The following is a 105,654-nucleotide window of genomic DNA, read 5'->3' on the forward strand; positions in this document are numbered from 1 at the left end:
ACAAATATAAAGATTTGTTACCTAGAAACACTACTGCTAAGTTTTGCTGGACCTGAGCCAGCCAAATCCCAATTCTGTTGTCATCCTGAGCTAAAGTCTGAATCCAGGGTTATGGATTTGGAGAGCTGACTAGTTTGGATGTGTGAGACAAGCAGATATCCCGTTGGAAACTGCAAGAGTTTGGGAACTGTAGTGCTGTCACACCTGAGTAATTGTGCATATATCAGCTCAACCTGGACGAATTCAGTAGCTCTGACTCAGCGTTGCTTGTGCTGCAGTTTAGGTGGTGTTTTGCAAAGCTCTGCAGTGCTTATAGTGTGCCAGTTTGCCCAGTTTCTGACTATCCTTCATAATAAAGAGCTAAACTATATTGATAAATGTACTTATAAAGAGGAAAATAAGCATCAAAATAATAGTGTTGAAAGTAATCATAATTGAGTAATGAAATTCCTTCCTGGATGGAGTTTGCAAATCATTTTTGTTAGTCCTACATTGGTTATTGGCTTAAAAAAAAAAAAAAAGGGAAGAAAAAGAAAGGATCTGCTGATATACCTTTAGTTTAGTTCTGATTTACCAGTTGTAGAGATAGTCAAGGTAATGGTGAAAAACAGTAAGCAAATGGTCATGCCTTGCTTGAAACATACTCATAGCGTAGAAAACATTCAAGAAGCAGAATCCTTTCCTCACGAAGAATTTGAGCATGCTCAAGAGCTTTTGCAGTTTTTGTTGTTTGTTTTATCCCACTCATATAAGCCTTAATTAAATTATTTTTAGGGCATATGGAGAGAAATCTCAGTGCTGACACATAGCAAACTGCCATGCCGTGAATATACATTATTTCGAGACTGTTAATACCACAGATTGCAAATATTGTCGTTCTAGTGTACACTTTCACTAAACCCATTGGAATGGGAATATAAAAAAGGATAGAGAAAGCATATCTATAACTTCTGTAAGTAGCCAGTGATTTTCTTACCACCCCTAGGTAAAGTGGTGGTGGCTGTCTTGAAGTCCTTGGTCCTTCATGCTGACCAACCTCTTGTGTATGTACCTATTATCCTCTTTCTCCCACTAGTTTTCATTTAACTTTTCCAGTGCAAAGATTTCATTGGTTGATTTGTCCTTTTCCAAAGCACAGGCATTTATTTATTTTTTTTTTTTTAAGGAAACAGATTAATTTCTCCATGTGTCACAGTACTCTGTTTGGTCTATGCTGCCATTGACTTCTGGTCTCTTCTATTGCTGTGTGAACTGTTGATGAACTCAGTTTTGCCATCTGAGATCTAACAGAGCAAGTAAGTGATAGAAAATCTTTTACTTTACTGTCTAACTGGAATTATTGTTTACTGAAAGGTAATGGAAAAGACGAGAACTCCATCTGTTTAGACAAAAATATGACATTGATAAGACTGTAATGAGGTCGTAACTTGCCAGAAAAGAAGCTCTGAAACAGGAAAATCAGGCTGCACTGCTGAACACGATGAGGAAAGTGTCAGTGTGATAAGACTGCATACTTCATCTACTTCATCTCTTGGGACTTTTTGTTCTTCAAACATAAAAATATATTTTGTCAGTAGTTGTTTAATTAGGTGTTGCAGGCAGATCTAGTCGATAGAAAGTAAATCTTGGCTGTTCCTTCACTTCCAGTTTTCTATACATGATTTTGGTAGCTATCAGAATACAGATGTGTGGTGAGAGTCTAGACCACCCACTGAAGAAAAATGTGTCCAGGTCCATACCTTCCTGGGGGAAAGACATACCTATAAAATCTGTCTGCTGATTTTATATTTAAGAGTGATATTTTGTACTTTTGACAGAAGGATCTTAAGAGCTGACAGAAATTTTGATTTCATGTCTCCGTAGCTTAAGACACTGTGTGTCATAGCTTAGATTTCATTCATTAATCCTGAAGGAAATAAAAAGCTTGAATCAAAATATTAAAATTTCCTGACATTATGTTTGAGATAATAAAGAAATGATGGAAATGGCTCTTAGTGTGTGTTCACTTCTATCATGTTCTGTACAACCAAATAAGATTGTCTCAGCAGACTGGGAGAAATAATTCTGGTTTTGCAATATAATGGCTGCACACTGGAGATTTAGCACATATGGGCATGAGAGAAGACAAGATAATATGAAGGAATGATCCAAATTATTGGTCAAGAACTGATGCTTCTAGTCATCAGCTTGTATTTCAGAAGGCACATGAGCTAGCAGATAAACATTTTTAAGATTAAAAAGTTTCATCCATCCATCATCTCTGATGTTCTCACTTGAGTTTTTTTGGCCCTCATTTGGCGTGTTACTCTTCAAACAGTACTGCACTAAGTATGCAGTCTTATGTTTATAATATCTGAAAATTATCAATGAATTCTCCTTGAATTTCCCTTGAAGCACTTAGGTTTATCTTTGAGTGCCTTATTTTTTTTAGTGCCAGAACTGAATTCAAGATTTCAGCATACACTATATATATATAATACACATAAAACGGTTATTTCACTTTGAGCTTTCAAAAAGTGGATAAGCTTGTAGCTGGAATTGGCTAGAAAACTTCTCTCATGTCTTTTACAGTGTTTCCAAGTGGATATTATAAGGATTTTCCATGTCCCTTTCTTGTAATTCTGCTGTTTTATTAAAATGAGTTAAGCATGCTGTAACTGCTACTGCAAAACCATTGGCTAACCTTTATTCTAAAAGAAGTGTCTTGTTAGGAGCAGAACTAAATGTTGGCTATGCAGCTGTAAGAATTGGTCATCATTCTACCCCTAATTATACACGTATAACACAGAATGAAGTTCAAATTTGAGGATTAGAACCCTGTGTAGAACAAGAAATCATTAAGAAATGTTTCCTAGCTGAGCTTTTGTTAGCAATATTGGGATAGCACTGTAAGCATGAGTTAGATTGGATAACTTGATACAATTGTGCTGACAAACTTATAAGAAAGTCTGAAAAATGTTGCTGGGAGTAATTTCTAAAACTTTTTCTTCTGCTTTCTGCATTTCATTTGAAATCAGTATAGATCTAAGGTGTGTATCTGTGCTCTGAAGCTGGCCTCTAAATTAAAGCCTGAATTGTCTTTGAAAGTGTTTTTTTCCAATGGAGAAATTTTTGAAGCTATTTCTACAGTGCAATGACTAGAGTCTGCTATCAGGCTAGGACAAGCACTAAAAAATTAGAGTAAGTCAACCCTGACCTGAAGTTACTGGACAGTAAATGGACTGGGATGCTCAGTAACCAGGCTATCATGAACAGCAGCACATGGTTGCAAATCTGGTGGTTCAGAGTTTCTTTTACGATCTTTGCAATTAATATACACTTGAAAAAAAAAAATCTCCTCATGAGAACCTGGACGTAACAAATTCAGGGAAAGTTCAATGGAGAATATTTTGATACCTCTAGTTATAAATTAAGAACTTCTAACATGGTGGTAGTGAAGGAAGATTGGCAATAAGAAATGCAAATGAATGATGACAATGATGTAGTTAGTGAAAAAGGATAGAGGAGAAGAATGTGCTAATGTTCAGTCAAAACAGTAAGCAGCTCTGGGAAACATGCTGGGGAAAAAAATAAGTAGGGAATGGCAAGTGTACATGCAGAATGGCTTGGTTTGATGACTTAGATGTCTTTTAAAAACAAAGTGTGGTGAGAACTTTTTTAAAAAAAAAAACACAGAATCATTCTCTTAATTTAAGCTGCAAGTGGCTGTTGTGGTTTAGTGCAACCCACTTGCTCCATGTAGCATCAGTTGCATGATGTATAGAGGGGACCCTTCCTTTGAACATCCAGCCTAGCACCAGCAGTTGGGGTGCCAAGAGGAGCTGCGCTTCAGTACTGACCACTTCAGAAGCTGATCAAACTCCTTCATATGCTGTCAATATCTCCTTTTTGGTTGGAGTGTAGCGGGCCTCAGATCCTCTGTATCTGCAACTCCAAAACCCCAGGGGTTGACCTCAAGTTTCTCCAGGTTCTTTTTGCCAGAGGCTCCAGGTGGGGCCATTCTTCCTGGTTGTGGGGTAGAGCATGTTCTTTACACCTGGTCCTGTTTGGACTGGCCCAAGGGCTACTGCATGAACAATTTCCTGCTTAATTTGTTTGAAGGCTTGTCATTGCACAGGGCCCCATTCAAAGTCATTCTTCTTATGGGTTACTTGGTAGAGCGGGTTTACAATCAGACTGTAATTTGGAATGTACATTCTCTAAAACCCCACAACACCTAGGAAAGTCTGTGTTTCTTTTTTGCTAGTTGGTGGAGACATAGCTGTTATTTTGTTGATCACATCCATTGGGATTTGACAGCATCCATCTTGCCATTTTATTCCTAAAAACTGGATCTCTCATGCAGGTTCTTTGACTTTATTTTGTTTTATGGCAAAACCAGCCTTCAGAAGGATTTGGACTATTTTCTTTCCTTTCTCAAAAACTTCCTCTGCTGTGTCACCCCACACAATAATGTCATCAATGTACTGCGGGTGTTCAGGAGCTTTGCCCTGCTCCAGCGCAGATTGGATCAGTCCATGGCAAATGGTAGGGCTGTGTTTCCACCCCTGGGGCAGCCAATTCCAAGTATATTGGACTCCCCTCCAAGTGAAAGCAAACTGTGGCCTGCACTCTTCTGCTAGAGAGATGGAGAAAAATGCATCGGCGATATCAATTGTGGCGTACCACTTGGCTGCCTTCGATTCTAGTTCGTACTGGTGGAACTTTTCAGACAATGTCTCCAAAGTATTCTCTTTTAGTTGGTGGACAGTGGTTTGTACAGGTGGGGAGGAAGATAAATTCTCTTTAAGTTGGTGGAACTCTTCAGAAAATTTCTCCACAGCTGAGATGCAGGCCTGTAAGGAAGAGGGGAGACTTCGAACTACCAGAGTTGTTTAGCCACTTAATCCACTGTGGGTTCCTCATACTCTTTCCAGGCCATTATTGCCAATGAGCTGGCATATGATGATGGTGCACTCCGTACAAACTTCCACTACATGGGTCGTGTACATGCCCCATGCTGGACACCAAAAAGGACTGTTGTGGTTTAGCCCAGCTGGCAGCTAAACAGCACACAGCTGTTCGCTCACCCTCCCTCCTCCCTCCCTCTCTGGGATGGGGGAGAGAAATGGGAAAGTGAAGCCTGTGAGTTGAGATAAAGACAATTTATTAAGACAGGAAAACAATTACAATAATAATGATGATGATAGTACTATTAATAATAATGTGTATGAAACAAGTGATGCACAGTGCAATTGCTCACCACCCACTGATCAATGCCCAGCCTAACCCTAAGCAGTCTGCCCCCTCACACCCCAGCTAGCTACTCCTAAATATTGTTTAGCATGATGTCAGAGGGTATGGAATAACCCACTTTGGGTCAGCTGTCCTGGGTCTGTCCTCTCCCAGCTCTTGCTGCACCCCCAGCCTGCCCACTGGCAAGACAGAGTGAGAAGCTGAAACGGCCTTGGCTTGGTGTAAGCACTGCTCTGCAACAATTAAAACATCAGCATGTTATTAGCACTCTTCTCATCCTAAGCCGAAACATAGCACCCTACCAGCTACTAGGAAGAAAATTAACTCTGTCCTAACTGAAACCAGGACAGTGGCTAATAACAGATCTGCTTTTCTCTGCGTCTGTGTGAACACCTGCTTTCTCTCCTGACACTTGTATGTTGGTTGTTAATCCAAAAGGTGAGAGGAAGGAGCAGGGAGTTGTTCACTTGGGTGGAGGGCTTCTTAAGGGCATTTGTACTTGTGATGCTTGTTTGCTCTATTGAGTCTGCATTTAGACTTGTCAGAAGTAGGGAAAAGGAGGGCATACCTATCTTATTTTACGGAAAAACTCAGTACATGTCAGATTAAAGATCTTGTCGATCTTGAGTTTCTTTCATAATTGCAAAGCTGTGTTTGTACCCAAACAGGAAGCATACCCCACCATTGTGAATCTTGCATATAATTCATCATGTTGAAAAGTGTGATCTTATTTGTGAAGTTGAAAATGTTAAGGTTTGAGTTTCAGTAGTTGCACAAAGCCTCCGAATGGAAGAAATCCTGCATTGTGGAGCAAGTTGTCACTCATTCTCATCCAGAACAAGACGAGAAACCTCCCGACTCTGGTATGTTATGAGTAATACTATAAGTCATTAAATTAAACAGGCTCATGGAGCAAGGTAGCCTTGCCCCAGAATGAACCTTTTCCCTGCACTGTTTTGATATTACTTCATTCGTATGCTTGCTTAATTTAGAACACTTAGCGTTATGCTTGGAGACGCATAACCCATTTCTTATTCTTGGATGATAGCTAACTCTTTTGCTTCAAATTCAGGCTCTGCACATCAGAAGTCAAGCGTTGATTAATATATCTTAAAGTGTGAATTCTACCCTTCCTTCTCTGATTACTCCTTTACTCACTCTTCCCTTTCCTTCACTGGAAGAACTTAGGCTATTGGAATAAATATTTCGTAAAAGCAATCACATGGAAGTTTTTGGTCACTTTGAGGTCAATTTTAAAATAATTTTGGTAAAATGTTTTCCTATCCAGTGTGGTATTCCATCCATTTTCATAGGCAAAGCAAGACTTGATTCAGTTTCACTCAAAAGAAAAGCTACCAGATACTGGAAGATAGTTTGTAACTGAAGGAGTACAAATGTAATAGTTTTACCAGTTAATATTGCATGGGATTTTTTATATTGCAATTTCCCACAAAGCCTATACAACAATGTGAACAGAATTGTCTCTTCACATTTTATTTACTCTTAACTACCACAGGATTTAAAAAAAAAAAAAAAAAAAAAAAGAGGGGCAAAGACCTTATTGTCTGGGGAACTTGTTTCACTGCTTGACCATCTTCACAATGAAAAAGGTTTTCCTTCTGTTGAGTCAGAATCTCCCCTGCTTTAATTTAAGACTACTCTCTTGGCCTGCTGTGTACCTCTGATACAGAAGCTTAATTATTTCAAAATAATGAAAAAATGTTAAGGAACCTTATTCAGGCGTTTGACTTAAGTGCTGGCTGCTACCAGCTCCCCTCCCTGGCTCAAGGCTCTCTATTCTCTACTCTGAGCCCTCCCATCCTTTCTGAAAGGGGTATCTGCTCTAACCTCTTTGCCCATCTTTGTGGCCAGCTCCTGCAGCAGCATTGTTTCTGGAGATGGGCTTCTTCCCTAAGTGAACCTGTTGGGGAAGAAAGACTCCCAACGCTGTTATAAGACTTAATCTCTTCATTTGCATTTCTGTAAGGGCAGATCATTAACATTACCTCAAATGCTGGGTTTACCTTAACTTCTAGGTTACCTCGTTTGTCAAGTAAACCTTTATTTGGTCTGTAAGCCCCTGATGCCCTTCGGCAGGAGTGTGAAGGGGTCATGGAGAGCCTCTGTGCCTCGGCTCTGAGGGGAGGGCAGGGGCGTGTGGGTGACCCGGAGAGCAGCCTGGAGTCCTGGCCAGGGAATATGCACAGGTCAGACCTGAATTTGCTCTGCTGCGTCTGCAGGGCTAGAGGACATAAGTGAGCTCTGGGGGAAAGACTCCGTGCTGAGCACGCCTCAACCCCAGCTGCAGGTGAGTGCCGGCCGAGGGGGCTCTTCTTTCCTCGTTATCTCGCCGGTTTGTGCCCCACAGCTTCCCTCGCCGCCTTCCCAGAGCTTCATCGGAAGCCGCCGGGGCCGAGAGCCCGGCGGTGAGGCCCCCTCCTTCCCTCCCTCCCTGTTTCCCTCAGCGCCGCGGCCGGCGGGTGGCCGTGAGGCGGAGCCGCCGTGTGGCGGCGGGGCGGAGGCGGGCCCGGTGGCGGCGGCGGCGGCGGCCCCGCAGTGTCGGGCGCTGCCCGGCAGGGGGCGCTGTGGCCGCCCGCGCCTCTCTCGGCTCGTCTGGGAGCTGCGCTGCCAGGAGCCCCCGCGCGCCCGCCATATTGGCGCCCGCGCCGCAGCCGCTGCGCCTTGTTCCTCCATTGCCTCCCGGCGCGGCCCAGCGGAGCCCGGCGGGGGACGGGACGCGGGCGCCGCCGGCGGGCGGGGAGCGGGGCTCGGAGGCCGGGAGGAGCCGGGAAGGAGCCGGGCCCGCGGCCCTGCTGCGCCAGCCGCCATGGCGAGGAGGCCCGGCGGCTCCTGAGGCGGGCGCGCACGCACGCAGCGAGCCAGGCTGAGCCCCCTCCCGGCCGCCATCAGCCGCGAGAAGCCGCCCGGCCCCTTCCCCGCCGCGACATGGAGGCCGTGAAAGCCTTCAACAGCGAGGTGCGTGACCCCCTCGCCCGGCGCGGGGAGCGGGCGGGGCCGCGGGGCCCGGCGCCTGGCCGCGGGGAGGGGGCGGGCACGGGCAGGGGCAGGGGAAGGGGAGCGGGCGCCGGGCGGCGGCTGGGGAAGGGGCCGAGGCGGTGGCGGAGCGGCCTCCGCCCCGGGAAGGTCGGCCCGGGCTGGGGCGGGGCGGGGGAGCGCTCCCGGGGGGCTCCCAGCCCGCGGAGGGCTGCTGACAGCCTGCGGGGAGCGGGAGGAGGCTGAGGGGGGAGAGGATGCAGCGGGGGAGGCCTCCCCGCCGCCCCCCGGGGGGCTCCCCGCGCACCAGGCCCCCTGCAGCCGCCCTCGGTCCCCGGCTCTTCTCCGCCTCGCGGAGCTGCCTCGTTGAAGCAAGGGGCCGGGGAGGCCCGGAGGCTCGCCTGGGTGGTCGGGGCGGCAGCAGGCGTTGTTCCTGCGCGCCTCGCCCCGCGCTGGCCCTGCTGCACCTCGGCGCTGCGAGCCGCATCGCCGGGGAGGGCTGGCCAGGGCGGCGGGCGGGGGCACGGCGCGGGGCTGCTCCCCGGGCCCCTGGTCAATGTTTCCTTTGTCGCGAGGCCGCTCTGGCGACAACTGGTCCGCTCCTCTTCACCGCAGGAGTTTGTATGGCTTACCTGAGAAAGTTGAGGTGAGAACAAGGAAACAAAACACCTACTAAGTCGTGTGTCATAGGAAACCGGACTTACACATGTGTTAAAGATAGAAAGTATCAGCGCTGACTACAATGTACACTTCTGCACGCTGCCCAGTGTGGGAGCTCCAGGTGGCCCTCACTCTCCAGCCCCAGCATACAAGTGACATGGTTGTAACAACTTAAAAGAACACAATGTTATTTTTTTATTATTATTTTTTATCCAAGTGATGTGCTAATATGCTAGCGCTGTTATTTCTATAAGCCAAAACACATTTTTTACGGGTTTTAAAACAGGCGGGTACTTCCTTATAACTCAGTAGCGGTTGAGTAGCCATAACCGACATACAATTCTAGGTCTGGTGTGTAATGTAATTTAAATTCTTAAGTGGAAGAATCACAATAACCACTAAAAGAAAAATAAGGTACTACAAACTACTTTTTATTTTTGAGTTAGCTTATATACTTTATTCTTAGGTAGGGAAAAGGAAAAGTCTGGTCACAAGATCAGAAGAGCATAAACAGATTACAACCTTTGTCTTACGCACACTTGCTAGTGTGAGCAAAAGTTTTCCCTTCCATATTGGAAAACCACTTCTGGCTGACTTGCTGTATGCCCAGGTATAAGTACCATCAAAATGATTAACTCTGAAGACTTAGGGTGAAAATCATAGTGAAGAGGAGAGTTTTAGGATATGCCTTAAATCTTTTAAGTGATTGAAAAAGAGTATGCTTTGAATTGTTGAAAAAGAAAACACAGAAGATGAAGTTATGATGTTTTGATCGTTTTTTTTCCCCTATGGCATTAATAGACAGCATCTATGATAAGACTTGTTTTTATGATTTCTTTCTGTTTTGGTTTAACCTATGTCTCTGTATTGGAATGCAGGAAGGCTTTAAAGATACTATTACCAAAACCCTTATCCTAGAAGTAAACAATACAAAACTTGCTGTGTTTGCGGAGTCCTGAGTATAATTGCTAGCCACTCCAACATCTCTGTACCCAATGCAGAACTTGATTTTATCTTAACTGTTCGTAATTGTTTCTGGTCTAACTGACCTGTGCACATCTTGCATTTTAGAACTGTGAATGTGGCTAATAAATATTTTAAATAGCTGAAGTGGATGAGTCCAAAGGTTGTAGTCTATACTATACCTAAATACTTTAGATTAATTTACTTCACTTCTAAAATTCCTTTTCTTTGTTTGTATGATGATTTAAGGTCATGTTATACTCGAAAAATGACGTCAAAATTCCATTCTAGGGATTTGGGGCTTAAAATAGATGTAGATTAAATTTAGCAGCAGATGGGATAGACTTGTAGGGGAAAACAAAACAAAATAAAAAACAAACAACCTTTTACCATGCCTTCTCTTACGTGGTTTGCATTCAGTTAACAATTTTACGGTAGTTGATGTAGTTTATGTAATTTACCAGTGAAATCTAGGTGATGCTTTAGAAGGAACATTCCAAATAAATTTAAACACTTAAATCTGCACTGTAGGTACTTCTACTGTTTGTTTCTTGTTTTTCAGGGAAGGAGTTGTTGTTTGGATTCTGCAATGAAGCTAAAATAAAGACAGCTGTCCATCTAGATAGTGTAGATGGCTCAAAATGTATGTGTAACCTGAGCAAGATCCCATATTATGGCTGTCCTGTACAGTAGGCACAATTGAAATCATTAGCATAGAGCGGTCATTAATTTGTTTAGAAAGAAATATCTCAAGTTTCCTTGAACGCCAAGTACTGGAAGTAATGCCTGCTGTTGCGGAAAGTTGTTCCATGTCCAGTGATGATACTTGGCATTGTCAGTGCTGTGCCTAATTGTGTATATAAAATTAGCTCTAGCATTTAAAGTCCTGGGAAAGGTAAATTTGAAGATGAGAAATAATCATACTGACAAGTAAAACACGCTCAGTATTGTTCTATTGCAATGGTTGATACTTTACCTTTGAGTAAAAATTGAACTAAAAATACAATATTAACTGACTTGGTATACCAGTATTTGCTAGTGTTTTATACTGTACAGTTTATCATTTGCTACAGTTGACATCCTAAAGTTTCGCCACTGCAGAATCTTTTTTTTCCAAGTCTCAGTTCAGGCCCTGAGCTTTTTCTGAAAAGTACAGCATCAAAGTCAAGAACAGGTCTTGACAGAAGAAAACGGCTTAAATGTTTCAAATTCTTTATACGTTCCTTAAAAGGTATTTTGTTAAAAAGAATTCAGATGGACTAGAGACAAGCATGCTTTCTTGCAGAGTGCCAGCACGAGGATAATAGTGGTTTAATTGCAAACTTAAGTAATTAAAAGCTAATGTTTGTTATATAGTTCAGTGTTAAAGCCTTATTGTCAGTTTCAGAGCTAGCCATTCTCAAATCAGTTTCAGATACTGTGCCTGAAATTGTTTGGGGGTGCTATACTCCAGTTTTCATAAAATATTGGAATTTAATTTAGGGAAAACAGAGATTACAGATTAGTTTTAAATACAATATAAACTGGATATTTGAAGTAATACTTTGTTAGCCACATTAACTGCATCTTCTATGCATTTCTTGTCTTAAGCAGCACAATATATTACTGACATTGAAGATTCAATTTTTAATTGGGAAACTGTATATTTAGAGAGGAAAAAAAAAAAAGGAAAAAAACAAATCTTCTCCCTGAACACCAGAGACACCAAGAAGAAGAAACTTATCTGTACAGTAGGGTATTGGTCTTTTTTATATACAAGTGGATTGAATGGAAAAATAAGTATCATGAAGACATGGAAGTATTTGAAGGGGAGGATGCACACAAAGCACTCTAAAAATAAGTTAGTGATTATAGTTTGCATAAAGAGTGATATTGGTTCCTGTGCCTTTTGTCTTGTTAATCTAAATGTCCTCTAGGTGAAAGAGCCCTAATTAAAACACACACAGAATTGTTAGGCTGGACTTCAGCTGTTATTAGCAGTGCAAGAGGTTGTCTGCACACAGGTCATCATAAAATGAGCTCTTGGTGTGCAGAATGGTTGTGAGAGCCATTAAAGATGAGAGGAAGGGATATGTAAAATCAGCGTTACGTTTGGGTTAACTGCTGCTTCTGAAGTTTGTCAGTGGCCTGAGTGTAGCAGTCACTGATCATTTGCTGGTGATGCAGTTAAATATAAATATACTCAACTTAACTTAATTGTCTGTTGGTCACCTTTACCATGAGGTTTCTTTAGAGGGTAATGTTGTAGGTGGCAGCGAGGAACAATTCAGTTAGCTGGACTGAGAAACAGTTCAGAAATGGGAGCAATGGTGACAGCAGGGAACAGTTCAGAATGTGCCCCTTGGAAATAACCCACATTTTAATTACCTGTTGGAGAATATAGGTGCATGAAAGTACAGAGGTGTAAGTCAGTTGTTCTATTTTAGTATGCTTTATTTAAATGGCATATTCTAAAAATCACCAAGGCAGCTTTTTCACAAAAGAATGCCAGTTGATGCTAAAAAAAGCAAAATGGTATGCCTCATAAAGATGCTAAATAGAGATTGACTCTGAATAGCTGGGGAGAGTGATAAAAAGGATTCTCTTTGAAAAGAGGAGCCAGGGCTTTGATTAGTGCAAGTAGTGATACTAGCAGTTGTGAATGAGGAACAGTGAAAGGGCATGTAAGCTACTCCAGGGCAAGTTATTTCTTAGACCCTGCTGCACGTTTCACGGTAGCTGAAGCACCTGAAACATCTGCAGAGTTGGTGGTGGTGGTGGTTTTTTCTTACCACTGAGCAAATGAGAAATCCTGTCTGTTTCCTTTTCTCTCTTGCTAATAGTTTAACGGTGGTAGAAAAGTGCAACCTGCTTTCACATCCTCTGCTGTTTTGAATAATTCTGCAACTGTTACACTTGAAGTTTTCTTATTTTTTGTTTATCTGATACTGCATTTATCGTCTGAGATTCATAACTTTTATTGTAGCAAATTGGGATGAAAACTTTTGTTTTACCTCCTATTCTTAATTTTCAGAATAAAAAAACCAACCTGCTATATTTGCATCTGCACATAGACGCATCTGGAAAGTTGGCTCCATTTTTCATTCTTAACCTCCAACTTGGATTTAAAAAAGTTCTTCAACTTTATTTTGCTTCATAAACCCATAGTGCACCTCAAAGAAAAAACACTGAATCTGCAGAAATCATATGAATTCCCTTAAAATACAGCAAAACATTTAGAAGTTTGTTAATTTCACTTTTGGGGGGATTTGAAGAGCAATACTGGTGAAATGTAAATACTTCACAAGGTTGTTTCCCAGCAAGAGTTGACCTATTCACCTTTTTGTTAAAGGTGTATATGGACAGAAATCACTTTTCTCATCAGGACCTAGTAAATATGAAAATGATGTTTCACCTGATTAAACGTCTCTGTGTGTGCTGAATAAATATTTATAGTCTCAATATCTCATTTTCAAAACCTGATCTGATCTTTGCCTTTCTCCAGTCACAGAATCCCGAGTTCTGGCCTTGTAAATGATAATGCAATGATGTGTTAAAGGCCCCAAATATTAGCCTTCTTTTCTGCATATATTGCTCAAGGACCTCGCATCTTTTGTGAAGTATCATAGGGCAGACTTCGATTATTTTTCTGCCTTCTATGCATACATTTTATATTTCTGCTTAAACCATGATCTGGATTGGATCCCTGTGTGCTTGGAGGAGGTGGGGGGCGGTAATGTAGACCTCTGGATTCTGGTAATGCTGCTGGGTTGTGACCGGGTAGTTCCAAGTATCGGTCCTGTTTGCTGTTCATTTAGAGCACAGCAAACCATTTTGCAGTTGAACACAAATGCACTTCTGAACTCTCATGACTACAGTTCCTTTGATTTTTTTTTCACATGCTCACTAAGACCATGCCCGAGGCTATAATCTTTTGCGAAGTACTTGAAATTATCTTAACAAGTCTTATTAGAGTTTGCCATCAGCAGTCTGTTTTCCTCTGGCAGTTGTAACAGTGGAGTCTAGTAATCCAAATGACTTTCTTATAGAAAATCAAGAAACATTCAGAACAAGGGTATTTGATAAAACACGTCTTCAAATGAGATCCAGGCATTCGATTATTTTTATGAGGAATTTTTCACTTAGGAGGAGGCCTATTTTTTTTCCTTGTCTGTAAAATTGGTCCATCCCTAGACAGCCGCTGAGAAATTTGTTTCCTGAGTGGCTGACTCAGCCTTGGTTAGGGCCTGCATTCCTGGCCTCAGCAAACACCGCTGCAACCCATTGTGAGGCCTGGCCCAATGGTTTGTAATTGTCTGTTCACGTGTGCATCCAGAGGTCAGCTTGGCTTTGAACTCCAGAAACAATATTAGTCCTTGTTCTTGTAGCATAGCCTTTGGTGAATTGCATGAGCTGTTCTTCCATTTCTTCATTTCTTTGGAGCTATTTTTCTGCCATGTTTCTCTGGGAGTACTGACATGAGCAGCAGCCTACCAGGTGATTTTATTAACCCTATTCACCTGCTGCTTCTAGGCTCTAGCATGTGTTCTTGAAAAGAGCAAGAGGGTCTTCAGCTATTGCTGTACTAGTTCTAAACTTCACCTCTCTTTGCCAGCTGTACTGACCAAAACCAACCCTTTTTTATATATAAAAATATATTTTTTTTTAAATGAGTTGTTAAAATTTGGAAAAACTAAGAGGAAATGAGTAAGTTGTCACCATGACCCTCTGTCAGATTTATTCCACCATAAACATAACATATATTTCTTGTGACAGCACACTCCTTATACTGTCAGGCTTTTAGGAAGTGACCTGTCATTTGTACAGAAGTGGCAACCATGGACATACAACAACTTGACGTTGTCTTTCCACTTTTTTCAAGAGCTTGTCTACAGAGTTTAGCTGATTGTACTAGGTAGACTTTTGATGGTATGAGTTTTCTTACATTTCAAATGAATAACACTGGATTTCTGCTTTTCTTTTTCTAGTGTTGTGATTATGCAAGCAGTAAGCTGGTGGATATTTTTCTGATGCTTTGACATATGGAAATATAATGAACGTATTTAAGTTAATAAAACATATATATTGAAGATAAGGCACCTGCAGCAACTCCACTTTCTATGTATCAAAAGTAGTAATACATTTTAACCAGTTTATAGTTTTGACAGCCAGTGCTCTGGTTCCCGTTTACAATACTAGTATAAAAGATGTGTTGCAGAGGAGGAGCAGAGCTTAGATCCCGAAGGCAGTAGCAGCAAGGAGCGCTGGTTTGGGTGGGTGGCGACTGAGCATAATCACAGCAACAGCGGAGTTTGAAGGCACCCGTTTCTGTTTCCTTGTGTTTGTTTATTTTGAAGTTCTGTCTTAATTATCACATCTGTTTTGAAAGATTGGAGTAAATACTTCTTTTGTGAGCACTGATTACAGCTGCACAAGGTATTTTATAAAAGGCACTGAACAGCTGTATTACGTTGTTGAACTGGAATTTATAATTGAAATAACATGCATTTTTGGGAAAGATATTTCAGCAGATCCATCTTCTTGTACTGTTTGGCCTAGGGTTCTGTGTTTCCACATATTCGTTGATTTGGATTTGAGTGGTCAGGGTTTCCTTCTATTTTGGAGGGTTGGGAATTTGGAAGGTTTGGAGGGTGGGGGAATTATTAGTTACTTTTAAAAACAGAATTGATTACATGTATCCTTTGCTTTCCATCCCTAGTATTCTGTTTCTTGGAAGTACAGAGTACTTTCAAATGAATGCTGCTCATTCTAAACTGTTGCTTTAAAAATCTTGGCCTTATAGAATGTTTTATAGAGCTTTCTTGGCAGATCACTTAGAAACTAGTAGGATAGATAGAAAATATAAATTTAATATTTTTGTTGTTGACGTGATTGAAGTTTTAAAAAGAGAAATAATCATGTTTATACGGGTCTTTGCATTTTCCAAAAATCAAGTCCAAAGAGCTTACAATATATTAAACAGAATATTGAAATCTTATGGAAAGATCTGATCAAATAGAAGTTTTTCAGAATACTAAATCTCCTATACATATCAACAAAACCAAGCTGGTTTGTATGGAAAGGAATAGGTTATTCTCTAGATGACAACTACAGGTTACCTGTTGATTTTAAAGCTTGGTAATTAGATAAGCTTCTTAGGTTGCTTCTTAATTTTCAGAAATTTGAAGTGAAACAGCAGGAAAAGAGAAATATATGTATTTAACAAATGTGTTGGTTACAGAGAAATCCAACCTGCTACAAAACTTTTTTTTTTTTTTTTATTACTATTTTGAATCATGAAGTTTCATTAGGAATGCAGGGAATTTTAAGCTGTACCTAAGGAGAAATCCTTTTGTACTGATTTCAAAGTTAGCTTTTCTTGTAAGCCCTGTAAGCAGTTGGCAAGGAAAATATTTAGCTCTTTGATTTTCAAAACATTTAGGATCTGTCCCTGTACTTTGTGTCTTAAAATTGTAGAGGTGTGATTATATTTAGACTTCTCAAAGGCACCTAACTTCATACTACACTCCATTCTTCCAAATCAGGACGTTGCGGCAAGAAGAGAGGGCACTTCTCCAGTGAGGGCAGCCTGTGAGCTGGCCTCTGGTATCCTGCAGGCTGATGTTGTCCCTGAAGATGATAAATTTTTCTGTTGGTGGCATAGAATTAGCTGTAAATCATGCAAAAATGTTAATGATGGAAATGAGCAGTGTGGCAGGAATGAGGAGGGAATTACAGAAAGTGAAATAGCCCTTTTATGTTCCCTGCTTTCTTATGCAATATTCTTTCAGGGGTCATGTGGACCTGTTGATCAATCATCTTTCTGTTGTTGGGAGCTTGGGCTATGGTAAAGCACTTAGTCTTGCCTAGCTATTCTTTGTGGCCCATTTAGTTTTGTCTAAGCTTTTTTGTTCCCATGCAGTCAACATCTTCAGCTAGTAAAAGGAGAATAAGAGGAATTGTATTTTATGGCTTGTTAAAGATCTGGGGGCAAATAAAGAATGTTCTAGAGGCCTCTATTCTGAACTAAACATCTGTTTCTTAGTTGCAAGCAATTCAGGAGGCTAGATTGGAATCCAGCTTTCTTCAAACTGTAGTTTTAGGTTCGTAGTCTATTCGTACAGAGCAGGTTATACTAACAGGACTTAGAAGCTTTCTTTGAAAGTAGTAAACAAGAGGATTTAGAGAAAATTGTAAATAGGCTGTAGTACGGTTTACGGCTCTAAAATATGAAAATTGAAATGGATTTTTGTCACTCCATCTCAGATTTGTTCACGCTCAGTAAACTCGTTGTGTTTCCTCGAAATGAAATGGGTAGGAGAAGGATTAAACAAAGGCAGTGATAGTAGTACCTGCCTTCGTCACATGCTGAAGAGTTCTTGGCTGGAGTCTGGCTTGTTGGCTCTCCACTTTATTTTACTCAACTGTTTACACACCCTGTTAGGGTGAGTATTCAGATGGCTTCTGCAAACATAAACATGTGGAGAGTAGTATATAATACGACTGACATGTAGGGACTAAGCTTTTTAAGCAAGTGTTCTCAGTTGCTTTTAAATATTTTATAAATCAATTAAGTGTAAAGGCAAAAGGAAAACACTGGGATATCAAACATATTGAATGCTATTTTTGTGCTTTAATATAAACAGTGTTATGCACTTTAAGTGTTTGAAAACAGCTGTACTAGGATGGTTGCTGTTGAATTGCAACCCTGTCTTGTTCTGTGCTTTTTTCTAATGTTGGATTGTGGCAACTCACATTATTTTTCATTGATTACTGGAATAAAAGAGCTTTTAATTGTTCTTATTTCAAACTAAAATGTTGTATGCAGAGTGGAGTGAGCACCTGTTGTTCTGGTCATCTTACATGCACGTCTTTGATCTGCAGTTTAAATTTTTTGTGTAGCTCACAGAGGATGTGCTAATTGGGTTCAAATAACAGTTCTCACTGGTAGGTCCTAGTCAGCTCCGATCAAAAATCTTATTCACTGAGGGATGGGCTCAAGTAATTTAAGTAACTTTTCTAGACAGTAAAATTGAGGAGAGCGTATAAAATGCAACATAATAAAACTTGTTGATTATATCTCATTTTTTAAAGCAATGACTGACAATACTCTTTTCTTGTTCTTTGCAGTGTGGTGATGTAGATAATTTGGTAAGCAATTCAGTGACTATTTCTGTATATACAGTTGGATTTGATTGATCTCTAATGCTATTGAATTGTGAAAAAAAAATGTTAATCTGTATTAGCCATGACTTTGAAGTATTTGTTTTGTCTTTACTTGAAAATTGCAAACATTTATTGTTGTATATTATGTCTGGTTAGTGTTGTTTCCTGGTAGCATCCAGGACCAAATGCTTCAGAGAAAAAAAATATTTCAGTAGAGGTATATGTAATTGATATCCCAGATATCAGTTCTGGACTTGATCTCACACTAAAGATTGGTCTGAGTCCTAAAGTATTAATAGCAAAATGTTTATTCCCTTAGTAGTAACAATGCTGTAACTAATGAGTTAGAAGGATGAGTATCTGTTCCTTTAGATCAAACCAGAGGTGTGCATAGCTTTCAGTCCTTCTGGTGGCAAAACTAGTCTTGTGTGAAAAAGTTATTTCCTACCTGTTCTTTTCTTGCTTTTATAAGGCCATGACCAGAGTAAGAAAATGAACCTAATACTAAGGAAGCTTTATTTTAAGAAAGTTAGCACTTTGTTCTGATTTTTATTCAAGATATCACTATAGTAGGGAAACAGCTGTCTGGTTCTCTTGTGTGTTGAATAGGAGCGGTGAAAGATCTCAGAATGAAATGCTGGGCTTTGTAGAGGCATAGTATGCCAGTGCCTTCCATGGAAGTGCAGTAAGTTGCTCTGTGGGCGATGGACCATAGAGGATGTAGTTCATTTCTATGCTGCCTCGTCTTCATTGGAGAAACTTTAGATTGTAGCTTAGCAGTGTATAGCATATTGCCTTGTAAATTACAGTTTTTTACAGTAAAGTTCACTTTTAACAGATATTTATGATAAAATTATCTTTTTTTAGCACATCTTGAATTACAATTCTGATATTATATGCATTACTGAACAATCAAAATTCGAAAAATTGCTGATGAATTCCTAGACTTTCAGTAATCCTTCTCCTGAAGACCACTTCTATTACCATAATTAAAGTAAGAAAAACAGCAGAAATTCAATGCTTTAACTACAGTATCAACCTGATCTTTGTCTTTACCCCATTCACAATATATAATTTATACGGTTCATTAAATCGTTGAGTAAGCTCATGTGTCTTTTTTTTTTTTCTTTTTACTTCAAATTTTGGAGATAAGACTACAATTTATATAAAATGACATTGAGAAAAGAAAGTATTAGTAATGTGGTTAAGTCCTAACTCTTGCATATGCTAGAATACTGGCTTTTACATAGTTTCTTATGTGTCAGTGTCATTGCCTTTTGTTGTTCAAAGCATTAAGTTGTTATATCAGAGACAGGAAAATGCAAAATTGTGAATGTAATTGGCTTTACCTTTCAGCCTCTTCTTTCTCTGGATATGTTACTTAAATCTAGATTTTTGGGGTAGAATCTATGTAACTTTGTATTTGGAACCTATTACTTCTGGAGATGCATGAGGAAATTACTTTTTTTTTCTTTTTTTTTTTTTTGTCCAGCAAATGCATACAAAACCTTTCTGAGGCCAATTTCCTATATATTCCCAGATTAAATCTGTTGACTACAAGGGAGAGGGTGCTACAAGAGAAACACTTCTTAAAGATGTGATAGTAAAAGCTGACTCTTAAGGCTTCTTTTTTTTTTAACCAGTGCAATAACAAGAGAAATATCAGTTGAAGGTAATGAGAAATAAGTACCATAATTTGTATTTGTCTGAAGCAGTTCCCAAATGGATATAAAATGAGAAAGAATCATTGTGATTTTTATGAGGGAAAATGGTATGTCATATATGTATGAGAGTTCTTTCAGAAAATCTGTAAGCATGTGGACAAGGGAGAACCAGGTGATGCTAATTACTGGGATTTCCAAAAGGTAGTTGGCAAGATCCATCCCCAAAAGTTTGAAAAGTTGAATTGCATGGAGAAAGAGCACATCTTGAAACTGTATAGATAGCTGCTAAAAGGGGAAGTGGGAGAAAAGACTATATGTAGAAATAAATTCCTTTTTGATGATGGAATCGTATGCATACTTATGCTGGGAATCCATGCATTTCAATATATTTATAAATGCTGTGAAAAAGGGGTTAAACATTGATGCAACCAGATTTGTTGGTTGTATTAAGTTATTTGGGATAGTGATAATGAAAGGCTAACCATGAAGGATTGCAAAGTGATGTTGCCATACTGACTGTTAGATGGCAGACTGCAGTTGCAAATCTTGCAGTTGAAATAAAAAGGCCTGTTAAAACTTCAGCAGTAATCAAAACAGCAAACAGGATCCCAAAAATGTTTAGGAAAGAAATAAAGACTCATTATACTGACATTACATCCATATTTTATGTCATGTGCAGTATAGTTTCCACCTCATATGACCATTCTGGCAGAACTACATACATAGAGAAGGGCAGAAAGGACAGTCAAAGGAATGACACAGGTTTGTATGAGAAGTTACTAAATATTAATACTCTTTTCAGGCTAGAACAAAGGTGATAGAAGGATGATAAGATAGTGGTCTAGTTCCCATTCTTTTTCCCTGCACTAGTGATGTGCCTCAGTAAATAATGTATTTTCTACTATATCCTAGCTCAAAGAAAAGGAGAAGAGGTTACCAAAAAAGTCAAAACCCACAAAAACATAACCAAAAGAGAGAGAAGGTAAAAAAATAAATAATAATGAGAAGTGAGAAGAGTGTTAAGATTTTTTTTTTTTTTAAAAAAAAAAAGGAAGAAAGAAAAAAAGAGAGAGAGAACTGCAGAGGAATAGAGAGAGCCCAGCAGGCCTGATCACCACCACCACTTCTTGGAAGGGTCCAAGTAGGCATGGGGGCCCTGTGATGATGCTCAGCCCAGAGGTGTGATCAGACAGGGAGCTTGACATGTCTGTCATGTCTCTTGTCAAGCTTCCCACTCCTCCTGGCACTTGAAATGTCCAAGTTGACTAGGACTCCGTAAGAGTTGACAAGAACATTCAAAGGCTTGGTGAGACTTTGGATATGGAGGGTAATAAAAAGGGAATGGAGAGCGTACCTGCAATTTCATGAGTTTCTGGAAGACCTGGAAAAGGAACCTGGCATACTGGATGTTCATCTGGTGAAAGGGTCTTCTTGCCATCGAAGGGGCATGATCCTATAAGCTCATCTGTATGGCTCAAATCCTCCAATGAGAGTTTTCCAACTTCCATTCCTCTTAAGCAGTAAACTTGGTAAACAGTATGAGCCACCACATTGGTGTTTTTTCACCCTACTGTGGCACTGTCATGCTCCTTAATATTTTGGTGCGTCACAAGGCCAACAAGTTGGAGAGGTGAAACAGTTGGATAAGGATGGTTTTGGAGGCATGATTATGAAGTGAATTGGTTAGCTGTTACACAGTCTGTTGAAGAGACTTGGAGAGGAAGTAGTGGTAGTTCTGGAGACATCATATAGGTGTGACCCTCTGTGTGTCTCAGTTACATTTCTGTACTGTTGAGTTAGCATAAGAGCTTTTAAAATATGTTTTTACAATTAAGACAGTAACAAAAGCAGGTTGACAAGACAGTCTTACAAGACAGCAAGAAACCACACCCTTTTAACAACTACCAGCTACTATGATCAGCTTGAAGACTCTCAGTGCTATCTGTCTGATAAGCTGCTACTTGCTTACGTGGCCATTTGGCTGGCACCTGATTCTTACCTGGTCAGATCATTACCCTGGGAATAGCTTTCATTGAGACAGATCAGTGTTTGGTGATAAGTGTATCTTTGCAGACTCATTTTGTCTTCCCTTTAAAGTTTTCCTAGTGATTTATATTCAGTGGTTAACCAAATGTGAAGACTTCTATCAAAGGTTTATTGATTGTCCCCCAACTAATTATCAAAGTGGTGGTGTCAGGGCATGACTAGATGGAATCATCATAAAGCTAGGCTGTAAAACAGCTTCCCTACACCCAAATTGTTTGCAAACTGATCTGGTGTTTCCTTTAGCTATACATCACTTAGAAAAATTAATGCTTACTTCTATCTTGTAGTTTCCAATTTTGTGTGCAATGTGTTTGGAGCTGAGCAATATTCAATCATCTGGAATACCTCAGAGAGGCAGTCGGGTATTCTGTCCACAGCTTCCTAGAATAAACTAATACAACATTATATTTTCATTGCATTGCAATCAAATGTATACTAGCATCAAGTGTGCTAAGTCGAAAAATCACTGACACTTTTTATAGTAACTTGAAAATAGTCTCTTTATTTTTCTCACCAAAAAAAAAAAAATCCAAAAATTCACATGGGAAAACAGCATTTAATGTTCTTCATAACTTAATTCTCTAACTTTTTTATTTTTTTTTTCCCCCCAAAAATGTAGCCAATAGTTTGGAAATGGTTTCTGTTTTACCAGCACATGTAGACTGCTCATAACTTGTCTCCAATTGTTAGCCTTTTTTTTTTTTTGCCTCAAAAAAATGTGTAGAAGTGTAGTCTTCCTTCCTTGTTAGCACATATTCTTTGGAAGATGTTAGTTTTGCTTCCTTCAGCCTCAGATATTTCCTTCTGTGACTCAGTTCATTTTGTGTATGATAGCACTATCTACCTTTACAGAGGGAATGTCTTTCCTCTAGGTTTTTGACTAATGTGCCATAGTTCAGGAATGAACAGTAGAAAACAAAGCTTTGTATAATTTTGTTGGGGATGTTTGTAGACTTTTGTGAGGTTTTAGCCATCCTATTTATTCAAATAAGTAGGGTTATTGAAGCAGAGGAAAAAATAATAAAAATAAACAAACAAAAAACAGCAAACAAACAACAAAAAAGCAACCAGCATTCTCCCCAAGCGTTATATTTGCTTTTGGGTGACTTTACTCAGGAGAGTTTTATTCTGTCAGATTGAATCGTGGATGAATGCAGAACTCCTTGTCGTGTTACGTTTTCCTGGGCAAATGGCAGAAGACTCTTTCCTTCTCCTCGGGTATTAGCGGAGGTGGGGAAAGAATATCAGTTTTGTTTGGATTATCATATTTATTTTTAGTTCCTGGTGCAAGAAAAAAGAAAAAGATGTAAGCGTAAGTATGCAAGTCTTTCCAACTGTGAAGTTATGAAAATAACTAGAAAAAACAGGTTTTGTTGGTGGTCAGATATATATTGGTAGGGGTCAGATGCTTAAAGACATGCTATACTAATCATTTTTTTTAGTCTTTTTGGGCAAGTGTCTGGTATGGGTTGATGTTTATCCAGCAAAGTAGATAAATTACTAGTGAATGGATTTAGATATTCTTCAAAATCACTGAACCATATGGTAGCTCAACTGTTAAGCATATTTTCTGAAGTTTCCATTATGGTTTGTGTGTCTACTCCCAGGCTTTCTTCTTTCAAGCTTGTATCATAAATGTGACTGGCATGTTTCAAAAACTCTGAAACTTATTGTCTGACGTGGAAAGATTGCAGTATTTCACTTTTCAACCTCTAAAATGAGCTGTATTTCTCTTGTGGAGAAATGCAGCTTCCTGACATGATAAGACTCAAACTTCATTCAAAAGAGTTCTTTTTAACCAGGAGCTGTGTTTTATACTAGCATACAGATTGCTAGCTGTATTTTATACAGTTATTTAAAAGAGTGGGTGTGTTTCATTATGGTACCTGGGTGAAGACATATCAAGATGTTAATAACTGTTATGGGTGAGTCATGTCCCCCTGAGGCACACCAAAGCTCCCCTCCAGGGCAGGGAATTTGCTGAGGGAAACAAAATAGGCAATTGAGAGCCACCTCCACCAGTCTGGTTTTCACTTGGTCCCTGTTAATTTCATGTGGCACGCTCCTCCTCCCCCTCACCTTCCCCACAAGGCAGGGTTGCATTGGCACCTGCCATTTCCTTAGAAATCCTGCTTGAAGCTTCAACACCCTTGAAGAGCACCCTTGTTCTTAACCTGAAAGCTTCTCCGTACTTTTTATTATCCCTAATGATTTCCTGCCAACCTTGGGGATTAGAGGGGAGGGCAGAAATTCCAGAAATATTAAAGATGAGAGCGCCCTGTAGGTTAGTACAGTGTCCTAAATAATGTTGTGGTTCTAAAAGCTGTATTTACTATGGAGATTTTTCTGGTTTACTGTTGAGCTGTTGCTTTCAAAGAACCGTCTCTTGCATCAGCACATCTCATTCCTGAATGGCAATAGTCAGCTTCAAAGCCTGTGTCCACTACTTCGTGCATGCTTGCGTTTCGTTTGTTTGCCTTTTTATTGGTGGTATCGCTGATGTTCCTTTGCAGCTTTTGCTAGTCAGACTTCATCGTTCCTATCCAGAACACAGAGAACACCACAGTCCCAGCACAAACAGGACTCTGGGACTTCCTGCTGCTGTAAACAAAACGACTTATGGCTATAAATAAAATGATTTACTCAACTCACTTGTTGACTGTCCGTAAGGAGTAACTGGTTTGTCATGCTAGTGCCTGTTTAGCAGACCTTAGTTTCTTGGGAGCCTTTTGTGAGAGACCTGTGATAAATGCCTTTTGGTACACCAGGTGGGCTGTGTCAGGGATTTCTCTGTGTGCTCACGGAGCCTTCCAGAGAAGAGCAATAGTTGGGGATGCGGCTTTTCTTTACAACAGCTGTGTGAAGTTATCTGTGCCAACTAGTTCTTTTCTTTCAAGTAATTTATTTATTAATTTTTTTTTTTCTGGTACAAACATTGAACTGAACTGATAGGTGGTTTCCTAAATCTCCCCTTGAGAGAATTTCTGAGCCCTTCTCAGAAATTCCACTTGCTTCTCCTGTCTTTTAGCACAGCAAAATTGAGCCTGATTGATGTGAAAATTCAGGAATCACAGTTAGTAGTAGGTCTTTGATTCTTGAGTTCCTTCACAGTTTGGTTCTGGCAGTTCATTATTTTTCACTTTGCAAACTTTTTCTGCGCCACGTGAGGCAGATTGTGGTATGGGAAGTCTCCAGAGTTTTTCTTCAGTGCATAGATCTACAAACAGATGCAGAGGGTGGTTCTTCTGTTGGGTTTTATCTCCTGTGAGTCCTTTTGTATACACCGATTGTCTTTTAGCCCTGGAGGACCCCACGGACAGGTCTGTTACTGTTTGCCTTTTGAAAAAGGCTTAGATGTTACACATTTTCCTTGTTGTTTCTCAAACTCAGTTGCTTTATTATTTTTTTTATATTTTACTTTGCCAGCTACAGCGTGTGGCCAGTTTCTTTTTTTCTCCTTTTTGGATACCACTTCTGATTTTCTGATAGCAAACCTATCAGTTTGCTTCAGAGTGTTTCTCTGACTTTAACCACGTTGGCATTTTTTCCTAGTTTGTTTAAAGGCTTGTTTAACATGAGGGCAAGCGGTTACCTTCTGCCAGTGAGCATGAATGCCTTATAAAATCATAATCAGGAAATAATTGTAGTAAACTGTTCTGACTAATCATTTGTACAAAAGGACATACAAGAAAAAATGAGCCAGACTATAAATGCAAGTTTTAAAAATAGAAGTAGTACACATCATAAGATCACAGAATGGTTTGGAGTGGAAGGGGCGTTGAAGACCACCCAGTTCCGACCCCCTGCCATGGGCAGGGACACCTCCCACCAGACCAGGTTGCCCACAGCCCCATCCAGCCTGGCCTTGAGCACCTCCAGGGATGGGGCATCCACAGTTTCTCTGGGCAGCCTGTGCCAGTGCCTCACCACCCTCTGAGTAAAGAATTTCTACCTAATGTCTAATTTAATCCTATCCTTTTTAGTTTAAAACCATTTCCCCTTGTCCTATCCCTACACTTCATGACAGAGTCCCTCCCCAGCTTTCCTGTAGGTCCCCTTTAAGTAATGGAAGGCCGCTATAAAGTGTCCCTGGAACCTCTTCTCCTCCAGACTGAGCAACCCCAACTCTCTCAGCCTGTCTTCACAGGAGAGGTGCTGCAGCCCCTTGGATCAGCTTTGTGCCCCTTCTGGACTCGCTGTAATGCATTCATGTCCTTTTTGTGCAGGGGACCCCAAAGCTGAATGCAGCGCTCCAGGTGGGGTCTCACAGGAGCAGAGCAGAGGGGGAGAATCACCTCCCTCACCCTGCCACCTGCACTCCTTTAGACATGGCTTAGGATATGGTTGGCCTTCTGGGCTGCAAGTGCATGTTGCTGGCTCATGTTGAGCTTCTCATCAACTAACACCCCCAGGTCCTTCTCCTCAGGGCTGCTTTCAGTCCATTCTCCACCCAGCCTGCATTTGTGTTTGGGATTGCCCTAGCCCAGGTGCAGGACCTGGCACTTGGCCTTGTGGAACATCATGAGGTTCGCACACGCCCACCTCTCAAGCCTGCCCAGGTCCCTCTGGATGGCAGCCCTTCTCTACAGAGTGTCAACCATACCACGCAGCTTGGTGTTATTGGGAAATTTGCTGAAGGTGCACTCAATCCCACTGTCCATGTCACCAAAAAAGATTTTAAAACAGCACTGGTCCCAGTACAGAATCACAGAATATTAGGGATTGGAAGGGACCTTGGAAGATCATCTAGTCCAATCCCCCTGCCGGAGCAGGAACACCTAGACCATGTCACACAAGAACACGTCCAGGCAGGTTTTGAATGTCTCCAGAGGAGACTCCACAACCCCCTGGGCAGCCTGTTCGGTGCTCTGTCACCCTCACCATAAAAAAATTTTGTCTCATACTCAAGCAGAACCTCCTATGTTCCAGCTTGTACCCATCGCCCCTTGTCCTATCATTGGATGTCACTGAGAAGAGCCTGGCTCTATCCTCCTGACACTTGCCCTTTCCATATTTATAAACATATTAAAGTCACCCCTCAGTCTCCTCTTCTCCAGGCTAAAGAGACCCAGCTCCCTTAGCCTTTCCTCGTAAAGGAGAAGCTCTACTCCCTTAACCATCCTCATGGCTCTGCGCTGCACTCTGTCAAGCAGTTCCCCGTCCTTCTTGAACTGAGGGGCCCAGAACTGGACACAGTATTCCAGATGCAGTCTCACCAGGGCAGAGTAGAAGAGGAGGAGAACCTGTTGACCTACTAACACACCCCTTCTGATACACCCCAGGGTACTGACCCCTGAGGAACACCACTCGTTACTGGCCTCCACCTGGATATGGAGCTGTTGACCACAATTCTTTGAGTGCAAACGTCCATTCCTAATCCACTAAGTGGTCCATCTGTAAAATCCATGTTTCTTCATTCTAGTGACAAGCATATCATGTGGAACAGTGTCATGTGCTTTGCACAAGTCCAGGTAGATGATGTAAGTTGCTCTTCCCCTATCCACCGGTGCTATAACCCTATAATAGAAGGCCACCGGATTTGTCAGGCATGACCTTCCCCTTAGTGAAGCCATGTTGGCTGTTGCCAATCACCTCCATATATATTTAACTCTATTTTCATATTTTACAATCCTGAATAGATGTGATTATTTTTCCTTAACTAGATTGGAAGTATATTTGATTTGTTTACATGCCTGTTTTCTTAAAAAAAAATATATAAATATATATAAAATAACACAGTCATGTATGCTAGATGAAGGAAAAAACAAACACAAAATTTCATTGCTAGAGATGCATTCAAGTCTTGCCTCTCTAGCCTAGCAATAGAGCAAGTGGAGAGGAGTCCCTGGTTGACAGTTAATAAACACAATGTACGAATTAGCTGAGGATGGAGCTAAGAACACGGGTGCTGTTGATAGGTATTCAGGAAGGCACTTGTGCATGTTAGGGTATTCAGTGAAGTGTGGTTTGGGTCTGCTTGCATTTGGATTAAGCTACCCCTGCAGGTGTCTGTGTCTTATGTAATTCAATTCAGTACAATACTAAGGATTGAGTTTAATTTTAAGAAATGACATATTTCTTAATTTCATAAGTGAAACTCGATTTTTTTCAAAAGTCTTGCATTAAGTGATGCAAAATTCAAATAGGTATTTTACACAGGGCCCTCACATTGTCCCATGCAGTATTACAGATGTTGCTCTTTCATAGTTCTTCTGCCATGCATTGATGGGCCTAAATCACTGTGTTCCAAGTGAATGTTGTTTTCAAAATAAATGTTTATAGGAAATTAAAGCTTCTTAAAGACTATTAAGAAAAAAAATATTTAGAAGAATTAAAACCCGGAACAGGTGCACCTGTTGTCCAGAAAGCCTCTCTCTAGAGAAGTGTTCTCTTAATTTTGCTGTTTTGTTTGTTTATTTTTAATGGCAGATCATTTAAACCAGAAAATACAAGGCTGCATCTGGCTCTCTGCTACCTGCCATATAATCCTGTTGTTTTGGGGCATATTCCGAATGTGTGGTACTAAGGCAACTGACTACACACAGCTAATGCTTCAGAGTCAGTTGTGACTGGTGTTTGTCTCCCAGCAGTTTCATAGCGCTCTTGATGCTTTGAACTACACCAACCATCCATTCACCCACCCACCCATCCACCTTTTTTTTTCCTGAGGATTTCAAAGCTGATGGACTGGTCAGTGTGGTCTTAGCACGTGGATGTGAGTCAGTGGCTCTGCCTCCTTGTAGCTGTGTGCCTGTGGTAGGGAGCTACAATTCCTATCTTCTGTTGGTCAGTATTTGGATTGGCAAGGCGGCTTCCTGAATCTAGGCTGGTTTCATTCTTGCTCACATATCTGAATGGCTTTTGCTAGTATTTTGAGTTTTGGGAATGCTGACGAGGAATGCATGAACTAAGGCACGCTGCGATAAAGTAAGCAAAATGTTTCTGGCACTCTAGTGGCCCCAGAAATAGTTTAGCTGTAGTTGTGTATCATCCAGCTAAGCCACTGTGTAGGACCAAATGACCTGCAGTCTGGTAAATCACCTCTGAGCAACTGAAAATTAACTGAAAGTTGAACACTGAACTGTAAGAAAAAGAAGAAACCAATTGGTTCAAAACCAATTTTGATTCTCTGCCTCTTTTGTCCCTTTTCCCAATACCTGCTGAGAACATTTACATATTTGAATTCTAGAAGGCTATTGCTTTATATATTTATTTATTTATTTGAGAAGCACATAAGTAATTCAGAATATTTTGCGACAACAAGTAGGGTTAGTTGAAAACAACCTGTTTTAACAGTTGTTGAAAAAGTGGATGTCTAGCTGTGAACTAGTTTTTCACAGTTTTAATTGAAATTCTTTCAGGCTAAAAAAACTTGCACTTCTGCAAGGACAACCGATTTTTCCAATTTGTCTTTTGACAGCTATGCAAAGTTTTAGCTAAAGCTGTTTTTGACAGGAAAGAACAGAAAAGCATCTCATGTTTGCAGTGAGAACAAATCCTTCTCTCTTGAGAACTTCCTGTTAACTTCAGAGCAATAAAATATTGTAAGCAGCTTGGGGAGCATGACCTATATTTACAATTGTCTAATCCTTTCCACTGTGTGATCCTGTTTACTCTTACATTTTACTTTGTGAAACGCAAACCATTCGGAATTATGTTTTCTCAGCTAGCTATTTGCTTAAGATTGAATGAATCTTAGGAAACTAAAGAAATAAATACATTGTATTGCTCAGGGTGTGTAGTAGGAGAGGAGGGTGATCTTTTGACTTTTTTTCATGCATGATTTTATGCAATAAACTCCAATTCTTTTTGCCTTTAAGAAGAAAATAAAGATGTTTGTATGGGCAGCCATTCCCATTATTAGGGCTCTGTTTCCAAGCCGGTGTTCTTCTAAATATACATGTTTTAAACAAAAATACAGGGTAAGCTAAGTCAAGAACATCCTTAAACCTGTTAGACATTTTGTGTCTGGTCTTGTGTATGAATGCAGCAAATACTGGATAGTACTGTGTTTGTTCACATCTAGGTTTGAAGGAGTAAAGAGCAGCATTTTTATTTTTTTTTTTCAAAGCCATATGTTGTGAATAATCATTGGTTTTCACAGCAAGTAAAGAACCTTGGATGATGGATTTCTGACTCAGTGTGAAGGATGGAGTTGCTTCCAATTACCACCTATCAGTCATAGCTGTGAAGTTAGTTCATGTACAGTTCCCAGTATGTAGCAAATTTCTGGTGAATATGTGTCACGCTGGATTGCTTTTGGCAGGAGATGTATGTACAAGTAAAAAGAACGAAGTTATTACTGCATCTTTGGAGTGATGGGGGGGAGGAGTTCCAAAACACAACTTGTATATTGTCTGTCTTCTGGCTTTTAGATATTACGAAGTTACAAATCTGTGTTGAAATTGAGAACTCAGATGGACTTTGTTTTAAGGACTTGTAGTACTTTGGATATGTTATTTCTTTTTGTTAAGTCAGTAAATGAAGGAAGTCTATGCTTTTTGCGAATGCGCTGGTTTAAGTGGTAAAAGTGGTACGTGTTTGTTTTCATTGGGCTGGAAGTTTTTGTTTTATGGAAGATAAACAAGATTGGTTTCAGTAGGCAAGTGATGATGAATATAAACATATTTGGTTAAGCATCATATTTGGTTAAGCATCTGTTCTGCTTCCATCAAGTGTGTGTACATATATATATTTTATTTTTTTTCCCTAGAAAGGAAAGCTTGATGAGAGCTGTCATGTTTGCATATCCCATGCATTTCCTTTAATGTCACCTGTGGGTGTCTGCTGTATGTAGTGCTAATAAGACCAGGTATACAGTGACCATTGCAAAGAAAAACCTGTTATCTTATAAGCATTTTGGTTGTTATGTTATATTTAATTGGGCCTTTTTATTTCTTCTTAAATGGGGGATGCCTTTGCTTCTGTAATGTATGCTTAAAATGAGATGAAAATCAGAAGTGCTATTTCATAGTGGTAAAAATACTGTATTTTTTTACTTTCTGCAATTCCAGAATATATTTCTGATCACTTTTTTCTGCTTTGTTGTTTGTTTTTTTGCAGTTGTACTCGCTAAATGATTACAAGCCACCCATTTCTAAAGCTAAAATGACACAGATCACCAAGGCAGCAATCAAGGCGATAAAGGTAAGGACTTGGCTAACTTCTTTTAATTCCCTTTTCATTTCTCATCTCTCACAATTCTGTAGCATACCTTTTCAGATGTGTTGTTCATAGATTTTATTTTTGATGTTGCTTGGATATAAGTCATTCGTAAGCTTTAGCAGTAGGACACCTAACTAAAGACTTCTCTCTCCACAAAGTAAAACTAATTGCCAAACAGCAACAAAGCAACAGAAAACAGTACTGAAAAACAATGGAGGAAAGAAGTATGTTATTAGTGTTAAGCATTAAAACAGATAGACATTAAGTGAAAGTTTGAGAGGTGAAAAATAGGATAAGCTAAAAGCAAAAAAATACATGAATTTGGTCCCTTGCTGCATTTGGTCCCTCACTGTATTTGTGAGATATGTATTTCAGCGTATCTTATGAGGTACTGGAACAGTGTAGCTCAGGCTTCCACATTTATCATCTCAGTAATATGGTTTAATTTTTTAGAGCATTTACTGAGATGATGTAGAACTATTGAGATGATATGCAAGATGATTAAAAAAAACCAACTACTCATACCATAGGAGAACTGTAACATCCACTAAATACTTTTCCTTTATATTCATGTTTTTAGGTTATTAAAGCAAATATACATGTATGTAAAATAAGTGAGATACAGAAAAATGCTATCCTTGGCAATGTTGCACTAATATCTTCAGACATGCAGTGAAATAATAGTATTTTTTTCGTGAAGGAACTACATTCTTCTTACTATATAAGAAAACGTCATTTAGAAAAAGAACAAGTGAGATTAACTTTTCCTTATGCTGTTAAATCTTCTAAGGAAAACAGCATATTCAGCTGTAGGTATTGGATTGCTGGTTAATCAACCAAAGTTTGTAATTGCAGCTTTACTGTCCATATTGCAAGACTTGAACAAGTGCATGCATCTTAAGATTTTCTCCTCTATTGAAATACTAACTTTATTTTCCAGTTCTACAAGCATGTTGTACAGAGCGTTGAGAAATTCATTCAAAAGGTAAGTCAGTAACAGGTATTTCATGTTAGCACAGAGAAAAGCTTCCTCAATTAGCATTATACAGATTATTCAAGACCATCATGTTTTATGTATACATTTTTATCACAGAACAGTGTATTTCAGTTTTCAATTGCATTCTGTTTCTGATAGTAATCAGTAGGTGGTCATAACCCATGATGCAGAAAGACAAATACTGTGTGGATTCTGCTTTAGAATTACTTCTGTAGGTATATTCATTTAATGTTAAAAGAGGCTGTCGATTAAATGAGCAGCTGACAGCGAAAGAATTGAAAGTGAGTGACAGTTACTTTTGCTTTTCTGCCAGGTTTTCCCATAGATTTTAAAGTTGAAGGTGACCTTCCATTCTCATCTTTTGTGGAGTGTGAGACGTAGCATTTCAGTTGGTAGTTCCTGCAAATTAAAACAAACAAACAAATATGGCTAGATTGGAATTAATTTTGGGGAAGATGCATTAATTATTTAAAAATTCTACATAACAAAGAGTTTTATGGTACTTTGCTTTCTTGCAACAGTTCATTATTGTTGGGTAAAACTACATTTTACCTGTAGCTGGAAATGTATGGATTCCAATTTGTAAGTTTTAAGTCATAAAAAAAGAGCAAAATTATCATTGAGTGTTAGTGAATTTCTTTGTATCTGATATACAGTGTTTGTTTAGAACCTCTCAGATTCTCTCTGATTAATAATTGAGGTGTAAAGATAATTTGTAATACTTTGTCTGTATTACCCGGTGGGGATAACTAAAGAACAATATTCCAGTCAGCCCCATTTAATATCTTTTTATTAATGACCTCAAAGATGCTAGAAATAGTACACAGAGGAGGAAGTTATGCTCACTGGGGAAGGAGAAATAACAAAAAGAATGTCTCAAGATAAATAAAAAATATAAAAGGTGAAAGAATGGAGAAAAAGAACTAATACGCTTAAAATTACGAACTGAAGCATATACAAAACGCTTGAGAGAAAACTAGGAGGAGATGATACTGAAAGGTTGTATTAGAGGTGATGGATGACTTCACAGTGTTAAATAGTATGTTTATAGATTATCTGGACTAGACAGGGAAACAGTGTACTTCCTCATGTATTCTTTCTCATCTTTTCCATGATTTCTTGTGTGATAAGTGTGTACAACAATATTCATGAACTAATTTCATGTCATAGTGTAGTCTAGTGATGATTTCATTGTATTTCTGTGCCACTTCTCATTGTATCATAAAACTGATTGCACCTGTCTGGTGCAATTACTTTGCAACTAAAAGACCAAAATTTTACCTTTGTTAAGTAAAATTATCTAAATAATTTGCAGTGTAGTTAGAACGTATGTTTTATGCATACCTTGCTGGTTGTAAATTATGCAAGTTTTTCACTGTTTTAAAATAAGTATCAGTGGTATATTCTCAATGTCTGCTAAAATATCTTCTTGTTCTGGCAGGGGGAGTTCATACCATACACTATGTAGAATGATGTAAAATAAAGTAAACAAGTGTTAACTTTAATGTTGATTTTAATCTTCAAGAAAGAAAAAAAATATATTGACTTATATTCACTTATATTCAGCTAATTCCAATGAACTATTAAGAATTTGTTCATGATTTATGCTGCTCTACCTGTCTTAAAATAGGTGTGCATTTAAAAATGGTATGTGGTTCATGTGCTAATTTTAAGAGATAGATTCAAAAAAGTTAGGTTTTTGGTGGTAATAAATGAAATTCAAACCATGTAAGTATTTGTAGAATACATACAACTGTGCCCAACTGATCATTAAGACTTAACTGTCTCTGAGAGAGTTTCATGCTTCATCACAATCTATTAAATAGCAAACATTTTGGTAATACTTGGACCCATTTAAAAATAGGGCAAGTTGTTCATGTTTATTCTGCCATTAATGGTTTGTGTTACTTTTCACATATGCTTATTTTGAATTATCATTCTGTGCAGTGTAAACCAGAATACAAGGTGCCTGGCCTATATGTTATTGACTCCATTGTGAGACAGTCCCGGCATCAGTTTGGGCAAGAGAAGGATGTATTTGCTCCAAGATTCAGCAATAACATTATCAGTACTTTCCAGAATCTGTATCGTTGTCCTGGGGATGACAAGGTAAGCCACTTTTTTATTTTTTCTAATAAAAGCAATCTTTAGTATGTTACCTGTAAAGAATGAAGATTTTGATCTCACTTTTTGCTTACTACAGTGGACCTATTTATAGACTGCTCCTTACACATTTTTATGTATTTCTTTAATTTTGCTTGCCTGAGTGTTAGGGATGGGGGAAGATGCATGCAATTAGATTAATTAATCTTCCCAAATTAATTAGACTTTACTAATTACTATTCATGATGTCGAGACACCCTCTATATGTCAGCCCCAGGTTCGTGGGTTAGACACCTTCGATGTGATGCAGTATGACTGTTTTTATGTTTCTTACTGTTTTGACAACCTAAAGGTGCTTCAATCTAAACAGATTGGTGTTGCTAGTTAAGGCTTCTATAATTCATAATAACAAGAAAAATTATCATGACAGAGGTCTTTTGTTATCCTCTTTCATTTTAGAGTAAAATTGTTAGAGTGCTAAACTTATGGCAGAAGAATAACGTGTTCAAGAGTGAAATTATTCAGCCTCTCTTGGATATGGCAGCAGGAATTCCTCCTCCAGTTGTGACCCCCGTCTTGCCCAGCACTACAGCTGCTATGAGCAACAATACACCAGGTAAGCAAAGACAGGTTGAAATCAAATAAATCACATGGTATCAGAACCCTTGTGTCACCTCTTGTACCTTAGCTGTTAACCATGCTGAAAAAAACTTACGGTTTTCCTTTAGGTAAATCAAATGAATTCCAGAAAGAAATGTGTTATAGTCAGTATCCAGATTAAAGAAATAGCAAAAACAAAACATAGCCTATTGTGTTAACTTTCTAACTATACACAGCTGAAAATATTTATAATATAGCAGTGTGGTTAGATCTAGTTTTGCACTTGAAAATGCAAACAAAACAGAAGTTCGCTGTCAGAGCTGAAAACCCATCACAGTACTTAATGCAGTGTTTGTTAATTAGTGGTGCTATGATTGAGAGAAATGAAAGAGAACTCATCTGTATCTTTTTGCTATCCCTACAATTGAACTTGGTGGACAACGTCAGACAGTGGTCTTTTGCTGGTCAACAGGCAATGATTTTAAGCAAAAAAACCTGCATTGGTACTATAATCTGCATCTAGTGACATACTTTCCTCTCCGTCTAGTTTGGTGTTAGTGACTCATAAATCATTCATTGAAGATTGGGATGCATGGGAAATTTTATTATTTTTTAGCACATATGAATCTGTTTTTATTACCCACTTTTTGCTGATCCCATGCTGAAAGCAATGTAGATAAATCCATCTTACTTTCTGCTGACATTTGTAAATATGTAGTTCCTGCTTAAGGACTTACTGCATCTTCTACCTCAGTATTTTTTATTTTCATTAGTTTGATTACTTTAAGTTATTGAAATAACAGTTTTACTCTAACACTTTTTGGAATTTTATTACAAAATGTCTTTTTAAACAGCAATCTGGTAGTTTTTATTTGGCATTCATCAGCATATCTCTACTTCCGAACAAAAAGCAAAGGTATTTGCAGGGATGGAGGATTATTCTGATCATTATGACGTGAATCTAATGATCAGATTGCTGATTTAGTTTCAGTTCTTTGTGAAAATAATGTTAGGAGCAAAAAGAAGATAAAAAAAGATTTTAAAAAATCTTAATGAATCCTGTTACTGCAGGTTGAAATTTTAGTAGAATCCTCAAGACTTCTGCTAAGCGTAAAGTGGCAGCCCAGTAAGTTTGGAACTAATTTATGTTTCTGAGTAGATTGCTATCAATTATCATTTGATATATATTGTTCCCACTCAATGGTTTAAATTACTGTGTGAAACCTATTTAGGTTTCATGACATTCCCCGTGTGTATTTCTTGTTAGTAGTCTCACAGGTCAATAGCAAAAAGATCTGTGCAAAACACTTACACAGAGTAATACTACTACTTCAGAAATGTTGACATGAGTACGTTTTATTTCTGTATGCTCCGTGTATGTGTCAGAAAAATAGTTCCTGTTGATGTTAATAAGTGCTTTCTCAGTATTTAATAACTGGTTTTGATGTCCGAGGAAGATTAGCGTGTTTTTATAATTTGATTTCTTGCAGTCCAGAAATGATTGCTGCAGAAAATAAACAGGAATGCTCATATCAGTTTTATCATTTCTGTTAAAGCAGCTTTTATTTTCCTCCCCTAACACCATTTCTAAGCTGGTATATTAAAATATTTTGGCGTGCTGTGTTTTCTCTCTTTTAGGAACACCTGTGACTCCAGTTACTCCAGCCAATGTGGTACAGAGTTTACCCGATCCTTGGGTATCTCAGATTGCTAATACAGATACGCTTGCTGCTGTAGCACAGATTTTACAGAGTCCCCAAGGCCAACAGGTGAATATTTTATAGGTGGTTACACTATTTGATTTTGTGTCTTTAAGGAATACTAAAAGGAATACTGCTTTCATGGATATCTCGTAGTTTTTTGTCCAGTATTTATGTTAACTATCCCATGAGGGTTGTTCGTGACAAGTAAGTTCCAGGTAAATTAAATTTCTTATTACCTCTGTAACCAACCCTATTTGTTCCCTAAAAGAATCCTAGAATATGATTTCAGATAAGATGGGCTATAATACATACAATTTCTTCTCTACTTAGTATTGCAGTTGACTAAATAAAGAGCAACACCAAGATTTTATGAATAGAGGTGTAAAATAGAATGCCATTTAGCATATTTCTCTGCTGGATGTCCCCAAGAAGCTAAAAATTGTGCAGAATTATATAGTGGAAATGTTCTCATTCTGGAAGAGTGAGTCAATTCTCTTCTATATCTTTCAGTCAGCTAAATATGTTTTTGGTTTTGTTTTTTTTTTTTATTTTGCAGTGTTTGAGCATAAGATCTTGGTTTAGAAGTGACTGATTTTGTGTTCAATTTCTAAATGGTGAACTCAGTAAAGTGGCTTGATATGCAGCATGTATTGAACTGCTTGTCCTTATAAAGCCTGAAGTCATATAAATTGAGCATTTCCAGTCAGCTGTGTGTAAAAAACAAATCATTGGTTTTCAGTTTGTTAGATCTCTGGCACCAGCCTAAACGTAGAATAACGATTTTTGTTTGGTCTGTAGTTATTAGTTGAGGACTAAGGTGTTTTACCTGATGGGGTACTAAAAAAAAAAAAAAAAGTCCCTGGTTTACGAGTAAGGAACAGTCACCAGTGAGATTTTACAAAGCATTAATGCTGACAATAACAACTTATTTACTTAATGAGGTGGCTTTACAGTGTTCAGCTGAGCAGAGCCATCTGTAATTGTTTGTAAACCAAGTAAGAGGGAGTATTTCAGTCTGATCACATTCTTGGGGTACATAAAAAGCAGAGCAGAATGAGTTTGTGGGATACTTTGTAAAGTATGGAGGAAGGATAGTGGCATAGTTCTTAAGGGAGGGATGTGAAGTGAGAAAGTCAGTTTAAAGATTATTACTTAGAGAACATTCTAAAAAAAAAAAAAAAAGGAAGAAGCAGAAAGATTTAAAAAAACAATAAGAAAATGAGAAAGAAATTAAGAGTTCTGAACCCAGTGGGTCACAAAGAAATAGCATTTGGATATCTATCCCAAAATGGTAATATGAAGAGAATGGATTCTGGGGGGGGGCAGGGTGGGAGATGGACACAAAGTGTGGAGAAAGACTGGGTATACAAACTTATACATACAAATCTCTAGGACTAGTAGATGAACTTCAACATTTGCTTCCATCCTCTGTCCTTTTTTTTTTTTACCTGTTCTCCAAGTCACTTCCCCCATTCCCCAAAGTCCTTGATTTAATCCTGAGATTGTGTTTAATGGGTGAGAATGCATGCAGCTAAAATAAAGAGTCTAGATGTAGGAGAGGACAGAAGTAAGAAAGATGTGACCAACAAGAATGTGAAAACAGCTAGAATGGTGACCACCCAGGATTTTCCCACTCTAGGGCTTCCATCTCCACTTCTTCAGTTTGATTCCTTCCTACTCAAAGCAGTGTACAAGATGAGCAGCCACTTTTGAGTATCTTTTCTGGATCAGCCAAGAGGGAATTGGGAAGCTCTTCAGTTTTGCATATTGCAGTAATTAGTGAAAACTTGTGGCGAGGTAAAACAATAACTGAAGCATTTCTGGAGGCTTTGCTGTGTGAGGAGTCTGTATTTAAAGAACAGGAAGAGTTATATCACATTATCAGAAGGTAACTTTAAAACAATCTCAAAAGAAGATTGTATATTTTTGATGCATTGTGGTAATGAAGATTGTCTTAACCAGCTTACAAATTTTCTAGTGAACCCTAGTAAAAAGAAAGAGATTGAAGCCTTAGTGTGGAACCCCATAAGGAGGTGGAATGTGAACTTGAAGATAACTGGGCACTTAAGTCATCAAAGTTTGAAACACCTGGATTTGTTCAACCTTTTCCAGAAATAACAAAAAAATAAGGCTGTAAGGGATTTACTTCATGGAAAATCAAAGAACTGCTTCCAGTAATACTGAGGTACTTTAGGAGGGCTTCTTTCCTCAGAGATAGTACCTTTTCCTTTAAGATAAATTTGTACAATTTTATAGAAGTATCTCTGCTCAACAGATGAACAGATCCACACATGAAAAAGTTAACCTTTCATTTCCTCAGCAGAACAGCTCCTTAAATAATAATAATAAATAATAATAATGATAAAACCATAAGTAGTAAGTTGGGGTAAGAAAATCATGATACACCAAACAATTCAATGGTACATTTGTTCTAAAAAAAATTTATGGAAGATATACCATTTTTCTTTATTTTTCCTCCTCTAAATTTGAGGGAGTTGACTCATAGGGTATCCTGATAATACTTTGATCAAATGTTTTAGGTCCGTTCTGAGCCGTTCACTACGCTTCTGAAAGTTCCTTCTCTGATGATCTATAGTATTCATTCCAGTATAATCCAAGACCTCTCCTGATTTGCAGAATGGGGTTGTTAATAAAAATAAATAATTTAACATCTGCCTTTTGACACTGCCCATAATAATCATTTTTTTTTTTTTTTTTAAATGAGAGAAGTAGGTACAGCCCTTTGCTGTACTATGCTTTGCCATAGTGGATGGAGGAGTTTTGGTTGTTACAAGACATCTGTTGCCCTAGAGCCACTGCTTCTGGTTCGACATTGCATCTCATTTACTGTCACACTTTATCCTAGGGTAGGGCTATACATAATGCAGAATCTGTGCCAGTGCAGGAAGTCAAGTTATATTCCCAATTCTTCATTAATTTGCTTTTTATGATTTGGTTGACATAACATGGCAGTTGTATTCTGTATGTGCAAACCTGAGTTTCAGCATGAGATTTTCCTCATGACTTACCCAGAGACCCTAGCAGAAATTCTTAATGTAGGCAAGTTACACCAGTTTAAGGTAGAGCTTGCAAAAGTGCAGTTATTTCCTCTACACAAATGTTATTACAGCATACAGATTTTCCTAATATAAGTGGGCCCTTAGGAAGCTGGAGTAGGCTAACAGATTTTTTTCAGGTGAGAAGGAATCAAACTGGAGAAACAGAAGAGGGTGAACCCTAGAAAGCAGGAAATCCTGAGTGGTGACTGGTCATCATGCAACCTGTCAGAGCAAGTTAGGAGGAAGAAGCATCTGAATGTCTTATCAGCCACAGAAAACAAATTAGCCAGTAAGTGGGAACATAATTTGCCATAAATGAAAACAGATTAAGATGAAAAAATAGTCAGAGGTTAGATGATACTATGTTCATGAGGGTGTTTTTCCTAGCTGGAAGGGAAAAAGAGTTACTTTTCAACATTTTTCAGTTTTAATGCAGTTGTTATGTTTTCTCTTTTAGCTTCAGCAGTTGATACAGACGCTGCAGATACAGCAGCAGAAACCTCAGCCTTCGCTACTTCAAGCCCTGGATGCTGGTCTTGTTGTTCAGTTACAGGCCCTAACCGCACAACTTACAGCTGCAGCTGCTGCTGCCAACACACTTACTCCACTGGAACAAAGTGTCTCTTTTAATAAGGTAGCAGTAGATTATTAGAAGTTAAAATACATGTATTTATTGTATAATATATCTAAGTAAAAGTTGTGACGTAGTTATGTGGTGTTCTTCACCTTTTATTAATGCGGTGAAGAGAACTGAGCGTGTCTTGTATTCTCCCCTTCCTTTGTTTATGGTCTAAAGTATGAAATGATTTCTTACAGGGTAATGAAAGAAAAACACGCAGAAATTTATATAGCCTGTTTTCCCAGAAGAGTAAAAGGTGATTGGACTTGTAATTTTCTTAAAATGTAAATGCCAAGAAACCTTCTGTTCATACCCACCAAGTGATAGTAAGTGAAGAGATAAGTTTGATTATAGTTAAAGCTAGTCAAAGGACAATTTATAAAGGATGTCAAAATGTAATAACAAACAAAATCTGTAAGTAAAGAAAATTTGTGTGTGCTGCAGCATATGTGTCTATCAAATATAAATAAATAAAAATACAGAATGGAGGAATTTAAGGATAAAGCTAATATAGTAGAATGCCAGGTAGCAATAACTATGCTGGCAATTAGAATAGGAAGCAGCTCATGACTATATAATCTCGATAGGATTGTCCTGAAGTGAATAAATAATAAGAATAAGGAAGCCAGAAAATCAAAACAGTGGTATTTTTTCCTAATGCTCATAATCTCTTTTTCAGATAGTTAGCTGCCTAAAACTTTTCAAGTATTGAGTCTAAAGTTTTAGGACAGTTTGTCTTAAATGTCTAAAATTTTTTCAGGTAAATGAAAGTTTCTGAAATAATAACGAGTAAGATGCACCTCTAAAACAGAACCAAGAAAAAAAAAAAAAAAACACTCCTGTAGTCATAGAATCATAGAATGGCTTGGGTTGGAAGGGACCTTAAAGATCATCTAGTTCCAGTCCCTCTGCCACAGGCAGGTACATTTCCCTCCAGACCAGACTGCTCAAAGCACAGTCCAATCTGGCCTTGGAATGCTGTATTGTAACTGTAACCAACAGCTGGAGTGATCACAGGGAATGAATGAATCAGTAATGGGGACCACCTTAATATTTCAATACAAAAAGTAATTAATAATAGAGCATTGTATTGTATCTTTATTCTATGCTCTTTGATTCCAGCATTTATGTGGATAAGTGTACTGGTGTTGTGACGGGCAGGTGTGACAGTCTTGAACATGGACAGGTTAACTGGAGCAAATTGAAGGAGTTGGCATTTTGATGAGATGTGCATACACCTTATGAGAGTTTGGCCTGGCACTCATTAGTTAATTTATGCCAGTAATATTATGCAGGTTGAAAGTTGTCAGCAGGGTGAATATATGCAATTGTGATTTCTGGGACTTCTGATGCTAATTGTTGTAGAATGCCACTCTTGTGCAAGAATTCAATTCACAGGCTTTCAGTGGGTGTGTGTGTGTATTTATACATGTATATACATGTGTATATATATAGAGAGAATTGAGCTGTTCTCGTAAGCTGGGGAAGATCTGTGTTTATAGTGTGGTCTGTATCTCAGTTCTGCATTATTCAAGTAGTGTTAGGTTATAATAAATCTCAAGTTCCTCATTCTGGGTTGTATAGCATCTCTTTGTATGTTTTATTAGTCCATTGAAGGTTTGCAGATGCAGCATGTACTTTTAGAATGTTTCCTCTTTATTTATAAACCTGGCATTATCATACCTATTTTCGCTTTTTTCCTGAGGGTTGAGGATTTCTGGATCTAGGTATTATAGCAGAGTATATATTAATATATATGTATTAATGGCCAATGTTATTTTTGCAATTAGAAGTTTTTGGAATAGCTATTTTTCTTGCCTTTTTTTTTCAATGGTTTCTCAGCACTGATACCACTTGCAACCCAAATCCCACTTCTCAGTAGCTGAAGACCATGAGTCATAATGATATAATTCTATTTGCTGGACTCTTTCCTTCCATTTCATCACATAATTAATTGTATCATTTTTCTACTAGACATGGCAGCCTTAAGTGTTAAAAAGGCAATATTTACTTATACAGGAAGCATCTACATCAGTGTTTTTGTCTGAATCAGGAACATTCTTTTGAATTGAAACTTTTGTTATTTTACATGTACATGTTTGGTTCACGTTGCAGACCAGTTGCAGACCAATCTTGAGTGCATACTCTAGATTTGTTTGGATTAAGCTAAAGTAAAAAATGTGCTGCAAGTGCTAACAAGCATTCTGTGCACAAGGACAGACAAGAGCAGCATCAAAGTAACTTGTGTGAAAGCAAAACAAAAAATATAAAACTTTTTTTTAAGAGAAAAAAATGCTTCAGATGTAGGTAAAAATACTGTTAGAGATACTGTTCTGACACCTTGTTGTTTGATATTTGTACAATGAACAACACTAGACTGTAACTATTTTTTGAGTACAGGACATTCAGTTGCTTAATTTCTGGGACTATTGTATTTGTAAGAAAGTAAGTTGTTGACAAGTACACTTGTAACAACAGGAATTACAGATGAATGAGCCTTGTTTTAACAGCGAGTAGAACTTCTCTAAGGGAAATTGTGTGTCAACAATTCTAGGTCACAACAGAAAGTGAACAAGAACCAGATAATATACATACATTGACTTCTCAGAAAGCCTGTTATTTTAAGTCTTTCTTAAAGAGACTGAAAAAGAAAGTAAACCTGATGATGAATTCCAGTACGACATGGGAGATTTGTATTATGTAATATGTTACCTGGAGCAAAAAGACAGTAGAATCTGTTGTCTCAGATTTGTCTGGTGAAGACAAAAGGAGTTTGAATAGCTCTGAGGTGTGTATATCAGGCTAGAGGTCAAATTTGATCAGTCCTGTCTAACCTCTCAGAATCACAGACTGGTAGAAATTGGAAGGGACCTCGGGAGGAGGATGTTCAGGCAGCTTGTCAAGGATCTCCAGGGTGGGAGACTTCACCTCTCTGGGCAACCTTGTCCAATTGCTTCATCACCCACACAGTAAAGAAGTGCTTCCTGGTGTTTAGAAGGAACCTGTTGTGTTCCAGTTTGTGCCCATTGCCTCTTGTCCTGGCACATAGCATTCTACCAGCTACTAGGAAGAAAATTAACTCTGTTCTAACTGAAACCAGGACACCACCACATACATTTTGAAAGAAGCAATTGAACAAGTGGTGTACCTTTTCTGGTTTGCAGAATAATTGAATCTTATTTTACATAACATAATCAAAATTTCTCTTCAGTGTTTAGTGAGAATTGTATCTTCTTCTAGCTACAGTTTAATAAAATATGTAAGTAGAGATTAGGAGAGGTCCCTAATAACTGGTAAAAGTCAAACGTTGTATCCATGTCCAAAGGCGGCCAAAAGATCAGCCTAGGAAACTACAAGCTGGTCTGCCTCACTTAGCTCTGTGAAGCTAGTACTTTGGGGACTCTTCTGGATATATGAAAGACAAGGTGATTGGAAATAATCAGCATAGATTTACCAAGAACATATCACACCTGACCAACCCTTAAGCTTATATGATAAAATTAATGTATTTTGGGGGATAAGGGGAGAGTAGTGAGAGTGTCATTTCCGGTGGCCATAACAATATGTTGTTGGACTAGGTAAATTTTAAGGGTTCCTTCCAACCCAAACTATTCTATGATCTTAAAAACCAAAACAAAACACAAAAAAACTCTGCTGCAGCAAAATTAGAGAATTTAGAGATTAATGAAAGAAATCATTAGAAATATTGTATAGTTTTTGTAGAAGATACTGAAAAAGACTGATTGTCTCATCTCATTCTTTTTATTATGATTTCTAAAGAGATTTTCGCAGTGCTTCAGAAGAATTTAATTGTCTTTGAAATAAAAAGCATTTTTTTCATGTCTTTAACAATTCCCATTGCTTTTCTGAACATATTCTCTTCTTAAGTAATTAAATTAATAGGTGTAGCTTTCATGGAAAGTTCTGTAGTTTTATACATTTATGTGTGGTGGATTGACCTAGGTATACTAATATTTAGTATGTTTAAATGTCTATTTCCTTATTGTAGAGGTGATTCTGCTCCGATTTATTTAAAAATAGTTCAAAATTTTATCTTTAATACCTGCTCTTTTATATTTACTAGAAGCAAGTTTAAACAAAAATCATGCTACATATTTGCCTGTTTTGGCTGGCAGTTCTTTGGTTTTGTCTGGTTTCAGTTTAATTTTTTTTTGTGTGTCATCAGTTGTTGATTTTTTTTTCCTTTTCCCCAATGATTAATGTTTAAATTTTTTTTTCCTTTTCCCCAATGATTAATGTTTAAATTGTATATGCTCTGTTATTTTTCTTTCTACTTTGTCATGATGGAAGATATATGATGATTAATCATATTTTAAAGATGAGACTGGGCGTTTTTCTAAAATGCATATTCTGTTCAGAGATGCAGCATTTTGCAAATGCTTTATCTGGAAATATTCTAACAACATCAAAAAAGGCAATTTAAAAGGAACACAGCCAGCTTGCTTTAAGTGGATTAGGTATGTAATATGCAAGTTACTCAGGATTTTTACATCCCACCTTGCATAAACTCCCTTATAATTTCTTGACCATGAGGGCGTTAAACACTAGAACAAGCGTCCTAGAGAGGCGATTGATAGCCCAAGTCTGTCAGTGTTCAAGGGGTATTGGGATAATGTCCTTAATATGCTTTTACTTTTGGTTAGCTCTGAATTGGTAAGGCAGTTGGGTTTGATCACTGAAGGTCCTTTCCAACTGAACTGTTCTATTCTTCTGTTCTTGATGGCCAATGTTTCCAACGTGTTTTCTCATAAATAGATTCAGTCCTGCTTTCATATGTGTTAGATCATTTCACTGGGAAAATAATTCTAAAAATTTTTGGTTTGATCAGAGTCTCTCAGTCAACTTACGCATTGATTTTTATGGTCTCCTTTAGTTGAAAAGAAATAGAACATCCTGAAAACGAAGGGCTACTAAATCGTAACAGTGGTTACTTGAGTTTTTTTGCCTTGGTATTTCCAAATGCCTGGCCTATGTTCTCATACTCTTTTTTTTTTTTTTTCTTTTTTTTTTTTCTTCTGATAAATCAGTGTTTGAGAAGAAGCTATTACTAGTACCGTAGTACAGTACTAGTATAGTAGTACAGTAATAACTCTGCTTTTCAGAAGACTTCCAAGGTGTAAGGTTATGTGGACATGGATTTGATAAAACTGCTGTATTGATGCATATTTATAGAAAAAAACACACCACAATCTACATGACTAATAAAATTTGTTGCATATTTTCATGCTTATTCTTTAGTCTCATCTTCAAGAAAGTACAGTGATACTGAAATGCTTCTGGGCTGTTCAGAAATTAAAAAACAAAAACTTTGTTGTGGTTCAGCAGAACTATAACGTAGATATCTTTACAGATAAAACAGGAAGTTTATCCAAGTTTTTATTGTTCCTTGTCAGATACCTTTCTAGTTATCACTATGGAGGCTTCTTCCCCTTGCATGATAAATGCTTACTTTGATTTTTGCACAGTCAGAAGTTGTTTTCAAGAAGCAATGCATTTGAAGTAATTCAGGTTGTCTAAATAACACATGTATGAAAATACAGTAATTCTTTGTGAAGTAATCAAGCTGTAGGTCTTGTCTTGATGTAAGCAGAGCAGTTTGCAGCTCTGCCAAAGGAGCCAAATGAGTTTGCTGCTCTTGCCAGAGGATTGAATAGTTGGTTTCTTCATAGTAACTTCTTCTAAGTAAAGGTACCATCACTTAAAATTTATCTTGTTATAAGTCTTCCTCCAGAATAGCTGTTGTTTACTATGGAAAGAACATGTGGTTCTTCTTGCTGTGGAACAGCAGACAGAGCTCAATAAGGCCACAGCCAAGACTTGGGGGTCATTGCATTCAAGAGTTTGGTAGCAATACTAGTATGACATTTAATTTACAAGTTAAGTTCTTTGCCAAGCTACTTTTTTTTTTTTTTAAGTTGAGAAATCAGAGCTTTTTTTTTTTTTTTTTTTTGCAAACTAAGTATACATAAAATATGTATCTTTTAAGGAGTACTCAGTAACACTTACTTTGCTTTTTCCTAGAAGCTGATGGACAGGTTTGACTTCGGGGAAGAACCTGAACAAAATGAAGAGCCTAAAAAGGAAACTCCTACTTCCCAACTGTAAGATCAAGCTATGTTTAGTGGAGAAAAAAAAAAAAGATAACAAATTTGTTAGGCACTAATTAAATATTAATATTAAATAGAAAGTAAGGTGTTGCTTCTTTCAGAGCATAAGTAGACCAAAACAACAGAAAAGACAATACAAAAGACAATACTCTGAATTACTGAGATGTATACATTTTTAAACGTTTTATATAAATCTGTGTGCCTGAACTTTTGACAACTTTATCCTGAAGGTAACATACTTTGCTTTGTTAGTTATATAAATATCAGTAATGTGGTAATGATGATAACAGAAGGTGATATTAACTGCATTGTCTTCATTATTCTACATCTTTGATTAAACTTGAAATTCAGTTGTGAAAACCTCTTTAACCACTGTTTAAGAGGAAAAAAATGTTTGTTTTCTTAATCTTTCATTTTAGGCCTTTAGTACCAGAATCTGTGAACAACTCGCTTTTTCACCAGCTAGCTGAACAGCTACAGCAACAAAATTTAGAACATCTACGACAACAGCTTTTGGAGCAACAGCAGCCTCAAAAGGTAAGAACTCCATCTTGTGGTTGTTATCTGCCAGAAGCTTGCAGAGTAAGTGGAATAAGCAGGATAAAGTGTGTAAAGTGAAAAGTAAGTAGAACCAAATGTGTGGGATGTAAATCTTGCTGCTTTTAGAAAAAAAGTATCCTTAAGCTCAGTTACAGGCTGACTGTGCGTTGGTCGTTCAGATCTTTCTGTGGGGAAAATAAACCTTTTTATCCAGTGATCCTGAAGGAGGAAGGGGGCCCTGAAGTGAATATGCTACTACCTGTGAAAGCAGAGCAGTGTACAAGCTGCTGCTACAGAACCTACAAGAGGACAGAATTGTAGATTGCACTTTAACTTAAATTTTCCCTTTTCAAGCCTTAGATTTTGACTAATAAAGGCCTCATTCTACTGAAGAATTTGAGCTAAAGAGTAGAGTCATATATTTCCTATGAAGTTCTTAATTAAGAACTGATGCTCGAAACATTACAAAATAGATTCTTAACTGTGTGAATTGGGTCTCCTCTACAGTGAAGTAAATTGACTTATTTCTTCTGAGGTTAATTCTCTATTTTGAGCTGCTCTTCTCCCATGCTGATTCATTAGAAAATGAAAAGTTTATTCTATCTTGATACTGGCCAGGTATGAAGTGGAATTTCTAAGGGGTATTTGGATGCAGTTTCATAGTAAATCAGAAATTTCTGGATTGAAAGAAAATCACTACAAACTTAATGTACATCTGGTGGGGATTTTAGTTTTTTTGCACCTGCGCAAAGATGCAGTCACTCAATTAAGAACATCAATGTGAATTTAAAATTTGTAACTGAGTTTTTAATTGTTTAGAAAAATAGTAATCAAGTTTTTACTATAAGCTATTTTCTTATTCTAGTGTTTTATTTTACTATGTTTTATTTTCATATCTCTACATCTAATAACTGAGAAAGTTTGTACAACAGCTACAGACTAAATAGCTTTTGGTATAGATGCATAATCTACCAATTTTTGGCTTTAAATTCTATACAAATTGTTGTATAGGAATTTTTGAGTTTTTGATATGATTTATCTAAAAATAGCTATGTAATTTGACAACAAACATGCTACCTACCTTATTGTAAAATAGTTTATCTCAAAAAAAAAAAAAAAGACGACAATTAGACATTACGTTTCATTTATGAAATTAACTTACATTAAATGTATGGGTAGAGTGCTCATATGACTCGCCACTTATTATGTGATCTTCTATTTGAAATGATTTTCCAGAAGTTGTTTCCCTTCAGGTCCACTCAGCTTCTTGGCTAGTTGCTATGGAGAAGAAGTTTCATTTTTACCTTGATAGCAGCTAAAAGGCACAAATCTTCTACTGGAACTCCTCAGTAATGACTGCAGCGTTTTATGAGGAAGATTTTCTTTAATCCCATGTTTAAGCATCAGTGAAAAGATTAAGGGAAAGAGGAAGAAAGATAAAAACGCAAAACAAAATTATTAAGCATCTAATTAGGAGCAAAGAGAGAGGAGGAGAGGATAGAAGACAGAAGAATCAACAACTGATGTAGGAACTAATATCAAGACATAGAAATTATTGAAGAATAATTAAAGAAAATGAAGTGAAACAGATGTTAGAAGACAAATGCTTTAAATGAATTGTAGCAATTTTATTATTTTTGGCAAATTCTCATTATAAGGTGCTTAAGAATACGATGGCACAGCAGAAGAGTATATATGCCATATATGGCATTCTCCTAGCAGATAGAATACCTAACATTTGTCAAAGTGAAAATGTAATGAGAATCACTGAAATATGTTTATATTGGCTTATGGTATTTATCTGAATTGTCCAGATTGCATTTCTGAATATTTTCATTGTGTTTTCTGTATTTCTTTCATGTCTTTCATATCATACAATTACTAATTCCAAATCTGTGATTTCAAATAGTGTAATGGCCATTATGGATTTTGGGGGCAGTGGGATAGTAATTCAACAACACATACAATATGTTACATTTTAAAATTATGAATTTAATTTTGGTGTTTTTCGAACTGGTTAGAACTCTTGTAACTGACATGCTCACATAAATGATGCAACACCCTCCTTTATCTTGTAGTACTTACTGTCTTGAATCACATGCTTTAAGAAAGTTTGGATCTAAATGTAAATGTTTTAACTAGTTGAATTGGTATTACAAATATTTTCATTGTATTAATAACAAAATAGAATGTATTAATGCATGTGCACAGGTGACTAATGAGTCTCTTTCAGTGTCGCTGTACATAAAGGCTGCCTTCACTATTGTTTTAACCTGTGAGTTTTATTTTTAAGCTAACTAAATTAAGCAACAAATAGTGTACTTTCTTTCTTTTGATTCAGCAAATAGCATTATTTTTATATAGTCAGGGATGTTACTTATTGGAGATGACACAAAAGGAATTGGAATGGTGTGACATCTAGTTCAGCTTGTTTTCTCAGTTAGATAATTGTTCTATATTAAAGGAAAGTGTGAAAATAAGAGAAACTTCTTTTTTCAGAAATAGTTGAACAATTGTTTCATCTAATCTAATTTTTGACATAGTATACAATTTGAATTATGATGCCTTTTATGATCTATAATTATTTGTTATTTAGGCAAGCCCTAATGAGGAAAATCAAGAAGGAAATTTTGGTTCAGAGCATTCAGCATCACCATCACAAGGGAGCAGTCAACAACAGTTTTTAGAAGCAGAAACAAATGTAGATGATTCAATGGATATTCAGCAACAGGTAAAACTATTTTCAATGTAATTACAGAAGGAAACATGTATTAAGTTGATTTCAAATGAGCAAAATCAATGCATACTTTCATATGCTCAGTACTCAGAGTATATTTATTAAATGTTTATGGACTTCTATGTCTAACCGCAGGACATGGATATAGATGAAGTACAGGACGTTGCTGAGGAAGAGATTTTTGAACAAGAAGAAAAGAAATCAACTGTTCGTTCAAGATCAAGATCTCGTTCAAGATCTCGTTCAAGGTGTTGTAATGAACTTGTATTAAGAAAATCAAGGGTTTTTTTGGAACAGTTGCTATTTGTGATTGTCATTCTGTTTTGTATTTTCCAAGGTTGTCAAAGTAGTTTTGGTAATGAACAGAAAGTGTTCATTTAGTATTTGTGCACTAGATGAAGATTTTCTGTATAGAACCTTGTTTTGCATATCTATAGACTACGTTAAAGTTTGTAAGACCTGCTGAAGTAACAAAAATATCCAGTTAACACTAATCAGTTGGACAGGTTTTTGGTGTCAGAAAAATAGATACTGATATGGAACTCTTTGAGTGTGGTTTGTTTTGTTTTGGCAAGTGTGTTTTTTGTTTTGGCTTGGTTTGTTGTTGTTTTTGTTGTTGTTGTTTAAAGCCCAGGGTATATGTCCTATTCCTCACACTAATGGCAGTTTGAGTAAATATAAATGAAATATGTATATGAAGCTTTAAAGCCTGTAGTTAAAAGAAAACTAAAAAACTATTTTTAAACCTCAGCATACTGAAATTAAGTATTTTGTAGATCACCAAGAAAACGAAGGTCTAGATCACGATCTGGTTCTCGTAAGCGTAAACACAGAAAACGTTCACGCTCAAGATCACGAGAAAGGAAGAGAAAGTCATCTCGATCATATTCCAGTGAAAGAAGGGCTAGAGAAAGGGAAAAAGAACGTCAGAAGAAAGGATTGCCTCCTATACGGTCAAAAACACTAAGCGGTAAGTAGCAGCTACTTCTTATTTTAATAATGTAGCATTAAAAGGGAAAAGGCCTTATATTTTATTGGAAGAACAGTATTCATCTGAAGTACTGTTACAAAAAGAGTAAACAAATTATTTTTTGTAAGTTTGAGTTCTGGTGTTTCTTACAACTTATGCAGATACATCATCTCATCCTAGAGGAAAGTAAGTATCATACTGTTCCACTGATAGTTTTATTCATTTTGTTACATTGATTCTTTTAGTTCTGAACAAAGAGTAGTAAGAGCTTGTCCCTAAGTTAAAATATACTCTTTTATGGTTCATTTTAAAATGAGCAGTACTTGATCTGAAAATTGTTACACCAATAAGAGATTTAATTATGTGATGCACACTTTGGACAGTTTGCTGAATACTTTAAATAGAATCCAGTAATGTTAAAGTACTTTTTAAACAGTTTTTCACAGGCACATAGAACCAAAACAGGTGGAAATATGAAACATAAATATTTTGCCATCAGAATAAAGGCCATAATGGTTATATCTTAAAAAGACTATCCAAAAGCCAACTGAATTTCAGGTACTGCAGTGTGCTGCTCTGCACAGAGAATTTGCACTAAAAAGAGGATAGTAGGAAGAACAACTTCCTCCACACAGTTACTTAAATCAAGCTGCTTAAATCAAAAAATATTTTGATATAATAGCAGTATATCCCATTGCTGCTGTTTTCAGGACCTTAGATTCATGGGATGCATACATTGCACTTAATTTATTTTTGTAACAAACCTGTGTTCCTGAATTTAACTTGACTTAGATGGTTTATGCACAGTCTCTGATGTAGTTTTGCATTTGTCTTGTGTTTTTAAAACTCTATCATTTATGTGATAAGATAAGCAGTTCAGAAATCATTTTTCTAAAAGAAAGGGTGCTCTGGTCTCTAATATTTTACATCATTCCAAGGTGACTTTAAACTCAGGACTTCACTGCAGTTTAGATGTATTTTTTTTTTTTCTTTTCTGGCTTTTCACATTAAGAGTAGCAAATCAGTTTTATGATGAAGATTTTTCCCAGCAGTCCACAAAGCAGGGAACTACATGTATAATCAGAGTGGATGGGAGCTGGAAGATAGGGATGCTAACCTGGAGAACACCAGCTGCACTTGAGGTCCTATGACATAACCCAGCTCATGTAGAAAGGAGATGTTAAGGAGCACAACTGAGGTGTGGAAATCTGAGAGAGAAAAAATGTACCTGACAAACACTTCATTTCTGTTAAGCAACTCAAGATATGCAGCCACTTTTATCACTTGCTGAGTTCTGAAGAATTGTTTCCTAGACCTTAACATGAGAAATAAAATTACTTTCAGGACATGTCAAAATAAGTGAGGATTAAGTTTTGTCTAAGAGAAATCTGAAAGGCTAGTCATTCTTAGTTTTACTGTTTACTACTGTCAGTTGAAAATCTATTAATCCTACAGGCATAGTTCTATGGAAAACTGCTATTACAGTTTACCATAGATAATAAGTGATAGTATTTTAGTTTTTCATCATTTTAATGTTTTAAAATTTCTGGTAGTTTACTTAATCTCTGTATAAAAAGTTATAGATTTACTTTTCTTGCTTTTGATCCATGATTTCTGTGCCTATTATATCCATGCTATAAGTTATTTCATAAGCAAACATTTTAGTACTTAATACGATGTGAATGTTTCTCTTGACAGTTTGCAGTACTACTCTTTGGGTAGGTCAAGTAGACAAGAAGGCTACGCAGCAAGATTTGACTAACTTGTTTGAAGAATTTGGACAGATAGAATCTATTAATGTAAGTGAGCATGTTATCATCCACTTTCAAATATTTTAAACTTAAACAGACAATGCTTCTGGGTTCCTTTTAGCATCATAAGCTTTATTTAGGAGACTATTTTTTATCACTGTTTAAAAACTGTGGTTATATTTGCTTGTTGGTGGTTTCTATGTACTGGGTTTGAAACACTAAACACAGTACACTTCATGGTAAAATAGATTTTCCCTGGCAATAACTATAGTGGAACAATTTAAGCATTTTTTTAAACCCAGGTCTTAACTGATACTGTTACACGCTTTTTTCTCATTTCTCTCATTTCTGTGAGGTGGCACAGGGGTAGAGGTTATTTTTCCTTACAGTAATGGACACTGCTGGACGTGGTGTCCACATTGCTTTATGTAACTAGGATAACATAGGTAGTTATCCTATATATTTGGAAATATCTATCCTATCTAAACATCCTATATTTATCCAATATATTATAATCTTAAATATTTTTATAACATCTGCATTAAAATTGACCTTCTTAAGTATTATTGTTCTTTCTTACCACGTACTCACAAAACAACATAAAAGCACATCTGTATTTTATTACTCCTGACTAAAACTAAATTTAGTAGTTGTCATATGTGGGTTGAAAATTTTCAAAGGTTGTAAGTCACATCATACTTTTACTTCCTAAATTAAACATTAAAGCTAGTGGAAATGAAACCTCAAGAATGAGGACTCTACCCTCCAAAAATACAGGGCACTTTTAATCATTAGGTTTTGCCTCTGCAAAAGGTTGTTGCTCAGCTCACAGTGAATTTGGAACTTAATAAGAGGTAGTGGCCTGCTTTTCTGATGTTACCATAAAATAGCTTGCAGTTCTTGCCTGCTACATATTGTTTGAATCTCTTGTGACGTTTTTAGCACCCATTCTTCAGCTTGCTGCTGCCTCTTGAAAATGTTATAACTGATGTACCCTGCCAATTTCACTCTTAGGTTTTGCTGATGCTCAGAATTATTAATTATTACAGTGATGGTTATTTACAGTGTGAGTCTTTTCTTTTTTTCTTTTTTTAGCATTAGTATTCACTTCATGTAGACATGTAAACTGAAGCACTGGTTTTCCTGCTTTTCAAGACCATTGATTTTTTTTTTCTTCCATAGATGATTCCCCCAAGAGGTTGTGCTTACGTCTGCATGGTTCATAGACAAGATGCATATCGTGCTCTTCAGAAACTTAGTTCTGGGTCCTATAAAATTGGATCTAAAATTATTAAGGTAAATTAATCTTAATCTGAGGATGTGATCCACTTCAAATATGGTACAGTTTTAAAATGGTGATCTGTCATTTAACAGCTATTCATTCAAATGACCAGTATGGTGAAGAATAATGAATCAATAAGGTGTATATTGTATTCTTTCCTCTCTGTAAAATGCAGGTTTTAACAGGTAATATAGAAGATAGTAATGTGAAATTTTGACTTGATACTTAGGAAATATTAGGAAAGCATTTTCTATATATTCTAGTGATAAGAGTACTGTAAACAACTGAAGTCCTGTACCTCACCATGTGGATCTCTTACTATTAAAACTGCTAGTATTAAAGTATGTGATTAGATGCTGTGTTTTTTCTACTTTCTTTGATGCTTTACCATAAGTCCTTGATTACTGTATTCTTAATTTCCTCCATATACATATGTTAGCATTAATGTTGAATAAATATGAGCTTTCTGATGTAAATAATTTTCCACATGCCTCTTGTTGCAGAGGCCAAGTAAATGTCTTACCAGTTGCCAAATAATACGATTTAACGAGGTTTTCTGTTTCGGTTGTATTTTCAGATTGCCTGGGCTTTGAATAAAGGTGTGAAAACAGAGTACAAGCAATTCTGGGATGTGGATCTGGGAGTTTCATATATTCCTTGGGAGAAAGTAAAATTGGATGATTTAGAGGGATTTGCTGAAGGTGGAATGATTGACCAGGAGACAGTAAATACAGGTATGGACATGAACAGTGATTCCCATAGTTAGAAAATGTGTTTATTTCCTGGTAATTGTAGATATTCAGAAAGTTTATTGTTTTAAGAAATAAACATTCTTCTTTGATTTACATTAATATTACTAGCTATGTGTTTGCAATACAGAATCATAGAGTGGTTTGGGTTCCTCATAACTAATCTAAACCTATACTTTTTAGTTTAAAGCCATTAATCCTTGTCCTATCACCTGACAAAGAGTCCCTCCCCAGTCTTTTCCATAGGCCCCTGTTGGGTACTGGAAGGCCGCAATGAGGTCTCCCTGGAGCCTTCTGTTCTTCAGGTTGAGCAACCTCAACTCCCTCATCCTGTTTTCGCAGGACAGGTGCTCCAGTCCATCGATTATCTTTGTGCCCTCCTCTGGACTTCTTCTAATATGTCCGTATAAATGTCATTGAAATCTAGATTGTCTTTGTAGATGAGTAATTAATTAATTGTCATGACCATTTGTCAGTGGTTGAATTTAAGCAAGATAATAATGGTTAACATTTTATAAACAGTTCTGAATTTGCTGTGTACTCATTTCCAAATATGTAATTTGTATAAAAATTATGTTCTGGTAGTGATTGTGAAATACCTTATAGTGATTTCTAATTCAGGTATAAAACTTAAGTTACAGTTGGAACTTGTCTAAACAGACACAGCTTAGCCGAACCTTAAGGTATTTCCTCCATTAAAGTCAAAGAGGTGAGAAAGCAAGTAGTGTTAGACCATATATTGAAACCCAGCTAACTGAGAGGTTTGTTAGGTTTGTAAAAGATTCGTGAGTACTGTAGTTTCTTGAAATGGATCTAGCACCAAAATGATGAGACAGCACTAAAATAAGCAGTGGATTAAGACAGTTTTAAAATAGAGACAATAATTTTTCAGGTAAAAATGCATTCAAAATGCTTTGAATAAAAATTTAATATAAATGATAGAAGAATTAAAACATGCAACATTACTGAAATGCGGTCACTATTTTATACTTGAAAATTAAACTTTTTTTTTCCTGGTATTGTTGGGAGTGAGTTTGAGGAGGTAGTAGAAGGAAGGAATTGTGTTTTGGTGTGTTTTTTTTTTCCATGTGAGGGTCTGTCATTTTACAGCATACAAATGATAACATAGACATGTTGACAACAGCAATTTTTAGAAAACTAGAACATACTTTATATTATGAATTACTAACAAAACGTAGAAAAAACTTGGCAAGTTTTAAAACTTCAGTTTGTATACTGGCATAATTAAATAGTGTATATCATGTGATTAGAGATATTTTACATTCTTTAAAATGTATAATAATATGTAAATAATTGTATTTGCTGTTTTCACAGTAAACTTGGGGCTAATTTGTCTAAATAGATACCAGATTAAAAATTACAGATTAATATGGAAAAGGACATTTTGGTATGAAAACAACAACAACAAGCAGATTAGTTATCTCCTTATATTAAAAACACATCTCTCTTTTTTTTTTTTTTTTGTTAAGAATGGGAAACAGCCAGGAACTCAGAACCTGCTAAAGAAACTACTCAAACTACGCAGACTACTACAGTTGATAAGAGCACAGTTATCACAACACAGACAGAAGCTTACACACAGCCAGTCACTATGCTGCAGGTTTGTATTAAAGTTTGAGTTTGCAGAAATTCTGCACAACTGGAGGGTTAAGTTTTTATTCAGTACAGATCAACTTTAATGCTAAATTAAAGTACTTAAAACAAAAATACTTAAAACCCCGTGTTCGTATGTGTTTCTCTTTGAAATATTCTAGAAAAGAATCAGTTGCCCTGGTTGAGCAAAATCCTTAATTTTATGCACAGCATATCTCAAACTTGAGTACCATCTCAAATAAAGGCTTAAATGTTAAATTTCTTCTCTGCCTGTCTACTTTTCTTCATATGAGGTTTGACTATGAGGTTAATTATTTTCCCATTAGTTTTAGGCAGGATTTTGTGGGAACAATCTTGTATTTAAAAGAGTTGATTATTCAAAGTAGTAGGTTGTTGCAGTTCTGATATACACAGTAATTCATGAGAGTCTTTGAATCTCTGCTCTATTTTCTTTCATCTGCTGAAACAGATTATTTTTATTAACAGCTATTAAGGTATTGTAGAAGACTGGAAGAATACAGTGTAATTCTCCTTTATTATACTACATGTTTATCAAGTATAAATTGAAGTGCCTTTTGTCAAACTCCTTAAATCCTTTTTATTATGACCATATGAAATTGTAAAATGAGAAGCAGGTGCTTAACACAAAAAATTGTATTATCATTTTTTCTCTCCCTTGACATGTATAGATGTTTCCTGTATTTGAGTTGATATAAGATTAATAAGAAAGCTAATGTTTTTGCATTTGCTTGCATTGAACTTTGAGCTTGAATTCTTTTTACTTTCACAAAAATTATCTTTTTTTTATTTCATCTTTCTGCTTGCATACACTGTGATCTGTTTACATTTAAATACACACACACATATATACATATGTGTATATATACTGATGTTTTTCTGCTGCTTGTTAATTGCAATTCTGCTGCACTGTACCAAAACACATAGCTCAAAGAGAAGCTTGAAAAATACTAAATAATTTCCAGGATTTCATTGGGATTATTAGCCTGGTAATTACATACACTAAACTCTCAGTGTTCTAATACTGTTCTAAAATATGCAAATATTTCTAATAAGAAAGGAGTCACTGTTTATGTGCTCTCAAATTGGCACACTGTCTACATTTTCCCTCTTTTTCTGTCTTTCCCTTTCTGTATTCCCCTTGCTACTCTACATAAATTTTAATTCTTCAGTTAATATAATGGCTAACCATGTATTTATTTTCTGTTCCTTTCAGAATAAAGAAAAGATAGCATAGGATTTTTTCCACTGTCGTTACTTGTCTGTAGTGCACGTACTGTTCTAGAATGCAATCTAATACTTCAGGGTGTTCAGAATGCATGTTCGAAGACTTCAGTACGTTTGATGTTTAACATAAATTGCAGTTAAGTCAGTGGATAAAATTGTAATGCCACTGAATACTGTAAGTATTGAAGTTGCTTGTTTCTTTTCTTTCCATGAAAAAAGATTCCAGTAGCTCCAGCTGTGCCTGCTGTTAGCTTAGTTCCACCTGCGTTTCCTGTCACAATGTCTGTCCCTCCTCCTGGTTATAGCGCAATTCCTCCTCCACCTTTCTTGCGAGCAAGTTTCAACCCTTCACAGCCACCTCCAGGTAAGTTCGTAAAATTTGAGCATGTAATAAGTATATTCAGCCCATGTTGCTGTATTTTGCTTTGTTTCCATCACCTTCTTGTTACTGCTTTAGCTGACCTTTGGATTTCTAATTTCAGCCCAATATGAAATTTCTTATGCCTAACTTAATATTATTCTTTTTTTTTGGTGGAGAATATTAATTAAAGCTGATTTTTTTGTTGTTGGTGATTTATTTGAGTCTTTGGGTAAAAATCAAACAAAATGAAAAAAAATCTTAAGATTTATCTCCTTTCTTTGTAAAATTTTGAAAATTTTAATTTTCTTCCTTGGATATTGCTGACAAAAGTATCTTTTAAAGATTCACATGCAGGTCTTTTACTGTAAGAATGAATTATTTTTGAAAACAGCAACCACTGTCATCCCTTTGCATACATTTGTTGTTTGCTAGTTTTCAGTGATGCACCTTCTCAGGATAAATAAAGTAAACACTGTTTAATGAAAAATTGTATTTCTCTTTCTAATGATTTGTCATTTTTCCATATAGGTTTTATGCCTCCCCCAGTTCCTCCTGTTGTCCCACCTCCTGTTGTCCCACCTCCTGTTGTCCCACCGGTTGTTCCAACACGTAAGTTTGGTTATTCTAGTGGCTGTCATATGTCATTAAAAGCTTAATTGCTTGATATACTACTTTTCATTCAAACAAAAGCATGTTAATCCTGTCTAATGGACAATAGTAACATATAGGTTATTGCATAGCTGTTTTAAGCAGGTATTGAGAGAAAATTTTACAGAGCTTTTCAAGTTGACTGAAAAATGGTAGTTACTGTGGAGTAACTGAAAAAAATCATGACAAATGAATTATTTGTTATTTGCATACATAGTTTAATACTAGAACTTGGCTATAACATGTATTTGTAACTTAGGCTATCTAGAGTTAATAGCTGAATAATTCATAATAATTTATTTTTGCTTAGCCTTTTAACTGTTATCAATTTAATATTTAAAAGGCTCTGTTAAAGAATAGTGATTGCTTAAGTTGTTTGCAGTTTGTGGCCTCTACAAAAAAAAATAAATGTTAGAGTGGTGATTGAGGATAAAAAAAATTGTTATCAAAACCATCATTATTCTCATGGTAATTGAAGTAATTTCACTTATTTTGATTTTTCATCTTGACATCTGCCAAGCTAAACTTAAAGGCTGAAAATATGATTACTCTGATACACTTCTGTTATTTCCCTACAGCTCTAGTACAGCCTCCATTACCAATTACCCAAGAGACAATGAAGGATGTTCCTTTTAGTAGCCTCGTTTTACCAGTTGGCACAGTTACAAGCAACCTAGCTACTCCAACGTTGTCTGCTGGAAGTGTTTTTAATCCTCTGCCAATCAGCAAACCAGAATCAGATGAAAAGGGATCACATCTTACAGACCTTCAGATTTCTTCCAGTGAAAACAATAGAGCTGGTAAGAAATATGTTTGTCTGATGTTTTTACATACAATAAATATCAAAATGCCTGTGAGTTTTTTTTTTTTTTTTTTTTGTAGATCCTTGTCTATTGCATTAATAAATAGAGTAGGAAGTTATAGACTGGAGGAGTGATGGAAATCACCTCTATCAACACCTGATCATTGATTTTTAGCAGCTCATGCTCAGGAATCTCTTCTTTGTAGACTTGAGAAATAAAGCTGAGCCTTTAGAAAATGTGTTCTTTCTATGTAAGTGGCAATGGAAAGAAGAAGGAGGGGATAGAATACAGAAGGTATAAACTGTATCAAAGATTTTAATACTTCTCTTGCATAAATGAGGTGATGGTTGTGGAGTTTGTCAATTTTAAGCTGCTGTGCATTCTTTACTACTTAGAGATGTTAATTTCCATGGCTTAATGTCTATCACCAACATGATTAAAATGATCTATGTTCATTACAGAAAATGAGACACTGTAGAGATTAACTCTGTGTTAATTGAATAATGTATTAAGCTGCATTTTGTTTTGAATGCCATGTGATGCATTGGCGTTTTCTGTTAACTGTTCTTCTTGTTGCTGCTTTTTAGTGCAAAGTGATGTCTCAAGTAGCTCTGGACTTGTTGGAGGAGTGCAGCCACCCAGTGTTTCAAGCAGTTCTGGGCTTACTGGAGAAGGCCAGCCACCTAGTGTCTCAAGTAGCTCTGGACTTGCAGGAGGAGTACAGCCACCCATTGTCTCAAGCAGCTCTGGACTTGTAGGAGGAGTGCAACCACCAACTGTTTCAAGCAGTTCTGGTCTTGCAGGAGGAGTGCAGCTACCCACTGTCTCCAGTAGCTCTTCCCTTGCAGGAGGAGTTCCGCCAACTAGTGTCTCAAGTAGCTCTGGACTTATGGCTGGAGTGCAACCACCAAATGTCTCAAGTAGCTCAGGGCTTCTAGCTGGAGTGCATCCACCCAGCATCTCAAGTAGCCCTGGCCTTCTACCAGGAATGCAGCCACCCAATGTCTCAAGCAGCTCAGGAGTTCTGGCAGGAGTGCAGCCACCGAGTGTCTCAAACAACTCTGGTCTTCTCATAATGCCACCACCCAATGTTTCGAGTAGTTCTGGACTTATGGGAGTGCCACCACCAAATATTTCAAGTAGTTCTGGACTTCTGGCAATGCAGCATCCAGCTGGTGTTCAAAATATGCCTCATTTAAACATAAGTAATCAAAGGATGCCAGGAATGCCTCTCATAGATATCCGTCCAGGCCTGATGCCCCACTCACCTGGACCAAGGTTTCCATTAATGCAGCCAGGAGTGCCACCACAGCGTAGTATTCCTCCTCCAGCAATCCTTGATCCATCTCTTCACCCACCACCTCGAGGTCCTTTTCCTCCAGGAGATCTTTTTAATCAAACAGAAAGACCTTTTGGAGCACCAGGAAGACAAAATATTGATAGCATTTCTAATCCAGAGAAAAGACTACCACTTGGAGGGGATAACATACAGCAGGAAGGAGACAGAGATTATCGTTTTCCTCCAGTAGAAAATCGAGATAATCTTAATAGACCATCCCCAGTGGATGTCAGAGATCCTGTTGGACGACCACCAATTGATCCAAGAGAGGGTGTAGGAAGGCCTCCAGTAGATGGAAGAGAACATTTTGCAAGACCACATATAGACATGAGAGAAAATTTTGGAAGACCAGGTATAGATAATCTTGGCCGAAGAGAGCATTTTGCTTTCAATTCAGACAAGCACTGGGGACAGAGAGGAGATTATGATGAAAGAGAGCATCATACCTTCCCTATTTATGGTGGCCCTAAAGGCTTCCATGAAGACAGAGAGAGATTTCGGCATGTAAACTATAGATTTGATAGTAGAAGTGGTCCCAGTTGGAATAGAGGATTTGAACCAGATGCTCACAGAGATTTTGATGACCGCAGAAGACCCTGGGAAAGACAGAGGGATAGGGATGACAGAGATTTTAACTTTTGCAGAGAAATTAACGGGAACAGGTTTGGAAGAGACAGAATGTCAAACAACTGGATCCCCCCTCCACATCCACGGGTTTTTGAATATTTTGATGGGGCTGCTCCCCAACGCAAAGCTGATAATATGCCCCAGGTAAACGGTGAAAATACAGAGACAGAAAGTCAGCCACCAACTGCACAGGTGCAGGACGAACCAGAACTTTATGAAAAACTGACCTCTTCCGTCGAGATAAACAAAGAGAAGAGTGACACAGAAGCTGATATAGAAAGTGAACCAGTGGTAGAAAGCACAGAAACTGAGGGGACATAATCATCACTCAGTAGGTAAAAGATACCTTTTGTAAAGTTGTCATCTCTCTGTAATAGATAAATGGCTGACTGGACCTTAGTAGTTCACTTTTGTCTGCCAGAATTAAGTTAATCTGATGTTCATGTTCATCTTTCGCTTAAATAACTGTACAACTGACTTGTATAGAACACTGTTCTTAATTTGAACATGGTAGGTAAACATTTTTTTTTTAATTTCTCTGGTAAAACATAAACTTGCCCCCACTTGCTTTTAATTTCACAAAGATAAAATAACAGCTTGTCAAACAAAGACTTCCTATGGAAGACAATGGAATTTTTTAGATACTACCCTTAGGTTGGCTATCGAAATTGTTATACTTGAAAACAGGTGCTGGTGTATCTTGTCCGTGTTTTTAGGCTGCTGCAGAATTTTAAAGTATAGACAAAGCTGTGATATTTTATGTTCCTACAATTCGGCAGAAAAAAAGAAATGGCCCATGTTACTTAAGGAGCATAACACAGAGATTAAAAGTGGTTTTGTAAAATCTACACTATAGTCTCTGTTTTCTCTAAAGTAAGTGTTTGTGACTTGTTCCTCGTACTGCAGTGGGTTTAAAAAAAATGAAAAAGTACATTTTAATGTTGGGTGCATTTTGTTTTTAGATGCCAATAAAGCATATTTGTTTGATAACAGTGTTCTAGGTATTGTATTTTTTTTAAATCCTGCAAGCTATAAAAACTTGGAATCAGCTATGATATGTGCTTAGTTAGTTGTTGCAAAAGGTTTATATTACTTTTGTAAGACCAATGCAACAGCTGTAATGTGCAAGAAAGAAGCGTATGGTTTTTACATTGAAAATCATGCAGTCATTAGTTTATGTATATGACATATGTATGTAAATATTTGTGTAAACTGTTTGTAGATACCACTCTTTCTGTGCGTGTCTGTGTATGTGCACACACTCACAGAATATTGTAGACAGTTCAATAAAATTGAAATGAAATTAGGTTATAAAACTTTGCCTTTCACCTTCTTTAGGTAGTAAGATAACCTTATTTCACTGCAATACTGTCATGCTTTTATTTACCTTCTTATTCTAATAGACATATGAAGTTCTTACTACTTATAGAAGGTGGAACATGATACACTGTAAGAATATACAGTAGGATTTTAGCTTTCTTTTTTAAAATGCAGATACACATGAAGCCAAAACTTAAATATTTGCATTGTCTTATTTTGTAACATATTTAGTATTCTGGATATATTCTGGATAGGTAGTGGTAGTGTTTAAGTACTTTGTGGTTATTTGTTTTTAGTGACTCAAAGTTCAGAAGTGTTGCACGAAAAGTAAAAAGCTGTCATTGGTCTAAAAAAACCTACATGTTTTTTAACAGAAATAAGGGGGACTTTGTGCTTTGGTGGCTTAATACTGAAGTAGAACCTCTTGTTAAATTGGCGAGATGAATTGGCTGCCTCGGTAAATTAGTAGCACTATTCTCTCTTGTTTCATATACTTTGCTGCTTGTGTCATTTAAGTTGATGGTGGATGATTTGGTCATGTAAGATTTTCAATTTATTCTACTCAAGTGAGTTCCACCAACTTCTTTCAAAATAACATTTGTTAAGACTTTGTCTGAAAGCATTTCACTCAGTTTTGAGAAAGTTGTTTTTGTCTTGCATAATAGGATCAAGGATTAGATTCTGTTACATGAATGGCCCTTGATAGAAGAAACACTTTTTAGCACAGATTAGTTTTGATCTTTCCTGATAAAGAGTAAACATGCAAGTTTTAATTTCCCTTCCTGCTCTCCCAAAGGAACAAAAGTATGAGAATGTCACATGAATGTAAAGCATAAGCACGCCTTTGAAAGTAGACTCAAGTTATGCATGTGTTTGTTGCCCTCTTCCTCTGGGATGTGGGTTATTTTTTTCATGCTGTGTCATGGTTCAGTTTTTTCAATAATAGGGACTTCTATTCTGGATAGGAAATAAACTGTCAGTTTAAGGAAGGTAGCCCTTTGAAAGTGGACATGAATGATTCTTTATCTACTGTGCAAGTACTAGTCATTAGGATGTAGTGTGGTGTGCATTAAAGAATGATTGCTTTGTAAAAGACCTTGCTAATGCGTTTATTACCAGAATGTGTCTCAGGAGTTGAGATGAACAATATTTAAGGTAAAAAGTACCTTCATGCGCAGGCTTTGTGGCTCAAGCTGTTTGGTGCTGCACAACCTACTACTAGTATTCTGGTTGGGTAGATACATTTCTGGAAGTCCAAAAATACAAAACTAGCTGTAAGGGTACTTTCTGAATATAAGGGATTTTCTTTATTTTGTTTTAATACATGCAGACTGAAAATACTTCAGTCATAGACCATGTAAATACCCAGAATCAAACACATATTGGCAGTAGCTTTTATTTTCAGATGTAATGTTAAATGTTTGTTGTTTTGTTTTTTTTTTAAACAAAAAGTTAGTCTGTTTTCTAAACGGGGACCTGAAGTATGCTAAATTACTTGTAGTATCATGGTGTAGGTAAATTACTTGGTGAGAAAGGTTAAATAAATCATTTGGTAGTGATATAAAACAATGTATTATTTAATGAATTCATCTTTGTTAATATCTTTCAAGCATTAATAAATTGGCTACTGTACATATGTGTTATACCATCGATTTCTAACAGCTTTTTTTTTTTGTAGAATAAAAATTTATTGTACAGTCTTCAGTTGCATCGTGTTCAGAGCTAGAACTGTTCCATGTCTTGTTTTACTACTTCGGGGTGCGGACAAATATTACCAAAAGAACAAGAAGGGACATACTACTTACAAACATAGTGTGGTTTCTTTATCTTGCCAGTGGAAATGTTCTTAATCTTTTTAAGTTTTAGTGAAGACTTTCGTTTCCCATTGTAGATTAAACGATCATAAGCCAACACTTGCACTGAAAGGAGCTGTAGTAATATCCAGATCAAGTCTTGATGTGGTTCGCAGTAGTGACACATACTTTTTTGCTGACACAATGGAAAGGGTGAGAATGGGACATAGAGAAGACAGGGGCCTGACATTTGGGCAGCGGTTCTCATTTACACCGGTTTAAAGCTTTTTCTGATGATAAAAGCTGTCAATTCTAGCAACTAAAAAAGCTGATCCATAGTGCTTTGTATTTTTACACAAGTAACATATTTTGAAAAATACTTCAGGTAGATTTGCAGACAACACAAACAATATACTAAGGCATGCATGTTACTTGAAAACCTTATGCATTAGTAAGTTGCTTGGTATATTTATTACCCTCCTAGGCAGCATGTGATTCTGATATCTTACTGTACCGTATGTGAGCAGAATGTTGTTACATCAAGAAGATTACAAAGATAAAATATAGCCTTTATTTGCTATAATGATGTGATCTCTTTGCTGAAGATTTTTTCTTTTACAAATTGGTACACTTTTGTTTTTATACATGGTGCTTCACATTGTTACTACAAACTCAAGAGAACAGATTGTTAGATTTCTTTGCTCACCACTCCTCAAGCCATATCAGTGATTTAAATGGCTTTATTTATGAAATTACTGTGCATAAGGCAAGACAGGAATACCAGAATCAAGCCTGTAGTGTTGAATGAATAGTCACGTAATAAGCATTGTTGGAAAATTATCAAATAAATCATCTATAGAAGGTATTGGTAAAATAAGCCACTATTGCAGAGGCTTCTTAAAATGTAGTATTGGCAGTTTTGACCACATGCAAGGATACATTGTGCCAGTCATCATAGTCACAGAATGGTTTGGGTTGGAAGGGACTTAAAGACCATCCAGTTCCAACCTCCCTGCCACAGACAGGCATCTCCCACTTAGATCAGATTACCTGAAGTCTCATCCAACCTGACGTTGAACAATTCCAGGGTTGGGGCATCCACAGCTTCTCAGGGCAACCTGTTCCTGTGCCTCACTAACCTCTGAGTGAAGAATTTCATCCTTAAATCTAATCTAAATTTACCCTCTTTTAGTTTAAAACCATTATCCCTTGTCCTACCACTACACTTCCTGATGAAGACTCCCTCCTCCATCTTTCCCATAGGCCCTCTTTAGGTACTGGAAGGCCACTACAACCTCGTCTCGGACCCTTCTCCTCTCTAGGCTAAACAACACCAGCCCTCTCAGCCTGTCTTCAAAGGAGAGGTGCTCCAGCCCTCTGATCATCTTTGTGGCCCTCCTCTGGCCCCACTTTAACAGGTCTAGGTCCTTTTTGTGGTGGGGACCCCAGGGCTGAATGCGGTAATCCAGGGGGATCTCACAAAAGTGGAATAGAGGAGAATCACCACCTCCATCACTCTGCTGGCCACACTTCTTTTGATGCGGCCTAGGGTACAGCTGGTTTTCTGGGCTGCAAGTGCACATTGCCGGGTCACGTTGGTGACCAATGTTCCCACATCCTTCTCTTCGGGGCTGTTCTCAACACATTGATCATACACTCTGTACTGATATTTGGGCTTGCCCTGACCTACGTGCAGTATCTTGCACTTGGACTTGTTGAACTTTGTGAGATTTGCATGACCCAATGTCTCAAGCCTATCCAGGTCACTCTGGATGGCATCTCTTCCCTCTACAACACCACTCAGCTTGGTGTCAACTATGCTGACATCGGTATCTCGCTGAGTGCTGAGGGTGCACTCAATCCTACTGTCCGTGTCACCAATTAAGATGTTAAATGATCCACTGAGGAACCCTACTCATCATTGCTCTCCTCCTGAACACTGAGCCATTGACCACAGCTCTCCAGATGTGACCATCCAGTTAATTTTTTATCTATGGAATAGTCCATCTGTCAAATCCATCTCTCTCCAATTTAGAGACAAGAATGTTGAATGGGACCATATCAAAGGCTTTATGCAAGTCAAGGTAAATTATGTAAGTTGCTTTTCCCTTGTCCATCAATGCTGTCACTGCTGTAGAAGGCCACCACATTAGTCAGGCCAACCACCTCCCTGTCTTCCGTGTACCTTAACGTGTTTTCCAGAAGGATCTGCTTCATGATCTCACTGGACACGGAGGTGAGACTGACTGGTCTGTAGTTCTCTGGGTCCTCCTTTTTACACTTTTAATAATGGATGTTATGTTTCCCCTTTTAAAGTTGCTGGAGTTGCACCTGACTGCTTCAACTTTTCAAATATAATGGAGAGTGGCTTAGCAACTTCATCCACCGTTTGTTCAGGATCCCTTCTCCTTGGGTCTTTTGGACTTCCACACTTTCAGGTTCCTCAGATGGCTTTGAACCTGGTCTTCTCCTGTTGTGGATTGTACTTAATTCCCCTAGACCCTACCCTGAGATTCCATGAGTTGGGAGGACAGAAGGGAGATGGTCAGAACAAGACTGAGGCAAAAAAGTTGTTGAGTATCTCAGCCTTCACATCAGTTGTAGGCAAGTCCCTTATCTCACTTGACAGAATAAGGTACAATATGTTTTATCTTCCTTTGCTGACCTAAGTAGATAGAAATCTTTGTTATTCTTCACATCCTAGCTAATTTCAGTCCCTTGCCTTTCTTGATTCTATCCCTATATACTCACAAGCCATATCTCCATGATCTTAAAAGGATGTATGTCCTACACTGCCTGTGCACTTCCTTTAAGTTGTTGTTGGTGGTGATTGGTTGGTTTGGTCCTCTTTTTTTTTTTTTTCCTTTTTTTTTTTGGAGGCGGGGGGTGGGGTGTTGGTTGGTTGAGCCCCTGACAGCCATGCTGGTCTTCCTGCCTTCTTTGCCCTATGTCTTGCAGGTTGGAATTGAAAGCTCTTGTGCCCTAAGAAGAATGTCTGTAAAGGTCTGCTAGGTGTCTTCTGCTCCTTTATTCAGTAGGGCACTTTTCCAGGGGGTGCCATACACTAGTCCCTTAAGCAGATGAAAGTTTGCCTTCCTGAAGTCCTGACTATTTTATTTATCCCCCAAGATCATGATTTCTACTAGGGCATGATCACTGCAGCCCAGGCTACCTCCAATCTTAACTTCTCCAGTAAGTTCCTCCACAGTGATTAGCAGCAGGTGCAGTAACATTTGAAGTACTCATTTTCTTGGTTCATTTTCTACAAGGTCAAATGCTTGGGTCATTTAATTTGAAATTAGGATCCATTTTTACCAGCTTTCATTCTTTATGTTTCCTGTATTGTATTTTAAAATAACAATAAAAAGTGGCTGTTGTGGTTTAACAGGAGCTGAACAGATATAATTTAAAACCTATTTAGAGTATCAGGAGTCACCAAGAGTAACAAGGACAATTTGTTGTTGTTAATATAGTAATAAAAGGATCTTTCTTTCCTGCCGACAGTTGAATTTTACATTAGTTACATTTTCCTTTCAAGTGCTGTGCATTCACATGTAAACATGTTCTGGGAAACCAGCTACTTGTGTAGCTGAGAGACTGATTTAATCAGCATAAAAGCAGAGCATCTTAGTGTGGAGTTGCTTAGTTGAACAAGAATGAAAAAAAAAAAAAAAATATATATATATATATATATATATATATATATTTTACTATTTTCATTTTATTTTTTTTCATTTTTTTTACTATTTTTTTATATTTTTTTTACTATTTTTTATATTTTTTTTACTATTTTTTTATATTTTTTTACTATTTTCATTTTATTTTTTTTTTTATTTTTTACTATTTTCATATTCTCACATATATATATATATATTACTATTTTCATTCACATCAGCAGAAACCTTTCAGCAGCAAAGCTTATATCATATTGCAAGATAGGAATTGTAACTAGTCTTACATTTCTTCTTGAAGGATCTTCTTAGTGATGGTATTCACCCCACACAGTCTGTACAAGATCTTTGGGTACTCAACAAATATTTTGGAGTTTTTTTCTTTTCTTTTCTTTTCTTTTCTTTTCTTTTCTTTTCTTTTCTTTTCTTTTCTTTTCTTTTCTTTTCTTTTCTTTTCTTTTCTTTTCTTTTCTTTTCTTTTCTTTTCTTTTCTTTTCTTTTCTTTTCTTTTCTTTTCAATATGTACATTATATTTTATAGTCAAGAATGTCAAAGTAAAGCTACTAAGAATATGTAACATATCTTCAAATGTAGTAACTTCTGGAAAAGGTGTGTAAGGTTTGAAAAGTGATTCTTGTCAGTGATAGGATGGCATGAGAATCATTTAATAGTTGCATTGATGGTGGGGGTTAGTTGATTGTTTTTGAAGTTGGTAAACTATAAAATTGTCTTTGCCATAATTCTTAAATTCCTTTCTGTCTTGCACAAGCTTGATGAAAAATAAATTCCTTTCTATCTTGCGCAAGCTTGCTGAAAAAGGGAAGCCTTACTGAACATCCTACTGATACTAATCTCACAGATGCTCCGCTACCAGAGATTACAGGAGGGAAAGGACAAATGATATGCATACTCTTAAAAATCAAGTGGTTGCTAAGATACGTTGTGCAGTTGAAGATGAACATATTTTCTCTTTTTTAGAAGTTTAAAGTACACATTGCAGCACTTGAGAGATACTTATTATATCAGTATTGTCACTGATTTATTAATTTTGTTCTGTACTTTGTCATTTTTATTTTCAAGCTACCTCGCTAATGCTAGTTTAATTTTTTTTTCCTATAAAATGAATCACACTAATGCCCTTAGGCAAGGAACTACATACTAATGCCATTAGGCAAGGAACTATTTTGTTCTTTACAGAAAAAGTTTTCTCAGATAGTATTTTAACCTATAGAAAACTCAGTTGAACATTTTTCCTTCAAAATTTAATGCTTTAATGCTGCAATTTTTCTCTAAAATTTGAGTTATAACAGATGTGGTTCACATTAGCACATCTCGAGGTTTCTGTTGAAGAAAAATTGTGAGTTTCTGTAGGGTAGATGATGATGTGTTTCTAAAACTATGGTAGACTTCACATTTATAGTGATTTGTATCTTGGAGCAAGTCAGTGCAAATAATCTTTTGTAGGTATAGAGTATCAAGTGGATATAGAATTGTTAACGTGGACCTAGATACACAGGATTTGTGTAGATACAGGGAACTTTTGATCTGATGTGACTTCCACACTAAAAGAGACATCATGATATAATTATGTCTAGGAAAGCAGGAAGTGTAGCCTAGCTTTTTTCTTGACAACACTAGAAATTCAGTATAAATAATGATAGAATGTTTAAGGTCCTTTTTAAAAATCTATCTACCTTCTTCCAGTTAAAGCGAGCTACATCATTGTCGTATGAATTCATCAAGAGAAAAAAAAAAAAAATGGAATTTATGCTGTTTCTGAGATTATCAGTTCTCATTCAGTAATGCAATGAAATGCAGTTTTAAGGGTGCCTCAATTTCTTCCACAAAAATGTGGACAAAATGTACAAATTTTTTGTCAGTAAAATTTCAAATGTAATTTTAATTTCAGTGGTTTTCTTCTATTTTTTTTTTGTCACTTCTGTAGTAGTGTGTGTACATAAACACTAAATGGAAAATCTCCTTTACAAACGTTTACTAAAAGTTATAGTAGTCTGTCCAGTTCATTTTTCATTTATTTTCATATGCTTGCACTACATTGTTTTGTCAGTTAGTGCCATCACAGAACTCTTCTTACAACAAAAAATACCTTTGAATTATGTAATTCAGTTGATTAATGGGTTATTGAAATCTAAGACTTTAAATAAGTCTTTTTCTTGAAATTAATGGATTACTTCTTCAGTATGACTACTGATCACTAAGAACTTCAGTATTGAGAACCTTATTGTTCAAGCTATCTGTGATTAAAAGACTTCATTCCATAAAATAATGAAAACAAATCAAAATGTTTGCTCATTCATTTGGAATTTTGTTATTTCTTAAAAGCTAAATAATGTCGTATTCTCAGACTTCACATTGATTTGAAAATTTACCATATAAAAAGACTATATAAAATTAATGGACTGTAGTTCTATGAATTGTTTAAATGAGTGGGGCACCCATTGTTTTACTGAAATGTAAAACCTTGAAGCAATTAGGATAAAAGTGTTACTACATTTCAATATTGTGTATAAGTGTATGCGTAGTCTCTGCAGTTTCACTGTATACACTGATACACACTTTTCACCTGCAGTCCTTGTTACATGATCAAAACAAATATGGAAAAGAGAAAAGTGGGAAATCCTAGCTGACACTGAGAATGCCGTATGAATTGCATCTATATACAAGCAATGGGTAGATATTGTTGTCTCAGAAGCAATAGCTTGCTAGCCTAACTTGAAATCTGATAAAACTTCAGTTACAAAGCATAAATAAATTCTTTTTTTTTTTTTTTAGATTTCATACTTTAATGCAAACATTCTGAGTGATTAATTTAGTGATTAAGAAGCAAGCATCCAATAACATTACATAGTCCTGAGCATTTTTTAATGTTGTTTATACCTATAAAAAAGCTAGGAAGGTTCAGATAGATGTGCAAATATTTGTAAGATTACAATGTAATCGAAAAATGTTAATCGGAAAAAATTATAGAATGTCAATGTTAATATAACTATTTGGGCACTTTTAAGTAGTAGATGCTCCAAAACACAGAAGGCCCCAAGTAAAAGAATGATAAAGAACCATTTTGTCTGCAAGGAATGTGGTGAACTGAGGTGTTGGTTTAAAATCCAAGTTATTTTTATTTGCTTGTGTTATGCCCCAGTCCAAATACTGACCTTGTTCAGTATTTAACTAATCCGGATGCTGATGAGAGGATATTTGGATTTGATACATTTTTAGTTACCTCTCATCTTGGCATACGTGATCAATAGACACAGACAGCTAGCGACAAGTTGTGAGTGTTAGCTTTCATGTGATTTCTAGGGACTTGAATATAATGCTTCTTCAGTCTTAGTGTTGTACATGGCATGCTGCCTCAGCTGTTTAGCACTGGCTTCACTGAATCCAGAATTTCAAACTCTTTGCCTTGTGTGTCTCAGATTCTTTTTCAGCAGCAGTTATAAAAGCAGGTGGTAGAAGATTATCGGATTGATTATCTGTCTGATTCTACTGTTTCTAAAGCTAAAGCCTTCTAGGAGATAGGCTTCTTTGGTGGTGATGCTGGATTTTTTTATTTTTCTTTTTAGTGTTCTCGTGTGTTTTCAATTCATGAGCAGACAGCCCTGTTAAAGACTGTGAGACTATGATGGAGCAGATTGTACAAAATGTCTGAAAAAAAATTTGCAAGCTCTATACATTTCTAATCCTGTGCTCAAAAATTCGTAGAGTGAGAGAAAGAAAGCAAATTAAAGCTAGTTAAGCACACTGGTCTTACCTTCTGTCTCTCCCTTAAATTATCTTAAGAAGATTTTTTAATTGCAGCATATATAGAGCAGCCCCATACTACATGGTCGCTGTTCTTTGATTAGAATCCATTATGTACTCTGGTTTCTTTTCCCCATCTGCTTACTGCTTTTTTGAAAGGTTGGGAGGGTTTTTTGTCTATTTGTTTTGTTTGTTTGTTCGTTTGTTTTAATTATTATTATATTATTTTAAATAGCTTTTTCTTCAAATGAATTAAAGAAAAATGAATTCGTTAGGTTAATAACATTTTTTTTTTCATTTTAGAATTCACTGCCTAATTCTCCTCGATTTCCTCCTCCAACAAGTTCTTACATTTCTGTATGACTAGAATAGAAATAAGAATGGATGACATGTAAAACAAAAATAAATAAAATTTTTATCCAAAATATATATATATTTGTCATGATAGTCTGGTTCCAGCATGCTCAAGAATATAAATAAGTTGGCATTTTTAAAACCACTTAGTAGATTATACTATCCCATACAACTTGTAAGGTTAAGCACAAGTTTTAGCGACTTCAGTTGTTGTCCCATACACATTGTAGTGAATGCCAAGGTCTTACATTTCACTTCTTGTCTTACCTTGTTGCCGGCTAATTTAGTCACGTATTCACAATGAAGGAATTTAACCAAAAAAAGTCTGCAAATGATAAAGAATTTTACTTTCCCCAATTTTGAGAATTAATTTGTTCTGAATGTCTCTGATCTTGTGACAGGAAAGCAAGCCATCATTAATCCAAAAGGAACAAATGTATTTATTAATACAATTTTAATTATCAACACAATAGCAATTTATTAAACATTTCCACGATTTTATGGATAAGACACAAAGTCTGCTAGAGAACTGGAACAGTTTTAATTCATGGTCTGTTTTACTAACTGATTGGCTTCTTTTGGGAGCCATCTGTTTGAAAATTTTATTTTCTTACAGGTGCGTACAAGACATTTCAGGGTTGTTTTTCTCACCAACATTTTTCAGAACTGCAGCCTTAGAGTATAGCTTTGAAATTACAATCTTGTCTTATGATAATTGCCTAACACTGACTTGAGGTACATACCAGAAGATACACAATACATTAGGATTTATTATTATTAAACTATTGATGGTATTTATATATACTTTCTAGAAGTTTCTGGAAAGCTTAGCCACAGTATTTCTAATATGCATTATATGAAAAGAAACACGAAGTACAGTATGAACTCTTCCTCTGGCTGTATATGTTACAGCCATCGTGTTCCTTAAAGTGAAGCATCTGTTCTGTCTTCTACTCTTGCTTTGCCAATGGAGTCAAAGTTAGACAAGGGTGTATTCAGGTATTGATTTAAGTGCACGTCAGCTCTGGAAATCAGGTGAATATTTAAAAATCAATTATTAAAGTAGGACTCTAAGTTTAGCTTGCTATGAAATGGTTGTGTGGTTACACCACGTTTTTATGCCAGTTGTTTTTTAAGATCTTATTTTTTAAATTAAATGAAACAATGTTTTAGCATATATAAGAAAGTCTTATCTGTGACTTTTTTTTTTTTTTTTTTTTTTTTTTTTTTTTTTTTTATGTCAGAGTATAGAAGTTGCCAGCCTACAGACATCTTTGCTGTAGCAAACACAGTGCTTTGGCACTTGGCTGGACAAACCACCACAAGAACTTGTCACCTCAAGGCTATGAAGTAACACAGGGAGATCAGTGAAGTAACAACAGACCAGGCAAATTGGTAGGCGTTACAGATGCATGTGCAGGCTCCTAGAGGGTGTGCTGGTCTTGAGGAGTAAAGATACAGGGCTTCACTTGACCTGAGGATCAAGGTTTGCTTTTCTAACCAAACCACAAAACAGTGTCACTACAGCAGGCAGCAGAACAATATTTTCTACTGAACTTTGTCATGTGGTTAATAAGTATAAGTAAGAGAAGTATTTAAAGTTAACAAGAAGTATGTTCTTCAAGTTGATCACTGCTGGCTAGTCAGATTTGTGAACTAGACGCTCTACTCAGAAGGAACCCTGCTACAAGCAAAAAAGATGAGGGATGGATAAACCACTGTAAGTGCTTGTTTGGATGTTTTTTGAAACAGAATTTTATCTCAGAATGTTATAGGCATGTGATTCCTATTTCTAGGTCTCACTTTCCCGGGAAAGGCCATGAATCATATTCTGTTTTTTTTTTTTTTTTTTTTCTTTTTGTTTGTTTGTTTTTGTTTTGGAGTTCTGACCTTTTGAAATACTACTAGTAGGTAGATGCCTCAAATATACTGCCCACTTGCATTTATCTTCGCATTACTTGTCCAGTCTTCACCATGCTTAGGAACAGCTGGCGCAAGAGTGCTACATCCTAGCATCATCACTGTTCCTATCCTAGACACTCATAGGTCTCCTTCAGTAGACTTTTGAATTCTTCTGATGCCATTGTTCTCCACTTCTAAAAAAAGCTTGAAATATGAAATCTGGTGGTTTATTTTTGTTTTGTTTTGTTTTGTTTTTCAGCACAAGTTCTCTACTGAAGTGACAAAATACTTCTCCAGTTTGCATTTCCACTCTCAGTTCTTTTCTTCAGCAAAAGTTCTTTGCAGTGAGCATTTTAAAGCTAATTGTTATAGCAAGGTTTCCAGTATCTTCAGTCAGAAAGTGATGATATTCTTTAAGAGTTTTGATGAAACAATTTCTGTATACTCTTGCTTTTTTTTTTTTCTTTTTTATGCTTCCCTCACCTCCATAAAGCAGTGGTGTCCAGCAAGGCACTGCAGCCTGTGTTCTTGCTTTCTTTTGAGGGAATGTCCAATGTGTCCAATCTTCCCCAGAAGATTCACGAATTCTGTGAAGAGCAGCTCCTCAGAGTGTGTGCAGTAAGACAAGTGAAATGTGCAAGTTTCAGTTTCAAGGCCGCCTTATCCGGGCTTTGAGCCTCTCTTTGCAGCAAGTCCTTGGATGTGGGAAGATGAGCATGACAGCTGAATGAGTTGCTCCATGATTTTACCATCATCTTTACTGGTGTTCTGGGAATTACAATTCCAGCAGCTGGTTGTTATCCCTTTCATAAAGTGTGGCCAGTTCTGAGTCATTCATTGCAAATACTATTGAAATCCTAAACAGAGGTCCAAACCATGCTAATACTAGCAAAGTACACAGATATTTAGAATTGGTGATTTGTTTCTGTGGCATAGAGGAGACAAACATTCCTGGCCACACACACACCTTCTTCTGTCTCTTCTTTAAAAATGAACAAAAGGAAAAACAACAACAAAACACAACCTACAACAAAATATTATTGATTTTTCACTGTTTAATTCTCTCCTACATAAAATAGAGACAATTTAATACCATAGCAGTGAGGGGAGCTGCATGCCCCCCACTCAGAAATAATTGATAGGGTAAGGATCTTATAAACTCCACCAGTGCTATTAAATTTGTTGCTTTCATGTGGTTGTTAAACCTTTCTTTGATCACTTTATTTCTAAAACAAACGCATGTTCTGGCTGCACACACCTCAGTATAAGAAATATGCACTAGTTTCTTTTTATTCTTTTACTTTTTATCCAGAACATTCAAACAACAAAAGGCAGGATAGCATAGGAATTGAGAAAGTTCTTCTTTCATGACTGAGGACTGTGTTGTATGCAGGAAGAGGAGAGATCTCTGAAGCTCCATCATGTTTCCTGTGGTTTTAACTACACTGTATTTAATTCTGCACTCTAAAATTTTGAACGCTTTCATAATCAAATGCATAGATAGTAGTGAGCCGTTACTTGATAAAGTACCATGAGATCTTTCTTTCAGAAGACATTTGTGTGAAAATTAAAATTAATCAGTATAGAAGCTCTTTTTGCAAAGATGCACAACATTGTGTAATCTGAAAGAGTTTCTAAGCACATGGTGATTTTGTTAGTGATGCAGTGAACTTGAGATTTGATGTTCTGTTCTTTAGTGTTGATTAAAGCACTGATTAAATAAGTTTTTGGAAGTGTGAGCAGTGACCAAAGGGATTTTTGTGGCTTTGAAAAATTGTGAAGTAAAAGGATTTGTGAGGAATATTAAGTAAAATTGCTGGGTTTTACGTGTGTTTTCACTTAGTTGTGATGTAGAGTTGGTGCCAAGCTAGCTCATTATGTCTACTGTTGAGGGTTAACACTGCTGTATGCTGGTATTTTGTTTTGCTTTAGTTTTCAGTCACTTCTAACATGCAAAGTTTAGGGTTTTGTCAGCTTTACAAACAATGGAAGCTCATGTGTAACCCAGTGAACAGTCAAGAGGAGTACTGTAAACTGAGGAGAAAAATATAATAATTTAATATAATAATATAATAATTACAAACCATGATGTTTGTAAAAGCTATGGTAGAGAGAAAGAAGTGATTCTGAAGAAAACATTAAATGCTGACTCTTATTTTTCTTGTTTTATGAGTAGTATGTCAGTTGTAGTCTGGTAAAAACCATAATGAAAAACAGCTGAAATAGCTAGTGGGAAATATCTGGCTTATTTTTAAATACAATGTAGTCAGTGACTTCAGTTTCTTTGCAAAAGTTTTTGAGAGTAGCCTAAATTGCTTGTTCTCTTAAAAAAAAAAAAAATAATAAAAAAATCTAAACAGATGCTTCTTTTAAAGTAGTTTTGAAAAATACAAGTGGAGTTAACCAAATATTAAGAAGTTACAGTAAAAGCATAAGGCCAGTAATTTTGCAACCTGTATAGAATATCTTTCAGCAAGGGATGCTACCTTATATGAATTTCCTCTTTGCACTTTCAAATTAAGAAGTTTTTGCAAACATTTATTTCTTTTTATTTTTGCAATTAATTTTGGTATCTCTTTTTACTATTGCTTGCAATTAAGCTGATTTTTCTTCCCTCGGTTTTGCTTCAGTTTTATTAAATTTATTGCCTGAAACTTGGCTGCTTGGTGCTCTGAAACCAGCAGAGGGTGCACAGAATACACCGAGTCCAAGCTATTTCCTTGCAGTCTCCTTTGTTACTAGGGCATGGGAACCAGACAACTACCCTCTTAAGCCCTGTTCGGATGAGGTACTTATCACTTGAACGTGATTCTCAAAATAGCTCACAGCTGTGCTTCAGTACACTGCTTTCAGTCCAATTTGTGCATGTCCATGCTAACTGGGGGGGAATTTCCCCCCACCGTTTTATGCCAGACTCAGGACAGCGTGCCAGTTCCTATATGTCTGATCCTTAAACCCCTGCTAAAATGAACGGGGATTACACATTCATCATTTTCACAGATCAAAGCCTACTTCAGAAGTTGTTGGTGAACCTTAGTTGTTTGTTACTGTGATATTTTAGGAAAAAGGTCTGTGAAAGTGGCTGTTCAGATATTTCTCTGCCTTTTTGACTGACCACAACAAAGCAGTTACCTAGCACTAACCTGGCAGGGGCTCTGCTGAGAGCTGCTACGCTCACTCCTCAAGTAGACCAGCCAGCACTGCCTACTATCTCCCAGTTCTTATCTTATCTGGCCCATTACAACATGGCTCAAGGACGTAGATAACTTTTAAAAGTTTGTTTCCTTTTACAAGTCCTGATAGGAAGCAAGCAGGTGTTTCCCTGGGCTACGTTCTGCTTCATGCTCTTTGATCCTCAAACTCTGCTATGCTCTTGCTTTTTTGATCCTCAAACACTTCCTCAAACACTTTACTTTATAAATCAGAAAACATGACAAGGAGAGCTCAGCTGAGGGACTTTGCTTTACATTGTCTTTAGAATATGTTTTTTCTTTGAGTATAAGAATCCCTTGTTTAACTACTGCTTAATATGTTTTATTTATCATGTCTGAAAGGGGACCAGCTGCATACACCTCTGGAAAGAACTGAGAAAGGAACTTTTACTTATAATTGTTTGCTTTTGTGCCAGGGGCTTGGATTTTAGGTGCTTTGTAGATTTGTCACAGGTTTTGGTAGGATGATTTTTGTCCTGTCATCTTTTCAACATTATTCCCCTTTATTTATATAGAACCTCAGTGAGATCAGATTTCTTTATGCGGTCACATTCATGGGCTCATATATACATGTATATGTAGATGAATGTATCCAATCATTCCCCAGGTACTGGAGTGCATTAACCCAGTGAATTATAGACAAAACTTGTTTCCAGAATCTTCTGTAAATATGTTAATGAGTTTTGGATGTTTCTGGGTAACGTGACTCTGGTGGGGGACATTTTCAGCAAATCGGTGCTGCCTCATGGTATAAAGGTATACAACTCAGGTTGTTGCATTGCCAACTGTCTACAACAGCCGTGTGCTGACAGGAACCCAAGTGCTACCCAGGAGGAGATTGGCAGCCCTCTGTCAAGGCCCCCTTCAAACCCCATTTCTTCTCTTCCTCTTCATTCACCCTTCCTGCTGTCTCACCCTTCCCACCAAACTGGGATAGTGCTGCAAATGTTGTAGCCCAGCCATTTTGGTATCGGCCCATCCCACCACGTGCAACAGGTTAGAAAAGGGAAGGTAGCTGCCATCTTACATTCCCACTTACAAACCCTAACATCATTCCTGTGAGAAATACTATGAAGGCTTCAAAAAATATTTGCATAGTAGTTGGTCATTTATATGATGAAGTCTAATAAATTAGACAGTCTTCTGGCTTTAATCACCTACAAATTTGCACTGAATGGATAATATTTATTTTACTATGCCCATTACTGAACAATTTCTTCATGAAGCTATTGTCTTTATGCACTCTATTTAACAGTGTGATACTGAACATACCAAATAACACATGAAAAAAATATGTATATTTTTATTGATAGTAAAGTATTCAATATACTCTATATTGAATGCATGAGTGCATTTTATATATAGTTTCAGTGGCATAATGTAAATTACATCACAGGTACAATTTTCTGAGACATAAAAAAGTCTTTGTAAGTTTACCATGTAGAAGCATACAGTGTGACACCTCAGCAGCCCTAACTTAATTCCTGTAATATCTCAAAAGAGGGAAAAAGCAATCTGTAGTTTAGATTCACAATGTAAATGATGTAGTTGCATAATACTGCTTTGATAAAGTTTTCATCCCACTGTGAAGCATTTTTTTCCTGTGTTTTGTCTGGATTAAAATTTACATTTATGACTGGATATCTGTGTTTATAATGGTTGGCTGTTAGAATGCTTGCATTATTCTGTGAATTAGCCTACCATGAGTCACTGAAAATCACTTGTTAGCTTATTTTCATATTAATATATTTCTTCTTTTTAACTTCTCCTATTTATATATTTTTTTTTTCTAAAAACATCTTATTTTCCAACACCTTGTTGGAATTGAGTTCTTTATATCAAGTACAGCTTGTTTTCTGCTTATTTCTAGAAGGACAAGCTCCTCTCTAGATGACTGTAATTGTTCTAGGAAATCAAAGCTTTAAAAATATTTCTTTGTATTGTTTCCTGTAAGAAAATACTTCAACATTCTTACTGAGTGTTTGTTTGTGGTTTTTGTTTGTTTTGTTCTTGTTGTTTTGTAGATCTTTGATGAAAATAGAAACTCAAACTGCAGTTGCAAAAAAAAATATATTTATTTATTTATTTATTTATTTATTTATTTTTACATTTGCAAACATCATCTTATGCTCTTCCTCTCATCTGCTAGTTGATTGATCTTGTAGAACTGGAAAAACCCTAATTCAGGTCTCTGGAGTACATTGATTTAAGTAACTGGTCTAGACTGAAGTTTTGAAGTGCCTTCAGGTTGGTGAGAAGGGATGATGATGAGACTTGAGATTTGCATCTAAAAGAGCAAGTGATTTGTTTTCTACTTTGCTTTATAAAATTCTCAGTCTCATTCACAATAAAATAAATTTTAGTATTGTTTGGGTCAGCTGAGCATTGCTTTCATGAGTATTTTATTTACATTGATTTCCTTAGTCCAGTGTTACCTTCAATATGTTGGAATCTCAGTTGGATTTTGTATTTCAGCTTTTGCAGAGTGCTTTGAACTCAGTGCATGAAAAGAAACCCACAGGTTCACTTTTAGAGTGATGAAATGTGAAAGGAAATGCCAGAAAATTTGTTATTTTCATGTGATAACCTTCATTAGGAGTGTCTGATTTCTCATTCATCTCTTTAATGAGATCCTATCCAGTTCTCTGAAGTTCCAGTTCTTTCTGTTTTTCCCTCATACTGCAGTGAATGTCTTCTCACTCTGCTCAAGAACAATGTGGCTATACTATTCTCTTAGCTACACAGTGAAAAATAAATGATGTTCTTTACTGTGATTAAAGGAATGAAGTAAAGGACAGTCTGATTATATACCTGTTTGGCCTTTAAGTATAAATACACTTTTCTTTTTTTTCTCAGACATGAAGTTTTGTCAAATACAAATACAGTAACATTTTTTTTTTAAACAAATTGTTTTGAAAAAAAACAGGATTTTTTTTTCCTAAATCTTCCAGAATTCCTGATGTGTCCCAAACAGTAAGAAAGAGGGCTTTCTGCAGATTTATGTATAATAAGCAGACAGAAAATTCTTTTAGTCATTTTCCTCATTAGAATCAGTTGTGAAGGTGGTGCAGAGTGAAACTTGCCACTCAGCAATACCCAGATTTGGTCCAGTAGAGGTTATACTATTCGGTTGTTGCTTGAATTACTTTTATCAGAGTGATTGCAGTACCTCCAGCATAGACATCTTCTGGATAGGTGTCAGCTTGTGTGGACCAAAGGGTAGCAACCATCTCATTTATAGCCCCATGTCTGTCATTCATAGTTGCATATCTGACTCTTCTACTCCCTTCCTATCTTGACACCATGTTAGTGAAGGAATGCCACTGTGGTAACATCTCATGTGGTCCCCTCTTCCTGCAAGAGCTCTTCTTCACTGCTCTTGTAGCAGGGAGAAGCCAAAGTCTCCCAGCTTCTAGATTTTCAAGATAAGAGCTATCTTGCTCCTGTTGGGACAGAAAAGCCTCTCAGTTTAGTGACAAGTAACTGGAGAACTCGCAAATGAGGTGGGTTCAAAGAGAGCTTGGGTGGAGAAGCACAGCAGAAACACATGTAATCCTGTACCTACTTGGAGTTTTCAAGGTTATCAGGGCATTACAGTTCTCCATCATTGCTCCAGATATGTTCTGTATCCCTAAAAAATATTTATTATCCCAAATTGTATTTTAAATACTCATCAAAGACACAACTAGAAGTGTTAACTTACAGTAACTCAGAAGTTGCTATGGAGAGCAAGGTTTGGTTATGATAGAAATTATTCTCATGAATGCTAGAAGAAAGCTGCTGCTCTTATTATTTAGAGTACCAACAGTTAAAATATCCACAATGTTCTGGAAAACAAATAACTTGGGAAAAGGAGCACATCAGGATGTGATGGAGTAAGGCCTTTTCAAGTCTTGGGAGTTTGTCTTGAGACCACAAGGGAATTTAGCTGGTAGCAGCTGGTCTGGTTATAGGTCTACCTCACTTGTTTCCCAAAATCCTTTTTGATGTTAAATGGAGAGCTCAGTGATTTCCAGTGACATGCTGGGTTTGATGGCTCAGGAACAGACCCTTGTCTTGCTCATCCAGCCCCACTGGGAGGCAATGGTTCCTAAGAGGGGTGAGGAAGGCACCCCTCAAAAGTGCCTGGGAAGTTGTGTCTGAGCTGTTGCCTGAAGATCAGTGCCAATCTGTACAAGTTATAAGAGGGTACATATACGTAACTCAATAGTAGGAAAAATATATACGGCCCAAGTATATAAACAGGTAGATAAGAAAGTAACCTGGTAGTAGAATTTAGTCAGAATAAAATATTTGTGGTTACACTAGATTGTACTCTAGTAAAGATGATTTGAAAATTATTATACCATTCATTGTCAGGAGATAGGTAGATGAATTTAAGAAAACTCATAACCAGTTCCTGCTAGTTCAAATTATGCTGTCATTATTTGGCAGATATAACGGTCATTCTTTTCATCTCATGTGTAAGCTAATGGCAAATGTAATAGATTTTGTTTAGGTAACTATTGATTCTGCAGTTGCTTTGTGAGTCTAAGGTTTCAATATTGACCACTTGAAAGTAATGACTAAAAGTTATTTGAATATGCTATTTAATTTAAAGTCCTCCTACCTTCTTTTGGTGTTTTTGATTTTCCATTAATGCATTGAAAAGTGGATTGAACTGCTTACCCCATTGATTGTGTTGTTTGTTTTACCCACCTCTTTTTATGATTAATATTAAATTTTAGAGTCTAGACACCATTCCAAGAAAGCACATGAGATGAGGCTAATCTGACTAGAATAAATGGAATTTCTCACATGTTTAAATTTAAACACAGGTGAGTGCAGAGTTGCAGCAGTGCCTACATGAAAAGAGATAAATAAAGCAAATATGAAGAAAGAGAAAAGAATATAAACAACAGTTAAAAATTAAAGATTAGCTTAAAAACAATATTTACGTAATCTTGATTGCTTACTTGATGTAAGCATGATTGATGAAATAGTGACAAGTTTTAAAGTCTAATAATGTTAAAATGCACCATTAGTTTGTCCTTTTTTCTATTAATATTTCCATCTCCTAGGTTTCTGTTTTTCTAATGTGGTGGTTCAAGATAGATGAGCTCACAAGGGCATTTTTGTTGTTGTTTTTCTAATGAAATCATTTTTTTCTATGATAGAATGTGCAGTGCTATTTGAATAAAATAAAATAAAACATTTCATGAATCTGGGTTGATTTCCAAAGTATTATATTAAACAAACGTTAGGGAAATGTTATACAGAAACTACTCTCCCCCCAGTGAGCTCTCCTTTGGTGAATTTCAAAATATCTCATATAAAGGAGTTTCATCTTCTGATATAATCTATTTGCAATCTTTCACACGTTATTCCTTGAGATTCTCCTTCCTCCCAGATGCTTTCAGAAGCACTTCACACAGGGCATTTTTGATAGAAGCAGAAGGCAGATTTTTCATTAGCACTGGGAGATATGATTAGATACCTTCCTGGGCTTTTAATTAGGTTTTCATAAAGCAAGTACATTTTCCAGGATGCAAGATATTTAACTGAGACACATTTTAGTGCTGTTTAATTTATGTGTGTCAAACCATATTTTAATACCTACAAATGAGTGTCCATAAGCCTGGGTGTTGTCTGAGTAAATATCTTGTCACCAGGCTCCTTGAAATTTTATTTATGGTCTTCCTAGTGCCTGACTGGTTTTGGTCCAGCATGGTATTGTCTCTTTTTTAAACAGGCTTAAATTTACCATACTTCTCATGAACAATCAGGATGTAGACGTAAATAGTTTTGCATCTTAATTTGTCTCCTTATCTATTTTTGTTTTATATGAACTTTGAAACAGTATTATTGAATTATTGAAAAGTTTAAACAAAAGAAGACAAAGTTATACGTGATTTGTACGAAAGCTGCTATGCCAAGTAAAGCTGTATTGTATTTGCCTCCAAAAATCAGTGTGTCATCACATTAAAAAGGACTCCTTTGTAGGATATGAAAATGACATTTTATTCTTTGCTCTTGAAAAATCTTTGTTCCAACACAGGAAACAAATACTTCTACCATTATCAGGTTTATTTAGCTTATAATTGTATAACTCTGAAAAGTAATCAGTTACAAAACATAATAATCTGGCCTTCGGTACTAACAGTAAAATAATAGATTTCAGTCTTATAGTTTATGTAAGTACATTATTCCCTTCCCTTGATATATCTATTCATTCTGAACATGGTACAGAGCAGAATATAAAAGCACAGATTTTTAAAGACACGAATTCTCTTCCCTAGTATATGGGTGTAAACCCTTATGGAATTGCACCTGGAAAGTAAAGCAGATTTTGAACTGAGATGTTTTGTGGTTCCTGGTAGGTGTGGTGAAATCAGCTTACCTAGAATTAGATTATCACAGAAAAAGCATTTTGTGTGTGCTTATATACTTACACAGTCTTTTACGTTGGATTTTCCTGTCTCTTCCAATGAAGTACAATGTTTCATATGTTCAAGATTCATTTTATTCTAGAGTCGCACTAGTACACTTCTGTAAACCTTGATTCATCATTGCATTTTAATTTTTCTCCTTCTTACTGTTTCTAATCACATCAGCAGTTTGACTAACATGTTTCTATTTCCATGCTATGCACTTTCAATTTCAGAAGAGAAGCTAACCCTACTTTATTTGTAGGGGTAGGAAGGAGACTGGGGCTCCCATTTTAAACACTTCAACAATATGATTTCAGAAAAGTCAGGGAAATTGTATCTGAGTTGACACCCTTGCCTTACGTGTATTGCTAATTCATAGAAATATTATCCATTACATTAATTATGGTTTATTGGGAGCTGGGTTGAATCGATCTAAGAGAGAGACCCTAGCCTGTATCTCAGTTGGCTTACTGTAGACTTTCAATGTGATATTGGACAAGTTGCTTATTGTCTCAGTCAGCTTTTCCATGTATGAAAAAGGGATAATGGTCATACGTTTTTATTATTTTTTTTTCAGTTCTGTCTCTTATCTGGTTTAAACGTGGTCTTTTGGCTAAGGAACTCTTTTGCATGTGTTCATTAAGTTTCAAAATAGAAGGACTAGGAACAAAGTTGGGCACTACTGGTAATAATTTTGTGATGCTTTCCTCGTTCAATATCCTATATGATTTCTGGGAGGTTTTGACTAGACTGTTTCAGAAAGGAAAGGATATTTTCTTGTAATTTGGGAAGTTATGGGCAATTCTTCTGTCTGTGGAAGCTCGTGTTTCTTTTCTGTTTACTCAGTTCCTAGTTAGTATAGTTTTTTCAGAGTTTATAGCACTGTGAATTTCAGTAGTAGTTGTTCAACTTGTGGTAATCTAAAGAGGACACTGTACATAGAAGAAAGGAATATTTACTGCATTCATAGCATTTGGATGGTGCCAAAATTAAGTGGAGAGGCTAAAGTAGATCCCCAACAGGGCAATCTTACAAAATGAAGAAGCATCAACATTTTCAGGAAGTTGCTAATGTCCAATTTAGCAACACCATTTTATAGATGGTTCATCTTCAGAATTATCCTTCTTCATGAGTCATCATTACCCATGTAGGTACAGTCTTCAGAGACTCTAGAGTGGTTGAGGAATCAAAGCAGGAAATCAATCTGATGAATGCATTGCTCTGATGGGCATTTCCAGAACCTACAAGTGTGCTCCTCAGGAGTGCTTAAGGGTAAAACAAGTGTTATGTTTAAATGAATTTTAAAGGTGTATAGACAACCAAGTATTAATATTACCTCAATACACTTGAAAAAAAAAATAAATAAAGGATAATCAGAATGTTGTGTTACAAACATTTCCTTATCAGTATTGTACTTTACTTTTTGAGTCATCTTGAGATTTTTTGGGGTTTGTTTTTCTTTTTTTTTCCCCTGCAGGGACCACTCAGACTTTCAGATTTGAATTTTTGGAAATTGTACAGTCTCCTGAGTTGTCTATATCTGTAAATAAAATCTGATGTAATTACATTAATTTTTACATCATATCAAGAAAAACATGTATATCATCATTAATATGGTTTAAGTATGGACTTATTTTTTTTATTCTAACCTGAGAATTTTTTTCAGAAAACTGCTAAGCTTGACAGAAAAGTAGAAAGAGCACACAAATAACTGACAGGATCAGTTTGATCCCATATATCCATGAATTTGATTTTCCCAAGATGAGAACTGTAGTTTTTGTTCTCACACAAGGAGACAACAAACTTCCAGTATATACAGTGCATTATCCAGTCTTTATAGGTCACCTTCTAATCTCTGTGTTCAAGTGGTCAAGCATAATAGTGAACATTTGGCTATGTTTTCAATGGTGTCTCTTTTTATTTAATTATTTATTTTAAATTGAGAGTAATTTGCTTTTGTAGATTATTTTGTTTAAGAATAAAACACTGGCAAGATATCATGGAAGTGTTTCACTCTGCATATGCTGTAGCCTGGAACATGAATTTGCACTATTTTGGAGACTTCAAATCGAGTTCAGGTGCTTTATGCTAGATGTATTTTATGTTGGTACAGGAAGAACCAAGGAAGAAGGTTGGCAGGATTGCACAAGAAGTCAGAATAAGTACCCTAACAACAGCTTCTGGCCTTGCAGACTCCTCTAGTGCGACTCAATCAGTACTGCTAGCCAGTTTACATGTAGATTTGTTTTGGAAAAGTCTGTATCAATTTCAATTGAACTGTACACTTCTTAACAACAACAAGAATATTATAGGTGTGAAATGCACCCATCTTGAAGGCAAAGCCAAGTACCTGTGTGCTAGGTCTCACCATCACTGGGAATCAGGACCTCCTAAACAGTCTACAGGAGAGAGCAGATGGCTCATTTTTCTTCCTTGGCAGAAAAATCTGTGCAGCACAGGCCCTTGTTTTCCAGCAATCCCCAGAGTGCTTCTGGCAACAGGACAGGCTGGAGCATAGCCAGATATGGGTGAAAAAAACTGCAGGGAGGGAGTGGGACTTTTCATGCCTTTTTCCCCTGATCTTTACTCCAACTTACTTCCAAAGGTAACAAAACTCAAAGAGCCTTTGATTAAGGCTCTCCTTCCCTTAACTATGACATTTCGGTTCCTTATCCTGTTGGCCAGAGATAACATTCCTAACCATGCTCCATTTGCCTGCTTCATGCTACAGATCAGAAACCTTGTTCCTGTTGGCTTCTGCAGCAAGCAGCTCCAGTGCAGGCAGAGCATCTCACCAGCACGAGTTGTGATTCAGCACCTGCAGCCATCGGTTGTGTCCTCTTAGCACTACTCAGTCTCTTGGTGTACAACCATTCTTCCTCCCCAGACCCTTGACTTCCTCCAGGTTGCTGTCACGATGACCAGCCTGATCCCTGCCTGGCATCACTACAGCCTCAGTCCTGCCTGTTTCTTTTAAATTTGTCTCAAATTGTTTCTCTAACGACTGCAAGTGGCAGATAGTTAATCACCTTGTATCAGTCCCCACAAACCAGTGAAAAAAGCTGTTGACAGCAAAGGTGAGACAAATAAAGGTAGGGCTGGACATGAGCATATCAAACGAGTCCCACAGCATGTGGCAGTGACTGAAGCTGTGGTCTCTGCTGCTTCCAGCTGACTGAATGAAGGAACTGAACAGGTTTAGGACATCCAGCCCTTGTTCTGCAGGCCCAGACTCAGTCTTTCCTGGCAAATATCTCAAGATACGTCACATCAGTGCAGGTGGTTGTATTTAGTCTTGTGTGCTTTGCTTCTGCAGCTGAGCACTGACATGTGGGGCTGGCCGGGCTCCCAGGCACCTGCTGGTGGGAGGATGGAGCAGACCTGTACTCATATCCACAGGTGCTTGTCTCAACCACCCCGTTTCCTTGCTGTGGCAGTATCACATGCAATACCTATAGATAACCCATGGCAGGGCTGGTGGTCCGTAGGATAGAAAGTTTTTCTCGATGTCTGACTTAAGTCTCCACACCAGTATATTAAGTCAGTTTCTTGTCTTATACATGATGGACATGGAAAACGATTAGTCACCATTGTCTTTTCATAACAAACTTTTGCATAGTTTAAATATGTCATCATGTCTTCTCTTAGTCTTCTCTTCTCCTAGACTAAACAGTCTAATTCTTTCAACCTCCCCTTGTTCTACATCCATTATCATTTTTTTTATAGCTTTCATCTGGACTCCCTCCAACTGTCTCCTTCCCCTGACAGCACGGTAGGCAGAGCTGGACAGAACAAACAGAATAGAGAAAAAAATAATCACTTGATTTGTATATAGTATTATCATGAATATATATCAGACTGCCTTTTTCTGCAACTGCTTATCATCCTGATTTATAATTTGCTTATAGATCACTATAACCTCCCTGCAGATCCTTCCTGCAGTACTGCTGCCCAGCAAGACTTTCTACATCTGCACACTTGCGTTAGTCTTCAGTGGTGATCTGCTCTGTACAGATTCCTTATGCATTAATTTCAGAATAATTACCCAAATTACTGCAATCACAATGAACTCTAAGCCTATCTTGTAAACTGTTTTATATCACATCTGATTTTACAAATCTCTTTTTTATTACTGAAGATCCTCAAATATATGTTAGGCATCAGGATTATAACTGGCTTCTTTTGAGAACCCTGATGGAAGTGTATGGTTGAATACCTCAAACATTTTCTTTGGTTGTGCCCACCTCTCAGATGAGCTGCAGTTATGTTGTAGAACATAAACTTACCTTTGTTTGTCAGCCACGTTTGCATACAACAGCCCAAGGTAACTGGTGTCTCAGCCACAAAAGTCAACACACAGATGCAGTGCTCGTGGCAGAATTCTTCCATCCAGGAAGCCAAGAGACAACTATCTTGGATGTTGTCTTCACTCCTTGAAGTAGTCTGTGGATTATTTTCAAGAGCCAGTAAACTAATCCCTTCTGTAAAGCAATTTCAACTAAAAATCACAGCCTTCTCTGACCATGGAAGCCTGCCATTGTTTTTAAGATTAATCTGCAACTTTTTAAACACATCTCAAATAAAATTGCTGAAGGAACTATGCTGGATGACATGCCTCTTCAGTGTAATAGCAACCACAAAGAGATGAGATATAACTAGCTCCATCCCTACTGCTGTGACAGGTAGACCACATACAGAATAATCAATATAACTCTCAGATAACCTGAGAACAAAACCAGAGCTAAATCTGATGGTCTGATATGTAGTTCTAAAACACATCTGAATGTAAAAAAAAAAAAAAAAAAGGTGAAAAAATGAAATGGTGAGCAAGATAAATCCTGTATTGATAGAACAGTCGATGTGAGTATTGGTCTCAGACCAAAAACCAGTTTTATATAATGTGTTACGTGCCAAACTGCAACACTACATCTATAACCTTTGTTTGTTTGTTTTACTTTAGGAAAGGATCTATGTGATTCAGCTCTTTGAGCATGTTTCTTGTTTTCTTTATTGAAAATTGTCTGTAAAAGTTATTTCAGACCTCTGTAAGCAGATGATAAATAACCACATTTTAGTTAAACTAGAACTTTCTTAATAGCGTTTTCTTACCCTGCTATCAGTGCTATTTCAGTAGCATTGTGGGTAACAACAGCATTTTTCTTTTTCTGAGAGGCTCCAAATATTAGAATTATTTTAGGGGAGTGGGTTTGGATTCAGTTTGTATTCATACTGATGGGTTATATATCATGTGTATTATATAATGCCTGTAATTTAAGAATCCACAACGAAAACAAAACATTTATTATATTCTGAGGCATTTCCAGGGAGTGAATAACTATGATTAACTGAATAGGCCATTAGCTACCACTATTACTCTGCTCAGATGCAGCTGAAAAAGCATTTCTTTAGTGGTAAAAATATTTGGCAGCAGTGCACTTGCAAAAAAAAAAAAAATCTTTCTAAATGACATTTTTGGAAAGTCCTCTACATTCTTAGGCATCTCCAAATAAATTGTATTTAAAGGCACCAGACTGAATTTTGCTAGGTTGAAGCAGTTCAGGATACATAAGTATATAATTTTGTTGAATATTATATTTCACAAATCTTATTTTAACGTTAGTAGGAATTCAGTAATTAAAGTAGCTATGGTGATAAAGTTTACTTTGGATTTATTAAGATTTCTTACTCAATTATCTCCATTACACTATAGGTATTTATTCCTCGTCAGATGTGTTTGTTCTCTGCTGAACATATGTTTTTCCAACTATTTATATCACTGCAGAGGCATGTGCTACAATTAGAGAATAAAATATATTCTGGCTCAGTTTATAATTGCAGAATTACCAATGAAATACTGATAGCAAGATTTTTCTATCAGTGCTACAAACCAAATAGCACAGCCATCCTAACTGTTGAACAACTTTTTCACTATTTTTCACTTTTTTAAAATGTTGTTTTGTCATTGAGATATGTGCTGAAAAGAACAACCTCTCATGCAGCTTTTATTACAATATCTTTTTTTTTTTTTTTGGTTTACTAAAACTTTTGCTTATAGCAAAGGAATTTGCCTTTGTGATGAATTTTTGTTCAAAAGAAAAAGCAGAATATATCTTCAGGGTACAAGAAGGGAATTCAGATTGTTTTTGAATTGAATATTCTCAACAGCTTAATCTGATTGGAGACTGAGTATTCTCTGAGGTTTCTTTATCTTTCTCTGGCTCAAACAATTCATTAATATATCTTCATGCTTGGCATGTCAGATCTCTTCAGAAATGCTGGTGGTAGTTACAGTTAGAGACAATTATAACAATTAGCACAAATATTTCTGGTTTAAATCTTTTGGTGAATAGGAATGATATGAACTTGGCTATGTTGTTCTCTGGAGATCCTTGACATCCGGAGCCAGCTGTGCTCTTCTGCCACAGAGAGCTGATGGATGACTTTCTGAAGCTTGGGTGGTCTGTGCTGGAGCTGGGGAACAAAAATCCTAGCTCTAGTGATAGGCTAGGCTAGAAGTTTTTGAAAAGATGATTGTCTCTGCTCAATTCATGTTGAACTTGACTTCAGTTTTCCCATTTCTGAAAAATGTATCTATTGTTTAAAAAAGCTAAATATTTTTAAGCGCCTCATGTAGAATGCCCAACAAACTCGAAACCTCACAAGATTTCAGAATCAAGCAGATGTAAAAGGCATCATTTTAAAATCAATGATATCAAGCAATAGCAATTACCATTGTTTAAAACCAGATCAAAGTCTTTTTTTTGTCAGACTTAACAGTGAGAATAGTGGTGATAGAGATGTTCTTATGTTGACATGAAGAGTGCCTTGGTCTGTATTTTAAAAGAGAAAAGTGAACTCAGCAGCAGGTAAAATAATAAATTATTTTGTTTCCTCAATTAAGATTTCTTTTGGTCCTGTATTAGAGTATTTCTTAAGATTTTGCTAATAATTAAGATAATTTATACAGAACTATTTTTTTTTCTAAAGGACAATAAAGATTATTCTTCTAAAAATATAGATTTAGCCATTTAACATATCTAAAATGTATTGTGAATGAATGTCGAAACAAATTATGCTGAACAGTTAGTCCACTTAATCCTCCAGCATTAGTAGTAAGTAATTGAGAACCCATAGCTGGAGTAATAATGGAAAATAATCTTTAAGAAGTGCAAGAACCTTGCATATGCCCTGAAACTCTGTCATCCCATAATGGGTATCTGAGGCATTTTTTGTATGTTGTGGTACTTGATTGGAGTAACTGTAATGGATGTGCAGTAACACCATTATATATTCAATCAATGTTTTTATAACATGCCCAGAGACAGGCAACTAGAAAATGGAGTTAATGATCTGAAGAAAATGATCTACAGAAAGATTGTCTCCAGCTTATTTAGTGTTCGACAGATTTACTAAGAATAAAGAGACATTTATAGACTAAAAAGAATATGGGGCTAAGGTATTCTGTTTACATAATTTATAAATTCAAAATTAAAGGCACCAAAATATATCTAGTGCCAAGCCCCATAAGACAGAGTCAGCATTGAAATTGTTTACTTTCTGATCAATAGGAGCTAAGGTCACAGAGAAACCACATGTAATGATAAATTGTATCTTATACCTAAAATAAATTTATTTAAGGCATTAATTTAAGCTGCTTCTTATCAGTAATTATATTTACATGTAGACTGGTATTTGTCAAACAATTTTCAGTATATTTAGGAGAATCTTTAGGTTCCAAGGTTCTTGCAACTTTCTTGGCTATTCCTACATTTCTAATTCTCCTGGGAGGCAATTCCTGCACTTCGCTATTGGAAATGGCATTTCTACTGCAGAGTGGGAGCTGTACAGAGCATGTGGAAAGGAAGCTGAAGGCCTCCACTGCGTGACTAAAGGCAGAGAGAAGACAAAACTCTTAGACAGCAAAAGGGCGTGCAACCATGGCAAAGCTTAATTCTGCAGATTGGAAAAGTCCTAGCAGATAACTGCAAGTGTGATTTTACTTCATCCAAAGAAAATGTTGAAAGACTAGGATGCAGTTTAATAATACAAAAGTAAAGTCAGACATTTAAAGAAAGACAATTTCTGCAATTACTTGTTGGAGATATTAAAATGAGATAAAAGCAAAGTATGTTTATTAGTTGTGAGATGTCACTGAGCAATGGGTGTAAAACAGCTGTGTAAAAGGTAAATGCTATCTTAGGGCATATTAAATAAGATATTTCCAGCAGAGATAATGAAATTATCAGTGCCTTTATAGATGGTCTTTATAGGATATAGTATGGAAGTGTCATCACTCATGTCATCACTCATGTTCAAGGACTGAATCAGACTGAAACAGTCACAGAGGCAAGCTTTGGAAAAGAATAGAAAAACTTACAAGGCAAGTGGACATGAATAGGTGTTGACTAATTTAATCTAGTAAAAGGAAACCTGGGAAAGAGACTATGGTCACATTCTCTGTAACTGCCTTCAAGTTGTACACACCAGAAAAGCAGAAAGTCTGCTTACTGTAGACACAAACCTCGGGGATATATATTGGTCATGCATAAATGTAAGCTGCAAATTATTATTAAATTAAGAAAAAAAATGGGGGGGGGGGGGGGGAAGAAGGTGTGGGGAGAGAGGATCTAGCCATCAGAGCAATGAATTTCTGAAAGAGTAGAAGAACTGATGATACAGAGCTCAGTCAGTCAATGGAAAGGAGCAAAAGGAGTCTGCAATCTATGACCTTTCTTCTTGTTTTCCCGTATGTGGTACCCATTCTACTCTGCATAGCAAAGGGCTACAGACAATTTTGCATGCTCCTGAGATTGCTCTTGGGAATGAGAAGTTCTCAGTGAGATGGCAAGCAAAGGTTGAAAAGCTAGATGAGGCTTCAGCTGTGAAAAAGAAGAAAAGGTTTGTTGTTTGTCTCATTATCTCCACAAGCCATCAGAGAGGTATGGCCCTGACTAAGGTGCAGAAAGGCAAGAGAGCTTCAAGCTCATTTCAGGGTCATAATGCTGATTTTGGTTTAAGCTTGCTTCCTCAACATCGCTGGAAGGTCAACAGAGTCTATTACTGCTTTGAGATGGGATGGGGTGCTACGCTGCGCTGTTGACAACTGCTTGCTCTCTGGTCCAGCTGAACATCAGTGACCGTGCAATGACTTCATATCTGCTTTGTCCTAGTGCAACCAAGTACCACCACCACAGCTGCTGCTTTGCTGCTATTCCTTGGTGAGAGAGGTGGCTGCTGAGCATTCTTTCTCCTCCTCTTCCTCCCACTCCCATCTTCTCCTCCCAGCTCCACCCCAGTGGAGGCTCATGCTGGAGGAAAGCAGTGGTGAAGAGCTATTGGGACAAACTACAACATTCACCTGCACCCTGGAAGCAAACAGCTCCCCAAATCAGTCTCAGGTGCCTTGAGGCGGAGCAAAAGTAGTCCTGCAGCCAAGCCCAGCTGAGCAGAGATTAAGGCTACTCTTTGTACCTTCAAGTCATCTTTTGCAGTTTCCAGCTCTCACGCTCTGCCGCACCATAGCCACCACAGCGAGTATGGCTTGGCTCAAGTGCAGACTGAGCGTGCTAGCCAGTGTGTCAGGAGCTGGCTCCTGGTCAAGATTCAGTCCCCTAGCTGTGTGGACTTCAGCCAACAGTAACGTAAATCCTTGTCTCCCTCACAGCATTGATGAGTGGGATAACTGCTTCAGCCTGCAAATCTGGCAGGCATCAAATCTGGCTGTTTCTTGTCCTGCACAAGTCAAACAAGAAAAATCACAGCTTCAAAAATTGTGAGACTGGCTTTAAAATCTTGAGAAATCTTAAAATTGATGCTCTGGAAATCACTTTTATCTTGTCCTTTGTTTTTCTCAGCTTCTTCTGAGCCTATCAGTGCCTAGAGTCACATTTTGCACATTTTCTTTGCATATCTATGAGCACACAAAAGTAAGCTAAAAGATGAAAACTGAGGTTTCACCACATGAGCAGGTGAGGCCTTACAGAAAAAAATCACATCATGGAGTACATAAAAAAAGCTCCAGAGTTGACAAGGCCATATTTGATAAAGCCAAGGGCTGCGTTTGGCCAGAGTTTGCACAGCTGCAATGAGGATAGGTTCGGATTCCAGCATCTTTACTGAGGGATATACAGAGGCATAGATTACCTGAAAGTTGGGGAATCAAGTGGGAGGTCAGGGATGGCTTCAGTCATTGGCTCGTGCCATGCATTTGCAGTCATACATCAGGGAAACTGCTGCAAGACTGCAAAATTCCCCCTCCAGTGCAGAAGTTGCCCAAGCCCACAACGAGTTGCAGGGACCCAGGCTGTGTTTGGAGGGCTGGCAATTGGGTTATCACTTTGTACCTCAGTCATGTCTGACTTACAGAATGCAGTATGATGCTCTACTGTTCATTTCTAGCTGATATTACCTACATATATACCACCACACTCAATGCAGAAAAGCTTATAAATTAAGCAGATTTTTTTAACATGTTGTATAAGAATTTTTCCAATGATTTAAAATTCTTTTCAAGAATGGCATATGCTACTTTTTTTCTAACTGTTTCATGAGGTGGTCAAGCTGGCAGATCCTTGTTAGTTTTAAAATATATTTTTAAATACATTATTTGAAAGTTTAGAGATTTCTTTATCCATTGTATTTAAGGGTAATTTGAATTTAGTTCATTGAAGCTTCTTTGTATGATATCAAGACTCTTAGATGTATTCTAATACATCTAATCTTTTTCTGCTTAATGTTAGTCCATTAATTTGTTTAAAAAAAAAATAGCTATGGGAATTTCCGTGTAATACAAGTACAGAAATATTACAATAATTCAGATAACTCATTCATGCCCCCCCCCCCAAAAAAAAAACACTTTTTACTGAGTCTTATAAATAACCATCAAAATTTTCAGATTTCCTACTACCTGTTTAGATATGACATCAAAATATGCAACATGAAATGATGTTCAAAATAATAGTATTATCTTGATAGAGTCTTCACTAACATCAGTGACAGATGTTTCATAGTTTAATTCAAGTATATAATAGCTAGCATTTCCTCACCATAAAGTTTAAGACATTTAGGAACAAGCAGATTAAGATATTTCCTTCTCAGTAGTTTTCTCTCTAATCATAAATTTTCACTGAAATTTGAGGTCAGTTAAAACTTGGATGTTTTATGGTGCTTGCTAACTTCAGAAAGACTTTTGCATTTGCTATCATTATTGCTGTTAATTCATTTTCTATTTGGTAACTTCAGAGTTATTTGCCCTCTGTTACTAATTTCCCTCTGTCAATCAACATGCTAATGTTACACTGCTCTATATGCAGACTCATGTTTCTTGCTTTTGCAAAAATGAGTGGGACTCACCTAACTTTATCCTTGCAAAACATTTACACTGCAAATCTGGCGGTTTTGTCTCTGTAGTGTAGAGAGCTCTCAGCAGTGGGAGACAGACACCCACACACCTCTAGGGCTGCTTCCTGCTGCTTACATTAGGCACTTCAGAAAGCGTGGGACAAATTCTCTTTCAGAGGTGCCCAACACTGAGATACCTATGTTTAGAGAACTGAATCCCATCCTTAGAAAACCACCCCTGGTGAGCTGAATCACCCCCAACACCACTCCATATGACCAGAGCAGCTCCTTTACATGTGGTTTGAGGTATAGGGAGAGATTTTGTGTGTATTAGAATCACAACTCTTTATGCAGCTTCAGCCATCATTGAGAAGTGGCAGTCCCTCAAAAAATAAAAAATAAAATGCACTGGATATGGATGACTTGATGTGCAGTCCCCACTTCTCTATCAGGAGATGATGGTGTTGTAATAACTATGCATAGGAAGCAGGATTCAACGGTGAAGAGTTTGCCTTCCCTTGCTTGCAAAGCAGTCAAGCTATGCCGATTTAATTTCTGGATTCCCATGAGAATTATGAAGATCTTTTAAGAGAGAAGTCACCATGTCACATACATCTTTCTGTAACATCAGAGCAACAGCAGCTCTGCTGCTGCTGCTGAGCAAGCTGCTGCTCAGATCCTCTCTTAGCTGTACTTCTGATTGAGAGGTTTGTCTTTCCTTGCCTTTCACTGGCATCAAAATTCTTGATCTAAGGAAAGGTAGGAAATTCTAGCCCGGACTCTAACAAAATGAGGAAAGTAATTTTATTATCTGGATGCCTACAACTCGTAGTGAAGTCTCTTAAATCCTTTTAATTTAAACCCCCGAAGCTATTCTCAGAGAACTGAAGACATCTGGTTAATCTCAGACTCAGGACTTTTGACTTCCCATAACAAGCAGAGATTTCTGTGAGAACCCTTCCCTGCCTTGGCGGGCAGACAGCTGGTTGTACATCATGACGGGTGCTGGCTCAGGCTGATTAGCCCATCCCTCCCTCTCATATTTCCTTCTTTTCCGCTGAAGAAAGTAGAAAGCATTTGTATGTTCTCTTTATGCTGTTGTCTTGCTGTAACCACATGCTTTTCAGAGGAGAGACAGTTTCTCTGTTCACTGGAAATGTAATGCGATACATAGAATCACAGAACATACATCCCTAAATATCAAATCAAATGAATTTTCTTGTTACTTAAAGGTCAGTTTTGCATGGTATTTAGTAACTAGTTGGTATTTCAACTTCCACTGGTCTCCAGTTCTTCCAGTCCAGAACTGAAAACATAGCATTGAACATCAGTGTGGAGGAACTGAGGTCTTGGGCTCCACTTCAGGAAGCAAGTTATTTCACTCTTGTGAGTGGCTCAGATAACATAAATAGAATATATCACAGAATGAGAAGTAGAAAAAGTCTAGCATGTAACCCTTATTAGGTAAGAAGAATGATCTGTGTCTCCTGCATTTGTGCAGTTGTCTTGTTTGTTATGTTTCTGATCAAGAACTTATGCAAAGAGTAAACAGTAATTGTGCAGTTTGGAGTTTTGTGACACTATGTAACTAATGTATTTCCAATGAAAGCATTGCAGTGATGTCTTTGTTTTCTAAGTGAAGGTTTCCATTGAACAAAAATCAGTTTTAGGCGGTTATGAAAGAATTCCATTATGCTTAAATTGAAAAATATTCCAAAGAGCACATACTTCATAAAGCTAGCATACAGATGTACAATCAGTTCTTAGCAAGACTGCATTCTCACTTGAAATCTTTTCTCCATAATGCTTTCATTTTCAAAGTGTATATAATAATTCATTGTAAAAGATTTACTAGCATTGCCTGCTTTGTTTGAACAGCACTGTATGGCAATATATTTCAGTTGTTTATATGCTCATGTGCTCTAGGGAAACTGAGCTAGAATAAATTATTATGAAGTGAGTGCATAAATGATTTGGAAATCATATGCAGAGACTAGTTCTCAATGATACACTGTTAAGTGCACTTCTGCAAATATTTTTTCTTGTTCTGGTACTATTCAGTATTCTCATTGAGGGTTTGGATGAAAGGCTAGGAGATAGGCTTAATAAATACATAAACCAAAATAAACATGTTGGAAGCAAGGCTTACAGTTGAAAATGATCTTGATAAAGTAGTGGTGTAGCCTAGAAAATATCAACTTTCCAGCAGTTAAATTAGAACTGCAGAACTGGACAGGTAGGTAAGCACAGTCAGCTGAAAAATATACAAATGGAAAATGCCTGGCCAGGCAGCAGTTCTGCAAAAAAGACCCGTGTTGTAATGATCCCAAGCTGAACAAGCGCCAGTGATATCATGCTACCGCAAATGAGGCCAGTCTTATTGTGGGCTACATGAACAGGAGTAATAAAGCATAAAATGTAACTATTTTAATCTACTCAGTACTGATAAGGCAATGGTGCTTTACTGAGCTCCAGGAATTGCAGCTGAAGCAGGATCCAGTCCAACTAGAGAGCATTAAGGACAGGCCAATGAGCCTAGTCAAAGATCTAAAACACATGGGCCTTCAGGGGAAGACTGAAGGGTTGTTTAGTCTAGAAATGAGAAGGTGGAAGGGATACATGATAGCAGCCTTCCTATAGCAATAGGTGACTCTGAAGACGAAGGGATTTAACTGCCATGTATGCTGTCAGAATGGGAAGGGAATAATATGCTTAAATCTATGCGAGGATGATTTAATGTAATCATCAGGGGGAAAAAAAATAGTGGCAAGGAAAAGTGTAGCCCTTGAATAGGTTGTTTAGAGGGAACTCCTGGAATCTACAGCCTTGTAGAAGTTTAAAAATAGGTCAGACAAACATTGGTGAGCACAGCGTAGGTCAGAGATGGATGAAGTGATCAATCAAAGTACCTGCTAGCCTTAGTCCTTTAGGGATTTCTTTGTATGTGAAAATGATGAGGCTAATAACTGTACATACAAAAAACACTCTGGGTATCTTCACAAAATTTCAGGGTACGTAACAAGAAAATTAATATTAGTTCTGGAATTTATTGTATGATATCTGTATTTACATTAGACTGAAGCAGTTATATTTTTTCTAAATTTGCCAATGTCAGCATTAATTTAAAATAACTAATGTCCAATGGTTTTATGAATGGTCTTTGTGAAATAAATAGGTGAATACAGTCAGATTCCTGTGGTAGGACACAAAACACTTAATTGCAGTAATGTGAAAGGTCAGTCTTTAGTTCAATTATAGTGAATAGAAAAAAGAAGGACACCTTTTAGAGATTACCTATGGAGTCGAAGAATCACCCTCCAAAGATATCTCTGTCTCTCTCTGTACTTATACCGTAGCAATCATATATTGCAGGAACAGGCTGCCCAGGGAGGTGGTGGAGTCACCATCCCTGGAAGTCTTTAAAAGACGTTTAGATGTAGAGCTTAGGGATATGGTTTAGTGGGGACTGTTAGTGTTAGGTTAGAGGTTGGACTCGATGATCTTGAGGTCTCTTCCAACCTAGAAATTTTGTGATTCTGTGATTCAGGAGTATGGTTAGTCTTTCTTTTTCTCAGTCTGTGATATTAAAGGTTTAGTTCCTTGTAAAACAAATGTACCTGGTCTTCATAGAGGACTATCTGGATAAAATTTAATTGTCAGGAAATCAGAGTAGCTAACCTAGTAGTCTTTTCTGAGCCTCAGTTCTGTGAAGCCCACTGAATGAGTCACTTATAAAACACTAGGAAATGGTTAATAGTTGTTATCAATACATAATTGACATGACCAATATGTGTCAGAGATAGTTATACACCAAATCTACGTAAGACACTTATTAACCTGTTGGATTCTTTAATTCTTTAATAACCATCTAAATCACTTATACTGTATCTTGTGTACACTGTTTGTGAAAGACTAAACGGCACTTCTAGCCAGGAAATCTTCTATAAAAGATCAACTCTTCTTTACAGACATAATATACTAATGAAGTATACATAATATACTAAAACACTAAGTTAATGGACAATTAAAAGGAAATTAATAATACTTCTAAACAGTATGTTTGATCCTCACTAATAATACAGGAACCATGTATTATGAGACATCTTTCTCCCTCAAAAGCATCCTGTAGGTTACAGAGAGATGGTAAACCTCATCAGAAATCTGTAATTTATGAAAAATTGCTATTTCCTGGTAAAAAAAAAAAAAAAAAACAGTCTCATTTACAGGACTTTTTAGAAATTGGAAATACACTCCAAGAACCAGTGATGACTAGTTATTGTTCCTTTTGTCAACAGGCAAGATGAAGGAGGTTCTGGCAGCTTACCATGTCCCGGGCTCTGCAGAGTTAAGTGAGACGTGCGCCCATGTTCTAGCATGCATCACATCGCATCTTGGGTCTGAAGTGCCAGAAGGATCCCAGCGCTGCAGACTGAGACGGCTCTGAGCACCTCAGTACCCCGTTTCTGACAGAACCCAGGGGTGGCAAACTTACATACCAGTATTACCTGTCTGGGGCAGGTTTAATTTTATAAATTAAAGCCATAAACTCTATGAGTTTCTAGACCATATTTGTGCTGTTGAGGATGATCTGCTCAAATGAACAGTTTTGCATCCATCGGAGAGACAGGTTCTTCTGCTGGACCAGAAGATGACAGCGGACTGTATATTGTACCTAATATCATTTGTAGCATCTCCTAGTGCAAATAATTGAAGAACAGGTTGCAAGAAAATCCTCTAGGGAATAAGATATGCTTTGTTTTGGTCTACAAATTTTAAGAAATGTTTTGTTTTGTTTTGTTTTGTTTTAAAATAACCACTTTTACATAACACTATGTGTGCAGTCTATGTGCAGCTCTTCACTGTGACTATCTGTATTCCAGAGATGATGAATTCTTTGTGAGACACCTGAACCTTTTTAGATTTGTGATGAAACCTTAAATTATGAAAGTATCATGGAAAAATAGAATGGAAAGTTTCCAGGGCTTTTATTTGAGTAGATGTCTCCAATTACTTCCTGTTAGTGTCCTGAAAGGTGAAGAAAAGATCAGGAAGTAGGAAAAAAAAAAAAAAAAGACAAAAAAATGATTTTTTTTTTATATATATATATATATATATCCACCTATCAGAACATGTGTTGATTAAATAACCAAGGGGAGAGAAACAGCTAACTTATCTGAGCCCTCACATGAAAGGTCTGTGATTTGGGGCAGTATTTGCTCGTTTTGTCTTGCAAATAGCTATAGAAAAGAAGGAATATGTATATGCCCCACCATATGTGAAAAGGACATACCTGCCATTCCTTTATTTATTTTTGCTCTTTCAAACATTAAAGTGCCAGTTATTTGGAATGCTGTAGTCTGTGGTCTCTTTAAACTTGTTTAGTGAGATCCTTTCAGCAAGAACATTCCCATGATGGTGTAACTGCATGGTGACCACAGCTTCGGGCCTGTATAATAAAGATCTAAATTCATATTTTTGTTTCTGACCATTTTCTCTACCTCCATGTCAGATCTGCAAAGTGTATGGTTAGAATCACGTTTCTTGCTGATCACTGTTCAGAAGATTTGATGAAAACTGTTAGAGAGGAAGGTATTCATACACTTGGGCACTGTTTCTCCTTTGCATCATTATTTACATCAGGTTAAAGGGCAGAGGGATACAAAATGTTAGCAAATCAATAGTGATGCTTAAATTGAATTTGCACACAAGGCCCCAGGGCAATGAGGAGATCAGTCTCTTCACATCCTGGATTTATGGTCATACTAAAGTACTTGACATCTGGTGTCTATTAATTAGTAAGCCTGGAAGGGTAGAGGAGGAAAAAGCTGCAGAAAAGCTGAGTCTAAGCTGGCTTTGATTTGCTGTGTGTGATATATTGTGCTGAGCATATGCACATCTGAGCATAAAAGCCAATTAGATTCTCTTTCTTTCCTCCTTATTTTCTTCTTCGAAGACAAAATTTTAAACTATAAAAATGTTCACGTAGCAACTGAGTTTGTGTGAGCAAAGACCGCACAATGCATTTCAAAAGTTAACATTGTCCTGACAAGGCTACTTTACCATGCTGTATATATATGTATGGTTTTGTCCTGCTGAAGGTGTTGTTAGCTCATAGTAAATATCTGAGTTTGTGTCAACAGAACAACCTTAATCTTTGAGGTCTTAATCTGGCTTCACTGTGGCCCTGCATTTCATGTAGTCAAAAAAGGACGGTAGGGTGCTCACCACTCCTGAGCACTCTCCACAGCAGTGCATTAAGTGGGGATAGGGTCAGACAGCAACATTTCCTGAGCAATGCAAGATGCTCTAATGCTGCTCAAAGGAGGCAGTCCTCTCTCCCCAACCTGCACAGTCACACTGACTCCCTGCTGGTGGCACAGACAGCTGTACACCTATGAGGCTTTCTGGTCTGGTTGAAAACTGCCCTGTTTTGGAGCTTAGCTCTTGTGCTGGTTCAGACATCAGGGAGGAGGTGGGAACACCTTTTTAGCAGCAGTTCAGTTTTAGGTCAGCTCACACTGATGGAGGAACAATGCATGCCTTCAGGTATCTCTAACTTTCAGTTAACTAACCTTACAACCAAACTTTCTAGTTAAGCACAATGCTTGCTTATGGCCAAAAACATTCCTTAATTCACTGAATAAAGCAATAAAGCATGAGAAATTAATTAGTTCTTTTTTTTTTTTTTTGGGGGGGGGGAGGGGAGGAGAAGTGGTTACCTATGCAACAGCTTTATTTTAAGTACAAGAAAAATACATTGCTGTGAGAGGAACACATTCTTGGCATTCAAATTATTCTGCAGAGCAACACTTTTTCAGAAAAGCAGAAGTGAGAGCTGTGTGCTTTAGCAATACCAGGGCAGTATAAGTCTCCCATGCTAGCATATCTTTTGCTATTGATGAAGTATATGCTCTGTATTTGGACAGCTGGACCCACCAGATCTGTAGATGCTTGAGCTTGACCATGACACCATTTGAATTTGAATGTCAAAACTAATTGCCTCAAGAGCAGGGCCTGTGTCAGAGAAATGCTTTTTTTGTCTGTGCCTACTGGGAGCTGCTGGAAGCCTGGCCACTCTATTGGGTGAACTTTTCTGATGAGATGTATGCTGCTGCCCATCTGTTAAAAGAGCGATTAAAAAACAAAACAAAACAAAACAGGCAAACCTCCTGGCACTGTGGTAAGGGCAGAGGTTGGGCTTTTTGTTCTTGGGATAAATCCTCTTTTCAAAATCTTCCACTTGCTTTCTCCCAGCATCTGGACAAGCCCTTCTTTGTGAAGGGACATGAATATGGAGAGACCTACAGTGCATCCATCTCTTCTAGTCAGTTCCAAAGGAACATTTCTAAAGTCATTGTTTTCTAGCAACTTTAAGCATTTGAATTGTGGTAGCAGTGGCTTTACAAACAGCATTAGCTAACTTTGATGGGTTAGATCAATTCAATATTTGCACAGCTAGAACAAATACTTAATGTGGACGATGTGGCTTAGTAGGCAATGTGTTGGTTTCTCTGACTGCATTTGATGTCTAAATATGTAGCTCTCATACAAATAGGTTGGTCTTCAGTCATTTTCTTAGCAGACAATAATCCAGTCCAAGAATAAGAAAATCTGTTGAGGGCCCAGACCTGGAAAAAAATAGTAGACTTAGGAAAAAGTCATTTGTCCAGTGTTGTTTGGGTACTGAACATCTTAGAAACAGTTGAGTATTCAGGTCACAGCTAGGATTTTGGTGACGAAATATGAGCTAAGTGTCTCTGCAATGGCTGATCATACAAAATCTTACCTGTGACTGCAGATCTCTTCCTACTGCCGAGTCTTTGCTTTGATAGCAAGGCCTTTTACAAATATCAGTCTGCTTTAGGTTACTTTGTTACATTCACTAGCTTTTGAACTGCTGTGTACACTTGCTGTTAATGATTCAGATTATTCACATAGAGAAAACCCCAGCAGTTGGCTATCAAATTGTTATTTACTTGTCAGTCATTGCCTCACAAATCCCAAGCTTTTGAGAAACCATGAGCTTATCTTATGAACAATTATCTTTTACTTTTTAAGTTCTCTGTTGTGACCATCATCTAGAAACCTCCAAATACTTTTCAAATATTAAATGGAGCAGTCTCACAAAGATTCCAGGTAGCATACATGTTTATTCTAATTTGTAAGTATATAAGCCAAGTCACTGAAGGGCTAGGTAGCTTCACTGATGTTTCACAAGAAGTTGCCGCACTGCAGTCAACAATACACAAAAATAATGATTACCTTGTAAAAATACCGACCTCTTAAAAAGTTGTTAGCATCATCTTTCTCACTTACTGTGGTGTTTTAATCTTACCTAAAGAGAACCTCTCAGGCAACAGCTTCATTTCACCTCAGCTTCCCCAACAGCTCCATACAGGTCTGCTCTCCATCTTGCAAGGAAGAAGCTGCATAACTCCTTATGATAGCCTTAGCTTCCTCCTGGAACATCTGTAAACAGTCACCCTTGTACTTTGGGTTGGGTCTGATCTTGGCCAACTTCAAGGCTGTTTTCTTCTCTGGCTTGGCCAGAACCTTTCTTTCCTAATGATAAATGATGCTCTTGAGGTCATGTCTATTTTTGAAGTAGTCTTTGCTGATGAAGTCAGAAGGAGAGAGCATGCTCCTGGTTATGTTATGAAGAAAGAGAATTACAGTGACACCACTGGACTCTATACAGACACAGAATTTCTATGGCGTGTCACTGGCCATCCATAGGTGACCAATGTGCTGCCACTCCAAGTGTTAGATACAAGTTGCAGAACTAATGAGATACTGTCGGTTGTGAGTTTATTTTCAAGATATGGTAACTGTTTTACAAAATCCCAGTGGAAACTGAACCAATGAACATAATAAGCAGAGTGCTCAGAAAGGTCTGTAGTGAACCCATCTGGGAAAACACCCTCTATATGAAAAATTTGCACACAATTATTTAGGTAAAAGAGGAAAGGTAGCCAGGCGATATCTCAAAAACAAGCTCAATAAGGGTTTTCCTAGCTGATGGTTATTCCTGTGGGCAGCACAGCCATCATAGTGATAATAGTCAAGAAACAGAAACTGAAATGAAGGTAGATGCATGGGCAAATGTTGACATTGTTAAACCAATGTTTAATTACAATAGTGAATTCCTAAGGAGTGCAATGGATCCACTGTCAGTGGGAATACTTAAATCAGGCTTCGTAACCATTCAAACGGTGATGACATTCTTGTGTGGGCAGAAGCCTTGTCATTGTCCTGAGGATAGTCTGCTGACCTGTGCTCTGTGAAGGATCAAAAAGGCCTCAAACCTGATCATCCAGATGACCCTGAGCTCTCTGTCAATCTAATCCCAGAAGACCTTTTACAGTTTATCACCCTACACTTACTCCAATATTTATTTACTGTGTACACAGAAGATAATTCATGCTCAGCCTGTGGGGGAAGCTGGTAATTTGAAGCTCCAAACATCAGTGTGTCTCAGGAAAACATGAATTTCAGTTATGCTTATGATAGTCAGCCAAACAATGACGTTTTCCTTAAAACCCCAGATGTATCTGAACAATATAAAGCCCCTAAATCATATTTAGTCTCAAAGCTCCCTATTACATCCAATTAAGCCAGAATATTATAAACCGAATATTTGATTCTACATCACCTACCACCTTCAGTAAAATCCTGGAAGCTGGCCAAAACCAGAGGAGACATATTGCTCATAGCCTGTTTATCCATTTGTGTACAAGATGTTTTGTTCTAAAAATAAATTAATAAAATAAATAAAAATCATAGAACAATATGCAAGATCCAGATCAGATTCTTATCATATAAGTACAATCAAATATTTCTATTAGTCTTGCCTTTGCTGTGACACTGAAGAGTCTAGGCAATACAGATGCAGACTGTTCCAGTAATTATTTTCTCAAAACTTCTATTTGTCTTGATCCAGTGGATTTCAAGCTATTAACTTTCATGAGACCCAGAATATGATCTGCTGCTTCGTTTATTTCTGGTTTGTAACAATAGCAAATTAACAAAAGAACTGTAAAATAAAAGTCATAATGTAAAAGTGAGCCTCCCAAAGATCTTAATGGTTTCCAGCAGGGAAACCCTGTCTGATGCCCCAGATACCCCAAGGTGCCCAGCAGTGAGTATATTAAACACCTGGTTAGTGCAGTTACGATGTTTCTGTGAAAAAGCTGTCCCGCACTAAATCATGCTTGGTGCTCTTTGGCTGATGTGAGGTACTTGTGTGAATAGGCTCTCTGAAGAAGTCATGCCATAAGTCTACAGAGATGTGACCTGTCGTTTTTGTTTGGTGAAAGGTCTCCTTTGCACAGCAGGGGAAACAGGAACAGTTTCTAGCATAAGTAAAACCATCCCTGTGGAGTTGAACAATTATTGTCATCTGTATCTGGAAGGCATTCAAAAGAAATAAAGGGTCTTTTTTTTTTTTTTTTTTTTTTTCACAAACATTCACACAAGCTCCCTGTGCTTCCCGCAGTATCAATGTAAGAGAAGGACTTGTTAGTACTTTAGCGCAGCTTTGAAATGATCAGCATTTCTTCACCCAGTTCTGTAGCTTGATTTCACGTAGCTGATTACAAATATTGTTACAAGAACAGTGTGGAATTTACTTAGCTGTTAAGGCAGTCTCAAAAGAGAAGGTTATTCATTCCTATTCCAGCTCCATTTCTCTAGCAATTTTACAATCAACTTCTGTGGGGAATACCAGAGAAGTGATTCATCATTAACCATCCCGTCTCTTCTCCATGCCAGAATGCTAGATTTCCCAGATGTCACAGTTCATAAAATGTAGTCAGTGATGAGGTTCACTTATTTGTGCTGTTATTGTTTTTTTTTCCTATGTGTTTTTTTTTTTAGTATCTTCCAACACAGGGATAATGAAGTTTTTGCCATATTAATAGGCATAAATTCGGGAGCTTTGGGAAAACACCAATGTATATTATACGATGAATCAAAGCAGTCTTGGAAAGTATCCAAATCTGTGACAGAGGCAATCAGTAGGAGAACAATATATAACTGATTTGCACTGTAACACATTACTTTTCAGGTCCTGGAACCTGCTGGTATGGAATCACTTTCTAACTTCTTCTCATAAGAGCATAGATTGCTTACTGTTTTGTAGGAT

General features: G+C 37.1%; 1 protein-coding gene across 4 annotated transcripts; it reads left to right on the top strand.

The window, feature by feature from the left end:
- Window positions 1-7,830: 7,830 nt before the first annotated feature.
- On the top strand, window positions 7,831-100,107 carry SCAF8 (SR-related CTD associated factor 8). 4 transcript variants are annotated; one of them, XM_068677161.1, is made up of 21 exons: window positions 8,771-8,875; window positions 30,771-30,854; window positions 31,813-31,857; window positions 33,817-33,978; window positions 34,432-34,588; window positions 36,211-36,341; window positions 39,792-39,968; window positions 45,996-46,075; window positions 46,501-46,618; window positions 49,218-49,352; window positions 49,494-49,606; window positions 50,135-50,328; window positions 52,027-52,127; window positions 53,262-53,375; window positions 53,939-54,095; window positions 55,601-55,731; window positions 57,189-57,333; window positions 57,859-57,939; window positions 58,557-58,778; window positions 59,369-61,082; window positions 98,807-100,107. In XM_068677161.1, the coding sequence occupies exons 1-20, from the start codon at window positions 8,786-8,788 to the stop codon at window positions 61,066-61,068; spliced, it is 4,137 nt and encodes a 1,378-aa protein (XP_068533262.1). In that variant the 5' UTR covers window positions 8,771-8,785; the 3' UTR covers window positions 61,069-61,082; window positions 98,807-100,107. The 4 variants fall into 4 exon arrangements, with proteins under 4 accessions (XP_068533264.1, XP_068533262.1, XP_068533261.1 ...); XM_068677163.1 differs by lacking the exons at window positions 8,771-8,875; window positions 98,807-100,107 and adding an exon at window positions 7,831-8,211 and having other exon boundaries at window positions 59,369-63,505; XM_068677160.1 differs by lacking the exon at window positions 98,807-100,107 and having other exon boundaries at window positions 59,369-63,505.
- The last annotated feature ends 5,547 nt before the right edge of the window (window positions 100,108-105,654 follow it).

This window comes from Anas acuta, chromosome 3, assembly GCF_963932015.1.
Source record: "Anas acuta chromosome 3, bAnaAcu1.1, whole genome shotgun sequence".
NCBI lineage: Eukaryota > Metazoa > Chordata > Aves > Anseriformes > Anatidae > Anas > Anas acuta.

Bases quoted from the DNA above. Each gene is read 5' to 3' on its own strand.
- SCAF8 (XM_068677161.1), top strand. From the start codon at position 8,786: ATGTTTCCTTTGTCGCGAGGCCGCTCTGGCGACAACTGGTCCGCTCCT. The intron at 36,342-39,791 runs GTGAATATTTTA...TTTCTCTTTTAG, and splicing joins AGAGTCCCCAAGGCCAACAG to CTTCAGCAGTTGATACAGAC. The intron at 57,334-57,858 runs GTAAGTTCGTAA...TTTTCCATATAG, and splicing joins CCCTTCACAGCCACCTCCAG to GTTTTATGCCTCCCCCAGTT.